This window comes from Calypte anna, chromosome 5A (assembly GCF_003957555.1).
Source record: "Calypte anna isolate BGI_N300 chromosome 5A, bCalAnn1_v1.p, whole genome shotgun sequence".
Lineage (NCBI taxonomy): Eukaryota > Metazoa > Chordata > Aves > Apodiformes > Trochilidae > Calypte > Calypte anna.
The window spans coordinates 39,976,259-40,104,919 of NC_044251.1; the positions used below are offsets into that span (position 1 = coordinate 39,976,259).

A 128,661-nucleotide genomic window follows, 5' to 3' on the forward strand; every position below is an offset into this window, starting at 1 on the left:
GCAACTCTCAGCAAGACAAGAGGGCACAAAGGGTCTCAAGTTGTGCCAGGGGAAGTTTAGGTTGGAGATGAGAAAGAATTTCTTTCTGGAGAGGGTGATCAGGCATTGGAATGGGCTGCCCAGGGAAGTAGTGGATTCTCCGTGTCTGGAGATATTTCCAAAGAGCCTGGATGTGGCACTGAGTGCCATGGGCTGGGAACTGCAGTGGGAGTGGATCAAGGGTTGGACTTGATGAGCTCTGAGGTCCCTTCCAACCCAGCCAATTCTATGATTCTATGATGACCGAGTGCCAAGTTGGTTTTGTTCTGCTGCAGAAGTGCTCCCGGGAGGTGTGAGTGACAGATGGGGTTGTAACCAATGCTCCTCCACCTCCTCTGCCCTGCAGGATGTGTCACCTCATGTCAGGTTCGCTCATTCCAGCTGATGGTTTACATTTTATAGAGTTGGGATGTTGTGCTTCTCCAGGGGGTAAGCAAAGGGAAAAGCATCCTCCTCTCCTCTCTCCTCTCCTCTCCCTCTCCTCTCCTCTCCTCTCCTCTCCTCTCCTCTCCTCTCCTCTCCTCTCCTCTCCTCTCCTCTCCTCTCCTCTCCTCTCCTCTCCTCTCCTCTCCTCTCCTCTCCTCTCCTCTCCTCTCCTCTCCTCTCCTCTCCTCTCCTCTCCTCTCCTCTCCTCTCCTCTCCTCTCCTCTCCTCCTCTCCACAAGGGAAGATTTTTCTGCCACTCCTCCCCCTGGTTGCCCAGGGATGCTGCAGGGAGGGCTGGACAAGCCACATCCCTGCCTGGCTGATTGCCTCAGCTCCTGGAGTGTTTTCTGGTGGTTCTGCAGAACCTCTCCAGCCCAGTGGAGGGCACAGAAAAGCAGCTTTGGTTCTGCTGCTTGGGAACCCCACTGAGCTCCAGGGGTGCCAGCTGAGTATCCCCCCCCAGCCCCCTCCTACCCCACTCCTATGGCAGCTTTTTCTCTTGGGCCTCGGGGATGGGCATCTCATGTCACTGGTTTCTTTTAATTTCTCATTTTCTTAATATTTTTTTTTTTAAACCAAAGACCCTGAACCAGCAGCAGACACATCATTAGGTGAGAACACCCTCAGTCCTGCCACCTTTTTGGTCTCAATCCCACAGCTGGGCTCATTTTAAGGGAACAGCCAAGCCTCCCCTTGGCTCTCCTGCAGTGGGGAGGGGGTGATGGCCCCAGCTCTGCCCAGGGGTTTGGTCACTGCTCAGCTCCCAGCACTTTATTCCCTTGCAGCTATTGAATCCTTCCCAGTTCTGAGCAACCAGCACCCCCCTCCCTCCCCAGTACTGTATGGGCATCACACAGCCCCTTTCTGCTTCCCCATGGATTTTGCACTGGACCCCACCATATAAATATCCTTCAGTTTTTAATTATTTTTTTGTTTTTTAGGAATACTTTTCAGCCACTCATCGCTGCTTCAAACCTTCAAAACAGGTCAGGCCATGGTTCAGTTTTGTCCACTGTCATTTACCTACTATGGGACAGAAAAACCAACACCAAAAAAACAAACCAAAACAAAACAAAACCCCAAGAACTTTTAAAGCCATATACTTCATAACCACCTTTTCCAAATAATTTATTTGTAACCATGTCACCATCTTCTGAAAAGTGCACAGCAGCACTGCCAGGGGGTTAAAATGCAGCGGGATGGTTCTGTTTATGAACATGTTTGGGTTTTGCAACAGAATAAGGGTTGTGGTTTCTTTTTAAAAAGTGTTTTTGCACATGTGTGTAGCACGGAAGAAAATCGTGTGTGTGTGTGTGTGTGTGTGTGTGTCCCAAAAACTGAGTGCAATCACCAGGATTAGTTTTCCAGGTTGGGTGTTTTTTTTTTTGGGGGGGGGGAGGGTGGGCAGGAATATCTGTTCATTACATTTGAAGAGAGCCAAGCAGAGAGTTTACAGAACATTTTATGTGGAAGGAACCTGGGAATCAGTCCAGGTCCTGCCTTTTGTCCATGATCATTGCTCTGGGGTGATGGAACCAGACCCTGAGAGCCCTGGGCTGACACCTCAGGTGCCCTGGAAAGGTCTCAGGTGGGTCAGCCAAGGGTTGTTTGTCACCTGCAGAAACCCAGAGCCTCTCTCTGCCACTTCTGAACTCGATGTAAACACAAATGGTTTGGGTTTGTTTTTTTTTCTTTTCTAAATTTTATTGTATTATTGCAATAAATCTTTAACAGTAATTTCTTTTTTTTAAGTTGTCTATTTATCATTTTTACTTCTGTGTGGTTTGGGTTTGGTTTTTTTTTTTTTTTTTTTCACCCTGCTGGGAGAAGCACACAAAACATTTCCAGCTTTCCAAGCATCACAGGGAGCAGACCTGTCAGGGGGCAGTGGGATCAGCAACACCCATGCTACAGAAATAATTCTTGAGAGAAAAATAACTGCATCTCCACTGGGGCAGGGAAGAGGAGTCCTCCAAAACACCTGAACACACACACACACTCAACGGAGTCTCTCGTGCCTGACCTGCTCCTGGGTGAGGTGATGGTTCTTGCTGAGCCTGAATTCCTCCTGCATGGAGGGGAAGAGGCTTCCCAAGGTCATTCCAGGAGCTGAGGTTATTCCAGGAGGACCCAAGGGTGTCTCTTCTGAAGGAGGCAACTATCCACGTGGAGCAAGCAAGGACAGGGAAGGGACACATTTCTCAGCAAGAGGCTCTGCCCGTGGGAGCTGGTGGCCTGGCAGGCTGTGGTTTAAGAAACAACCCCACCCCACTGGAGTTTTTGTGGAATTTTTTGTCCCCTCCTCCCTGCTGGGGATGCTGATGGCACCTCAGGCCTGGCTGCTGCACCTGGAAGAGCAGGAGGAGCAGCAGCTTGGAGCTCCTGCAGTTTGCTGCCTTGGGATGGTTGTCAGGAAAGCAGCCTGGATGCAGAGCCAAGCTCAGCTCCTGCTTGCCAGTGTCCCAGCTCCCTTCTGTTTCAGCAGTGCCACCCCTGGAGGGTTTGTCCCCTGCTGCCTTGGTGGCAGAGGAGCAGCCCCTCAGCCTCTCCCTGCTCCCAGGGTGTCTGGAGCAGCCCAGCAGAGGCAGAGGGAGGAACCAGCCCAGGGGGAGGCTGTGGAACCATCCCCAACTCTGGGCTCAAGGCAGAGGGGTGGATGCTGCAGGGCAGGGCTGAGGAGACACTTGGAGGGGTGGCAGGGGGACAGATGCTGCAGAAAGGGAGCTGTGGCCAAAGCAAGGGAGCTGAATCCCTTAGAGCATGGCAGAGCCTCTGTACAGCCAGCAGGGATGCTGTGGAAAGGAGCAGGATGGAGCAAGACCCAAACACCAGCCACAACCAATGGTCAATTATTTTTTGTTTTTTTCTTTTTTCAGGGGTGGCCATGCCAGAAGCCCAGAGGTTGGTTACAGCTGGAAGCTTACAAACAATGGAAATGTTTTTACAGTTTCTTCACAGGTATTATCTGGAAATTCAAGGCAGACACTCAAATCACTCCCAGGCTGAGAAATCAAGTAACACAAGTTTCAAGTCCACAGTTCTGACCACTGCATTTTTCTAAATCCAACACTGGCCTTTCCATGTTTGCTTATTTTATTTTTTTTTACCATTATTATTCTTATTATTGCCTCTTGGAGAGAAAAAAAAAAATTCATCAGACTTTGGGTTCTCCCTGACCTGGCCCCTAAGGCCACAGAACTCTGCACCTCTTACTACTTCATGAGGAGGAAAAAAAAAAGGCTTAGAGGCAGCTCCTGCAGAACCAACCCACTTCTGGGTGCAAGAGGTTGTTCTGTAAAACCATTTCTAACAGCAACACCACCTAACAGGGATGGTTCTGGCAAGCAGGGCACCAAATGATGGATAACACAGCCCCTGCTCCTCTGCCAGCACAGAGGGAAGGGTAGGGATGGGGTAAGGAGCAAAATCTCCTCCAAACTGATTTGCTGCAAGGAATAAAATAATCTCTTTTTTTTTTTTTCCCCTCTTATTCAACCAAGGGTTGACCATAATCTCACACCCTTTTCCCCAGAAAAAAAAGGCCTCAGTGGCCCCTTATCTCCATACAAAATATTTTCCCCTGCCACTTCTATTTCAGCCTGGCTGGGACTTTCCTTGCTGCTCTCAGCCTGCAGTTGGTTATCTCAGGTTTTCCAGAGCTGTGGGTGGGTGGCAGGAAAGCAGCTTCTTCTCCTTCCTTAATTAAAATCAAGCTGAAGGTCTTTGATGCTGATGGCTTTGGCAAGCTGACTCCTGCCCAAAAGCTGCTCTGCTGCTCTTCCCAGGGGAGCTGACTGAAGCCTGGGGAGAAGCCTGAGCCCCGTTAGGAGAATGAAGTCACAAACTCAGGAGGGTTTTTGCTTTTCCTCTCCCTCCTCACAGCTGATTACAAGGCAGCCACACCCTTCCACATTTCTGGTTTTTTTTTCTTCCCAGTTGTCACAACCTCTGCTGCAGCAGCCAGGAGTGGGGTCTGACCAGGGGGTGTTGGGGCAGCAGAGAACCAAAAAACTTCCTTTTAAATTTCCTGGGAGCATCCTGAGCTTCCCCAGCCCACACTTCAGGGCTGGAAGGGCTGAGTTTTCCCTCTGTTAACAGAATAAAGCTCTTGCCTTCAAACCCTCTCTGTCCTCTAGGACAAGCCAAGTTGCTCCTTCCCATCCCACCAGTGGTTTAAGGGGTGAAGCAGAGGGAGCCAGCACAGCCCCCCAGCTTTCCTCACCCCCCCTTACACCTTGCTGAGCTTGCATGAAGGTCAGAGAAGAGGAGGAGCTGGGTGCATCCAGATCCACTCCATCCAGATGCTGCTCCTCAGCCTGTCCCAGGTGCTCTCTTTGGAGCTGCAGGGAAGAGGAAGGTTCAGGGTGATCCTGGTGGGAAGGGGACAGCAGCTCAGATGTTACCTGCAGTGAGGGTTGCCAGGGTCCAGCCTTGGAGAAGGGAAACATCCATGGGGTGAAGTGCAGGCTCCAGGAAACGTTCTCAGGTTGGCTCTGTCAGCCTGCAAAATGGCTGCTGCTCCTCCTCCTCTGCTCTCAAGAACTCACGGGTTGTCCAGGGCACATCCTCAGACTTCCAAACTGTTCCCTTCCATGCAGGGAGCTGTAAAACCAGAGCCTGGAACAGGGCAGTGCAGGTGAGGAATGGGTTCCAGGAACCCCTGGAACTGATGCTCCATGCTCAGCTCCCACCCAGTGCTTGAGGAATCCCAGCTCCCCTTCCAAACACCAACACACTGCCTCAGGATGCAGCAGAGCAGGGCAAAGTGCTCCAAAGATTCAAGGATTCCTCTTGCCAGGGGAAAAAATCCACCTACAGCAGATGGTGAAGCTTCCAGGACATTCCTGAGCCAAGGCAACTCCACTGTCATCCTGCTGGATCCATCCTCCAGTGCCTCTGGGCAAGGGGCTGATCCATGAAGCAGGACTCAAACTGCAGAGTCCCCATTTCTGGATGTTTTCCACACCAGGAACCAGGAGCCTCCACTGAGCTGCTGCTGCACACATGGGAGGGAAAGAAAAAGCTGGAATTTGTCAGTGTTAGAGCAGGGAGTTCTCCAAGTAAAGCAGGTTTGGGGTTGGTTTTTTGTTTGTTTCTTTCCAGAGGAGTTTTCTAGAGGAAGCACACACTGCCAGGCTGAACTATTTCACAGTACCAAGTTTCTGCCACATGATTTACAGTACTTTTAGGCTGGGGCAAGAGTTTTACAAGAGAAAATCAGGTAAGGCAGATCTAGAATGCACATTTTATTTAAGTAAAAAAAAAAACAAACAAAAAAAAAGGGGGTTTGGGGGAAAAAAAACAAAACAAAACCAGACAACATGGGTAAGGTAGACAAGAACTTTTTTATATTCTGACTATACAATAATCCTTTTCTTTTTTTTCCACTGCCACACTACTATAATGGAGCTGTTCTAGCCTAATTTTAAGGTTGTCCAGTTAAATTGTCTGAAGCTTCTTTCAACAAGTTGACCTTTACCTATTTAGAGTTTCTTCTCAGAAACATTCATATATTATACAGGATATACAGATTTGGAAACAAGACACTTAAAAACACACACACCTATAGCTGCAACACTATCATAGCTGCATTGTAGTGATTAGGTTGTTCAGCCAGCTGTAGACTCTGTATCTGTACAATTAGTTTTTATAGTGTTATTTACAGAGATGGACTAGAAGCTATCTTTAATCTAAAAGGTAAAGGCTCTTGTGTTTAAGTATGTGCAGTTTCAAAGCCCTGTGAAAAAAAAAACCAAACAAAACAAAACAAAACCACGACAATTATATACACTGTAAACAGCACAAGGCATGAGAATCTCCTCCTACCCCAAAAAACAACCTCAGAGGTTGCATGTGCACTAATATTCCTCTTCCACTTCAGCCCCTGCTCCTCTGGTTTTCTTATGAATAGCACGGTTAAAGCTGTGGCAGGCAGGGACCCAATGATTGTCATGAAGCCCTAACTTGCAGCCTGGGATGCCCTTCTGAGAACGGTGACAACACATCCAGTACCCTGGCCCGTAGGGTAAAGCTTGACAGTAAGGTTTGGGATGCCACCTGCAGAGTGACACGTCCCCTTTCACATATTTCTTCTTGCACTGCTTGCAGGGGTCTTCTCTGTAACGGGGGTCACGGACCCAGCGGGAGTCTGCTGGCCTGATGTTGTAGTACTCAATGATGAATTTGAAGTAGTAGCAAGTGCATTTTAGGGCAACCAGGCTCCTGGTGGGAAGCAAACCAAAGATCTTCACTATGATGTGGTGGGGCAGGAAGGCCATGTACTGCTGAGGCTCCAAAAGCTGCTGGATTTTAAACCTGGTCTCCAGAAAGTCATGGGAGACCTGCCTTTTGAAGCAGGAAGCATCCAGTACTTGCAAAGCCCCTTCTGGTGGAGGGACAGGAAGGGCAGGTGGCTCCGTGGGGACAGAGGTTCTGACGTGGGATCTGTCGGATGCCAAAGCATCCTCATCCTCATTTTGGGCTCCTTCTCCTGGCTTTTCTTGGGTGCTCTCCTGTAGGGGCTGCTGCTCGTGAGCCACGGGCTGCTCAGCTTGGAGAAAAAACAACCTCCCGGGGAGGGGATCTTCACTGGAAGCACAGCTGGAGAGCTTCTCCTTCCTGCAGCCCTTCTCAGTCTTGCTGACTGATATACTGATGCACAAGGGCTCCTTCCTCACAGGGTGCAGGCTCTGCTTGGGGAACACCACGGCTTCTTTCGAGGTACAATCAAGAGTAACATTCTTGCTCTGGGAGGAAGCCCCTGGCACGCTGGCAGCAGCTGGGCAGGCAGGCAGCAGAGCTCTGGGAGGCTCAAGTTGTGTTCCAGCATCACTCCTGGCAGCAGTGATGGCCAACACCTCCTGAGCCAGTCCTGAATTCACATTCCCCACCCGAGCATCCAGCCCAGAAGGAAAAGGCTGCCCAGCAGAGGCAGCACCACCCCACAGCTCAGCATCACCCAGAGGACTGCACTGTCCCCCGTATCCAGCCTCTCCCACCCCTGCCTCCTCCAAGCCATCATCCCCCAGAGCTTGGATCCCTGAGGAGCCCTTCCCCACCTCTCCCTCGGGCTGGGTGCCACTGGCCAGGAGCACCCTCCCGACGTTCCTGCGGAAGCTGTTGTTCCGGGACAGGCTCCCGGCCTCCCTCTCACTCTGTCTCCTCAAGCACTCCGACTCCAGCTTGGCCACCATGTCCAGCACCCTCAGGGGCTCCCCCTGCTGCTCATTCCCCACACAAGATCCCCTCTCCACCTGCACCTCGCACGCCCCGGAGGAGGAGGAGGAGAAAAGGTCCGAGGTGGGGAGGGTGCCTTTGGGCTGAGTGCTCAGCCGGGTGGTGGGAAGGGAGGTGCAGGTTTTAGCACAGTCCACCAGCAAAGCACTGGCTCGTTGCTCCAGGAAAGCCACCATCTCAATCACTGAGAGGGACCTGCCCGGGAACACCCCCTCCCCATTGTCGGTCACGTAATGCACAGAGCAGTGCTCGATGCCACAGGCGAAAGGCTCTGGTTGGGAGCACCTGGAATTTGCCTCTCTCATCCTCTCCAGTTGGATTTTGGCTTTTTTAAGATCTAGGGATTTTTTCCTGCGTTTTGCCGTCCTCCCATCGATGTCCCAGCTGCTCTTGATCTTCATGGAGCCCGGGCGGGTGTTGCTGCTGCACTGCTGGGCTGCAAAAAAAGCAATCTTCTCCTTTGTGTTGCCAGGTTTCACCACAGCCCAGACATCCAGAGGTCCTTCCCCTTCTTCGCCCTGGTGGATCGTGGCAGACACGGAATTCTTCTTCTCCCTTGTGCTCGGAGCATCCCCTGGACCTTTCCCGTTCATATTGCACATAGTGTTTGGATAAATAATACCCAGGAGCTTCCTAGATGGAGTCACCAGGGAGGGTTTGGGGAAAACGTTGAGTTTGGTGCAGTTGGTGGGGTATTTTTCTTCTGGTGCTGATCTCTGGTGGCTCATAGGTGAGCCTCTCAGGGAATCCTGGCTTATTTCTGGAGATCGCTCTTTCTTCTGTAACTTGAGATATGGCTTTAAGTGCATACCAGAAACCCTGGAAAAACAGAAAGGAAAGAAGTTAAAGGGTTAAAGAACAAAAATTAAAACATGCCTGGAATTAGAGAAGGTGACCCAGAAGAGGCACCAGCACACCTCCTAATCTACATCAAGCAGTTCACACCTCAGAAGGAACCACACAAGAAATGAAAAGAAGCTGAAGCTGCAACATCCACCCTTGGAGAACTTCCTGGAGTAGGATTATGGATAGCAGAGATCGTCCCATTAGGGAGACTTGTTTCCAGGGAGCTGCAAGGAGAAATCCTAAGATTTAAGTTCTCACCATTGTGCAAACACAGCTGGAGGTTCATCCTAGAGTTAGAGCCATCCTTCTGTCCATTTTTTATTCCTGTTGAATGTGGATCTGAGGGTTTGACATCAGCTACCACACACACACTTTTTTTTTTTTTAAGTAAAGTACAGTCAAAGCTACAAAGGGAAATTACCAAGTGTAATGATATTCAGAGATCCCAGAAGAGATCTCCCAGTACCACCCAAAAAACCAAACCTGCCCTTCAGGATTATCATTCATGGCAGATTTGGTGTTACCTTCCCATAAGGGTTCTCCACAGGATACATCAGATACCCCTCCCCAAATCTGACAGAAGCATCACCTGTGGCCAAGCCACTTCCAAGGCTCTGTTTTTATGGTTATCAACTTCAGGGCCATGAAGGAGACACTTCCTGCAACAGTCCCAAGCACTTGACTCTTCCTTTCTGTTCCACCTTCACAGTGATCTTCAAAGCCCCCAAAACCCACCCTGCAAAAGCCCAGGGTGATGCCAGAGGGGATGCAATTATCAGGAGACCTCAGGCAGTATCACACACATGTATTACAGAACTAACTAGAGATTGTGTTTCCATGGTAACCTCTGAATGGTTACATCAAAAAATCTCCTTTATGAAAAGGGGATAATCAGTGCTTGCTGGTTTCAGAACAGGTTCAATGCCACATTTATCATGAGCTGATACAGATATCTTCAGGCACTCAGTATGTTTCCCCTGACAGCCACCACCACCACCACACTTGCTTCAGTTTCCAGTTTCTAGCCCAAACCCAGCTTTTCATGGAAAATCACAAGGCACAACATTGATGAAGTTGGGTAAATTTAGAGCTGCAACACCTGCAGTTTGCTCACACAGTGGGTTTGTGTCAGATGGATGCAGCAGGGCTGAAGAGAGCTGAGGCACAGAGCACCACTGCTTTGCCCTGAAGTTTTGGTTCCTTCTCACTCTGGCAGTAAGTGGTGAGGGGATGGGTGATAAAGGTTGGGGAGAGCATTTTTGGGGAGGTACATCAGTTCCAGGCTGGGTGGACAATGGATTCAGAACAACACTAAGGAAAAGGACTTGGGGAGGAGGGGGTTTGGTTGATGAGAAGCTCAGTATGAGCCAACAATGTGCACCAACAGCACAGATGCCAATTATCGGGGTGAGGGAAGGGATTCTTCCCCTTTACTCCACTCTGATGAGACCCCTGCAGTGCTGGGTCCAGTTCTGGGGTCCCCAAGCCCAGAAGGAGATGGAGGTGTTGGAGTGAGTCCAGAGGAGGCCCTGGAGCTGCTGGGAGGGCTGGAGCAGCTCTGCTCTGGAGCCAGGCTGAGAGAGTTGGGGGTGTTGAGGCTGGAGAAGAGAAGGGAGCAATGGGGAGACCTTAGAGCACCTTCCAGTGCCTGAAGGGGCTCCAGGAAAGCTGGGGAGGGACTGGGGACAAGGGACTGCAGGGATGGGATGAGGGGGAAGGGTTTCCAGATGGAAGAGAGGTGAGATGAGTGGAAGAAATAGTTTGGTGTGAGGGTGCTGAGCCCCTGTGCCAGGTTTCCCAGAGAAGCTGTGGCTGCCCCATCCCTGGCAGTGTCTCAGCCCAGGTTGGATGGGGCTTGGAGCAACCTGGGCTGGTGGGAGGTGTCCCTGGGCATGGCAGGGGGTGGGAACTGGATGGTTTTCCTTCCAACCCACAAGATTCCATGATTCTGTGATGAAGAGGAAGGGCTGAATTCACCTTTCTTTGAGTGTGCATCAAAGTTAGGGAACCTCTTTGGTCCCGTGCAGTGCTTTTAAGGCCAGAAGACAGACACTGCAAAGGATGCTGCTATGTTCTCTTCCCTCATATTTTATAGGAAGATCCACACCTTGCTCCTGAACTGCCAAAGCCATCTGCAGTTCACCTACAGACTGTGGGGAGAGAGAGAGCTCCTGTTACTGCAGCTACACCTACCTGGTGTTGGGGTTCATTTTCTCCCCATGCCTCCTGCATGCTAATTCCAGCTCTTGTTGGAACTGGGTCACCTCCCAATTTAGCCTCCTCTGCAAAATGCAACTGAGCTGTTTTTGTTTGCCTTCTCAGTTGGATGCTAAAAACTAAAATAATCTGATAAAAATAGAACTTCAGGGTGCCCAATCAGATGAACAAATGGCAAATCAGGGCTGCAGGAGTTTGTTCCAGATTCATTTTCCATAGGGTCTGCCTCATCTCTGGTGCCATTTTATAGCTAAGCAGGGTCAGGCCACTGATGTGCTTAGGTCAGAGCCAAGCCCAGAACAGCAGCAGGAGAACCACTGCAGCATCTGCTGGGGATAATGGTGCCTGCAGCAATCCCTTCCCCACCCAGAAGGGCATTTTGGAACTGTGCTTTTCAGACTAAAGAAAAAAAAATAAGGAAAAAAAGCTCTGATAGGTGCCCACCACCCTACCCTGGGGAGAAGAGAGAGGAAGACAATGAAATGCAGGACTCTGCACGTTGAAATCTCACAAGCTAAGAGCAAAAGATCAAATTTCATTCATGAGTTTTCATGCTGGGGTGTCTGAAAGGTGAGCTGAATGTGGTTTTGAAAGCCTTTCTTGGAAGGGTTTTTTCAGGAATCCAGCAGGGCTATCAGTTCAACACCCTTCACTAAGAGAAGATGCAAATGAAGGTGAGACCAGGTATGACATGAATGAAAACAGGACCAAACTGGTTATCCCAACATGCTCAGAGGACATGTTTAGCCAGCAGGGTTGGTTCAGCTGCTCCCAGCTATTTCTGCTCTATGGAGAAAGACAAAGGGCAGAGTTATGCCTCACCTATTATGGATTCCTCCTTTAAGGTTGTATTTCCTCCTGTGTTTCAGTTAAGTCTCTGGCTCAGCCAGCAATCCCATTTAAGGTTTAAAAGTTATAATTTACATTACAAAATGATGCCTTAGTCAGAAGTTTTACTGCCAGAATAATGGCCTCGTTTGAATTCAGCAGTTTGTTACACTGTGTAAATCTGGATCCAGATTTACAGAAAACCTTCATTTAATCACATCAGACAGCTATAAAAGGGTCCTGCTAACTCCACTAGATCAGCTCAATCACAGTGCCACCCACCTCCCACTTCCTGGGCAGTGGGGAAAAGAATTTCCATTTTAAAAGGGATTTTAAGAATGGACCTTACCTGAAATGGAGGGGAAAAAAAAAGCAGCCCCCCTGACTATTAAGAACTGTGGACATTAAGAAATAAGAACTTTCAGGCAAACACAGCTTCTACATTTCCAACTCCTGGAACTGGAGCAAAGCTCCCCCCAGCAGAAATTGCTTTGAAGATGAACCAGAGCCCAGACACTTCAGCACTGGCAAGCAGAGAGCTGTGGCAGCTGCAGGTAAGTTTTTAAATATTTAAAACCACCAAAAATAGTCACTAAAAGGTGAAGTCACTGACAATTCACTATGGTACTTAATTCCAGCAGCATTGTGTTTGCTTTAATGTTACCAAATTCCTAATTTTATCTTTAAAGACAACTCTTCAGAAGTTCACAGAATAAGCATAAAAGGTTTTTCAATCCCAAACGTGTGGTTTTGAACTGCTGATAAGACAGATATCTACCAAGAATGATGGGCACTGAAACAACTAACAGTGCTGCCTTAAAGCTATTAATTCCATCCTTAAGCTTTTGCAAGAAAAGGGACAGTTTTTTTCTATTTCTAATCAGCTGTGTCTGAAAAACAGGATACTTACACACTTCTGGAATGACACTGCTGTTTTTACAAGTCCTAACTACAGCTTGTTTCCACTACAGCTTTATCCAGTTAGTTACTACATGGGATTGAAATAGAAATATCTGCTTTTATACAGGCAGAGACACGCACACACCCTTCCTCTCCCCACTGAAGGGAAGCCCCATAAGCTACTGTGCCAAGCTGGCCAGAATCCTCCTGTGTCCTTTTGCATTTATATACCTGCTAAGTCACTGCAGCATAAAAGTAATAAATATTTATGTTAGTGGAAGTTCCAAAGCTGGAGGAAAAAACTGACAGAAAAGGCTCAATCTTCACACCACCTTTGGAGGGTCCACAGAGAGTCTACAACCTTCTCACTGTACCTGGGTCAGGGACTCTCATGAAGCCAAAAGATTTCCTCTGGCCAGGAAGAATATCACCACCAAAAAAAAAGGGTAATCTGCTCAAACAGCATAATCACACTGCAAGTTTTCTGCACAAAGAACCGGAAGGTTTTATTCAGGCAAAAATTTCAATCAAAACCCCAAAGTTTCCTGTGGATTTCTTTTTGTAAACACTAACTCCAGTCAACAACAGTTCCTGACTGCACACACAGTGCCAACTACAACTCTGGAAAAAAAAAAAAAACCAACCAAACCCCTCAGGACATAACTAACACAAGGCAGAAGACAGAAAGGGGAGGTAAGAAAGAAAAAAAAAAATAATAAAACCCCACACCAAGCATAACCTCTGGCAAGGTATTTCTCTTCCCTGGCATCACATTTCCCCCTGTATAAACTTAGATCCTTTATAAAGGACACAGACATTGTGAAGGACTAAGTGCTGAATGCAAGTTCTGGTCAACCACTTGTTATTTCTGGAAGGACTTGGTGGGTCCTTTGGGCTCCATCTCCAGAACCACTTCCATCCCCTTTGCACTGCTGGGGCAAGGCAAAGCAAGACAGAGCTGCTTCAAAAGCATTCCACGGATTCTGCTGGGGAGGGAAAATCCCAGCTGAGATGGACGATGCTCTGCTACACACTGGAACTTGTTCTGGTGAGTGGCAAGTGTCCAAGCTTGGAGAAAAAAGTTGGGTTGGGAAGCACCATGCTCCAGACAAGGGGTGGGTTCCACTGCAGCAGCTGTGGAGGCATCAGATTTCTAGAAAACCCACTCCCTTGCTGCAATAGCTTTCTTAATAACAAAATTAAAGCACAAAACTGCCTCTTGAATCAATCAGAGAGAGTTATGGCAGGTCTTGAGGGTATACAGAAGGTATGGGACTGCTGAAGCAGTGTTCTCCACTCAAGTGGTTGGAATCTGGGTTGGGGAGGTGGGAACAAGCTGGACAAGTGGGTGGCCCAAAAGAGCTTCATCACCCACATCAGGTGTTCAAATAACCTGACTTTGGAGGAGATGACACCCAAATATAGCTACACACAGAATCAGCTGTAACATCTGTCACACTTAAAAGCCATCATCTTCACCAAGCAGAGGTTTTGGGTGAGAGATGCACATCCAAGCCCAACAGGCACAGACTGCTCCAATAAAAGGCTTCCACCATTTTATGAGTTCTGAGCACATTTTCAAGTCAGTAGACTGGTTGGAGAGCAGCCAGACAGAGAGGGACCTTGGAGTTTGGATTGACAGGAAGCTGAACATGAGCCAGCAGTGTGCCCAGGTGGCCAAGAAGGCCAATGGCATCCTGGGCTGGATCAGGAACAGCATGGCCAGCAGGTCCAGGGAAGGGATTCTGCCCCTGTGCTCAGCCCTGGGGAGGCCACAGCTTGAGTCCTGTGTCCAGTTCTGGGCCCCTCAGCTCAGGAAGGAGATTGAGTTGCTGGAGCAGGTCCAGAGGAGAGCAAGGAGGCTGTGAAGGGATCCAGCAGAATTCCTGTGAAGAAGGGCTGAGGGAGCTGGGGGTGTTGAGGCTGGAGAAGAGGAGGCTCAGGGGAGACCTCATCACTCTCTCCAACTCCCTGAAAGGAGGTTGGAGCCAGGGGGGGGTTGGGCTCTTTTCCCAGGCAACTCTCAGCAAGACAAGAGGGCAGGGTCTCAAGTTGTGCCAGGGGAGGTTTAGGTTGGAGATGAGAAAGAATTTCTTTCTGGAGAGGGTGATCAGGCATTGGAATGGGCTGCCCAGGGAAGTAGTGGATTCTCCGTGTCTGGAGATCTTTCCAAAGAGCCTGGATGTGGCACTGAGTGCCATGGGCTGGGAACTGCAGTGGGAGTGGATCAAGGGTTGGACTTGATGATCTCTGAGGTCCCTTCCAACCCAGCCAATTCTAGGATTCTATGATTCTATGACACACACCCTTCTGCAGACAGCAAAGCAGCCTCAGCTACTTTCTAAATTTTGCACAGGAAGAAGTGCCCTTGCCTTGCCAGGCTTTTGTATAAAAGCACTTACCATGAAGAGAGTGACGTAGAAGCAATTCTTGGTTGAGCCTGAGGAAGCTCAAGCCTGTGCTCCCTGCTTCCCAACCTCACTCCAGATGAGACAGGGATGATACAAAGCAGAGGAAAACAAAACTAACTGAAAGAGCTGATATTCAAAGGTTAAGCTTCTCCAAAGACATTTCACTCAAAGATGACAGGATAGCACGGATGCCTGTGGAATCACAGAAGTCATCTGGGAGAAAGTAAAAAAGAAACCCCCCAGTTTTATACACCTTCTGCTAAAAGGTGCTCAAAGCAGCACAAATACAAAGATAGTGCCATGTTTCCTCCTGGAAATGTTTTATCTCCTTTGATTTCACATTTATTTTCTAATTTATCAACTGCACAAGGACTAGGATCCTGCTGGGTATCATGGCACAACAAATTCCTTCAGGCAGTTAATGAACCAGCCCAAAGTGATGCTATTTAGTCCTCACTTCTGTGCATACATAATGAGAACACATGAAAGCTGATAGCAATTAACCTTGGACCATGCTAGCATTAAGAGACTCAGAGTTTAAAAGAAAGAAAAAGCAAAAGTAGATCTGAAGGCTTGTCACCAGGTTGTTCTTTTGAAAGTCAAGAAGGAAAGGAACTGGTTCCTAAAGGCAGCTGCACTGCAGCACTAAGGGTTTTACTGCAGACAGCACAACCCAGCAGGCATTCTCCAGGTGTCAAAAGGTGATTTCTTTACTAAGAAGAAATCCCAAACAAGTACAGAAGAAATTCCAACCTAAACACATTCCTTCTTTGGGAAGGATACAAGAAGCAGACACAGGTTTCAAATAGCATCACTTGGAAAGTTGTGTCTTAGGGCCAAAAGCTGTATCTTGGGGGCCAAAAAAAATCTAGGAATAAATGTGAGAACTGGTGCAGAGATATTTAGAAACAAAGAAATAGGAAAAAGTTCTTCAGTTTGTGAGAAAGGACGGGAAGAGAAACAAGAGCTGCAAGCAAGGTCAGGGCAGAGATTAGGAGTACTCTAGGTACAGCACAAAATACTAAATTTGACTTTGTAGCATTTTTAAAGAGGGGTGAGATAAAGGTGATCACAAGGGCACAAGCTCAGAGGTTTATCTGAACAAGAACATACACAAAGGGAAGATTAAAAGTCTTCATGGGAATCATGAGATGTGGCTCATCTCAGTTTTTGAATCAAAAACAGGCTTATAAACTGCAGGCCAAGAAGCAAGAATTATAAACCTCTTGAAAGGCAACAATATGAGTGACTAAATCAAGTGGCACATTGGAGGTGGCACTGCAGGGGAAAAAAGAGAGAGAACTTGCAGCTTTTCCAGGCCTGGTAGCCTGATTTCAACATAAAGATGCTTTACAAGCAAAGATTAAGGTAACACAGACCAAAAAGGGGAGGAGAGAATAGTTCAATATGTCAGACTAACCTGAGAGTTACCAAAAAAAAAAAGTTATATTTTTAGACAAATGTACTATGTCTTACTCACATAGACTTCAGAAGGCACAAGGAGATTTACTAATTAAGACAGATTGGCAGAGGAATAGGAAAAGAGACAAAGGAGCTGGCTTGGCAGCAGACAGCCCCAGGTGATGCTAACTGAATAAGAAAATACCAGCCTGTAAAAACCAAAGACTCAAGAACAGGCCTTGAGAATGCTCTGACTTTGTGAGGAATGTCCTCAGCACAGATCCTTCAGGTGCACCCACAGAAATGAAAGGTATTTACCAGCACAGCAGAGGTACAAAGCACCAAGTCGAGAAATGGAGGAGAATTTTCAAGTGTGGATAGTGATGCACCAGAAAACTGATCACCAAGAAGTTTTGGAGGTATCTATGAAAGGAGCACTGGCACTCACAGACACATCTATGAAATACAGAGGTGATTAAGTGATATATTTGAAGCAGCAGTGAGAAGCTCTCCTACCAGATCTGCTCTGAGTGCAGCACGTGCTTTCTGTCATGACTCAGAGGAGATTCATCCAGGCTGAGAACAAGGATGATGAGGGTCATTATTCAAGAAGCTACTCGGGTCATTTAGCAAAGCAAAACCACAGGTGAGGGTATACAAGCACATTTTCAGGAGTACAGCAAAAGAGGTAAACCATAGGAAATAAGAAGAGTTCCTTGCACACACACAAAAAAAAAAAGCACACAAGCTCACATGAGTATTTTAAGTTGACATGAATGATCAGGCTGAGAATCAAAAGGTTCCTAATTGCACAGATTCATCTGTCATCTTCAGTAACTGTTTAATCCACAGGAGGAGAGAAGAAAAGACTCCCAGGAAGTGTTTTACAGCTCTGAATTACCAAGAGACTAACACAGCAAGTACAGGCTGTCTACACAACCCCAAAGAACAAAGATGAAAATTTGTTTTAAATCAACACAACTTTGGGAAACCAGAAAGCCGACACTTGCTTCCAGACCAAGAAAATTTAAGAGGCTTGGTTTCAGCAAAAGGATAAAATAATAATTAAAAAATGCTACATCTACTTTCAAGAAGCTTGGACTGCTATGTTCTTGCATTTGCATAAGGACAAGTTGTTCTGTATGGTGTTCCTATAACGAGACACAGTGAGAGGCGTTCTCTTCGTTGTCACTTAAGCACAAGTGTTTGAAAGCAGTGGTGCATTTCTTCTTAATAAGAGACACAGGAGCATGAGCAATACAAAAATCTGAGCTTAAACTAATCTAATTACTTACTCCATAGTAAGACAAACCACAACAATGCCTGCCAGTATTTCCACTTACTTGAAGCTGACTGCATGTTTTAAAGCCTCCTATGACAAGCCCGTCTCCAATTAAGTTGTACTTCAAAGCCACGTTCCCAAATTCATGTACAGCTGTTGCTAAAAAAACCAAAAGATTCCTCCAAGTAAAGTACCAGCTGTGGCCAATCTGCAGTTGTCATTATCAAATAAAAACGTCAAAGAACATTTCTACCCTGAAGCCATTACAACATTTCACTAAAACACCACCCAAAAAGTCAGAATTTAGATCAAATATCCGAGTGACACGCAAGACAAGAGGAAAACAAAAAGGAGGCTGAATCAGTGCTGAAGGTTTAACTACAGGGAAGAGCAGACAGTCTGTTCCTACCGTTTGACTTGATGGAAGGTGGAGGATGTGGAATTCAGGGGTTCCCTGTGGAGGCCAGCTCTGCAGGAACTCTTCATGGTAACAACCTCTCCAGCTAAGGCACTCCGTCACAGCCAGTCCATCCTGGGTTACATGCAAGGCTTCTCCAGCAGCTTCCCCTGCCCCAGGCAGAGCTTCATCCTGTCCCTGCCACCTAGAAACTGAACAAACAAGAGGTGCTTAAGGAGACTGAGCTTGACTCCAGCAAAAATTGAAGCACAGGTGAGCAGGACAAAGGCTCTTCCCTGAAAGAGGGAAAATAGATATATACACACATATATCTATGTGCATTCCCATACATATATATATAAAAAAAGAAAAATATAGAAACTTAACATCATCAGAAGCAGCTAGAGCTTCTGACCACCACTCAAACACAAATCCATGTCTCCCCACCACAGCCTGTCTGCACACACAATGCTTCTTCACCTTATATCCATCTGCAGCACTACCTTGGCACCTCCCTTGGAACACTCTGTCCCCTGAGCTCCCTGCAAACAGGACGCACAAGATGTTTCTGGTTGTTAGCACCACAGCAAACTTGGGAGGGAAACTGCTGCTCAGCAGCAAGATTTGAGGCTGCCAGGAGTTACGTTTGCCTTCTAATCAAAATAACGTGGTAGATTTCATGAAAGGACAAAAAAAAAAACCAAAAACAAAACATGCCACCATGCAGCCTTGTGAAAACCACCCCAGTCTTTGCATCACACAGAGATAAGGCAGCAGATCTCACCAAAACAAAACTGTTCTGCAGTATCTCTCCCTCTCAGTGCTAGGCTGCTGCTTTCCACGCCTTGTCCTTGGAGCAGAAACAATTAATGGGGTTTTAATGTGCTTTGACAGTGCAAGAACAACCTTTGAGTTAGAATACCAAAGTGACACAGCAAAAGAGCCCTGGAAAAACTCAAAATACTCAAGCCCCAGTTGCCAACAGATTGTTTTAGAGATCGTTTGCTTCCTCTCCAGAGGACCAGGCACATGGATGCCATAACAAAGGAATGCCATTTGAAGATGTCAACCATGGAGCTGCATCCCCAGGGGATTTGTGATTTAGCACAGCAGGTTTTCTCTTCTTTTCAGCAGCTCTGCCCAGTGCTCCTGGCAGAGGCACTCGCTGGAGGCTTTGTGCTTGCTGGCAGCAGCAGAGCTCTGGCAGAGATGGAGCCTCTCACATCAATCCTTTTGGAAAAGGTTGGCCTGGAAAGTCTGCCCTAAATGGGGAGCCACACTCACCAAGGAAGTGGTGAAGGATGACTTCAGAAGTCAGGGAAAGCAGAAGCTGGTTTAGATCTACCTGATCTGCTGTCTGCTATGGCAGTTTCATTATTCCTCTAGTGATGGTGAATGAGAGGTTAATCATTTGCCTGCATTTGAGTAAGCAGGAGCCTAAAATAATATATAAAATCTTATGTAAACACATTCCAGTCTTCAGAAAGCAATCTCTGCTGAGCTCAACACGAGGCAATGAAACCTGTCAGATGGAGAAGACAGAGGCACTGCACTGGCAGAGTGGGAAGATGAGGGTATGCCCCCCACTCCAGGAATTCCAAAAGACAAGGAGTTAGGTTGCTGTGGTTTGCAGCAGCAGGAATCAAAGCTTTGTAATTAAACACCATTTTCATTAGACTGCCTGGAGCCTACAACAAGGATCTACCTGAAAGAAAGAAACCTAGGCACAGAAATCAGCCATTCCTCCTGTTTTGTGGGCTGTAAAATATATATTGCCAAACAGTAATTCACAGAGAAAGAAAAAAAAAAAAGCACACACACAATGCTATATGAAAATAAAAAGTTAAACACAAAATCATTATTTTCCCATGAACCACCAGTAAAAAGCACTGAAATTCTGACTTTTATCCAAGCTTTTGTCTGGCTTTCCTGACACCAGCATTTCAGACTCAGCAGGAATTCTATCACAGACACATGATTATATCCACACCCAAATAAATGCAACCATACCATTTCAAGAATGCCAGTCACTTTTTCAATGCCTAAAACTCTCTCCATGTATGCCTGGTGAGGAACAGCACATGTTTTGTCCTAGTCCTACTCCTTTTGCAGATCAGTGGAGAGGTAAAGGATAAAAAGCCAGAAAGAAATGAAACCAGAAGATGTCTTGTTTGTAGTAAAGAGCTTGAGAAACAAAACCACCAAGCAAAATGGGTCAGGGCACCCAGAGCCTGGCATGGGAAGGTGGGATGTCACATATTCCAGAAGGGCACCTACCAGAGGAAATGAAAAGCTGACAGAATAGACTCAGACTAGCTCAGATGGGCACTGCAGCACAGATTCAACCACAATTCCATACAAAGCATGCTTTTTCCCCCCTCCTCTAGCTGCTGGCCTGTAAAAAAGAGCTGAAATAGGCTATTAATGCCAGCAAGCTACTGACAAATTCCTACTGTGTTAGTAGTAGAAAGCTGTGCTAGTGAATTAAAAAAAAAATAGGAAAAAATAAATCAGCCCCCAGAGATACTTACTGCCTTTTAACTACCACAGTGTGCTTCTTTACCAAGGGTGATCCTTATCCACAGGTGCTTCAGCTGATTTGTAACTTCTGCAGAGCCCAAAAACTGAAATACAGATACACAGAGAAAGACAACAGAAGAGGAAGTTAAAAACCTAATCTTGCTGTTCTCCCCTTCTAAAACCACCCCCAAACATATGCCTTTATGTATCAGATGTGGGAGGGACACAGGTTTGGCAGCAGTTAAGTGTCACGTCCTCTCAGCAACAGAGAGCAATTCGCTGAATGGTCCCACAAAACTCATTTTATCATCAGCTTTGAATGCTGCTGCAGTTCAGGAAAACAAATGTGTTGACCAGAGGAGAAGAGGGGGGAGGCAGGGTGAAGGTCTCTTCAGCTGTGCAGCTTTTGGTATGTTGACAGCTAAAGCTTTACTGCAAAGAGCAAGTGTGTTGTTTTTTTTTAACAGTAGCAACAGTAGCTGATAAACAAACCCAAAGGATGGGAAGATCATTTCACAAAATTTGCTTTCTAGGAAGGTGGCCACGGCCTTGGGACTGGTTCCTGAGCAGCAATCACACTATTGGTAGAGGCAATTTTGGCTAGCCCTGGCCTCCCCACACCAGGCTGGCTGCAGGGTTGAGCTGGGCAAAGAGCAGCAGCACACTCAGGATGCAGAAGAAAGCAGAAGGAATTCTTCCAGAGGGAAACTCAGATGAGTTAATATACCAGAACCCAGTCATTATGAAGAACAGGTAAAAATAAATTTTAAAAATAAAATTTAAACCAATGTCACAGCAGAGGGTTTAAAATAGAGCTCTCCACATGAGTTTGTTTTCTTGCAAGAACAGGGCTCCATGTCCATTCCCACCTCAGCTGAAATTTAGGCTGTTACATGATACTTTTCTCTAAAAGAATATTCCACCAGATGTGCAATTCTGCTGTTTCCCAGCCTGGCCAGCCCTCTACAAACACCCCCTCAGGACACCTGTAACAGCATCAGGCACTCCAGAGCAAAAGGTTTTCACAGAAAGCTTTCCTTAGTCCCAACACTCCCACTCCAGTGATCCACAGCAGCTCCCAGGCTAGGTCAGACAGTGAGAACTCTGAAAGAACTGCCTTTTAACACTAAGTTCACTCCCTAGGTTTCATTTCTTCATTTAATAGAACATTCTTAGGCAAAATAAGAGGGAAAAAAAGCACATTCTAACTAAACCAATCTTCCCAAGAGCTTCAGAGTGACCTCACATTTGTGTTTCCATCCACCTGCAGCTGGCAGCAAACCCTTAGATCAAACTAGGTATTAAGTAAAGACACTGTATCCAACTTATAAGCATTAAGAGATGCAAAGATTAAATACCTACAATCCCATGAGATTCTCTGAGTCCTCCTGAGCTGCAGATTGGCCTTTTCACCCACAGCAAGAGGCTACAAGAGCCACCACAGACACTGCTTGCCTTGTGGAACCTCTCGTGCTCAGCTTCCCGTTTGATGGTCAAAAGGTGGAACTCTGCACAGATCTGATGTTCTCTAATCTAAAAGCAATAAAAGTGCCACAGGGGCTCCAGGTGGAATAAACAGGGGGAGTTTCCTCTATCTACTTAGAAACTAAAATCTGCTGCTACCACTTCTAGGCACTGGGAATCAGAGCTGGCCAAGCAGCAAGACCTCATTACCATGGGCCTCAGCTCATTTCCCCACTAAATTCCCTCCAGCCCTTCCCCAAGCTCCACAGAGCTCCCATCCATACTCTGCTACCCTGGATAACACCAAACAGAGCAGTTATTTAACTGACATCTGAAGATTTCCAGGTAAATTTAAGCTTGGACATCCATGTCAGCAGGGAGCATATGGATGCTCCCAAAGGCTGCAGATTCCCAGAGTCATTTCAGTCACTGTAATCCCTCCACGCTGGGGTCTCATCCCTCTCTTCCAACTCTTCCCACTGGTTCTTACCCAATTTCTCACCCGAAGCAGCTCAAGAAGCTGAACTAAGAGAAAATTAACCCAGAAGAGATCAGCTCCTTGAACCCACTGAGCGTCAGAGCTGGCAGGCACCAGAAGTCTCGGAGAGGGCTCCGAGGTCTCAAATCCACACCTTAAATTGTGGTGTCTGCCACAAAGGGGATTTCAGCTTCTTCCAAGTCAGTAGAAAGGAACAGTTCTGGAAACACTGTGCAAAATAAGAGTGTTTCAGAGGCAAGGGAACAAGCACGTAGGTCTCCAAGGCAACGTTTGACTCTTCACTGCCACCAAACAGCACTACTTGCTGTACTGATAAGCATACAGAACACTTCTTCTAATGAAGCACTACAGGGGGGACTTGTCTTCCTTCCAAGATCACATCAAGGAAGAAGGAAAGGTTTCAAATTTGTGGTTTCTCTCCTCTAAGTGTGGTTAGAGTTGGAAGGACCAAGTCAGCTGCCCTCCCCTCCAAAGAAAAAAATCTCAGAAGGGAAAAACAGAAGCTCTGCTGCACCTTGTTAACCTTGTATTTTAATACTGGGAAAAAAAACCAAAACAATAACAAGTGTTTCCCTTGCTCAACTATTCCTGAAAGGTTTCAGCTGTCTTGCACAACTTGGGTTGGGATCTCATCTGTTGTTCAACTGGGAAGAAGTTAAGAACTGGCTCATTAGATTTGTTCTGCTTGATCCAAGAAGAAAACAAAAAACAGTAAATCCTCTCTCCTTGCCCACGCTGCTGCAGCACTGGTGACAAACACACCCAGACCACACATCACTCAGCTTTCTAGAAAGCTGCCACCTCCTCTGGCACTCCCTTGTCACCACATCATCTCTGGTGTGCCCTGAATTTAGATAAAGAAGGGGTAGAGAAACACCCCTGAGCAGGGCTGCAGCTGCTGTGTTCTTGGGTTACAGGGTATGGGTGAAGATACTCGACTGGAACGCCACGTGATCCATGAGCCACATCTGAATTATTCAGTGGATAAAACTACATTTGTTTTGCCACTGCAGATTCTGCATTCATGAAAGCTCAGCTGAAAGGCTACTTTCTTGGGGAGAGGGGAAGGAGAAAGCTTCCAAAAGCTGCCTTTTTATAGAAGCAATAGAGCTGGTTCCAAAAATAGGAGAGAAGCAGTCCCAGAGCTCTGGAGACACCGTGCCCTGATTCTGTAAGGCTGAGGTCTCACTGGATTGCTCCTGCACACACACAGAATGATCCAAAGGACTGCAAGGTGCAGAACTGACACGAAAGGGCAGGTTTAGGACAAACACCAGAGCCAAAACTCCAGACAGCCAACACCAAAGAGATCAGCTTGAATGCCAGCAGAGAGCCAACCCGTCCCACTTTCTCCGAGCCAGTTAAAACCAGCAAGAAGAAGAATCTCATCTTTTTAAATTAGTTTGCCAAAAGATGATCCTGCTCATTGCTAATACAACAGCTGATGTGGCAGATTAGGATTGCAACAATCATTTCATCACCCTTTTTTTGCCTGTGGATATTAGGACTCCTGGCTGGAGGGGTTCATTTGACTCATTTTGGCACACATGGGGTACACTTGGTTTGGCTGGAACAGCTAATAAATCGACCACCTCATGGCCCACCCCACAGTAATTGCTCACCAGTTAGCCCATAATGGTTTAGCTAGTGATCCAGCAGCACAGCAGAACCACCTCATTCCAAAAATTAAAAGTTGCCTTTGCCTCTAGCAGCTCTTACGACACCCTAAAAATAAATCCATCTGCAACACTCCTCTGGTTGCACCCGGATCTTTGAATCCAACATTTCCCAGCACAGGACCAGCCACTTTACTGGCATGTGATGGCAAAATGTCAGCAGGAAAGCAAAAAGCTCACACTTGACACTATCTGTGCAAGAAGCCCCCCCTGAACATGGCATAGTAATAATTGTTTCTTTACATCTCTTTGTGGGGCACTAACTGGTGGCAAACTTACAGCTAATGTCTAAACATCCAGTAAATAAACAAATACAGGTTCTTTCTTTAGAATTTTGCTAATAAGGTAACCCCCCCAGCAGGTGATGCAGTGTTAAACACTAAATTGATCAGCTCTGAGACTTGATTCACTGTATTAAACTGGTGAATAGATTTAACTGGTTTATGTGACTAACTGGTTTGGACCAGCCTCTGAGCTGATCTGCTTTCACCTCCCCTCATCACACATCCAGCCCTTAACAGGTTTGCAGAAGAGGGGCAATTCCTTTTTCTTTATTTCTGTGGCATCCTAGCCTTTAACCAAAACGGATAAAACAAAAAATCAAGTCTCAAAAGAGAAAGGTCTGATTTTATCCACATGGATTCATTCTGCCAATCCACTGCAGAGCTGAGAGGTTACAATACTCATTATCCTATGCGAGGTACTCTAGGTGGCCCTGCTCTGGCAGGGGGGGTTGGACTAGATGATCTTTCGAGGTCCCTTCCAACCCCAAGGATTCTATGATTCTATGATTATGTCCCTCTAAAGCAGCCAGATTTTTTCCTAAAGGTCTCCAAGACCAAATTCAATGTCAGAAGTCTTGCTCAGCTGCACAAACCCTATGTTAAATGCAACAGCACTCACAGAAAGTTTTAGAAATAACTGTGCCATGAGTTTTAATTATTTCTGTAATTCAGAACACCACACTTTGATAGACCCCTGAATCCACCCTGTTTTCACACCTTAGCATCTTCCATTTTTTGTCCCAACTTAAATCCTTCCAACTTTTTGTTTAAACTAGGACACCACTGATGCCTCAACTTCATGTTTCCCCAGAAAACTATCTTGCAAGGATGATATAAAAAACCTGAACTCTGAAATTTCAGATTTTTACATCAGCAGTTTACAAAACATTCTGCTCTGCAAACTTAGGTTAAAATGGTTATGCTAAGTATACCCAACTTCAGGACAGATTTCAAGTAAGAGGCAGCTCAAACTGTTTTTCACAGAACATTTTATAACAAAGTGGCATCCTTACATCTGCTGAGGACAGAGAACTTCCAACACAACAGATTTGTTGGGTGCATCTAAAAACAACCCACCCACAAACAAACCAACCCAACAAGAGAAACCACCACCCACACCCTCTCAACAAGCTTTGGATTCACTGATCTTTCCAGTGGTATCTTGTAAAACAAAACAAAAAGTCCCCAAACAACAGGCTACAGTTTAAACAAAAAATAAAAAAATAAAACACTAATTAGTGCCAGGTTCTACTATGGCCTCTCAGGTCATGGCTGCCCTGGGTCCTTTCCATCCAGCTCCATCATGACCCCTTAGCCAAACAACTGGCACCACTGCAGAATGAGATTTTTAAAAAAGAAAAACACACCAAACAGAGAGGTGAGAAAATCCACCAAGGTCAGAGAGGGATAAAGGAGGAGGTGCTCCATGGCAAGGAAGGTTTCTCCCTGCAGCAAAAAGGCAAAGAGGTGTTGGTTTGATATTTATCTTTTTATTTCTTACTACCTAAATCCATGTTAGTTGGCAATAAATTTTTTTTTTCAGTTTTGTCCCCAAGTAATCACTAATCCCTCCACTTTATCTCAACCCTTAAGCTCTCTAAGCTTGTTCCTCCCCTTGCTGCCAAGGGGGAGTGAGCAAAGAGCTGGGTGGGCACTTGGCTGTTGGCCCAGGCTCACTCACCACACAACTTTTCACAAGAATCTCAAGAAATTGAAGGAACTGACTCTGCTACTAAGCACTGGTGCTGCTTGGCTGGCACCATGCACAAGAATCCCACCTTTTATAATTAGCTGCACATCAAAGGCTGCCAATCTTCATGCTTCATTAGGTGATTAATGTGTCCCAGTGCTGGAGACATTTGCTCACTCCAGGCAGGATGAAGTTCCATCATTTCAATCTGGCAGTTTTGGGTTTTTTTTTCTCCTTTTTGCTGTTTTTTTTTTGGTTGGTTGCTTGCATTTTTTTTTTTTTTTTTGCCTACCATCATGTGACATGCAAGCATCACTCCAACAGCTCCAGGCCTGCAGCATGAATTCCCACATGTGCATGGCAAGGAAACAGGACAGGAGTGTGTCAAAGGCAGCAAAATGATCCAAAGCAGTGACAGATGGAATAAAGCAGCCATGCAGGTGAGTGCTTGGCACAAGGCTGCAGTCTGAGTTACCTGTGACACAAAACCAGGCACTTGCAGCCATCAGAGCTTCTCCAAGCACACACAGCTCCCCAGGAGCAGGCACGGGGAGGAGAACTCTGCAGCTGGGGGCACACAGATGCAGGTGAATGATCCAGGAACCAGGATCTGGCTGTGGAGAATGTTTCTCATCACTGAACAGCTTTGCAGCTTGCAAAAGACAGAACCTGCTCAAAGAGACCAGAAAGGATTTTGAACACTGAGCAGCACAGGAGTGTGACCAGTGACAAGCTAAATTCTTTAAGATGAATAAAGCAGGCATGCAGTACATGCTAAAAGTCTTTCCCAGCCAAAGTAGCTGCTTGGTTTTACACAAAATTCTTAAAAAAACTCTTCTGCTGAACTAATGTAGCTATGGGTAAGCCTGAGGTTCTGGCAGGTAAACTGCAGTAAAGACCAACTTTAAATACAGTATCATTCTGCATGATTGTTTCAAAAGACTGCTTAAAAATCCATTTTGAAACCTACCAATTCGGTTGATCTGCAATCTTTTTTTGGCTACATTTTTAAAGATTTTTTTTTTCCTCCCATTAATAACTCAAGAGTTACTTGAAGTAAAAAATAGTTTGATATTTTCAGAGCTTTGCAGTTGATATGCCTGGCAACTAACACGATTTGCTTTTTAGAAATTCCAAGTATAGAATAAATTCTGTCATTGTTCATTCTTGAAAGAAAAAAAAAGGCCCAAAAATAGCATCTATATTTCAGTAAAGGAAAGGTACTGCATTCTCAAGTGCCTTGTTAAATGTGAGAACTTTTGCTGCATATCTTTCACTTTTCATGTGTCATCTTCAGAATTTGGTAGCCCAGACCTACAGCAGAAATTATTCTGTTGGAATTCTTTCCAGGTTTGTTTTACACTACTTGCAGACTTGCTAATGTAAAACCAGCTTGATAAGCAAGACAGTCAAGCAAAAATATTGTTATCTAACAGCATTCTCTGCTGCTCCTCCCTCTAGTACAACCAATATTCTCTTTTCAGGGTTTCCTCCTCTTGGACAAAACAGAAAAATATAAAACCAGAAATAAAGAGCCACCAAATCAGCAGGAAACTAAGCAGAAAATATGTTACCCACAACTGTGGTTTTAAAAGGATGGTTTAAGTGAACCACATTTTGAGCTGGGGATTGATACTTGACTGTGAAAACACTGAGTATGTTTTTAGCTTCCCCAGCAGAGGGGCTCTGGTGTGAGCACATCATCCAGCAGAAGACCATAACCTTACAAACCCAGAGCTCCTACTCACCACGCTGGCTTTCCTCAGCAAATTGCTACCAAATCCCTCTCCCCAAAGCCAGCTAAAGTTTGCTTGCCTGCAAACTAAATTACTGAAGTAATCACCAAGCCTCATCAGCCTGATCTCTCACCATTTAACATCTCTCACTAATTCTCTGTGAGCTTGCAGGAAATCGTTTCAAACAGCTCCCTCAAGAAAATAAGTTTCAAGCCCTAGTTTTTCCATCCTGAGCCATCCCTGCACTATTTCATAGCTCTGATAATTGTACCACTGACTAAGCTCCAAGTGGGAATAGCTGTTTTTATCATCACTATTAAAAACAGTCCCTCACACTCTCTGGAATCTGGAAACTCATTGTAGCTGCATCCCACCCTTCAGCCTCTCAAAACACTACAGAGATGAAACCATGTGCTGAAACCAGAGGATCCCTGTGCTGAACAACAACTGTAATTTCTGGGAGGTTACAACTGCTTCCTAAGTGCAGGCAGCCATGGAGGTGTGGTTATTGATTTTAGAGGGGCAAGTGGCACAGGAGCTCAAAATCAAGGTGAACTTAAAGAGTTTTACATGCTGGACTGGGAGAGTTCAGTTCTTTTTAGAAATGTAGCAGTGATGTGCATGTTCAAAAGCCTCACACATTCACAGAGCTTTGTAGGTTTTACATTATTGTGCTGTTATGGGGGTTTTTTAAAGTAAAAATATTCACCTGTTTTCCTTTCCTAAAAACTCCCTGCCTTGGTTCTTACACTTTAGTCAGAAGAGTGACTGACAGCTCTCAGAAGCAGCAAGATGCAAAGCAGTTGAAAGAAGAGTGGATTTAAAAAACAGCTTTTAATTATCTGAAGGTGCAGTTGCCAAGTAGAGGCTGTGCATCAGATACAGATGGGAAAATTCCCCCAGGTTTATTTCACAGTCAATTACAGTGGATTAACCTATTAGCAAGAGCAAAATTTTTTTTTTTTTGATGCAAGTTTCAACAACTTGAAAAATCATTGTCACTTGGACTTTGATACACAGGAGCAGCAATCTGTTTTATCACACTCCCAATCATCACAGTCCATAAACACACTCTACAAGCAACCTCTCCCTCTTTTTTAATGCATCTTCTGTCATCATTCCCTTCTCAGGGAACAGCATCCCTCTTGGCTTTGAGGAGGAAAGCCTTTTATCCATCATTTTATCCATCCATTATGGTAAACATCTTTTTATTGTTGCTGAAGAGAAGCATCAAACAGCTCCAACTTCTTTTACACACACCCTTCCACAAACTCACAACTTATTTCTATTTTTCACTCCTGCAAGACATCACAGTACAATGTCTCTGTCAAACAGAACAGCACTGCAGCACCAAAGAGCAGCTTTCCAGGATCCCTGTGCTGAACACTGGGTGTGCCTACTTTTGTTTGGTATCAAGTTCCTTCTGCTGGCTCCCCTGCAAGAGCAAGCTACACGAATAGCTAAGTTTTTCCCCCACCTCCAAAAACATCTGTTCCTTTTCTAAGTTCTGCTCACTTCCTTCCTCTTTACCATATCACAAAGCCTCTCTTTTTAGCAAGGCTGCCTTCTTGATAGTCCCATCACCATTATCTCCTTGTTCAGAGTGAATCATTGACTCTTGCAGAGCTTCCAGCCCTTTCAGCTCAAGGCCAGGCAACCGAATTCAAACATCCTGATTTAGAGAGGGTTGTTCAGCTCTTTCCCTGCCTCTTTTTTAACACTCCACAGCTTCCTGTCCTGGGAGGCAATTAAACTGCTATAAAGAAAAGCCAGTTTCTGTTAAATAGCCTCACTTTCTGTAACACTGGGTGCTTAAAGCAACTGCATTACTTACCCAACTTCCACTGGAACAGCACTTTCATTCCACAACGTGCAGTGATGAGCAAAAACTGCTTCAGCACAGAGGAGTTTCAGTTGGGTTTTTGCTGAATCCCACAGCATTTCAAGTTCACATTCAGACTTGGCACACTCGACCACCCCGCTCCAACACACAGCAGAAGGTCACCCCTCAACCCCCCCACTGCTCAACCCAGAGGCATTTCTTCTTTCATTTATTTTATTTTTTTAATTTTAAGGGTGCATCAGCTGCTCACTGAAAGTGGGAATGCTTCATTTAGCACACACACACACACACACACACTTGTTAAAACTGCTCACAGCCTGCAAACACTGCATTGTGCAGAAGTCATTCAGTCTCCCCCATCCATGGATTCAAGCAATGGAACCGTGTCCAGGAAAGAGAAACTTGGAACAATATGCAAATATTTCAGTCCCTTATTCCCAATATTCACATCCTACACTAAATCCCACATCCTGGTCATGCCGAGAGGTGACTCTGTTGAGGATCTGCTGTCCATAATGGGTGGGAAAACGACCATTATCTGTCTTGCCCCAGTGCTGCACCCTTTTATTTGGAGTTATTACTGCAAACTGCTTTTTTTTCCAGACAATGGTTGTGTTATTATAGGTACCTTCATGCCGTGCCAAAGCACATACACACAGCAATTCAGAACAATCAGCCTTGTTTTCATGGGAGCAAAGGTTGCAGCCAAATGAAATGGGTGGAGATCACATTAAACAATCTTGGAATCTGCTAATAGGATATAGGAAAATGTGACCATAATGCAGATGCAGAGTTCCCCTTTCACCTTCCAATGTTATGGAGAAAATAAAAGCTTTGGAAAACCAATTACACTGTTTGAACAACATTAAGCAAGCTGAAGTGCTCTCAGCATGCTTACAAGACCACTGAGAAGTTCTTTAAAACGAAAACAAGAAACTGCCCTTTCAAAGCTCTGAAACCAGAGAGCAAGTTTCCCCACCCCAGAACACCACCTGTTTAAAAGATACAGGATACCTGCAAGATGTCTGCTTATCCACAGTAAAGAGAAGCTCATCACGACGACTGCTGCTGTCTTAAAGACATGACCAGCCCCACCTCTGCCCAAGAGGGGACTTTTCATACTGAAGCACCTTGCTAGGTCAGCTGTAACCTGCATTCCCCTTGTTTGCTTTTGAGATGTGCATTAGTCAGCTTTCTCCTCCACAAACCTGATCGTGCCTCTGCATGATCACAGACTGAAGTCATGTCCTTGAGACTGTGACATCAGTCTGTTGCCATGGTAACGTACAGGGCAGTCCAAAATTCAGTATTATGGCATCACTGCGGGATCAGACAGCAGAGTGAGCCAACGCCCCAGAGCTGTTTTCTTTGCAGCACAAACAGCTAAGACATTTAAATCCAAATGTTGAAATCTAACTGTACTTTATCATGATACTCTTCATCAACACAAGCCAGAAGCCTCTCAGCAAGAACGACGCTCCGCAAAGGTCATTAAGTTGAAGACAAACAGACAAGCCATGGTGCATCACTAAAAAGAAGGGCAATATGTTTCCAAGGATGGCCACCAATTATGAAGAAAGCTGAGCTCAGCTCTCTGAATAGAAACCACCATCTGTTCCTAAGGCAACACCAGATCTGCCTAAAGAGATCATCCATCAAGAAACAGGGATGGCCCCTTGGCACCCCAGATCAAGTGCTGGGTTGCACACAGTTTTTCTGGAAGTCAGAGACCAGAGTGTGACAGGCATAGCATGACATAAGGCAGAGTTCTTCAAATCTGAGCTTTGATGGAAAGCTCAGCACATCATTAACCCAGCCTATAACAAAGCCACGTAGTTAAAAAAGGGTGGTACCTTCAAAGAGTTGTTATTCCATGCAGGGTAAGACATTACAGTTCTGTAGGTTCCTTGTACACTCAGGAGAATGGCATTTCTGAAGAGCAAAAAGGGAAGGAAACAGGAAATTAGTTAAATGGTAACAGTCACAACTAACAACCAGCTCTTAAAACCCAAAAGATCAGGTTTGCCCAGTGCAAAGGGCACGTGCCAACACCAATCCTTGCACTGCTGATATCTGGAGCACCACTAATTCAAGGACTTCGGAGCTGATGGACAAAGGAGATCCCAAAACAAGTCCATCCAGCAGCTACAAAGGTACCTGTCCTGCCATAAGGAAAAGTCCCTCTGGGCAGCTGGGCAGAAGCTGCCTTGGGGGTTCAGGCTGCAGGGAGAGCAAAGACCGACCATGAAGCTCTCAGGATTTTCATTACCTGTTCCTCCATTCACATGAAGTCCCTGCAAAGGGTCGGGGTGTGGGTTTCCCAGTCACTGCTCTAACACCCAAATTCCTCAAGACCCTGGAGTGCCACTGCTTCCATGTGGTCAGCCTCCAAGTAAACCCAGCCACTCCTCATAGGCTTGAACAGTTTCAGTCCATCTCCTTCTGCTTCCCCTGGTTAACCCACATGACCCCAGTAACTCACTCAACATTTCCTTCTGCAGAGCTGATCTCCATCCTTCTCATCACCTTGGATGCACCCACAGTTTCTGAACAAGCTGCAGGCACAAGGAACATTTGCTGGAAATTGGAAATTCCTGTTCTCTACACGGATGTAACTCTCACCCTCTCCTAACCCCTCCACCCAGGTTCCTTGGCTGTAATTACCCCATGCCTCGTTATCTAATAGCCAACACAAGCCTCGGGGCTGAGAACCATTGTTTGTTGGTCTCTGCAATGCCACACACCCCGGTGGTGTTGTATAAATAAATTCCACAGCCTGTTTCAGCCTGAGTCTGAGCTTGATTAAGACCTGAACTGTACCAGTTTCTAAATGACTGGTGCCAATACCTTCACTCCTTCCCTGCTCGGTGTAGCAACACCACCTTACGCAATCACCCACCCCAGGCAGCTCTAGAGCCAAGCATCAGGACAAGCTGATTGCTCCCAGGGACCACAGCTGCTGAGAAAACAAAAATTAAACCCCTCTAACTTTTTAAATACAAATTGCAAGCTAGAAGGGGAAGAAGAGACCAGCCAAGAGGCAAACTGCTTTCATCAGGAGGACACCTAAATGACAAGTCCCACATACCCATGTCACCTCTCAACCACCAAGGCTTTGCCCCAGCCTCAGCTCTTAAACACCCAGCAGGTTTCCCAGCTGCCAAGTCTGAAGTGCCATGGGGGCTGAGATCCTGGAGGCAACTTGAAGCCAAATGGATTTCAGAGGAAAATAAAGCCAGCAGGCTTCATTTCCATGGAGCTCCTGCAACATAACATAGGCTGGGCAAGTTACGCAGGGCAGAGATCTTTTTTATTAACAACCTAGTAAATTTAGATTAAAGTCTGATGGGCTTTTTCTCCTCCCTCTGCATAAAGATGCTGTCCAGCCCTGAGGAATCAGTCCAGCTTCTGCAACAGAGAGAACTTGCTCACCTGACACCACACACAACCTACAGGATTGGGGCTCTTCAGGTACTCACTAAACTTCCTCCCAAAAAACCAAAAAAAAAGTCTCCAGTACTGGTGAATTTGCCTTCAGTTGATTTTCTGCAGTGAAGGTGGATCATAACAAGGTATTGGCTGTTGAAGCAGCACAAGAGTAGAGTAGTAGCACCCATCCCAGCTCATGAACACACCAATGCACAGATCCATGGACACTGGGCACCTTTGCTCCCAGCCACACCTGCAGATTCAAGCAGCGAGAACAAGGGGGAGACAACTTCCCCCCCACAAGAGCCCTGACACCTGCAGACACAAAGCTAACTCCAAATTACTAAGCACAGCATGGGGAATGCAAAAAGACCATCCTGAGACTTTTTCAGGTAGAATTTAAAGCAGCCCATCCTTTGGTTTCTTTTCCTTACAAAGGCAAGGCCCCCAACCTCTTATAAAAAGGCAGCACAGCACCCATGCTCCCACCAACCCTACTCTTGACTCCTGTGTCCCTTTTTCCAAGGGAATTGTGGCAAAGAACACACCAAGCAGAGCCCTGCTGCCAGGCAACACTCCAGACCTGAACCTCATTTCCAGTTAGGCAATACCCAATTTAGCCTGCAGCCTCCTCCCCCTGCAGTATCAGTGGCTAAAAATGGATGCAGGAGTCTGATCAGCTACAGATTTTCATAGGGAAAAAAAAATTTCCCCCTAAACAGATGAATCAATACCTCCTTAAAGGAAGGTGATGTAGTTCATCTCTCATTAAAAGAATTTATATTGTTCTTGCCAACCCATGGATTTATTTGGGACAGCTTGCAAAGCATGTTTGGGTCTTTCCCTCTGAAAAAGGACCTATAAATGCAAGACTCAACTGAAGGGCCCCAGATTCTTTTTAATTCTTTGAAATTCCCCATCACTTCACCTTAAGTGAGTCATGGAGCTTTACACTGCAGCTGGATCCATACTGAGTCATTCTACATGCCCAACCCTATCAGTCAAGTTAAGAAGAAAATCAAGCCCAAACTTACAAAAAAAAAAAAAATTAAAACATGAAAAATGTGTATCACATTTTCTTTCCCAAGATGTTCAAGAACTCTCTGTCTTAGTGGGCTACCATCCTCCCTCTGACTTGAGCAACCGTGCTTCCAGCACAAAGCAAGAGCCAAGAGCATCTGCCTGGAGTCAAGAACAGACCCCCTCATGGGTAGCAACAGTTGAGTTCAATTTAATGCAAAAACAAACTGGTTTTCCACTCAAAGAATTGTATGTGGCTGAGACTGCACAGTCAGCTGTCTTTTTAGGAATAGATCAGACTGAACAGTTCCATGGCAGTCCAGAAAAAGTGAGCCTGACAAGAGTTTAAGCTTTGCTCAGTACTATGCTGGGCAAAACCCAGGCACTCCCTTTGTGGTGCTTTTACAGCCTTAAGCCAAATACCTCAAACCCAGCACCTCAAACCCAGCATCTTTCAGAAACATCAGCTCTAAGAAGGTATTTGATCAGAACTCAACTCACACTTTTATCCTCTTTCAAAACTCTTTTTTTTTTTTTCAAAAACTCTCTCTGAAACCCTTTCTAATGATTCTCTCTTGCATCATATGAGTTGCATCTAAGGCCATGTCTGACCTTTAATGATGCAGTTCTGCTCCAAACTCATCAACGTGACCACTCTCACCACAGGGACTCATCCTAAAGCATCAGGCTTGGTAGCTGAGGTCTGCCCAGGTTGTTTCACTTGACTATTCAGGCCCTAATGCAGACAGAGAAACTAATTAACATCTCTCACTATGGAAGGGAAATATCTAGATGCTCACTGGTTTATATCTAAACCACCTGAGACATCTAATCTCAAAGCTAAATGGAATCTCACTTGGAAAACCTTCAACTGGAGGTGCCAGGTAAGGGAATGCAATATTTTAGGGTATTTTTGGTGATTACACTGGGTGGACACCTCTGACATGCACAAACCCCAGAGAAGCACCATGAGTTACAGGAAGGGGAGAAAAAAAAAAAAAAAAGACTTTGTCCTGGCTAACATTCACAGAATGAAATTACAGTTTCACCCCAGGGAGAAAGGAAAAAGCACTTAGATTTTGTTTAGATTGAAGTGCTGCAAGCCACGCCACTTATCTGCTATCAGAGCAGATTTCAAGGCCAATGATTATTCAGTAATGAAGTAACTGGAATGGGAAGGCATGCAATTAGACCCATCTCCTTCTACTCTAAAAAGAAAAAAAACCAAACAAAAAAAACCAGAACACAACAAACAACAGCACTGACATTATCACCTCTTCCTCTAGCTCTGCTACCCTCATCACTTAAAATAACTACCAAGCAAAGTGAAGCTGTCACAAGCTGCTAACAAGCCTGGCTGGGCCCTCACTGGAAGCTGAGGTGATATCCTCAGTGTCTCATCAGAAGTTACTGGTTTGGTTAATGGGATGTTTCCTCAGGTACTCACACATGCAATATTAAGCTCAACACGCCTGCATTTGGCTATTCCAGTACAAGCACACACTTCTCAAGAGGAAAAAAGCACTGCTGTTCCTCCTAGCTTTAAGTCAAAGCATCTTTCACTAATTCTCCCAGGCAAGACCACTGTGAAGTGAATATATTCCATTCAGGACACAGGTATCACTCTCTGGCACTTTGTGTGGCTTTACTGAGCCCAGCCTGAAAGCCTTGGCTCATTTTACCCAAGCAATTTGCACCCTGCCTTCCCTTCAAGAGTTGTGCTTTGTCTTTCTGAAGTGGCATGAACAGCTCCTTCCATAACTGCAGCTCAGCCCGAGTATGCAGAAAGGCCCCATACACCCCAAGGCCAAATGGCAACTCACAGTAAATCCCTTCTTCCAAACTGCAGTTCCAATAAAATATATGTTGACATTTATACAAGTTCAAAACTTCACCCATCCTCCCCAGCAATACCAGGTGGTCTAATTAAAGACAAGCCCTCTCCCAACAGCCTTTGCCTCACATATACCCCAGGGAAGTTTCTCTATCTGATATCACCACCTTCTACATTATTTTTTTTTTCCTCTCTAGGCTTCTTCAAATAGAAAGCCTGGCAGACTACTCAGTCTAGAACTGTTTGTTCTGCCTGGACAGCCACCTGATGAAAAACAATTCCCTGTTGGTGTACTGTGACCCAAGGAACACAAAAGAATAATAAAATAAATAATAAACAAACAAACCACAGGAGTTACAACCAGTATTAATGCAACTTGCAACATCAATGAGCTTGCTCCGTTGTGGACACAACAATTTTACACCCAGATTAAGTTCTTTCTTTTTTTTTTTCCCAAGTTAAGCTCTTCCCAACCTCTTACATTTTTCCCAAAGATGAATGGGCCACCCCTGCAGGGCACTGGTGTCTTCACTGCCTTGGATTCACTCAGGCCAGGGATGAAGTTGCATTAACTTCACAGAATTCACACCCAACCTTTTCCTCACTGCCTGTATCTACTGTCCCAAAAGAGGAAATAGGAGGGGGAACCTTTTTTTAGGAGAAACAGGGCATGCAGAATGCTGCAGAGACATTTGCTACCAAGTCACATCAAGTACTACTATTTACCCTACAACTTACCCCAAAGCCTACAGCTGACCCAACAGCATATACACCATTTTAACAATCCCATAAGCTGGGAGAGCCCAACAAACAAAGCAATCATTAGCAAAACTGGTTTGGCCCACTGTTGGTGACACCCCATGCACCATCCTGAAGGGACAATGACTCAAAGGGCTTTGAGCTCCTGGTGGCAGCTGCATTAAAAGAGTTCCTAGGTACCAAAGCCACTTCTCCAGCCACTTCTGTCACAAGACCAATTTCAAGCAAGTCATTACACATTTTAATATGAGTACATCTGCAGTCCTACTGCATCTAAAAAAACATTCATAAGTATCCTAAGAGAAACACAGGGATTTTTTTTCTTAACACCATGGAAGGAGGAGTCATTGCTCTCAGTAATCCTCCCACAGCCCAAACTGCAGAAGCAGCAGCAGATTTACTTGGACTTCAGATGCATCAACAAGCACTCTGCATCTTCATTCATGTGTTTACTAAGACAAAGTTACCTCATTTAAAAGGATGACATTAGAGTCCTATCTTCCTTTAGAAAGGAAAAAAAAGAATTAAGAAACTAATCTTGTTTGTTTGTCTCACAGTGGGTAGCAAACTCTGCTGGTTAATCTGAGGTCTAGAAAACCACTTCCAGAAAACAAGCTTTCCTTGAAGTTGGTTTTTAGAGATCATTTACCAACTCCCTGACATTTGTCCCAAGTTCCACACCTTTTATGCCCTGACTGTTCAGCAGCAGATTGCCTGAGCTGCACATGCCCTGTGCTGGACAGCCCTCTTCTCCCCAGGACAGGACAGGGCAGTCATGAAGGCAAATGAGTAAGAAAATTACAGTCAACATGATAGGCAGCACAATACCAAAGCAAGAGCACCCTAACAGCACAAAGGTTTGGGGAAGCTCTGTGTCCATGGTCATAGGGAGCTTCTCCCAACCTCAGGAGAGGAGGAAGCACAACAGGTTTGAAGACAAACACATTAAGATTGCAGTCCCAATGCCAGAGTGAAGGCTTCCTGAAGGAAAGGATTTTTAAGCTCTGCAATCAAGACCTAGGTGAGGCAAAGTTGAGAACAAAGACTTCAACAAAGAGCTTTATAAATCAAAATGGAACCTCTGGAAGCACACGAGGCAGAGAACACAAACCCCAGTTCAGCACGAGCTACTATCACATGGTACCCAGCAAATCCTTTTTGAACCCAGTGTCCAAATTTTCTTTTTAAAATAATAGCCTCCAGGATGACACACTGCAGAAAGCTGAACCACAGGCACAAGCCATGAGTCTGTCTTTGAAGTTTAGATACAACAGAAAATTATTTCACTTACCCAGATGCAGAAGGATAGCTGCTGCCTTTGATGCTACAAGAAATTTTGGGCTTAAAACTGCCCAAGGACTTCAAATTGCTTGTTGGGCTGAAGAGTGGCAACACCCAAACCTACACATACACAGGAACATAATTATGCCTGGTCTAGACTTGGCTGGGGGGGAGAGGTGTGGAAAAAAAAAAAGAAGAAATAATCTTTTCAGTGATGTTAGCAGGCAAGGAAAATAATAGCATGTACAAAGAAATCTCTGGAGTGACTTATGAACAAGATTTTATGCTTGGCTTTCTGCCAATTAGAGAGGAATTAAAGAGCCTAGCAATATAACCCTGCTCATCCCAAAGAAGAAACTGCATTCTTAAGTGATCAACAGAGTAAGAGGGAAGAAGAAAGAGGGACAAAGACTTGGGACTGCACAGTAAAATAGGAAGTTTCTTATGATGCTGAGACAGAAAGCAGGCTAAGAGTGTAATACAGAAAGAACAGCTGAAATTTTAAAATTAATCCAAAAGAAAACTAGCCAGTAAATAACAGCTTTCCAATAGAGCAGACAATATTTTTTCCTATAAAATTCCAACCATTTTAATACTTTACAGACTATACACCTCCCTTGACCATCAACCAGCAAAACCAGTAAAAGGAGGATGTCAAAAGCAAACCAGCAGACCAAGTGGAAAAAGCATTGCTAGACATCTTGAGAAGGAGAAGATGTGTGAAAACCCAGCCTTCCTGTAGGAGAGAACAGTAAGTAGCTATCTGCAATGGTGATTTTATATCCAAACCCTTTGCAGCTTAAAAATTCTCATTATGAGAGCAGCTTTTAGCAGAATTAGGACCAGACTTGACATGCCCCGATTTCCCTATGGTTAGTTTTTGAAAACCATCTAAACCTAAAATATTTCAGGTGCTCTTCTCACACTGCAGAAGAGCAACTGAAACCTGGCTTCTAATTTGACTATTACAGCATGCAGTTTCTGAGAATTTAATTTCAACACTTTTATTTGAATGACAGAAGGAATTTTTTTGTTGGACTGCAATTTGAAAGTTACTAGAAATGGCAGCAAGCTGCTGTTATATGTTAAGGCATTGCAAGGAGGAAAAAAAAAAAAATGTTCCTGAAGCTGACTAAACCAAAGCTTGTAAGACACCAAAAACATGAAATGAGCTAGAAGTAGCTTAGGAGTTGCTAGGGATGTTTAAAGTTAACAAAATTCTAAATTAAATGGCTGCCACTTATGTTTGCCAAAAAATTATGCAAATTTCCCAAATTCATACATAGGAATTAGCACAGCAAAAAGCAAGTCCCAAATAAATGATGAAGTTAGCCTTGATCTTATTTTTCCAGCAGATGGAATTAGCTGTGTGGGAAGTTATTTTTTTTTTCAGTCAGAGATTAAACATATTATCCTGAATATCAATTCTGCAAATACAGCATATTAGATACATGAATCCATTTCAGGAATATGCAAAAAACAACCTAAATCCTTCTTTATCATCATTCTAAGGACAGTTGAGGAGGGCTGACATATTTAATACTTATTTTTCAAACCAATCTACTATCTGCAGACAATTTAGCTGAAACAAGTTTCCTGAGAGTACATTAGTGTTAATAGTCCAAACAGGTTTTTCCAAAGAAAAATGTCTGCCTTGACTAAAAATACACCCTCTTGATGTGCTAATTGACAGATCACAAAAAGTCACCCAAAACTGCAAGTTTGAACAACATCCATCAACTGACAGCCTCCAGTTTTTGCACATTACTTCTCCAAAACCTGGTTTTATCCATTGTATATCATACTGTAACACAGAAATCCACCTTTTCCATTGCTATTCCCAATTTCTCACTTCATCCTTAAAAAGATTCAGCCTTCTCCTAAAATCTGTTATTCTCAATGGCCAAACCTCACCTTGCCCTTGACCAAAATACTCCCCCTGTGTTCCACATTCTGAATTTAATTTCCCTAAGCAGACAAGCCAAGAGCTGCCCCAGTGCAATTTATTCTCAAAGACATTCAAAGACCCAGCAACTTTTCTCCTTTGCCTGCCTCAACCTTGGTATTCACATCATGCTTACAGCAGCATGATCCAGAATGCTGTTATCAGGAGCATCCAGATTAGGAGGTACCCACCTAGGAGTGCCCAATTCTGTGAGAATCAGCAGACAAGTCTTGAAAAAGCACCAAACCCATGCTGCAACATGAAGAAAAGTTATGTTGCTTCTTGTGCTGTACAGGCACCAGGTTCCAAAGAGAAAGGTGGTGAAGGAAGGGAAAACAAGCTTCCAGTCTTGCTACAAGGGCATTGCTTTCTAGCTCCAGGTAGACCAGAAAAGCTCTCCAGAACTTGTGTGTGTGTGTGCTACAGAAAGCAGCCAAAAGCTACATAATTAAAGGAACATAGGGAGGGGAAAATAAAGTTTAACTCTAATTGAAAAGTCAAGTAAGCAACACACTGGATTGAATACTATTAACCACAACTGGGCAAATTAAAAGTAGATGTACTGAAAGCAGCAGAAACCCTGCCCGAAACAAAAAGAGAATTCTCAAACAAAAATACTTCTGTGGCCAAATGAAATACTGAGCTTAAGTAAGAAAGCAAGCACTTCTATGCCTATCCTGCTCTGTCCTCCACCCCTTCTCAACCAGGGAGTCTCATTTATCTCAAAGCAATCAAAAGAAAACACTTCAATTTTTAAAGTGAGAAAAGCTGTAAAAAATTAAAGCCCTGTCTGGCACGCACAAATAATATTTGAGAAATCCAGAGGAGATTCTCCAAGTTAGGGGAAGGATGAAAACAGTTCTGAATAATTTCCTTTGCATAGCCCAGTGTTCCTGCCAAAGCAGTTCTGTAAATCCCATGACAGTTCAGATAATTCTCATTCCTAGAACAACAACAAAAAAATAAAAGAGCTAGATTGAACATTAGCAACATTAATTGTGTGATATGACCTGAATGATGCAACAACAAGTAGTTAAGTGAACCACATCTGCTGAATTTTTAATCACTGGTTGTTTCACTGCAAGGCAGCAGAACACTGTGTATTGGCTTCCAAGCACTGTAGAGAATGGCACATCAGGACAGCAAGATTTTCACTGGCAGATATTCAGCCTCTGTGCTACCTAAATGCTATTAGTTTGCATTGAACTGCAGACACAGCAAGGATTTTTTTAATTCACATGGAAAATAATGCTCCTTCCTGTACCCTAATATACAAGTCAGCCATTTCTTCATGGTATTTTTTTTTAAAGCTGACATTTTCCTAACAGCCATTCATGCACCCCTCTGTGGTATATTTTCACTCCCAAAGCAGCATCAAGGAGTCATGTGGCTGCCCAGCAGCTATCAGATGTAGTTGAAGCTCCAATGTGTAGGAGGGTGACCTCTGTAAACATTCACATTACCTCCCCACTGCAAGAGGAGGTCCAGTTGCAAAATGTTTAGGTGTACCTGAGCTATATTTAATCCATCTGCCTCTAAGACCCATTGCACTGACACTGCAGACACCCAGGTTTTACCATGAACTGGCTGTCCAAGCAAGTGCCAGTGAAGGGAGCTGCACAAGCCACTATTCCAATGCCTCTCCTGCTGTGACTTCTGGTTTTGATACCTAAAATAGCTGGATTAAAACTAACCCTCCTGCCTACAGTGGTAAATACATCTCCAGTTATGCTCTAGGCATAAGACTGCAACAACAGGATTAGCAAGTGATACAGCAGGTATTCCACTTCCACAACAAGACAAAAAAAGAAAAGCTGTTTGGGGAACAAATGCAAATTCCACAAATACAAATCTCACAACTACAGCCAGAATCCACACCATGGGCAATTATCCCTATTCATATTTTAGGGGTGAAAGGAAAAAAAAAAAAAGACATTAAACAAAGGACAACACTCATCCATTAAAGTCTGTCACATTTAACAGAGTCTAACTGTAATAAGCTAATGGAATCAAAATAGCTTAGGAAACAAAACCAGTAAAATATGGTACAAATAAAAACTGAGCAGCCACACATACCAAAGCAGCATTCCTGTGCCCTCTTCACTGCAGAGCTTACAAAGCTGGGAAGCTGGCCCCTAACCAGTAACTTTCACTAAACTAAGATCCCCTTCAAAGGCTTAAATGTATGGAGAGGAGCATCTAGTAATGTATTCAGTGACTAAATAATCCACAAGAGCCAAAAAAAGCAGCAGACAGGGACAAGAGATGCATGTTGACAGGGACAAAGCTACATTATGTTTAATCACAGGCTTAGGAGGAGTTGTATGTTTTCCTTACAAGCTCAACTACCAGGTACAAGGAAAAGCTGGTATCTTTTCCAAAACCATGTATCAAACCTGCAGTGGGAATACTGAAATATGCTGGATCTGCTGATAATAAAGCAACCAAGATTTGAGGACTCTGCTTTGTTATGCTACAGGGCAGTGAGAAGTGAAAATAACACATTTTCTATCAATGTGTTGGTACCTGAAACCTCAGGAACATTTAAGCATCTGGGTAGTACTGTGAGTCTACTGCACAATATTTGATTTCACAGCACCACAAATGGACCTTGGCACCTCTGTACCCCAAAACCACTGCCCCTCCTGGCACATGACCCAAAAGACAGCCTCTTTGAACATATGCTCCTGCTGCTATTCTGGCCAGCACTGTTGTACTGGATGAGCTCCCAATCCTAAGGGCCACAGAAAGATGTTTTATATGCCTGTAAGAAAATTAGCACCTGACAACTCACTCACACATCTTCACGATCCTTATCTAACTGGAGAAAGATTTTAAAGAGCATTTCGTGCAAGTGAAATGTAAGCAGCTTCCTCCTCAACCTCTGCTTGTCCTCCAATTAAACAGGGAAGAGACAACTTAGTCATACCAAGCAGTCAAGATGATTTTAAGATACAGGTATCAAACCAAATCCACAACTTTTCACACCTATTAAAACACTGCCATAGAAGAGGAGATTTTGAGAAGCACAAAGCAATTAACAGACACTGCCTTTGTGACCAGGCTCCTGGTGATGATGCCCAGAACTCCCTGACATTCCATTTCTTCCCCTCAAAGGCTCCGTGCTACAGCACATTTATGTTTTTAGCACGTAAGGGGAGAACTGGGCATGAGAACTGGTTTTAGCATGAGAATTGGACATGTTACCTTCAAAACCAGTCAATAAGGCTCTTTCACTCATGCCCAGGGAAGGCAGAAGTGGCTGCTGGAAAGCATCGCAAGGCGCTCCCTTGCCCCTCCCCTCAGGACCCAAAAACGCTGCATTCAAAACACTCCCATCCCCTGCAGCAAGGATTAGCCATTTATTAAAAAGGAATCAAAACACTGTAAAAGGCTTCCAGTAACGATTTCAAGTGTTAACAAAAAAAAACAAACCACTACAATCCAACTCTGGTGCAACTAGAACTGCATCAAGAATTCTTCTGGGCAATGAAGAACAAGTAGCTGAGTCGTAGGCAAGATGATGCTGATCAAACAGCTCAAAAGGAGAAGAGAACTTGATTTTTATTTTTTTAGGCAGTCATTTGGCTGCCTCCACATCAAGCAGTCACATTAACAACCTCCAGCTATCTACTGGGTTTGATACTCTGCACTTCCAAAACAACCGCCGACCTCCGTGCTCGTTTTGATGTTATTTTTGCCTCTTCTCTAGGAATGAGGGACAATGATAATGGCCAATTATGTAAAACCTTTCAGCCGAGAAAACACGAAGCACCACGCAAACGCTCATTAGGACTCATGACTCGAGTCTGCACTGCACATTACCCGGTTCCAAAGCCAGCCCGGCTATCTCCAGCCACCAAAACTGGGTATCAAGAGCCATGGCATAGCCCAGATAGCACGCAGAGCAGCAGGGTGAACCACTTGAGTATTTACACAGCTTTGCAGGCGGGTTCTACAGCCTGCAACAAACCCCGAGCTGCTCCAGCAGAGCTTCACAAACCCATCCAACCTGGTTATTTAAAAGCAGAGCAGAGAGACGTAAGCTGATCTTGGGCGTTGTAGAAAGCACCTCACTGGACAAGCATCAGAGCCACTTCGCTGGCTGATAGAAGGAGATTTTTTTCCAATTGGAAACTACACAGCTCAAGTCAATAAACCTCAGTTTACTGCAGAAATTCAAAGCTACACTTATTGTTTCCAGTAAGGCCTTGGAGGAAGTAATTTTGAGAAGAAATCACTTCCACCACAATTGTACTTTTAACCTTTCTGTAGGTTCTTACGCCATCCCCACACAAACGCATTATTAGAAGCATTACCTACAATATCTAACAATGATTAAAGCCTTAATTTTGGATCATTGTTTACGTTTACTCAGCTTCACAACCCTTCCTCCGAAAGGCTGACCGATGCACGGCAAACAAACGCCATCAGGAAGTGACAGTACACCGAAGATTAACATTTTGGGGGAAATACCTGGCGTTCCGTTGCTTAAAGAAACGCCCAGCGTTGAGGCCAAGACCCGCAAATAGCAGAGAGAAGGTTGAGAACGACCCTCGAGCCCCCGGCTCTGCCATGGGCCAAGCGTGGGCTGGCGACCAGGGACGATCTCGTTATGCAACGCCCGGGAAGGAGGGGAGGAGAACCGCCGCGACCCGCAGGCCCGACCCCGGCCCTGAGGAGGGGATGGAGCCCGGCAACCCCCGGGCCGCCTTTCCCCGCACACACACGGCGGGTTCCCGCTGTCAGACCCGCCAGGCCGGGCCCCGCCGGGAGGCGGGAAGGCCACGGGAGCGCGGCCAGAAGAGCCGAGAAGGGGGCACAAGGGGGGAAGCGCGATTAAACCCCTCGAAAGAGAGGCGGCCCCCGCGCCTCACCCTCGGCAGGGGAGAAGGTGCCAGCGCGGAGGTGAACACCGAAATTAAACCGAAAGAGCGTAAACCCCGGAGGGGACGGGAGGCGCCGCGCCGGGGGAACCAGGAGGCCCAGTGCCCTCCGCAGGGCCCGGAGCCGCGCAGCCCCGTCCGGCGGGCAGCCAGCAGCCCCTCGGCGGCCCCCGGAGCCGCCATGGCCGGCCGGGAGAGCGGGCGGTACGTGCGGGGCCTGTTCGCCGCCCACCTGCCCGCCTCGACCCGCGGCCCCGCACCGAGCCGAGCTGAACCGAGAAGGCCGCCCACACCCCGCGTCCCGGCCCCGCCGAGTCCCGAGAAGCCTACCCGGAGCGGGGCTGGCCGCTCTCCCGCGGGGAGGAGGGGACGTCCCGGCGGCGAGCTGCTCAGAGCCGCCAGGCTGGGCTCGGCGCGGCCGGATCCCCCCTGCGCCGAACCGCGGCGGCGGGAGGGGCCGCGGAGGCCGCTCCAATCGGCGCCCGGGGCGGGGCGGAGCGGGACGGGCCCGGGCCCGCCGGGGAGGGCCGAGGAACCGCCGACCGCCCCCGCGCCGTGCCAGGCACCGGCAGCCCCGCTGCGCCTGGCAGCGCCGGGCGGGCAGCGCTGGGGCGGGGGGCCCGACTCGGGGCCTCTGGCGTCTCTCTCCTCAGGGTTTCCGGGATCTCCTCCGCCCCCCTTCCCGGCCCGGAGCTCTCCCCAGGGCCCGGGGCTCTCCCCAGGGCCTCCGCGGTCTCCTCAGAGCAGGGCAGGGCAGGTTTAAGGCCGGGGACGTCTCGGGGCTGAGCCGGCTGTGGGGTCGAGGGATGCCCCCAGGGCTGGAGCCCGCACGGCCTCGCTCGCCCTGGTGTCTCAAGGCCCAGAGGTTCGTGCCCAGGTGCTGGTTCGGGGTGCTGGTTGTTGTGCGACCAACGTGGCACTGAAGGGAAAAGGGTGTCAGCTGCCAGCTGCCTGGAACCTGCAGCTTCCGACTGCATTTAATAAGGTGGTAACAGGCAAAAAACCTATAGAGTAATTTGCAGGAGGCCAAAGAAACCCATTTGATAGATGTTCTGGCTTTTAAATCTACCTAACCCCTGATTTCAGGGCTAAAAGAGCTGCGTGGAGGTTACTGAAAGTGTTAAGGAACCCTTACTGGCACAGATCCAGCCCTGCCAGCTTTGCCAATGTCACCTCCCTCGCACAATCCCTCAATACCCTTTGCTGTCATCGGTGCAGATGCTGCCGTGGGCAGAGGTCACCATGAGCTGCTCTTCCTGGTGTGGATGATCCTAGGAGGCAGGGCTGCACCAGCCTTGGACTGTGGTTCATCACCCAAGCATCATCCCAGCCAGGTTCTCTCTGCTGTCCTTGCAAAGCCCTCAGCCTGCAGGGAGAAAGAGAGGTACCAGAGAAGTCATCCAAAACCAAAGGTATTGAGAAAAAGAGTGGAACGTGAAGAGAAGGCATTGGAAAAAGGGGAATTAGGTGGTGGCACCAGATGGCAGCTTGAGCCTAAGGGGCTTCTGCAAGAAGCAGCCCTCCACCCTCCTCAGATTTCAGCAGTTCCTCTGTGCTTAGAGGGAAGCAGGGAGGGATGCAGGTCCCTCCAGAAATGATCCAGAGATAAAAACAGGGTTAGCAAACCAAAAAGACCAGATCTGTGTGACCTGCAGGAGGGCAGCAGCAGTGCTTATTCTCTGTAATGCACCACTGTGAGGAGATCCTTGAGAAGTTAAGTGTGTCAGCACAGCACTGTGCTGCAGCAGCCCTGATGATGGGCAGAGCTAATTAGCCAAGGCCCAGGATCACATTAACGTGGCATCTCAGATGGCTGAGATGAATTTCCCAAAGTCTCTGGAGGTCCCTGCTGTGTACAAAGACGAAAGGAGGACGGGAGGCAAGAAAGAGGTAAACTGAGTTGCTGAAGGTCAAATAGCACATCAGTGAAAGGATGGAAAACAGAACCTACAGCTCCTCATCCCTCCAGTACTTTCTCCTCTGGACCATCACAAAACACCAGAAAAACAGAGAAAAACAGTGGGATTTAGCTGCTGCTGGCACAGTTTTCCAGGGGAAATTTCTGTATTTTGGAGTAGGACCTTGGTGATTTTTTTTTTTTTTTTTTGTGCACATGGAAAAAACCCAACTGTTTACTGGCATGGTACCACAGAGACACACAACACCAGATGCCTTCAAGGGAAATGAAATACATGCCCTGTCATATTAGAAAAAGTCCCCAAAAAGATACAGACCCAGTCTTTTGTTGTAAGTTGATAAAGACAGCTAAATGCCATTTGCTGCTAAGTGACTCCTAGTGATTAAATAACCTTTCTCCCCATCATCCCACCCTCACCCCCACCCGGGGCCTTCAGTGATAATATAAGAAAGATTTTGCATGTTGTTTAGCTTACATGGCCATCTGGCATTTTTACATTTCAGTAGCCTTGAACATTAAAAAAAAAACAACAGATAAAGAAAACCAGTCCTATCTTATCAGAGACCTGGAGAAGTTTAACTCTGTCAAACTACATAGGATTATCCAAGTCATTATAGTTCTTTTACTGTTTCCATCTTAATTAAGGGTGCTATTTCTCAAAGTTATGTGTGGTACTCTCTAAACCAGGCTGATCCTTATTGCCTCTGTATTTGCTTTAGCTGTGAAATACTTGACTTTCAGACAAGATGTTCTGCTTCTGGGCAATGGGGACACACACAGGAGATGTGTGCTGAGAAAAAATACCTACAGGTTTAAAACCAAAATTAAAAATACTAGAAGTCCTGCCTAAGCTAGAGAAAAGGATACTCTTTTCAAATGAAAACAAAATGGTTCTGGTGTAACTCAATTAGAAACCTGTTTAATGCTGCTGAAACATCATCTAATACCACCACACTAAGCTTTTTCTTCATCTGCTTTTGCTAAAGGGGATAAAAAGTCCAGGTCAGTCATAGTACCACACTCCAAAGGCAAAGAAACAGCAAGAAGTTTGGGCTTAGCTCAGCAGTGACTTATGGTTGAATCCACCATTTATTTTTGGGTTAATTCCCACATTCCTCCATGGAACAAAACTGAGAAAGTTATGCAATGCCCAGGGAGGTGGGGAGGAAAGGTGGAAAGAAAGGTGATTTTCTTAGAAATATGGCTTTGGGCCTTGGAGGACAAAAACATCTGCAAGATGCTTTCACCTGTACTGCTAGAGACTGAAATCTGTAACATTTGGTGTAAACACACCATAAACCCCAGAGGACATGGAGGTATGCTCAGCTAACAACCACTCAGGCTTTGTTTCTGACTGTACTTTGCCTTCTAAGATTGCTGCTTTGCATTTTAGACTAGTTCCAAGCTGGGAACTTGTAAATGTGCTACAACATCCAGCTATTAGGTGTCAGGCTGCCAGAGTGCAATTTGATAGCCAGAGTCAGGTACCTCATCCTATTTATAGCGTGGAGAGTGTTAGAAACCTCCCAAGGGCAACAGAAATTCCCTCCTCCTGAACAGAAACCTGGCTGCAGGGAAGATCAAACACAGGTTGGATCAGCCTCTGCTTTGCCAGGCTGTAGGGTCCCCACACAGGTAGGGTGTAGAAGTCTCTTTGAAGGAACAAAGGTTACCAATGTATCTGTAACACTGTGGGCTCTGCATTTGATGTAGTTTGTTGTAGGTGGTAGAGCAAACACTCAAGAAAAGGGAGGCCCTCTCCAAGTCCAAATGTGTCTCTTACCTGCTTGGACAATTCCTCCTTCAAGGCTACAAGCTGAGGCCTCATGGTTTGGTGAGTGGCTCCCTCATGCTTCTGTTCAAAATGTGCTGCCTTGCAAAGTGACCTTCAAAGAACAGAGCAAGAAAATGCAGCAGAAGGTTTAACTGTGTCTCCTAGTTGTGGAAAGAAAGGAATTTCACTTCTATTTTCATCTCCTATAATTTGTTTTCAAAGTAGCAACTGCTGCAGATGGAAAGCAGACTGAGGAGTGGGAATAGCAGCCAGGGCACTGCCATGCTTTTGCTGCACAACACTTGATGAAGAGGCTATAAATTAAATTTGGCACGAGGACTCTGTGCTCTTGGCAGCAGCATGCTGGCCTCCACTCAGCAGTTTGCCTACAGAGGCTTTTTTTGACTCCATTCTGCAGGCTACAGCTTTATAAACCAAGTTTGCCTGAACTTTCACCAGAATATATTAGAAATTGTAATTATTTGGGGGTTAAATTTGGAGATAGGTTTCCCTACACAATCCATATTGCTCTTCAGTAAGGTGGGAGGAATTACCCTCACAAAGAAAGCTACAACATAGGGAGTTCCACCTCAACATGAGGAGAAACTTCTTTATTGTGAGGGTGAGGGAGCACAGGCTGCCCAAAGAGGTTCTGGAGTCTCCTCTGGAGCCTTTCCAACCCCACCTGGATGTGTTCTGTGTGTCCTGCCCTGGGGGATCCTGCTGGGGCAGGGTTTGGACTGGTTGATCTCCAGAGGTCCCTTCCAACTCTTAACATTCCATGATTCCATGCAGGACAATATCACATCTGAGGGAATGAAGAGTAGAAAGAGCTCTAGGTTTTCACCTAATAACCTTGGCACAAATTGTATCTGCTAATGGCAGTGGTATTGTCAAGAAATGGATACATTCAAATTGGTTCTCAAAGCTTCAGTGGCTAAAATGGAGGGGATATTGTCCTAAAAGAACCAGAACTATGTGAGAGTGACTCAGCTGATTTTTCAGACATCTGTACAGAATAATGAGTTTGTATATTTGTAACTGCTTGATTCTCCTTACTAGATGGCATGTTTATCCCTCTTAACACAATAAAATCAGCAGCAATCAGGGATCTGGCTGGCAAAAATTATTACTGTGCTTCCTCTTAAACTGACATTGCAATACTTTAAAAATCATGGCATTATTCAAAGCCCTCAAGACCCTGGCAGTGACCTAGATACTGTCAGTACAGCATGTTAAAGAAACCCATCCTGGTGCCAACCTGGCTGGCTCAGGTAGCAGCCAGAGAAGGTGCAGAGCAGAACCTGAGCCTGCCCCAGGACCCCAGTTATGTACATAGGGAGCAGTCTGCCTTGCAGCAAGTACCACCACACTATGGCTGATGTTGTTCTTGGAACTGGTAGCTCAGCCACACTTCCTAAATTCCCACCTAGAGGAGTGGGAGTTAGTAAATCCATCAGTCTAGATGCTCCAAGGAGGAAACAAGTATTATTTCAGCATGAAGAAATCTTTCAGGTGCATGTATACAGTAAGAAAAGATTTGGTTTTGCTTAGAAGGCACTCCTAAAATCTTATTTTCCCTAAAATTTGTGGTTCATCATGGCTTATGTCATTGGACTACACCCTAATAAGGTAGAACTGCTGAATACCAACAAATTCCACAGATTTAGGAGTAAAAGGGGAGTAACAAAAATCAGTGAATGAACTGAACACAGAAAAATGCATTGGCTTGGACTTTGGGGTCAGAGTCTACACACCTGAATCATAGAATCATAGAATTGGCTGGGTTGGAAGGGACCTCAGAGATCATCAAGTCCAACCCTTGATCCACTCCCACTGCAGTTCCCAGCCCATGGCAGTCAGTGCCACATCCAGGCTCTTTGGAAAGATCTCCAGACACGGAGAATCCACTACTTCCCTGGGCAGCCCATTCCAATGTCTGATCACCCTCTCCAGAAAGAAATTCTTTCTAATCTCCAACCTAAACTTCCCCTATAGCTCTGTTAATTGGATCTTTGGCTTTATGGGGAACCCAACAGAAGTCAGTAGCCTCTATGCTGATCTTTTACTCTCTTAGAGAGAATCAACGATTTCAGGGTTAGTCCAGAAATTCCCAGTTTGCAAATCTTTGCTGTCACCCCTGGCAGTCCCCAGAGGGAGCCGAGGGGTCACTGGTCTGCCACAACCTAAGATGCTCAGACCCACTCTCCAGGGATGTGAGAACGTGGGGAAAACAGCTCTGTGCTCTGAGCAACCGTTCTTTAACCCAATTATTGCCTTATTCTTTTACAGTGGTCGCGTTTATATAAAAAATTCCTGACTTTACTTTCACACCATGTAGAGACCCTGGAAGGTTGTGTCCTCTACCTGCCTGCTTCTCGGCCGTCCCCTGCTTGGCAAGACTTGTCCCCAAGGCCTTCTCCATTTTTGCAGTGCCACCAAGCGGCCGGTCTCTTTCACTCGCATTTTTGCGTTTTTATCTCCACAAACCAGAGTTTTTAACACAACCCACCCCAGCGAAACGCAGGCTCTGCACCGCGCGTATACAAGAGCGAACCAAGGAGCAGCAAACCTCGGCGTTAAAAGGCCCTTTAGAGCCTACGCCAACCCGGCCTCAGCTCCTCGGGAGGAGGCAGAGGGAGGACACTGAGGTACGGACACACGCCCGCCTGGACGCCGGGAGGGCAGCGCGAAGCCCGCGGGCCTCTCACCCAACCCCTGAAGCCCTGTGGGGCCTGAGGGGACCACCCCGGGGCCTGAACCCCCACTCCAGGGCCCGGCACCCCCCCGCCATCTTAGAGGAGACGCTGAGGTAACGCTGAGGTAACGCCTCACCCTCTCCCGCCCCAGCAGGCCACGCCCCCTTCCCCCTTCCAACCAATGAACGGCAAGCACAGGGGGGGGGGAGGGAGGGATAGGCTCATCCAATGAACACCCAGCGTCCTCTCAGGCTCGACCAATAAACAGCCCGCTCCGCCATTTCAGCTCTGCCCATCAACGGTCAGCAAGGGGCGAGCCAATGAGAGCCCGCGGGAGGGTCCGGGCTGACCAATCAGCGTCGCCAGGTGAGATTTGAAAGTGAGGCGAGGCGGGCGGCGCTGCTTTCCTCAGCCCCGCAGCGCAGCGCCGGGGGTCGGCACAGGTACGGGGGGACCCGGGGGACCTGGGGGCTGTGGGCTCGGGGCTCTGAGCTCTGAGCTGGCCTGAGGGCTCTGAACTGGCCTGGAAACACGTTGGGGATGAGGGGAAACCTGAGGGGACCCCTCAGAGCAAGGGGCTGGGAGGGGGAGGTTCAGCTTATCGGGACCCCCGGGTCAAAACCGCCGAGCCCCGACTGAAGAACAGTCGCTAAACTTGCCGGGTTTTTGTTGGGAAAATGTTTGTTTTGGTCTTCCTGTGGTGGTTTGTCACTGTCCGGGCTAAAGATGCGAGCTGAGCACAGAAATGTTTTTTATATCCCTGTTGCTCTTTCGGTTTTTGAGACGTTGCGGGTCAAAAGTGGTTTTTTTCCCCTCGCTGCTTTTTAATAAAAATCAATCCTTTAAGTTTTCAGCGTTAATTTGGGTGGTCTACACTAGCCAGTCACAGAGTTGTTTCTTCTGTGTAAGCTCTTCGTCCTGTTCCTGCTATTAATCTTTAATTGATGCTCGTTTTAATTCCAGTTAATCTTCTAGCCTCCTGTTTGGGTAAAAGGCAGTCAGAAACCATAACCTGGAACCAAAAAGGAGACAGGTATTTTTGTCCTAAAGAGAGGCTGAGGTGATTGAACACCCCATACGTTTTTAATGAGCCCTGAGAGATCAGGAGATCTCTTAATTGCTTTTGCTGACCTGGGATGTGAGTTGATAACACCCTTGTGAGAAGCTCATGCTGTATTTCTGATATATTTTTATTTAATAATATAAATATATATAATTTGTATATATTTATAATAATATATAATAACTGTTTTAAGTTACAGATGGGTTCTTCTGCAGGATGACTTGTTGAAAGGTAGACCACTTGCTCTTGAGGCTTATTCAGGGCAGAGAGCTTTAAGTGGACTTGCACTAAAGCTGGGAAAATACTGTTCAAAGTGAAAGGCTGAGCATGGCATTTAAATGTGTTCAATATTTATCAGTGTTTAAGGCAAAGTGTGCAGCTCTCTGTAAGCTTGCCTTGATAAGTAGCAATGCCTAATCTGTGGACAAGGGGATATGTTGCCTTCCTGCAAAGCACTGAATTAAAAATCATGCATGCCCTTGCAAAAGCCTCCAGCTGTACTTACAGAGCATGTTGAAGGATTCCCAGGCACAAGGAATTTGTCCTGCAAGCCCACAGAGGATGAGTTCAGAGGCTTGGAGCTGGCTGCTGCTTTTAGGAATTACTTTTATCCACTGGGTTTAAAAAGCCTGCAGTTTCTAGGAGGTAGATAGTTGAGATACATTATCACCAACTGTTTTCTTCATGTTTTGCTATTGCACTGTGGGAATTTTACATAAGATAAAGTCAAAGATAATTATTGGAGATGCTAATAAATTGAATTAATCTTCATTAATTACATGTACAGTAATTACATGTGTGTTGCATTACAGTTGCATGTAAAGCAAGGCAGATATGACCTATGAACAACACTTGGGTTAGTGTGATTGTTTCCAGTCATTGTTAATTGGCATCTTTAATCAATTTCTGAAAGTTGGAATATAAGATGCAAGGTGAAATGTGAGATGCTCACAAATCAGAGGGCACTGACATGGATGAGCTCCTCCAGGATGATGTGATCCAGCCTGATTTGAATGCTTTAAGCTGAGCTTTTTTTATTATTATTTGCTCATTAACACTTCCATTGACCATTTTGCTCTCCTGCAGCACTGAAGGTATTGCCAAAGAAGTGAAATGTACCCATTTAAGATATCTGACTCCCACTTTATTTCCAGTATCATTCCAAGCAGTTCCAAATGGTTGTGCAGGTACTTTTGGTGCTGTGCAAGTCACTCACTACATGAATATTTCCCTGAAGTGGGGCAAAAGGAGCTGCCACTGCTGGTAGTATCTGAACAGCCTTTGTATTCCTTCATAAGGTAGCTTAGATTTTCTCCTTGCTGCTTTTCCCATAAGTATACACAGGTTAAGAGTTCATTGTTATTGATTTATTTCTGTTAGTTATTTATTTTTGTGGGTTTTTTCTGTTTGTTTGTGTGTTCTTCTGACATTTGGATTTTCCAGTGATGCTGCTGGTGCTGTTTTTGGTTTGAGTTACCTGTAGCAAATGTGAAACCCTGTACATCCATAGCTGAGGCTGATCTTTTCAGTCTGGTTTACTGATGATTCCTTTCCCTTGACCAAAACTTGCTGTTTTGAAATTAAAAACCTCAGTAAATGACCACTTTACTGATCAATGAGAAACTGAGAGAACACCTGCCTTAGGAAGAAAGGCTGAGAGACCTGGGGCCTTTTAGTCTGGAGAGGAGAAGACTGAGATAATATATAAGTAATGAATATAAATATATGAGGTCTGAGCATCAAGAAGGAAGGGACAACCTCTTCTCACTTGTGCCCTGTGATAGGAGGAAGGGTAATGGATTCAAAATACAGCACAAGAAATTCCACCTCAACATAAGGAAGTATTTATTTATATAATATATAATAATATTATTATATATAAGTAATATAGATATAAGTATATAAGTAATGAGATAATATATATAAGTAATGAGTATAAATATATAAGGTCTGAGCATCAAGAAGGAAGGGACAACCTCTTCTCACTTGTGCCCTGTGATAGGAGGAAGGGTAATGGATTCATAACACAGCACAAGAAATTCCACCTCAACGTAAGGAAGAATTTATTTACTGTAAGGGTTACAGAGCCCTGGCACAGGCTCCCCAGAGAGGTTGTGGAGTCTCCTCTGGAGACTTTCAAGACCCATCTGGATGCATTTCTGAGTGACCTGCCCTAGTTTTGGTCCTCTTCTGGCAGGGGGTTGGACTCAGTGATTTTCAGAGGTCCCTTCCAACCCCTGACATTCTGGTTCTGTGATTCAGGTTTAGCTCTGTCACCCTCCTTGCTGTGAAGTTGCTTTCTCTAATTAATGGAAGGTGAGATTTCTAAAAGACACTGGTTGGGTTGCAGTCAGAACAATTTCAAGAACTGGTTCTGAACTCTCTTCCAGGGAGAATGCATGAAAACCCTGAGTAAAACAGCCTTCAGCTTTTTCAACTGATGTTTCCATCAAGTCCTCCTCAGGTTAAAAAAAAGTAGGGAGAAATCCTGCTTGAAATAAATTGCTATTGTATTGCAGTTGCATCCTGGAGACTCTGTTGGGAAATGGTGCCAAGTATTCTGCTGCACAACAGAAATGCCATCAGATAGGGTATAATCTAAATGCTCAGTGGCAATGTTGCTTCCAAGTATTGTCCCACACCCTTGTCATTTTCTTGTGTGTCTCCTTAATGTGAAAAACAGCTGTGGTGGAAACAAACCAGCAGGACAATCCCTGGCAGTGACACAGTGTCTCCTGCTACCTCTGTGGCTGGCTTGTTGACCACTTATCAAAAAAAAATAATCTGCTTACTGCATGAAATAAAGAGAAATAATGAAGTTTCATTACTGAAATTGCCATTTGTGTTTTCCATGGTGTGCACACAGAAACAAAGAACCTAGAGGCTTTGTTCCTAAAACAAAAACTCTTTTTTTAAGTTTTTCCCTAACCATGATGATTTATTTTTTGTTTAGGGTCATCAGGATGGCTGCTACCTCCCAGTTTGCCAGTCGGTACAAAAAGGATTTGAGTACAGAAGCTCTGAGGACAAAAGTGGCACGCAGGAAATCTGTGCTTCAAAAGGAGAACAGGCACAAGCTGTTTGAGAAGGGCAGACAGTTTGGCTTGGCAGATGTCAATGTTCAGCTCCCAAAAGAGAGGGGAATTTCTGGACTAAATGAAAAAAGTGAAGCATCTTCTCAAGAGAACAGCAGTGTGAAACAGAGTGAGTAAAGAATGGGTATAAAGCCTTTTTTAAAATTAAAGATGTCTTTAAGTGGATCTAGTAACATCATAGGTTAAAAATCTTCATTTGAATAAAAGGTTTAAGGTTAAAGATTTTAATTCATGATTAACAGTTCTTCTAACAGTTAGAAAGAAAATCAAGATAAAGTCTTGGTAGAGCTTTATCCTCCTTCCTTTTTCTCGTGGTATGAATAAGGCTTTTCTCTGGTTTCTCTGCAGCAGCTAAAGGAAGAATACATTTTGCTATTAATATGCAATGGGAAGTCTCTTAATGATTGCTTTATTGTTCACCCTGTTTTAAATCTCATCTAACATGTAACTGGTGTCTGTCATGTGGTTAAAGCAGCTTAGAAATGGGAAATTGTATATTAGAATCATATATATATATAATAATTGGGTGAATGCATGGCATAATTTTATTTTTTAAATTGCTGGGTTTTGGTGACTTAGCTTTCCTGGTTCTTCTGGACTTCTATGGCCTAGGGAATTAAGTTAATCTTTAAAAATGTTAACAGATTTCTTTAGAAATATTTTCACCTTCAGTTTTTTGGTAGCAGAGGATTATTGGAGGAAGAACTCATGCCAAATATGAAATGTAACAAATGTATAGCTTTTATAATTTTCAATTTTTATAATTTTCAATAAATTAAGTAGCTATTCATTTTTCAGATAGACACATAATTAAAATATAGTATTATCTTTTTTCTTTCCCCTATAACTTCTGCTTGATTTATTCTCAGGGGCAGATTTTGGCATCTAAATATGACAAAATCCATTTTTCAATGAGATTACAAATGTTTCAACGGAGAAACAGCTACAAATAAACTAATAAGTTGTTAAAGGGTTAACTTTCATAGAATCAGAGAATCATAGAATTGTCTGGGTTGGAAGGAACCTCAGAGATCATCAAGTCCAACCCTTGATCCACTCCCACTGCAGTTCCCAGCCCATGGCACTCAGTGCCACATCCAGGCTCTTTGGAAAGATCTCCAGACACGGAGAATCCACTACTTCCCTGGGCAGCCTATTCCAATGCCTGATCACCCTCTCCAGAAAGAAATTCTTTCTCATCTCCAACCTAAACCTCCCCTGGCACAACTTGAGACCCTGCCCTCTTGTCTTGCTGAGAGTTGCCTGGGAAAAGAGCCCAACCCCCCCTGGCTCCAACCTCCTTTCAGGGAGTTGGAGAGAGTGATGAGGTCTCCCCTGAGCCTCCTCTTCTCCAGCCTCAACACCCCCAGCTCCCTCAGCCTCTCCTCACAGGACTTGTGCTGGATCCCTTCACAGCCTCCTTGCTCTTCTCTGGACCTGCTCCAGCACCTCAAGCTCCTTCCTGAGCTGAGGGGCCCAGAACTGGACACAGGACTCAAGCTGTGGCCTCCCCAGGGCTGAGCACAGGGGCAGAATCCCTTCCCTGGACCTGCTGGCCACGCTGTTCCTGAGCCAGCCCAGGATGCCATTGGCCTTCTTGGCCACCTGGGCACACTGCTGGCTCCTGTTCAGCTTCCTGGCAATCCAGACTCCCAGGTCCCTTTCTGCCTGGCTGCTCTCCAGCCACTCTGTCCCCAGCCTGTAGCGCTCCATGGGGTTGTTGTGGCCAAAGTGCAGGACCCAGTGCAGTTACCCTTTGTAACCTTGCAGGAAGAAACGGAGATGAATTTACAGTATCCCTCAGATCTAGATGTGAGGAGTTGTATTTAAAAGCTGAAGTTTACCATTAGATATTCTTCTAGTAAGAGAAATTAAGATTTTAGCAAACATAGATTCCATGTATTTGCATTTGCATACACAGATCCAGACAGTTTTCTGCACTTCAGAACTTTTTTGAAATGTTCTGGCTTGCTTAGCAATGGCTGCAAAAATGTCTTCAAGATTTTATAACCTCTCTGTCTTCCCTCTTGGCTCCAGAACAACCTCCAAGTGCAGCCACCAAGAGGCTCAATGAACGCAGGGAAATGCTCCAGCGTTATAAAGAAGAAAAGGAACTCAGGAAACTGAAGGAGCAGAGAGAGAAAGCAAAAAAGGGGGTGTTTAAAGTTGGGTTATATAAACCAACTGTGCCTGCATTTCTTTCTTTTATACCTGAAGATCCAGTGATAGTGAAGCCAAGAGAGAAGGTAAATAGAGCAATATTAAATATCTAAAGGAACTATAGTAAAATTTCTATTTTGTAGAATCATGGAATATCTGTTTCATAGTCATCAAATATATGTATTTATCAAACACATGTATTTACATGTATAAATATATGTATTTATATGTATCAAATTCTGTTACAGAATTCTACTAATTACAGTTAAATTCTACAGAATTATGTTATGCCAAGCAGTTTATTTTGTAAACACTTCATACAGATTTGCTTTTTTTTAAGGAACAATAAGGTCCTGTAGCTTAAGTTTTTAAAATCAAAGCTGAAACCAGTACTGGTGTTATCTCAATATTTGTGTTCATGACCATGCTCTCAGGTCAAAAACTGGAATGATTTGTCCCCAAATGAAACAGCTAATTTGGTAGCAAGCTAATTTGGTAGTAAGAAGGTAATAAGAGCAATATTAAATATCTAAAGGAACTATATTATAATTTCTATTTTGTAGAATCATGGAATATCTATTTCATAGTCATCAAATATATGTATTTATCAAACATGTATTTACATGTATATGTATTTATATGTATTAAATTCTGTATTTATCTACAGAATTATGTTATGCCAAGCAGTTTATTTTGTAAACACTTCATATAGATTTGCTTTTTACAAAAAAACAACAAGGTCCTGTAGCTCAAGTTTTTAAAATCAAAGCTGAAACCAGTACTGGTGTTATCTCAATATTTGTGTTCATGACCATGCTCTCAGGTCAAAAACTGGAATGATTTGTCCCCAAATGAAACAGCTAATTTGGTAGTAAGAAGGTAATAAGAGCAATATTAAATATCTAAAGGAACTATATTAAAACTTCTATTTTGTAGAATCATGTAATATCTATTTCATAGTCATCAAATATGTTTTTATCAAACATGTATTTACATGTATATGTATTTACATGTATTAAATTCTGTATTTATCTACAGAATTATGTTATGCCAAGCAGTTTATTTTGTAAACACTTCATATAGATTTGCTTTTTACTAAAAAACAATAAGGTCCTGTAGCTTAAGTTTTTAAAATCAAAGCTGAAACCAGTACTGGTGTTATCTCAATATTTGTGTTCATGACCATGCTCTCAGGTCAAAAACTGGAATGATTTGTCCCCAAATGAAACAGCTAATTTGGTAGCAAGCTAATTTGGTAGTAAGAAGGTAATAAGAGCAATATTAAATATCTAAAGGAACTATATTATAATTTCTATTTTGTAGAATCATGGAATATCTATTTCATAGTCATCAAATATATGTATTTATCAAACACATGTATTTACATGTATATGTATTTACATGTATTAAATTCTGTATTTATCTACAGAATTATGTTATGCCAAGCAGTTTATTTTGTAAACACTTCATATAGATTTGCTTTTTACAAAAAAACAATAAGGTCCTGTAGCTCAAGTTTTTAAAATCAAAGCTGAAACCAGTACTGGTGTTATCTCAATATTTGTGTTCATGACCATGCTCTGTTTAAAAACTGGAATGATTTGTCCACAAATGAAACAGTTAATTTGGTAGAAAGCTGGTTAACTTGTTCCTATTCAATCCATTTGACTTCAGAAGCTTTCTGAATTACAGACTTGACCCATTTTGCACAGGTGTGTTGCTTTTCACACTCATTTTAACTCTCATTTCTTTGGGGTTATTTCCAGGCAGCTCCTGCTTTCTCTGGGAGGATCACTCGATCAAAGGCCAGGAGCCAAGAAGAAAAAAATGTGATACCAGCTACATCTAAGCACTCTATGGTTTGTTTTTTTATATCATTTCCAGTGAATAAATTTAGAGGAAAGGGTATAATTATCCTCTGGAGCATAACTCAGGGTTCTGCACTTGTAAGTTGAGTTCTACCTCCGTGGAGGTTTTCTTGGTGAGAAAGCCAAATTAGAGCAGAAAAGCTTTTAGGAAAAAAAAAAGCTGATAGACCTTAGTATGCTGGTTTGAGTAGTTTGAGCCTCTGAGGTACAGAAGCTTTGATTAGGTCAGTACAGAGAGAACTTGCAGGTATCCTCTGCATCAGTTTTCCAATAAAATCAGTCAGCAAGCACTGCAAGGATGTGTAAAGGCAGTAGTAGTTTACATAGTTTGTAACTTCAGAACCAGTGCATTTCCCATGAATGCAGAAACTCTCATGAATGCAGGTTATAGAGTCAGATCATTCTTCACTCAAAAATTACTTCAACTTTGGCATAGTTTTACTGAGAATCTGGGCAGCCCCTCCTGCTATTGCTTGTATTAAAAAGTAGGTTTTTATGAGGACTTTCACCAGCAATAACCTGTAAAAAGTTATATTTTTAATCTAGCAATCTTGCCTTACCAAACTTGAATGCCTTTGAAGGATTTCCAGTCATAACTACAAACTTTACAACTGAGGGGTTTTTTTTCTGAAAATTGTTTTTTTAAAATGTGTAATATGTACATAAAGATGCAGCAGTAATTAACACCTTGTTTCATAGTAAACCAAAACTGTTTCTTAAATTTCATTCTTCATTCTTTTTTCTGACAAATTCCTTATTGGTTGGATAATGCATGCTAACACATCTCAAATGAGCTATTTCAGTAATCCTTAGTTTCTTTTTACTTCTTAAAGCTCTTGGTGCCAAATTACTTGACCATTTGTCTTCCTGGCTCCTAGGAGAGATGAAGGAAATTTGGCAACTTCATTTCTGATAATCTGATGCTTCACAAAAAGCAAATTCTTCTCTTGTAGGTCTCAGCCAATGGGCAAAGTGGGCGCCCTACACAAGCAGGGCATAAACAGACCAGCACAGCCAAAGTGGCTGAAAAAGAGAAAGGTAGGAAAGTAGAGTGATCCCTACAGCTGAATCTGTAAGGACATTGCTGTTTTATTTTTCTGGCTCAGTAGTTGTGACATTATGGGAGGGGGGACAAGGAGAGGGTTTTGGGTGTAGGAACTGAGTTTTTCTGACAGGCATTCCCCCCAGCTAGGACAAAGGGCAGCAGTTGGCATTTAGGTATATGTTGTCTCTTACTTGTTGCCTCTTTAGGCTGGGGGAAAAGGAATGCAGGACACTTAATGGTTACTGATTATTCACCTTGGGAGAGGGGAAAGAAGAAGGTCAGCAGGCAGAGTTGCGTGACTGCTGGCTGCCTTAGCACCTGGAACTCTGCAGAGCTCCAGATTTTAGTTTGTCTCCAGGGACAATATCACATGGAGTAGTTGCTGCTACTACAAGAGAGCAAGGGACTTCACCTGGAAAGATGCAGAAGAGCTGACAAGTAAAATATGAATTTTTCATGGTGTTGTGGTTAGCCTGAAAAACAGCTGCTTGTATGAGCTGTGAATATTTTCAGTGAAGTTTCTTTCCCCTGTGCAGCAGATGCTCTGTTGTCTGTGGTCTCTAAATGAAACTGCTCATGGAACTGAGCAGTAAGAAAGGTTTGGAAAAGGATTGCTTGCAGTGAAGCACATCAGCACTTGAATGCTGGGAGACAGGAGCCCAAACTTCTGCTGCACAGTAGATGTGTGGTTGTCTGCTGCAGTAAATGACAAGTCCAGTCTTACATTTCCATATCCTTTCTGGATCTGTCCCTTTCCATGTGACAATTACATAACATTTCTTAAGAAGACAAAACAAAAAAACCAACAAACAACCCATGCCACCTTTAAGGATCTAAAATATTTTTTATTAGTAATTGTTCCTAACAGCCCAGTGATGTCCATGCCTTAGTTGATAAGGGTAAGCCACATGAAATATTGGCATTAATGCAAGATATTCAGTAATTCAGAGTGAAATGACTCTCTCCTCACTAAGTTCATTAAATCAGCAAGCAGCAGACCTTTATTAAAATAGATTTCAGAAATACCTTCAGTTAATACTCAAAAAGTCTTTTATCTGTGTATGATATAACAATTAAAACCTCTTTCTTAAAATTATCTACTAGACTTGATGCTTTTTGCTGAATCAAGAATATGATTGTATTTGAACATCAGTATAATAATGTTAGGGAAGGGAATGTTTGGATAAAATGTTACAGTTACTTATCTAGAATTTTTTTTCCCCAACTTGTCAGCTCACAATTCTGTGGAAGCTAGGATGACATTAAAAACACAAAGGGCATCAAGAGTAGTTTAGTGGGGGTACTAGAGTTCAGGTAGATGTATAAAGGGAAGGTATGAAATAAAGAGCTTCTGTTTAAATTTTATGTGCAGGAGGCTGCTTTTTAGTTTCCTTAAAAAAAAAAAACAGTCATAAAATACAAAGATGAAAATTGCTAAGATGGGTAATACAATGCATGGACTTGAGTAATGTTTTAGAAAACAAGTCAGGTGGGATTCATTTTAAGGAACACTACATTAAATTCAGACCTCAGAATAGTTTCATATAATGACATAAAATCTTGTTACACAGATGGTTTGTTTAGACTTGGAGCTGAGCAAATAACCATGGCAAGCTGTTACTCCAGAAAGCTTCATCTATAAAATGGGGTTGATTCCAGTTGTAAGGAACCTCAAAGAGGGTTCCTTAAGCTTTCTACATCTGGCACACTGGTACCTTGTTGTTGTGAGGTCCTGGAGATACTCTACAACAAAACCATCTCCAACCAAAGTCCTTCAGAGTGCTGCCTTGATTCCAAGGCTGAGCTGTGCTGTCCGTGTTGAGCACTGTTTGCATTGAACTGACCAAAAAACCCTGTAGATTCCAACAAATGAATGCAACTAATAATTGCTAGTGCAGTTTCCTGTTTCCTACAAAATGTAGACTTGCAATTAGATTACTAGAATGCAGCTCCTTATTAAGCTTTGAAACCTCTGGAATTACCGTGTCCTCCAGTGTTGCAGGCTGCAGTCCAGACAACCTCAAATGTCAGAATCACCAGAGCAGCCTCCTCTGCAGCCAGGCAGGTGCTGAAAACATCAACTGCTGCTGCAACTGCTGGTAAGTGAGGCAGTGAGTGTGCTCCTCCTTGTGTAGCTTGAGATGATATGTAAGCAGAGGAGTAATGGGATGTACAGAGATACCATCTTGCACTGGAAACAATATATGTACATCTATATGCTGCTGTTAGGCTCATTGTCAAGTTATATACTAAGATAACTCTGTCTTTAGTCTCTTGCTTATATCTCAGGCACTGTTTTGTGCTACAGATACAGATCAGCTTGTGTCTCATTGCTTTTACACTGCTTTTTGCTGTGTAACTGACTCTTTTAAACAGACTGTATGTAAATCACACTGAATTGTCATGTAAGAAAAGGACTAAATATCACTGAGACTCTCATCTGGAACTCTTGGGCAATATTTAAATCAAGATGTTGAAACAAACATTGGAGAATTACCCATAAAATCCGTTGGTGTGGAGCATCAATACCCATATTTTAAACTGAAATTTTAATAATTTTAAACTGAAAGAAGAAATAGAGAACTAGTAAAGATTGATTATTATCTATCATTATTATGTCTGTGCTCAGAAACAGAGACTTCTGGAAGAGATGAGAGCCTGTGTTCTTCAGGTCAGGAATTTTATTGTCCATGTTTACTAAAACAGGGACACATGATGGGAAATGATTAATACATAGCCATGTTCTCAGGATATTTTTAAGAGTGTTTTGCACTGTCCTGTGTGTTGTATGTGTCAGGAGTAAACTCCAAGGCTGAAAGCACAGCTTGGATAGTTTTAATTCCCCAACAGAAATCCTGTGCCTTGTAGAAATTAAAAATCTAAACCCACACTGACTTAACACTCTCTCTTCAGCCTTTCAGGAAATAAAATGACATATTTTTAGAATATGACAACACCTAAAGAGTCATGACTTAACCTATTTTCCTTTCTTGGAGATACATTTAGTAGGCTGTTAAATCCTAGGCCAGGTTTTCTTTTGAATGAACTTCTGCAATGAAGTGCCTGCCCTCTATCTTGTTCCAGTCAAGAAAAAAAACAGCCTCTCCCTGTCTCTAACCATTGAACTTTCCTGGCAGTCTTTTGGTGAAAGATTGTCTTAATCAGATGCCTTTTTGACTTTTGGGAGCTTTTCTTACTGTAGGTAACCAGCCACAGAGAAAGAATGTAGGAAAGCAGAAGAAAGCAGTGAAACCTGACATCCCAGAGGTGGGTCATTTATTGTTTGAAATGGGAAAGAATTAAAAGTGATTTAAGAGCCAAAACCAGTGTGATTGTAGTTCAAATGTAGCTGTGTTCAAGTAGAGAAGTAATAGGTTCACTAATAGGCTAGGTTTTGAGAAGATTATTTTTATATATATATATTTAAATATATATTTATATATTTGGAAGTATTTCAGTTGCCATATTTTTAAAATTAAGGTCAAATGTAGTTTGCTTATATGGATGACTTGATTACTGCTCAAGGTTTGGGCAATGATTTAACTTGGGCAAGAAGTTCTTACATGATATGTCTGATGTTTAACCCAGTCAAAAAGAAATGCCTGCTTTGCTGGTTTTATCCAACATTTGTAGATTTTGTGCAGTTATTCCTTTTTGAAATGTACTCTGAATCTCTCCTTTCATGCCAAGGTAATGAATGACATTGAGACTTTAAGAAATGTGTTTTTAGGTTTGGAACCATGAAAAAATAAAGCTGGTAATCTTTTTCCCTGCAAGGCAGACATCTCATAATTAAAGGCAGTCATTGTGGTTCTCCATGCCACTGCTAGGACATTTTTCTGTCTCTACAGCAGCATTTGAATTCACTCCCACCCAGGTTCCCAGACAATTCTGTGTGTGTGCTCATGCACTGACAGTGCTGTGCCAGATTAGTGCTTTTCCTCCTCTGCTCTTTGCCATTCCCTCATGCCCTGTGTCTCCCTCACACCTCCCATCTTCACTCCTCCTGTAACTGCAGCTGTGTTCCAGTGTTGTCCTGAAACTGGTGCTACCACACACAAACACTGACACAGGGCCAAGAGGCACTCACATCTTGGTTAAGTGCCTCCTGACAGGCAGGAGCTGCTTTGTGCTGCCAGTTGCTGTAACCCCAGTCATCTCTTGACAGGAGGTGTTAAGAGTTGAATTCAAAGCTTACATTCCAAGCAGGAGTATCTGAAGTATAAATACCATTTTCAGTGGTTTGAAGATGCATATTTTCTAGAAAAACAAATCCAAGCTCTCTGGGCTGGTTTGAGCTAACAATATCTGAATATAAGCACCTCACAAATGAGTTCTGCATGATGATCCAGTCACTCATCTCACAGGAATGTGTGTTCAACTTACTAACTTTCTCCTCCTTTAATGACCCCCCTGCTTCAGTGGTCCTAACTGCACTTGTCTTGGGCTGCATTCCTCAGCTATCAGCTTATTTCAGCCTGTTCCTTCACCTTTGCAGTAGAGTATGTGTATAAATTGTGATTATTCAACAGGCCTGGTTGGATTTGGAGCCAGGAATTCTGCTCTTGAGGAGCTTAGCAGCTCAAAGCTTTTGTTTCTTGCAGCAAGCATTTGCTAGGTTTACTTACAGGTTTGTTTGATGAGGTGTTCTGCTACTTTAGTCCCTTCAGTGGATTGTTTCACTCCTTGTGGTGTTCTGCCTGTTGCTAGAATGATCCCCAGGTGTCAGAACCAGTTGGGCTTAATGGTAAATCATGATTTCTGAATTCATGGCTTCTGCAGGTGTATTCTGTTGTAGAAAGTGACTTTCCTGAAATAGTTCCCTTCCTAATGGCTTTCAGTCATGTTATAATTCACCCCATGCCTCTAGTAAACACTTCATTGCTTTAATAATGTAGTGTTCTCTTTGTTTGTACTGTTATAGGTAATTCCTTCTAAACATGAAGTGGATAAAAAGACCCAACTCAGTTCAGCCACGAAAGGTTCTGCAACTGATTCTAAATGTTCAGCACCAGTAGAACTTCAACAGGAGCAAAGCTCACCAGAAAACAAAACCAATTCAGCTCCAGGGAGATCCAGGACCCTTTCTTTTGCACCTCAAAACTTTGTGTTTCAGCCACTGAGTGGATTAGCAACCTACAAAGTTACACCCATGACTCCTTCTAGGGCAAATGCCTTTTTGACACCTAGTGCCTTCTGGGATTTCTCAGCCTCTCCAGTGTAAGATTCTTACCTCTAATGGCTTAAAATGCAAGTGAAACTCTGGGGTGCTACAGAATACATCATCATCTCTCTAGAGAGAATCTCTGTGCAACCATTTGTTGTTTTTTGGAACACCTGATCACTGTGCTTGCTATCATTGGTTAAATAAGAGCTTAATACAACAGCAAAGAAAGAACAAAATCCATAATTCTTTCTGTGCTTTAGAAGTAGAGCAGCTCCATATATTAGGGACTGTGTCATGTGTCTCTCTGCACAGAGTTATTCAGTTTAATAGGATTTGCTTGGGGTCTTTAGCACAAATTGTGCTTTTCTGTGTATTTTTTCATGTTTGATGTCAGTGTCTCAAGGTTTCTTATCTTTGTTTCCAGTAATATAACTGAAAAATCCAGTGAGACTAAGGCACAAGAGCCTGATTTAAAAAGTCCATTTTCACCTGCTGGTAAAGACAGCGAAGAACAGCAAAGCCCTACAAACTGGAAAGGAGAAGAAGGTAGGAAGTTCACAATTAGTTAATTGTCTTAATGGTTTTAGTTTTTTACCAGATATGGAACAAATACCTTTTGTGTTTTTCAGCAATTGAATCAGATGAAAAAGCTTCAGTTCAGAAACCAAATGAAACAGCTCCTGTCTCTGGAGAGATAACAGAGTTTGATATGAAGTCAGATGATGTAAGAGAGCAGGAGCATGATGTGGCCTATTTCAGGTTTGTGTTCATTTAAATTAAATTAATTTCCCTGTTGTCCTTAACATGAGTAACAAGACATCTTGTAAAGATCAACTTGTGGATGTTGGTGTCTCGTGGCACTGCCTTGAGCAGGCACACAGTCCTGTTTTCCCTTTTTTCTTGTGAGTGCAAGGAAAGAATAAAACATTCTGGAGACTGACACCTTGTCCTAAGGATCACAAGGTTGAAAGCAGCAGCAGAGAAATTGCACCTCAGCCAGTCAGCAATCCAAAACAATCCAATGGCTCTCAAGGCACCTCAGCTTCCCTGAAAGTAAAAGGATGCTGATCATTAACAGTCCTTCAGTAGTGACAGGAGTTAGAAAAGCCTCCAAAACCTCATTTTTTCACTTTCTCTTTATTTTTAGAAACATCCTTCAGTCTGAGACAGACAGGCTGATGTCTCAGTGCCTCCAGTGGGATGGAAAATTTGAACTGGACATTCCAGAGGATGGTAAGACTAAACCTGTAACAGGGTTGTTATGGTAACTGAAGAGGACAGAGGGAAGTGTGTATCTGAATATATTTGCCAAATGTCCCTGTCTACAGCACTTGGTAAAAGCTGTTTTAGATAAGGTTTAAGAGTCTATCTGCCTCAAGACAAAAAAAGGCTGCTTTATCTCCCAGTACTGAAATTAATGTGTAGTACTTGGTGTCATAGTGGTTGACACTAAAGTGAAAACCAAGTGCCTATCACTACAGTTTTCTGTTGTCAGTTTTAAGTGTAGGTAAATGTATGAACTTTATTTAAAATAAAACCAGCTTCATTAAAGTTAGATTAAACTTAGAATTAAGTGTCCTTATGTGGGGAAAATGAAGATAAGTCAAAAATGCTTATCTGAAAGACAAAGATAATTATTATTTTTTTAAATAAGTTTAGAGCAGTTCAAGGAAGTGATGTGTTCCCTCTGAGCTGTATTGCAGTTCAAACAATTAACTGATTTAAATCACTTGTGAACTGATGGGTTGTTCCAAGAGGTTTTTCTTTGTTGTTTTCTGCTTGCTCTCAGCTCAAGATCTCATTCGCACCACAATTGGCCAGACCAGGCTGCTCATAGCAGAAAGGTTTAAACAGTTTGAAGGTCTGGTGGATAACTGTGAATTCCAGAGAGGTGAAAAACAAACAACGTGCACAGACTTGGATGGATTTTGGGATATGGTTAATTTCCAGGTAGGTACTTTCATGTTAAACCATCAGAATAACTTATTTACAAATGATGGATTGAAACTATCTTTTGTTTGAGTAATCAGATTCTGATTTTTTAATACATAAAAAATGCAAGCCCTTGTTCACACTTCTTGATGGTGAAACACTTTCTGATCTGTACCATCTGGTGTAGATAAATTGGTAATTCATGGACCAGTTTTCCTGCAGTGTCTTCTTGTGGCCCCTGTGTCTTTTTCTCTGGAATGAAGGTGAATAGCCAAGCCTTATGCTGGTTTGGAGTGAGGATGCAGTCATGATGTCTCCCTGAACCAAAAGCTGGGAGCTTTGGGAAAAATCTTGGAGCTCACCTAGAAAGTAGGGATTCCATGCTTCAGTATGAGAATAATGCAGAAACTTCATTAACCTTGGTTAGGAGTGAGCTTAGATGGTAGAAAACTTCATCTCCCTTTCCTGTTGATTCTTCCATTGATTTTGGAATAAAATCTAGTATTCTAAGTTACCAACATGTCTCACAACAGTAAATCAGCATTCATCAAAGGAACTCACAACTAGTTAAAAGAAAAAGTAGGGATTCCATGCTTCAGTATGAGAATAATGCAGAAACTACATTAACTTTGGTTAGGAGTGAGCTTAGATGGTAGAAAACTTCATCTCCCTTTCCTGTAGATTCTTCCATTGATTCTGGAATAAAATATTCTACATTATCAAGATGTCTCATAACAGTAAATCCACATTCATCAGAGGAACTCACAACTAGTTAAATCAAAAGGATTTATTGTTAAGGTCCTAGTCCTAGGTCTTTATTTCCCTCCAGGACACCTCAGGGCTTGATTTGCTTATACAGCAGAGATACTTGAAGGGAATTTTGCTAGAACCAGGAACTTGAAATCAGGGGTGCTCACTATTTCCCTGGGAGCAGCTCAAATTTCTCCTGAGCATTCCCTTAGGTACAGTTGGACTAACAGAACTGCTAACTCTGCCCCTTTTTACCTTACTTTTTTTTTTTGTGTGTGTGTCCTGGGAGTTTCAGGGAGGATTTATAGGACTTGTCACTTCAGTGTCTGGCCTGCTGTGCCCATTAGTGAATCATAGAACTGGCTGGGTTGGAAGGGACCTCAGAGATCACCAAGTCCAACCCTTGATCCACTCCCACTGCAGTTCCCAGCCCATGGCACTCAGTGCCACATCCAGGCTCTTTGGAAAGATCTCCAGACACGGAGAATCCACTACTTCCCTGGGCAGCCCATTCCAATGCCTGATCACCCTCTCTGTAAAGTGTCTCCATGCCAAAGCACAGGAGAACAAGGTCAGTCAGGGAGGAGGTAATGCTGCAGAGCCAGTTTGCCATGAACAAGCCAGAGGCTGCATCATGAGGCTGTTCAGCAGTTTCAAAGAGCAAACAAGCTTGCATGGTGTGTTCCTACATAATGGAGATCTCCTGCTTGTTTGGGTAAAGGTGATTATGCAATTAATGTGTTCTTTTGCATTCCTCACATGCAACCCTTGTCAAAGTTGCTTAAGTCAGTGCTAGAACAGGTTGTAAACCATCTCCTTCATTTCCAATGTTAGATCTTACTGAATGATTCTATTCCCATACTAACCTTTAAACTACAGAACATCTCCCAGTCCTCCCATCTCATCTGAATTTTGTGTATATTGACATAACCTTCATGCCAGCTGGATGAGAGTGTTTAATACTTCACACGGTGCTTGGCTGTGCTTACATTTGTCACCTGGTTTTATGAGACACTGTTCACAGTGTGAGCCTGAGAAGTCTTGCAAATGAAACCTGTAATTTTCTGGGATTTCCAATAGATAGAAGATGTGAATAAAAAGTTTGATAATCTCAAGAAGCTTCAAGACAATGACTGGCAGCCACTTGATGTCCCAAGCAAAGCAATTGTCAAGGTATGAATAGCCTGTAAAATGTGTCTGCTAAGGCATCAAGAGATGTTATAGTATCTAAAATATAGAAAACATATATTATTATTATAATATTATAATATTGTTATATTGTTATATTATAATTGTAGAATATAATATATAATTATATTTAATATATAATATATTAAATATATTATATATAATTATATATTATATATTGTATATTATTATATAATATAATATATAATATATATAATATGTATAATATATTATATAATATATAAAAGTATACATATAATTATATAATATAAAATAAATAGTATATAATAAATAATATATAATAAATAATATATAATATAATTATATTAATAGTGTAATATTATTATATTATGTGCTATAATATTATAATAATATTATATTGTTAATTATACTTATTAAATTAAAATTTTAAATAAGATTATTAAATATAATTATTAAATGTTAAAATTAATACTTCTATAATTAAAATATATTATTTATATTATAATATATATAATATATCTAAAATAACTAATAAATAAGTAAAACTTATAAAACAATGAATAACTAAATAATAAACTTATAAAATAACTAATTAATAAATCTAAAAAACTAATAAGCTGCTCTTGCAGTGACAATAACCCTTCTTAAATGGCAGGTCCTTCTAAAGCCCTGCTCATCTGGTTTCTTTACATGGCAGTGTTTAAAAACTCAGTGAAATTCCTTTCAGGTTGTGCCCTTCTCCCAGCTGAGCTTGTTGCTGTCAGTAATGGTAGTTCCCACTTTTGGCTGGGAAGATTAGAACTAAAAATCAATATTTTTGGGGGTCATGGGACTCTTTGCTAGTAAGATGGATCTATTAAATTTATAATTTAGAAATTTACCCTTGAGTTGAAGAACACTTGATCCAGGCTGTGCCTGTGGCACTGATGTCACTGAAGAGGAAACCATGCAGGGATTTGGCAGTGGCTGCCAGCTCTGAGCAGTGAGTGCTCAGTGATAGTGGTGTCCCAGCACCCTGGGTTGTATTAAACTGGGGATTCTCTAAGCACAAATGGACCTAACACTCTCCAGAAGTTATTGCAAAATAAGTTTTAATGTGGGCTATTTGTTCTTTGGTTTGGAATACAAAATTGCTTCTAATGACTGAACATTAAGTCATATTCACATGTCCTAAGCTCCATCCAGTTCCTTGAGACTGCTCAACTCATCATAAAAGTGATATGAAGGTTGGTAAGAAACTTCAGGCACAGAAAAACTGGAGAGGAGTGAATGTCAGAATCCTGCAGATGCTCCAAGACACAAAACTTCTTTTAAAATATTGACTACCAGGGGACACTTCCCTGTCCTACTGGTGTTTGTCCTGTGGTTACTTTATTCCCCTGCCACTAGGAGTCCCTGTATCCCACTGTTTCCAAAAAAAGTTAACTGGATTTGTTAGGAAAACCTTTTACTGAGTATTTCTAAACAGCAGATTCAGTATGAAAACTGCTTTAATGTTGTCACCTCAAACTGAGCTGAACAGCTGAATGGCACCCAAGAGATTCCAGAGGTGACCAAAGACCTTGCATATCTCTTCCCTGTTGCTGTCTCTGTGTGTGGCCAGCAGCTGCACAGATGTTCATGTACAATTGCTTCTCTCTGAAGCTTCCAGCTGTGATGAAGACTTTTTTTTTTTTTACCATTTCAGAAGAAGACTCTTCCAAATGGAGTGTCTAAACCAAAGCTGGGAGCTGCTGGGAGAGCTGCTGCCCGAAACAGACTTGCTGCTGTAAAAGCAGCCATGAGGGATAAACTGAAGCATGATGAAGGTGCTGATGGCACCCAGCAGGAGAAACCAGCAGAAGTTGAAAAAGTGGTTTTTGAAGCAGGATTTTTCAGAATTGAAAGTCCTGTGAAAACCTTTCCAGGTGAGTGAAGCTTTAACCATGATTTCTGTGACCTGAAAAGAGTTTAAACAGTCTCCCAGGGGAGAGGAATCGGGTTGTTTATACTGGAAACAGCTCCAGCACTGGACACAATTAATATTTCAACTAGTGATTAATTTTGTCAGGGATACAAAGTGAAGTGTTGCAGAGGAATGTATTGATTTGAGTGATTGTGGCAGCATGAAATCTCTGCTTAGACAGAGAGGGAAAAGTGTCTGGTTTGTGTTTTTGCAACATGTGTTGAACAATGAAGTTTTAATCTGAGTGCTCCCAGACTGAGCTGGGGAACCCATTCATCCAACTCAGTGCAATTTAATATCAGACATTTCTACTTGTGAGACAACAACTGGGATTTTTTGAAACTAAATCTCTTCAAAGCTGCAAATAAGGGGTACCCCTGACCTGTATACATGTTCAGCAAGTTTGTAACACAGTTCCAGTCTGCTATAAAAGCTGTTTCATAGTTATTTTTATTTATCAGGTGCTCAAAATATCATAGAATCCTAGAATTGGCTGGGTTGGAAGGGACCTCAGAGATCATCAAGTCCAACCCTTGATCCACTCCCACTGCAGTTCCCAGCCCATGGCACTCAGTGCCACATCCAGGCTCTTTGGAAAGATCTCCAGACACGGAGAATCCACTACTTCCCTGGGCAGCCCATTCCAATGCCTGATCACCCTCTCCAGAAAGAAATTCTTTCTAATCTCCAACCTAAACCTCCCCTGGCACAACTTGAGACCCTGCCCTCTTGTCTTGCTGAGAGTTGCCTGGGAAAAGAGCCCAACCCCCCCCTGGCTCCAACCTCCTTTCAGGGAGTTGGAGAGAGTGATGAGGTCTCCCCTGAGCCTCCTCTTCTCCAGCCTCAACACCCCCAGCTCCCTCAGCCCTTCCTCACAGGACTTGTGCTGGATCCCTTCACAGCCTCCTTGCTCTTCTCTGGACCTGCTCCAGCACCTCAATCTCCTTCCTGAGCTGAGGGGCCCAGAACTGGACACAGGACTCAAGCTGTGGCCTCCCCAGGGCTGAGCACAGGGGCAGAATCCCTTCCCTGGACCTGCTGGCCACGCTGTTCCTGATCCAGGCCAGGATGCCATTGGCCTTCTTGGCCACCTGGGCACACTGCTGGCTCCTGTTCAGCTTCCTGGCAATCCAGACTCCCAGGTCCCTTTCTGCCTGGCTGCTCTCTAGCCACTCTGTCCCCAGCCTGTAATATGTCATTTTTCACTTTCTACCTTATTGCAATCCATGTGAAATCAGTATTTTTTGTAATCTTTGATTCTTTGGGAGCTGTTCTGCTTCTCTCCCATTTCTAGCTCATCAGTTCCCTTGGAATTTCCCAGTTTATTTTTTTATGTAGGTCTCTGTCCTCATCACAACACCAGCAATTCTTTCATGTGCTTATTGTTAGTAGAGGAGACCTGAAAAGCTTAGGGCAGCTCTGGGTGTAGGCAAGCTCTTGCAGATAATCTGCTATAAGAATCAATTCTGAATCTTTCTAGTTCTATTAAAATTATCTCATGTAAAAGATGGAAGTTAATGACAGCTCTTACCAAATGGACAGCAAATCTCATTATTCTGGGCTTTTTGTGAAGGGAGAGTTATTACTGAATTGTTTAGCTCTGGAGTTAAGGTAGTTTTGTAACTTATTGACCTCCTCTTGTCACCTTTGTTCAATTCTTGCAATATATAAAAGATTTCAATGTAATATTTGTATAAAGCAAACCAGGAAGCAAAAAATAATAGTGCTGCTGGGTAGAATCTGAAACAAAGAGCCAATTTCATCCTCTGGAAAGTGCTGTAGCAATGAAATGGTTTTTGAAACACTTTTCAGGCTTGGTTTCAAAGACACCTGGCAGATCTTGTGAAAAACTGGCAACTCCCAGCTCATCCAGCAGAGCTTTGCTTCAGAGCATTCCTCCTGTTCTGTGCAACCCTGAGGATACAACTGCAAAACAAACACCAGTGCTCAAAGGCTTCCACCCAGCACACCATTTAAAAATGCAACTATTTCCCACTGGAAAAACTCCCCCACTGGAAAAGCTCCCTGATGGTTTTCTTGAACAAAGGTAGGTGTGTTAAGGCAGCTTTTACTTCCTACCAATAATTTTATAATTTCAAGTGAATTAATACCCCCATTATATATTACTTTTCAGTTCTGAAGGTTTCAAACTCCTTGTATCTTTTCCCTCAAGCAAATCATAAGATCTTTGCCCAAACTAAATCTTGCTGCTTGGGTAGAATTTGGGGGGTTTTAACACAGAAAATTTGATCCAGCTTGACCAGTGCTAACCAAGCAAGTCTGAGTGCAGAATAAATTGTAAGATCAGTTGGGGAAGTCAGAACATGAAGTGATGAAGTTGCTTGAGAAGAAAGAAACCATTTTTATTTCCTTTTCAGCATTTCTGTCTCTGCAGAAGAACCCTGTCCTGGCACAGCAGAGGGAACCAAGGTAACTCTTGTGTGGTTCATAGAAAAATTTGGGTTAGAAGGGACTTGTAAAGGTCATTGGTCCAACCCCCCAGCTCATTGATATGCTTTAAGTGGTTTTTTTTTTAATATATATTTTTATTAGCCCCAGACACTGGACTTCCAATTAAATCCTTATCAAGTTATTCTCTATTCCTCCAGCTGGTGCTTTTTCCTTCTCAGTGTGGACAGAGATAGGGACTGCTGCAGTTTGGGGACCTTCTTTAGCTCTCTGGGGACAACTTTTGGATCTCCTGGTGGCTGCTCTATGACAACACTTATTGCTTGGGCAAGCAATGGGCTTTGAAGTCCATTACCTGTTTTCTAGTGTGAATTTTTTTAATACTTTTGCATTTAAGGACCATAACTAAGGGCAACAGTAGTGTTTAGCCCTCCTTGTGCTGTCACCACAGAGGCCTGGGCTGGGATACTGGTTAAAGGTACAGCAAGAGCAGGGTTATTGATACAAATACCATAAATCCATGCCCTGAAACATCTGAGGACTTGGTGAGTAAAAAAACTAAGTAAGAAATTAAGTAAAAAAACCAGGAATGTGGTCTCCATAGTTTAGATGTTCCTGTGCTACTCAGTGAAGGCCAATGCTGTGCACTTCATCAACCTTGAGAACCTTTCACTGGAGTTGGAGTATCTTAATTTGATTTGTTACTCCTCAGATCTATGCATGACAGTGACAGTTGTTGTCCCAGCCCAGGACATGCTGGCTTCTGTCAGCTCTTTGTGCTTTCTGCACCAAAAGCTGAGAAACTTCTTTTTATCTCAGATAAAAAAAAAATAAAAGAAAAATTCCTTGTGTCACAGGGGCTGCCTCATGTCCATCTGATTTCATTGATATTTTCTCTTTTCTCTGAGAAGTAAACACAGCCTCTCAGTTAAAAATCCTCTTTTTTTTCAGGTGCTGGAAAATCCTAGCAGTGAATTAAGGACTGGGAGGGAAGAGATGGAACTATCTGCTGCAGAGCAACAGGGACAAGATGTTGTCATGTGCAGTCCAGAGAAGGAAACCTGCACAGAGACCAACTCTGCTCAGTCTGCAGAACCAAAAATACACCAAACAGGTTTGTGTCTCACAGCTGCTTTGTGTGCTTTGTGGGGCCCTTATGTTTATTTTAATTTTTTTTTTAATTTTTTTACGATCACGGAATCCTAGAATTGGCTGGGTTGGAAGGGACCTCAGAGATCATCAAGTCCAACCCTTGATTCACTCCCACTGCAGTTCCCAGCCCATGGCACTCAGTGCCACATCCAGGCTCTTTGGAAATATCTCCAGACACGGAGAATCCACTACTTCCCTGGGCAGCCCATTCCAATGCCTGATCACCCTCTCCAGAAAGAAATTCTTTCTCATCTCCAACCTAAACCTCCCCTGGCACAACTTGAGACCCTGCCCTCTTGTCTTGCTGAGAGTTGCCTGGGAAAAGAGCCCAACCCCCCCCTGGCTCCAACCTCCTTTCAGGGAGTTGGAGAGAGTGATGAGGTCTCCCCTGAGCCTCCTCTTCTCCAGCCTCAACACCCCCAGCTCCCTCAGCCTCTCCTCATAGGATCTGTGCTTGAGTCCCTTCACCAACCCAGTTGCCTCCTTTGGACCTTTCATTACTCTTTGAAACCACTGCCACTGTAGCTTGGTTGATCTGCACACTGTGAGCAAAACCTCCTTTAGCTGGTGTGACTTACACATACACTTTCTGTATGGTTTCAGTGTGATATGTGAAGGAGAAAGCTCATGTAAGAGGCTTGAAGTAAAACTAAATGCAGACAGCTTGGAGGTTGTTATTGGTTTTCTTCAGTAAATGCAGAAAATAATGCTGCTGTTTCAGCTTTGGCATCATCAGACTGTTTCTGGGGGCTTTGGGTTTTTGGTTATGGGCTTGAGGGTTTTTTTGTTGGTTGGGTTTTTTGCGCTTTTGTCTCCTTTTTGTCTCCTTTTTGTCTCCTTTTTGTCTCCTTTTTGTCTCCTTTTTGTCTCCTTTTTGTCTCCTTTTTGTCTCCTTTTTGTCTCCTTTTTGTCTCCTTTTTGTCTCCTTTTTGTCTCCTTTTTGTCTCCTTTTTGTCTCCTTTTTGTCTCCTTTTTGTCTCCTTTTTGTCTCCTTTTTGTCTCCTTTTTTTTTCTGCCTTTTTTTCTCCTGCTTTTTTTTTCTGCCTTTTTTTCTCCTGCTTTTTTTTTCTGCCTTTTTTTTCTGCCTTTTTTTTCTGCCTTTTTTTTCTGCCTTTTTTTCCTGCCTTTTTTTTTCTGCCTTTTTTTCCCTGCCTTTTTTTCCCTGCCTTTTTTTCCCTGCCTTTTTTTCCCTGCCTTTTTTTCCCTGCCTTTTTTTCCCTGCCTTTTTTTCCCTGCCTTTTTTTCCCTGCCTTTTTTTCCCTGCCTTTTTTTCCCTGCCTTTTTTTCCCTGCCTTTTTTTTTTTAATGAAACATTCTTATTTTTCAGATGTTTCACACAGTGATTTGACATCCCTTGACAGCAACCCTTGTGATGTGGTAAGTTGGCTTTCAGGTTTGTTTGACTCAGACAATCTGCTTGGTCCAGTGCTGACTTTCCCTGTAGACTCAGTTACTGCACCAAGTGAAACAAACTCCTGAAGATCTTATCAAGCCAGTTTGTATAACCTAAGGTAAATATAAACCACAATAAACCTGTGGCTCCTGCTGTCATTTCTTATTGCACATGATGAGTGTGGCATGAATCAAGGTATTTGTAACAGAAGAATATCAGCTTCTCACCAGATTTATCTTTTAAATGATGTTTCTTGTGGATTTCCTTGTAAATATTTACTAACATAATGAAGAGCTTGGCCTTTTCCTTCTTTCTTCTTGGAGTTTTTCAGGCTTGGCACATCCCTTTTTTTATAGCTTTATCTTTCAGAGCTGGAAGGAAGATTCAACAGGGAAAAGCAGGTGCAAAAACTTTGTGGTTATTTAAAGAATTTGGGTCTCCAGGTTCCTTGGTCTCCTCTGAAAAGCCCTCTTTACAATCTGGATTTTGCTGCCTGTAGTGCACCACCTATTGATTTCTTTTTTGTGTGTGTGTCTGGAAACAAATTTCTCTTAGGGAAGTCATGGTAATTTATAATTACATTATAAATTTATATGTATAAATATATTTATATAGCATTTATAATTATTTTTAATTGCTTGTAATGATTTTTGGAACTGTGGCAGTTGCTTTTGAACAACCTCACATATAAACAAACACATTTTGGTGCATGAAATACCCTGGCTGGCTGCAGGTTCCAGCTCTGCCTCAGGGATCTGTGCTTTGCTTCTTCTAAAGCTGTGATGTGACTACAAAACAGAGAGAGAAGCAAAAGAATTTTGTGTTTCTCTTGCTCCCTTATCCCATTTTCTGCTCATTTTTGCCCCACAGTGTCCAAGTGGCCTCTGAAATAGGTACCTAACACAGAGAAGCAGCTGCCTGGCAGAACCCATGGTGTTTGCACAGATGTCATTAGAGGAATTTGCTTATTTTTTGTCTTTGCAGTGGTGTTGTTATTGCAGAACACATCATTTTGCCTTAAATACTTCCTTCACACTCTGGTTTCTCCCACAGCCCATGCTGGATGCTGAGCTTCCCTTCACTCCAGTCAAGAGCAAAGCCCAGAAGTTTGCAGCAGCTGAAGCATTCACAGACCTGATTGTATTTTCTCCCCTTTCTCCCTCTGGGAAAAAATGAAAAGGGACTTGAAATGCCAAATGTATAAATTGTATTAACCAAAAAAAAGAAAAACAAAAATCAAACTGCAGAGGATTTCTAGATGACAGCATGCTACCCTGGGGCTGTGTTCTGTGAGGGATGAAAACCTTTTCTTTTTACAGTGGAACTTATTAAAATGTTTTTTAATGTTTTATGGTGAGGTCATTATGCACTGTAATGTACCTGCTGTGTGTCAGGGGTGTTTGCTGCTTTAGCTGATGTCTGCAGACCTTCAGTATTTTATCAACCTTCAATATTTTTTATTTCTCTATCTTTTCATGTATTTTCTGTCTACTTCAAATTCTAAAACTCTTCCTCTTTAAGCTTTTCCTTACTCACCTCAGGAATTATTGCTATGAGATGCCATCAGACCAACTCTCTCTGACACAAGGACACCCTCTGGGGGGGTCAGATCAGCTTGTTGCCCCCTCCCCAAGCACAGTCTCATGACTCAGTTGCTGTTGTTAGGGTGTTGCATGCTGGGTGTTATCACCTCTGCCTCATCAGCAGCTGTGACAGGGTTTGGTGCCTCTGATTCCTGTGGGAGTTCTGCTGAACAAGCCACTTACTTTGTGATAGAAGTAACTATCCCAGAACAAGGATTTTAAAGCAAGATAACTTTTCCTGGCAATGTATCAAAATAGGTGTTGGTTATTATTTCCTTTAAGAACACAACAGTTATCTTGCTGAACATCTTAAGTACCTTCAAACCAAACCCTATTCTCCCTTTGCTTTTTCATGGGAATATCTCAACTTCTGAACACTTGACATGTTAACCTCAGCCTCTTTTTTTTCCTTAGACATTCTCTTGTCTGGACTGCAATATATTTATGCTTAAGGAGCCTGCCTGTTAGATACACTCTGTACTTCAGCAGGAGTTTTAGAGTGCCTCCAGTCATTGTATTTTTAACAAATCCCTCTTGTGACACTGACCTGAGTGTAACACAGATGTTCTCCCACCAACCTTTATTTTAAACCCAGCAGAGGGAATTCACCTCCCCCAGCAGAAGACATTGCTGCTGACTTCACTTTTAACCTGGAAGCTCTGTACTGATTACCCTGAAATAAATAGAGGAAGCTCATGTGACTTGGTGTTAATCAACATTCTTCATTACTGCACTCCAGTTATAGGGATAGTTTCAAACAGAAAGCTCTTAATGACCTCTTTGCTCTTCAAACTTATGCAATTAATAGTGCTTAACGAGGGATTTCTGGCATCTGACATAGATTTAAGCCAATGTTAGCAGTGCTGCTCCAGCCTTCTGCAGCTGCCTGGAATTTCAACACTGTACTTGTTGCAGCTTGGCATCTCCAAGCTTTCTAAATGTTCTAAAAAAGTACAAGACATGGCAAAGGCATCCCTGAAAACTTCAGCAGTGGCTGTTGGGCTCTTCTTGGTTTGCAGCCAGGACCAGGAGAATGACTCACAGCAAAGGGAACAGTTTTTATAATTTAATTTTTTTTTTATTTTAACAAGCCTGACTCACGAGGTGAATTTGCCAACAAACCTCCCCACCCTTGAAACCAGTCTTGACTCATGCAGGAGTTATGAGGGGAGGGACCCACCAGGCTCATGACCTGTTCCGTGGAGTATGTAAAACTTTCTTCATGGTTTTGCATCTCCCTGGGAGGGGTGTGGGCTCAGGGCTCACTGATCTGGGCCACTAAATGTGCTGAAGGGGCCTTTGAATCAAAGGAGAGGGGCAACTTTTCTAGCCAGGCCCTAGCTCTGCATCCTCTCCTGAAATACCTGGTCAGCATCACAGACTTAGGAGTTTTTTTCCTCTTTTCTATTTTTTTTTTTTTTCTAGAGGAAAACATCAGTAAGGTAACACTTGTGAACTACACACAACCCCATTCACAGCCTGCTCAGGCTCCTCCCCCTGGGGTGAGGAGCAGAACTCCTTTGCTGAGCTATTTTGATTCTTTTAGTAAAAAAGGAAAAACTGCTCTCCCTGGCTGAGCAACTGAGCCTAAAACCCCTCCAATCCTTGGCTGCCACTTGGAGAAGGCAGAGATGAAGATCACCACCAGGAGCAGCAGCCATGGTGAACAAGACCTCAGCCTGCTTTCCCAAATCCTCCAGGGAAGTCAAGCAGCTCCTGCTCATCCCCCTTTAGCAAAGAGATTCCCAGTCTCCACACCAGGAATTCAGGAATGTCCATGTTTAGAATCACAGAATTGGCTGGGTTGGAAGGGACCTCAGAGATCATCAAGTCCAACCCTTGATCCACTCCCACTGCAGTTCCCAGCCCATGGCACTCAGTGCCACATCCAGGCTCTTTGGAAAGATCTCCAGACACGGAGAATCCACTACTTCCCTGGGCAGCCCATTCCAATGCCTGATCACCCTCTCCAGAAAGAAATTCTTTCTAATCTCCAACCTAAACCTCCCCTGGCACAACTTGAGACCCTGCCCTCTTGTCTTGCTGAGAGTTGCCTGGGAAAAGAGCCCAACCCCCCCCTGGCTCCAACCTCCTTTCAGGGAGTTGGAGAGAGTGATGAGGTCTCCCCTGAGCCTCCTCTTCTCCAGCCTCAACACCCCCAGCTCCCTTAGCCCTTCCTCACAGGACTTGTGCTGGATCCCTTCACAGCCTCCTTGCTCTTCTCTGGACCTGCTCCAGCACCTCAATCTCCTTCCTGAGCTGAGGGGCCCAGAACTGGACACAGGACTCAAGCTGTGGCCTCCCCAGGGCTGAGCACAGGGGCAGAATCCCTTCCCTGGACCTGCTGGCCACGCTGTTCCTGATCCAGCCAAGGTGCCATTGGCCTTCTTGGCTCAGCCTGCTGGGGGATCTCACCAAAAACCAGATTTTCCTTCTCAAAGTAGATTTATTTTATTTTATTTACCTCAAAGTATAAATGCAAGAAAGCACTTGTGTTACAGCACTGAGGTTGGGGTGAGCATCCCAGTTATATCATGGTGGGCATGACACTGGTGAGGGTGATGTCCCCAGCAATGCAGAGCCTGGTGACCTCCTTCAGCTGCTTCTCACGGAAGTTGAACTGCAGCAGGTGAGCATCGTTGACTGCCACCTTGAAGTGATCCACCTCACAGAGGACCTGGAGCTGGAATAAAAAACCCCAAAACACAACTTTCACATCTTCTAAGAAGTTTTGAAGCTAGGAACTCCCTCCAGCAGGCTGGCACTGGCTAAAAGCTGCTGCTGGCTGAGCCCAGCTGGGTGGCATGTGGACAAGCTGGTGCAGCAACTCTTCAGCTGTAAAAACACCCGTGACCTTTGCCTGCCTGTTGTACTGTTGCTCCTTTTTTTCAGCCCACAGCTTGTCTCCTTGTTGCTGTGACAGTGTTTGCAACAAAGCAAGAGCTGTGTTTCCACCCAACATGGACCTTTTGTGAGGAAAAGCTCAGGGAGAGGTGGTGGCTGCTAACAGGGAAAATGCTTTCTAGAAACCTGCCCGACGACTGCTGCAGAATGACAGGAGGATTGAAGAATAAATGGGAATAAGAGAGGTGGGAATAGTTACACCCTGAGCACCTGGACCTGCAGGAGGGGGTGAGGAGCACAGGGAAGGTGTGTTGGACAACCAGGGAATCACCCCAAAAAACCCCTCTGGGAGCTGATGTTGCACAAAGGTCCTTACAGCAACTCCTATAACCCAGCCCTGATCCAACCTGTGGGTGCTCCTGGCACATTAAGACTGAATTTTGGTTGTTTGGAGGTTTTTTTTTTCATTACCTTGAAGGGTTTTCCAGCTTCAAATGGAAACCTAGGAGCTGTCCTCTCCTCTTTTCCCCAGATATTCTGGAACATGGAATTGCAGACAATGACTTTCCTGTTGTCTTCATTGAAGCGGGGGTTGAAGTGGAAGGCAATGTCATTCCCTTTCTTGAAATCCAGTGAAAACCTGCAAAGACAACAAGGGATTTGTGGATTTATTTTCCTATAAAGCAGCCCTGGGCTTTGTTATGGGGCAGAAAAAAATCCCAGAGATTTTCCTGGGCAATGGAGCTGTAGGTTTACACCCTTTATATCCTGGAATATTTGCTTTTACCCTAAGCAGGTGTTACTCAGGAATGGGAAGCAAATTCATCCAGGCTGATGGAAACCCCCAGGTACCTGTTTGGTTTGGGGTTGATGGTCCCTGTGATGGTGATGAGCAGTCGAGGGACAAGTCCTGCCTGCAGGGGCAGCTCAAAGGGCACTTTCTGGGAGAAAACAGAGATTTGGTGTTAGCAGAAGAGCACCTCAAAACCCCAAACACTTTGGCTCTTGGTGTGACAACTCCCTGTGACACAGTGACCACCCCTGGGGACAACCCTCCCTCCCTCCCCCAGGTTCTTCCCATGGCCAAGCAAAACCAGGCAGGGAAGACAGAGAAACCCTTATAAAATGAGGGAACCTTTACCAAGGGTGGAGCTGGACCCCCCTGTGCAGGAGGGGCCCCAAATCCAGGGTCGCTGGGTGGTTGTCCTGGCACAGGATATGGCCCTGGTCCTGCTGGTGCTCCAGGGAATGCTCCTGGTGCTCCTGGATAGGGTCCTGGTGCTCCTGGATATGGTCCTGGTCCTGCTGGTCCTCCAGGATATGCTCCTGGTGCTCCAGGAAAAGTCCCTGGAGGGCCAGGAAATGCTGGGAATGCCCCAGGTTGGTTCCCCCAGGAGGGCCAGCCCTGGGGTTGTGGGGCAGAGGGGTTGGGGTTGTTGCTGGCAGGCAAAGCATCAGATAACTGGGGACAGAGAGGAAAGGAGGAGGGTTAGGGGGGGTGACATGAACCCCAGGGTCAGGATCTGTCCTCCAACTTCCATCTTCTGTGCCAAGAGCAAGAGCTCGGCTGCTCCCCACGGGCTGGAGAGGGATAAGTGCCTGTGATGAGGTCTCCAGAAAACCCAGTGAGTGCTGATGGAACTGGAGCAGATTTGGGGAGCTATGGGTGTGAGCAAAGATGTGGTGCCACCCCAAGGTGAGGCAGCATTCACAACACCCCCTTTTTGTTTTTATTTAAAGAAATCCATACTTACAGAGAAAGCATCCGACATTTTTCCTGAAACAAAAAGACAAAAGGTGGTGAAATCACTCCCAACATCCACCAGCTGAGAGAGAAAACAGGGATTTTTGTGAAGATTCACAGCTCCAACAGGCTGGAAATTATCCCCATCATGTACCTGGCTGCCTCTCTGTCCTGGCTAGGGACAGGGGGGGACACAGCCACCTCCCTACCCTGGCTGGGGGGGTGACAAGGCCACCTCTCTGTCCTGGTTTTGGGGCATCACAGTCACCTTCCTGCTCTGGCTGGGACAGTGGGGTGACATGGCCACCTCTGTGTCCCTGCCAGTGGAGGGGACACAGCCACCTCCCTGTCCTGACTAAAGCTACTTGGTGGGATGAGTAACGTGGTGTCTGTGCCCACCCGTGTCACGGGAGGACTTGTGTCCCACACAGTGACCACAATTAGTCACTTCCCCATCCCTGAGGCACCATCCTGGGGAAGATCTCAACAAAAAAAACCAAAAAAAAAATCCCAAATCCTAGGAGGGGGAGGGAGGAGTGGCAGAGCAGCAACCACAAGCTGCACTGGAGGAGGGGGGGGTACAAAACCATCACAGCATTTCAGGGGACACAGAGCCACCCCAGGACATGTGGGACACACTTGTGACAAGGCTGGGAATGGGTGAGAGGAGGGTGGCACCCATGGGTGGAGGTTCCCTCTGTTTCCCTGCTCACCCCAAGCCACCCCAGGTGGGACTTGGGGCACCACCAGGCCAGGCTAAGTTTTCTTTCCAAGGTTTTCTGAATCCAAGCTGAGCTGTTCTGCTCTGCAGGAAGAGCCACTGGATCCCTCCCATCAAAGGGAGCATTCAGGAATGGAGAGTGGAAAAAAAAAAAAATAGTAAGAAAACAGGAAAAAAAAAAGGGAGAGGCAGAAACGGGGGAAGAAAAGGAAAATTCCAAACTGAAAACAGAGAAGCAAAATGCTTCTTGAAAGAAAAATGAGGGTGAGATGGTTACATGAGAGCAGTAACAAACCCCCCAGGTTCTCACAGCCTGCAAACACCCCCTCTCCCTGCAAAAACCTCTCATCCCCTGGGCCTGCAGGGGCTGGAAACCCCCCTGTCTCAGCCCCTACCTCACCCAGCTTTTATTTGCCTCCTCATTTTCTTTTTGAAGGCCTTGTCTCAGGAAGGGGAAGCTCACAGCTCCTGCAGAACCCCCTGGGCTGGCTCCAGCTGGGTCGGTGGGGCTGCAGGTACCAGACCAAGGACATCACCTCCTGCTCCTCCTCATCACCTCCTGCTCCTCCTCACAGAGCAACAGTTTTGCTCCATCCCAGAGATTTATTATCCCTTTGTCCCTGGTGATGCCACAGGATCCTGGAGTCTCCCTGCCAGGCCTGGAATTTGTGACCAAATCCTTGGGAAACTCAAGGGTGACACGGGGGGCCTGGCAGTCACCCCCTCCTCTCCCTGTCACTGCAGGGTTGCAGCTTTTCCCCAAGCTCTGGAGCATTTCCAGAGGGTTATTTACCCACTGCTGGGCAGTCCCAGACACGGGAAAGGATTTTTTTTTCCTTCCCCCCACAGCTCCGGGGCATCTCTGCCCTTCGGCAACGCTCCAAGGTGGTTCCAAATCATTTGGGCTGAGGCACCTGAATGTTCTTTAAGTAGCCCCAGCATCTCCCTGAGCTCTCACCAAACCCCTGGAGAATCAAGTGAACAGCCCAGGGCAGGTGAATCAGGGAAAAGCTCTTTTGGAAGGGAAAGAAATAAAAGTTTTCTTCCCCTCGGCACCAATTTTCTGGGGTGTTTCCAACCTCCCACGCACCCACACTCACTCCCACCCTTCCACGTGGGTTTTGGGGAATGGGCAGGGCTCCCCTAACACCCTGGGAGTTGGAAACAGCTTTTTAATCTCTGTAATATCATAGAATCGTAGTGTGGTTTGGATTGGAAGGGACCTTAAAGATGGTGTAGTTCCAAGTCCCCCCCCTGCCATGGGCAGGGACACCTCCCACTAGGCCAGATGGAATTTATAATAAATGTAAGGATAGGAATAATAAATGTAAGGATGGGATAGGATAGGATAGGATAGGATAGGATAGGATAGGATAGGATAGGATAGGATAGGATAGGATAGGATAGGATGGGATGGGATAGGATGGGATAGAATAGGAGCAGAAATCAGGCTCACTCCCCATCCCAGTTATCCCAAGCATCCCCTTGCTCTCCCACCCGCATGGATTCATCCCCTCACCTGCTCTGCTGAGGATTCCGGTAGCAGCTCCTGGGACTCGGCTCTACACGGCGGTCCGGAGCCGGTACCGGGGACCCCGCCTGCCCGGGGCGGGACGGGGCGGGGATCCCTCGGGAGAAGCCGCCCATGGAGGGGAGGGGGAAACCCGGGGAGCCGCGGAGCAGCGGCAGAAATTAAAAAAATAATAATAATAATCAGATTATGGCCTGGCATCTAATGCCGGATGTTTTCTGTGCTGGGACATCCGCTGGGAGTCAGCATCATCGCCCTAAAAACGCCGGAGGTTGTTCCGCGGCTCCCGGGATCCTTCCAGGCTGGGATGTCCCTGGCAGAAAGGGAAAATCCAAGTATTTGTCTCCTCAGGCATCATGAGTTACTGAGAGGAGAAGAGGAGAAAAGGAGAAAAGGAAGAGAAGAGAAGAGAAGAGAAGAGAAGAGAAGAGAAGAGAAGAGAAGAGAAGAGAAGAGAAGAGAAGAAGAGAGAGAAGAGAAGAGAAGAGAAGAGAAGAGAAGAGAAGAGAAGAGAAGAGAAGAGAAGAGAAGAGAAGAGAAGAGAAGAGAAGAGAAGAGAAGAGAAGAGAAGAGAAGAGAAGAGAAGAGAAGAGAAATAAATGAGAGGAGAAAGTGAGAAGAAGGAGGAGGAGAGGAGAACAAGGGAAGGAGAAAGAGGAGGAAAATAAGAGGGAGAAAGGGAAGGAGGAAAAGAAAAGAAAGAGAAGGATGAAGAAAGGGAAACAGAAGGAGGAAGAGAAAAGTAAGAAGAGGAACACAAGAAAATGTTTCACTTGAAAGGGACTTAAAACAATAATCTGGTCTCTCTGACTAATTGAGAGCTGACCAAAGGTTATTAAGGGACACACAGCTTAATTGGTGTCATTAAAGGCAGAAACTACTTCCTTAAGGCAGCAGCTGAGCTGAATAGCTTCACTGATACTCAAAAAAGGGGGAAATATCTGTTGAGTTGGGTTTTAATGAATTTTAGTATAATTCCTTCCAGCTCATCTCTGCTCATCTACAAGGCCAGGCTTTAAATGAGGGCAGCCTCCTCTCTACTGGGGCACCAGCCTGGATTTTAGCATCCCTCAGCTTCAGATAATCCTTGTTGGGGGGGCTCAGACCAAAGCTAGGGGTGCAAAAATGCTGTAGGATGATGGGAGATGTCAGGGATACCCCAGGGAGAAGCTCCTGTGGGATTCTCCCTCCAGGACACCCTCGAAGAAAGAGTGAGGCTTCACTTGCCTCTCCAGCACCCAGACATCACCACAACAAATACACCCTGCAATAAATTTAGGGGTGGTTTGGGGCAAGGAGAGGATTTAAGGCAGTGATGTTGAGTATCCCTGACATATTCCATGAGTGTCTGGAGCTTCCTGAGCCTGTGACACAAGCAGCAGGAGATCCTGGCCCTTCAAAACAGCCCTTCAGGTCCTTGTTCCAGCCTTGCTGAGAAGATCCTGGTCATAAAGTTGATGAAAATGAGCAGCTCTGAGTGGTTTTAAGAGGTCCCCCCAGTGGTTCTGCCTGCCTGGGTGAGGCTGTATGAATTCCTGGGGGGCTCAATGTAAAAAGAAACACCTGCTCAGTGCAATTTAAACCCTAAAATTGCAACCCCGAAGGAGAGGAGAGATGGGAGATGCAGGCAGGTGGCTTGGAGGCCAGGTCAGACTGTTGAGGACAGGAGGAAATGGTCTCCAGTTGCAGCAGGCGAGGTTTAAATTAAAGAAACTCTTTCACTGAAGGGTAATTAGAGGCTGCCCAGGGGGGTGGTGGAATCACCATCCCTGGAGGTGTTTAAAAGATGGGGAGGTGCTGAGTGGTTCAAGCAACAGTTATAACTCAATTGTTATTTTAACTCTCTTCTCCTCTCCTCATAGGATCTGTGCTCGAGTCCCTTCACCAGCCCAGTTGCCTCCTTTGGACCTGCTCCAGGACCTCGATATCCTTCCTGAACTGAGGGGCCCAGAACTGGACCTGCTGCTCCTGCTGGAGCAGGTCCAGAGAAGAGCAAGGAGGCTGTGAAGGGATCCAGCACAAGTCCTGTGAGGAAGGGCTGAGGGAGCTGGGGGTGTTGAGGCTGGAGAAGAGGAGGCTCAGGGGAGACCTCATCACTCTCTCCAACTCCCTGAAAGGAGGTTGGAGCCAGGGGGGGGTTGGGCTCTTTTCCCAGGCAACTCTCAGCAAGACAAGAGGGCAGGGTCTCAAGTTGTGCCAGGGGAGGTTTAGGTTGGAGATGAGAAAGAATTTCTTTCTGGAGAGGGTGATCAGGCATTGGAATGGGCTGCCCAGGGAAGTAGTGGATTCTCTGTGTCTGGAGATATTTCCAAAGAGCCTGGATGTGGCACTGAGTGCCATGGGCTGGGAACCACGGGGGGAGTGGATCAAGGGTTGGACTTGATGATCTCTGAGGTCCCTTCCAACCCAGCCAATTCTATGAGTCTATGATCCCTCCCTCCAAAAACAAACCACAACAAAACACCTCACTCGAGTGGTGGTGAAAAATTCACTGCAGAAAAAGGCTGAGAACTTCAGGAACAAAAAGTTTGACAGCACAGAGAGCAGAGAAATTGGCACTGCAGCCCCAGCCCTGCTGCTCACACAAACCTCCACCTCTACCAGCAAGTCTGGACCTGCTGCCTTTTTCTCCTGGGACCTTCCTTCTATTCTCTCCAGAACACAAAGCAAAGCTCCTGCCCCTGCAGCTGCCTCCTCCCAGCAAACATCTTACAAGGGTGTGGGTGACAGTACAAGGGGGAAAAGGGTTTGAGCCCAATGGGAATAGATGGAGATGAAATATGAGGGAGAAATAGTTTGGTGTGAGGGTGCTGAGCCCCTGTGCCAGGTTTCCCAGAGAAGCTGTGGCTGCCCCATCCCTGGCAGTGTCTCAGCCCAGGTTGGATGGGGCTTGGAGCAACCTGGGCTGGTGGGAGGTGTCCCTGACCATGGCAGGGGGGTGGCAATGGAGGAGCTTTTAGGTCCCTTCCAACCCAAACCAGTCTGGGATTCTGCGGAAAACCAGAGAACTGCTGCAAAGTTCCTTCTCTGGCAGGGCAGGCCCAGCCCATCAAGTTTTTCACAACTTCTGATGCTGTAGATGGGCAAAACACTGCTAGTTTGAAGCTTTTTTATGTGTAAAGATGAATAAATGGAAAGGACTTTGCACTTGATGTGACAACCTGAGCAGTAAGTTGGTTTCCACGTGCTGAAGGAGTCTTGTAGCAATTTGTCTGCATAGGGATGGTAAAAAGCCCTCAAACCCCACCCTGGCTTTGGACTAAATAGTGGATCCCTCCTCCTTCTCCTTCCCAAGCTCCTTCATCCTCATGTTGTGAAATAACTGGATGAGAAATCCCTTCAGTGATCCCAATGCCACTGCACACAGGGCTGGGGAAAATCCTCCAGGGTTTTGTTGCCACCAAAAGGTGAGGTCCTGGTGCTTCCCTTGGTCATATTCTTTGCTTGTCCAAAGATTTAACCCTACAGAGAACTAACCCAGCCTAAAAAGCCCCAGGGAATGGGGCTGTGGGGATCAAGCAGTTCAAATTTACCCCCAGCAAAGCCCAGGTGTGGTCCTGTTGTCTCTTTGGGTGCAGCAGCAGGAGATCCAGGTGGAGGGATCACAAAGCCAACCTCTTGTCTCCAGCTTTGCCATGGGAAAGATGCTCCACAAGGAGCAAAAACCCCCTGTGATGCCATGCTGGAAGTCAGGGTTGGAAAGAAACCATAAAGGGCAAAGAAAAAGAGGACAGCTCTACCTGATTCAGCAGAAAGGCATCTGCAGTATCAACCATGAAAAGGAATTTACTGTAAAATAAACAGCACTGCAACAGCAATAGGTGGATTTTACCATAGCTCAGGAAAGCAGAAGAGATGACAGAATCCCAGAATGGTTGGGGTTGGAAAGGAACTCTGGAAATCATAGAATTGGCTGGGTTGGAAGGGACCTCAGAGATCATCAAGTCCAACCCTTGATCCACTCCCACTGCAGTTCCCAGCCCATGGCACTCAGTGCCACATCCAGGCTCTTTGGAAATATCTCCAGACACGGAGAATCCACTACTTCCCTGGGCAGCCCATTCCAATGCCTGATCACCCTCTCCAGAAAGAAATTCTTTCTCATCTCCAACCTAAACCTCCCCTGGCACAACTTGAGACCCTGCCCTCTTGTCTTGCTGAGAGTTGCCTGGGAAAAGAGCCCAACCCCCCCCTGGCTCCAACCTCCTTTCAGGGAGTTGGAGAGAGTGATGAGGTCTCCCCTCAGCCTCCTCTTCTCCAGCCTCAACACCCCCAGCTCCCTCAGCCTCTCCTCATCAATCATCCAGTCCAACCCACCTTACCAGAGCAGGTTCACCCAGAGCAGGTTGCACAGGATGGTGTCCATCTGGGTTTGGAATGTCTCCAGAGATGGAGACTCCACCACCTCTCTGGGCATCCTGCATCAGTGCTGTTACCCTCAAAGTAAAGAAGTTCCTCCTCATGTGTAGACAGAGCTTCCTGTGTTGCATTTTGTGCCCATTCCCTCTTGTCCTGTCATTGGGCACCACTGAAAAAGACTGACCCCATCCTCCTGACTCCCACCCTTTAGGTATTTCTAAGCACTGACAAGATCCCCCCTCACTCTTCTCTCTTCTTCTCTTCTCTTCTCTTCTTCTCTTCTCTCTTCTCTTCTCTTCTCTTCTCTTCTCTTCTCTTCTCTTCTCTTCTCTTCTCTTCTCTTTCTCTTCTCTTCTCTTCTCTTCTCTTCTCTTCTCTTTCTCTTCTCTTCTCTTCTCTTCTCTTTCTTCTTCTCTTCTCTTCTTTCTCTTCTCTTTCTCTTCTCTTCTCTTCTCTTCTCTTCTCTTCTCTTCTCTCTCTTCTCTTCTCTCTCTTCTCTTCTCTTCTCTTCTCTTCTCTTCTCTTCTCTCTCTTCTCTTCTCTTCTCTTCTCTTCTCTCCTCTCCTCTCCTCTCCTCTCCTCTCCTCTCCTCTCCCTCTCCTCTCCTCTCCTCTCCTCTCCTCTCCTCTCCTCTCCTCTCCTCTTCTCCAGACTAAAAGTCCCCATCCCTTCAGCCTTTCCTCCCCAGAGAGATGTCCTTGTCCCCTCATCACCTTTATGGCAAGCTGGGAAAGGGCAGAGCTGTGGATGAGTGCCTGGCAGGTGAGCAGATTTCCCTCCTTTGCTGCACCACATTTTTGGCAGAGCTCAGAATTCCATTCCCTGGGCTGGGCTCAGATGTAAACCTGGTCTACAACCTCTTTGTCTCCTTCCTGGAGAAATCAGACCAAATACAGCAGCATAATGCAGGGCTGTGCAAAGATGCCAGTTCTAACTCCCTCTCCCAAAGTTCAGGTCACTAAAATGTTCCTGGATTTCCCTATTTTTATATCCAACTCAGTGTTAAAAATCATCAGTCCCTGACCCAGCCTTCTGTGCCAGGGAGGATGTGACAAGGAGGGAGCAGCACCACTGCCCTCTCCTGATGGCAGCAGGATGCTGGATGAGCAGCTGTCAGCTTGGAGAGGACAAAACCAGAGGGATCACACCAGGCTTTGCTCTGACACACCAGCCAGGGGCTCCTTTTCCCAGCTCCTGATTTTCCTTTGACCCACTCTAAATGGCTTTTGCTTGGTGTCACTCTGCAGACACTTTTTTTTTTTTTACCAACCACTCATCCCCAGAGACCTCCAGGAGAGCAGCAAGATGAGGAATGACCAATTGATGGGATCATCCCACATTCCAGGTTATTGTCCATGCTCTGAGGACTGACCAATTGCCCTCACAAGACTTGTGCTGGATCCCTTCACAGCCTCCTTGCTCTTCTCTGGACCTGCTCCAGCACCTCAATCTCCTTCCTGAGCTGAGGGGCCCAGAACTGGACACAGGACTCAAGCTGTGGCCTCCCCAGGGCTGAGCACAGGGGCAGAATCCCTTCCCTGGACCTGCTGGCCACGCTGTTCCTGAGCCAGGCCAGGATGCCATTGGCCTTCTTGGCCACCTGGGCACACTGCTGGCTCATGTTCAGCTTCCTGGCAATCCAGACTCCCAGGTCCCTTTCTGCCACTCTGTGCCCAGCCTGGAGCTCCCCATGGGGTTGTTGTGGCCAAAGTGCAGGATGTCTGGGCTCACCTGGAAAGAGTTTTGCCCCCTGGGACTGACCATTCCTACTTCATGGATAGAACCATGAGCCCTGGAATAGTTTTTCAAAGCTAAATACTCCACACCCCCTAAGACGTCTGTAGAGAAACACCACCTGGGAGATGCTCCCCAAAAATGTGATCGAGTTTTTGGGGTCTGCAGGGCAGGGAATGGGATCATAGAATCATAGAATCATAGAACTGGCTGGGTTGGAAGGGACCTCAGAGATCAAGTCCAACCCTTGATCCACTCCCACTGCAGTTCCCAGCCCATGGCACTCAGTGCCACATCCAGGCTCTTTGGAAATATCTCCAGACACGGAGAATCCACTACTTCCCTGGGCAGCCCATTCCAATGCCTGATCACCCTCTCTGTAATGAAAGAAAGGATCAGCACAGCCACGTCCTCATCTCTCCCGACACAAAAAGAGCTGCAGAAGACAATTCTTTAAGAAATATGAAGGAGAGGCAACCCCAAAGCTGAACACTGAGGATAAAGCACTGGCCACGTGTTGAACTGTTCCTTTAACAGAGGTAAGGATCAGACTGGTGCACAGCCTGAGCTTGGTTTTTTAAGCCCCAAAAGTGGTTCAGCATTTTTGTTTCCCCCCTTCAGCTACTCCCTGCTGCCATTTTCACCTTCCTGAAGAGGGCAAGGTGTGGGCACAAGCAGCAGCATTGCCCAGCTCAGTGTGAGCAGCCACAAGCCACTGAACAGGAAAATGTCCCTGGAGTGAGGAGTGATGCCCAAACTTTGTGGTCTCACCCCTGCCAAGCTGGGGAGTTTCCCAGGTGCTGTTTTCCACCCTGTCCTGATGGGGACATCCAAATGTTGGTTTGTGGGTCACTTTCCACATCCACGTGTCACAGGCAGAAAAAAAATAAAAATAAAAAAAAAATAAAGTCCCTTTTCTCCTCTAGAACAAGGAAGATCAGATCTTTTTTCTCCTAATTAGCAAGGCAGTTAATTCTCCTCATTAAGCAGGCAGTGAACAGGCAATACCACATCAGGACAGGGTAGCATCCACACTTAATTTTCCTTAGGTAGAGGCTGCAAAAGTCCCAAAAGGAAGAGGAAAAAACACTCACAGAAGTCAAGTAATTCTGATTTTATATTCAGTCTTTGCAAAGCAAGGATGTCCTTTTGTCACTGTTCATTCCAAGTCTACAGAAGCAAATGTCCAAAGCAGTAATTGAAAAGCAGTGAACACGACAGTCTTGAAAATACGTTTAATGTCTAATCTTATACAAAAGTGACAGCATTTTCAAAAAAATATCAAATCCTGTATTTATAGCTTCTCACTATCATACAGCAATATTCGTTTCGTCTAAAGAAAATACAGCAGCAGGTGATAATCTATACTTTAAAGATGTGATTGCTTGTATTTCATATTGTAAACAAATGCAGTATGTCAATCTCAAAGCACAAGTCAAAAAAAAAAATAAAAATAATGAACTTCTCAGCAATTTTAACTCAAATTGATGCATAGAAATGTACAAATTCCATTGCAAAAGCTTCAGGCCAGAAGTTGCTCACACTTGACATAACATGTGATAAAGTTACTACACTGTATATAGTGACAACTTGGAGTTTTTACACAATAGATTAACAGGAATACCCTTTTCACTGCTATGCAAAGAACTTGGCTCACAAAAACAAAGGGCTTATGAAACAGTTCTCAGGACCTCAAGAAATACGAATATACATTGAAAAAACATCTCATATATACTGAATTTTAGCCTAAATGTTCCAGTAATAAATCCTGCCTATTTCAGGAAGAACCTAGAAGTCACTCTTACAAATCCCCTTTCCCCAAAACCAGTCCTTGCTACGTTTGCTTTATCCTTCCCTACACCTTCCCCTGCCCTGCAAAGACACAGAGCCAGTGCCAGTTCAAACTGGAGTGGCTGAACTGAGGGATTCATTTGGAATAGATGGTTTTTTTTTTATTATTATTATTATTTTTCATCACACTGATTTATAACCTAAGGCTGTGGGTATAAAATAAAAAGAAAGCACTTGAGCAAACGTAGTTGCTGTTGATTTTTTCTTTATCAGTCTTGTCAAGATCTGTTGTTTGCAGGAGGGGACTGGGGCTTGTTTAAGCTTAGTGAGGACTTGCACTTTTGGTTCATGTTTCCAGGGTTACAGCTGATTTTAAAAAGAGAAATGTGAAGGGGTTTTGTTGAGCTTCTCCAAACAAACCAAAAAAAAGATACCTGTGCCTTTGCTGTTTCTTTCATGATGTTAAAACAGTCACAGCTGAGCTGGCTGCTGCCTTCTGCAAAAAATATTGCAGGGCTTTGGTAAAAAGGCCAAAATCACCAACAAGCACCAGCACCAGGTCACCCCATTGGGTTCTAAAAAGCCCCTCAGATGCATGCAGGAAGCTACAATAAGAGTGGGAGAGAATTAACTCACTTTGACAGTTCCATGATAACGAAGACTCCCTAATGAGCCACCAGTGATGTAAAATTGGTTCCTAATTCTACCTCCAGAGGCTGAGTTAGGAGATTCCCCACCCTGCTGGGGATGCCACAGACTGTCCTGGGTCAACACCAAGGTTCTCAAGTACCAAAAAGAGGGCCAGAACTCCTCACTGGCACCGTGGCTGTGAGGCTGCACCACCAGCCTTGCAGCAAACCCCTCACAGATATGGCAAGAAAATGAAAAGTGACTGCCCTGCCCCTTCAGAGAGGGGGGGAGCAGCTACACAGCAGTGCACAGGCTTTGAGACATTCAATTCCTCCCTAATTACACTCCCTAATTAAGCTTACTCAGTGAGGTATGCAGACACCCAGCTGAGAACAAGAGGACTTCTCCCCACTGCAATATCCAGGGCAGCCCTGATGAGGCCTCCTCGTTCTCCACCCTGGCAGAAAGGATGAGACAATCTCTGGAGCTGCTGGAACTCAACTCCCTGCCAAAAGCTGCCAGGAAGGGAACAGTCAAGGTGGGATTATTTATTTTTGGATTTTTTTTTCTTTTTTTTTTAATATCTTTTTAAGCTCAAGTTTGGTTTCCAGGGCCTCTGACCCAGCCTGCAGAGTTTACAGAGCCCAGCAGCAAAATCAGATTTTAAATGACTGGAACCCAGGTTAGAAACAGGGAAGTACCTTACCTAAAGTGGGAATCAGCTCCTCTTTACATAAACCAAGCCAAACTTCCAACCACCACAGAATGAGAACGGGCAAAATGATGTCCTCATTTGCATGCATAAAACTCACATTATCTTATTTATTTTTATTTTATTTTAAATTCAAAGTTAACTGCACGTCCAGGTTATTTGCACATAAATGCCTGTTTGTGAACACCAAGAGTGTGCTGAGAGGTCAGACCCAGGGTTTGAAGTGTGTCTCTTCTCTTCCATAGTCCCAGACTGAGCAATTGTTTTTGAGTATTTACAAAATGCTGAGAAAACCTTCAAGTTCACACGTTCTGTCTCTTTAGTCTGAATTACTGTAGCAGGTTCAAAAAAAAAAAAAAAATCAGGTTTCTTGAGAAAAAGCTTGGAACACTTTTTATTGACATTTTGGAATCACCTGAAAATGACAAAATGTGACTATCCATCCACTCAGTGACCAGCACAAGTCTGGCAAACAAGACTTAAAGCATTCATGGAAATCTAAGAATTCACTTCTTTGCTTTTTTCAAGTCCTTGAGCCTGATTCTTTAGAATCCTCACTTGGCAACTCCCATTTTTTCCAAGGAATCCTTGCCAACACAAGAACCACAGATGTTAGTTTTATTTCTGCACTTCCTAATTAAGTGTATTAAACCAATTACTCCAGCATACGAGCAAGGTAAATTTATGCAAACTGCTCCTTCATACCTCAAATGCACATACAGGAGGCAAGAATTCTTCGTAGCCTCAAACATTACTGAAACAAAAACTGTAAAAATCTCTGCAAGTAGTGGATGAAGGTGGAAAGCTACAGTATTTTGTTGCCCAGAATGTATTCAACGGTAAGGCTGCAAGAGACAATAATTCAGGGTCAATAGCAGTTAATTCAGTCACACACACACACAAAAAAATAAATTCTTAATTAAATTCTCACAGATACAAAGATTTTTAACTGAAAACAACTCAATTTGATGAAATTTGTAATTTGCCACTCCCTCTCTCTGTGCCCTAGAGGGAATCTCTCTAGATTTTCTTTCAGAAATTAAAAGGCCTTTTTTGCCTTTTAGAGAAGACTTTCCAAGCAACCAAAGATCACTGTAATGTGATGCTTAGACACACTCCAACTTGAAGTATAATTTCATAGAATCACAGAATTGGCTGGGTTGGAAGGGACCTCAGAGATCATCAAGTCCAACCCTTGATCCACTCCCACTGCAGTTCCCAGCCCATGGCACTCAGTGCCACATCCAGGCTCTTTGGAAATATCTCCAGACACGGAGAATCCACTACTTCCCTGGGCAGCCCATTCCAATGCCTGATCACCCTCTCCAGAAAGAAATTCTTTCTCATCTCCAACCTAAACCTCCCCTGGCACAACTTGAGACCCTGCCCTCTTGTCTTGCTGAGAGTTGCCTGGGAAAAGAGCCCAACCCCCCCCTGGCTCCAACCTCCTTTCAGGGAGTTGTAGCCTTAGTGTATTTAGTTAAGCATTCAAGGAGCTGGCTATTATTCCACTGACTACAGAGACAAGACAGATGTGCTGCAATTCCTTACCTGCATGACCAGCCCCTACCCTACTGAACTTTCATGCTTAAAAAGTAATTTAGAGCAACTCAAAACCAAAACTGAATACTTACATGGGGACCACCAGGCATTGATGGAGCACCAGCAGGACCAGATGGCACTTGAAAAGGATTAGGGGGCGTGGGATATAGTCCTGGAGCTGGATATGATCCTGTGGGTGGAGGAAACGGACCTGGCGGTGAAGGTCCCCACGTTCCGGGTGGGACTGTCCCCCACGGTACTGTTGGTGCTGCCCCTGGAGTCTGGGTAGGAGCAGAATATGGCCCTGGGGGTGGATATGGCATGCTGGGTGCAGGATACTGCCCACCCATTGTTGGTCCCCATGCTCCAGAGGGCATGGATCCCCATGGCCCAACGGGAGCAGGAGGTGCAGCTGGCTCTGTCGGACCGCCATAAGGTCTTGGAAGCTCTGGAAAGGGCATGTTTGGCGGAGGATATTGCCCTGGTGGGACAGGACCTGGCACAGTTGGGGGTGGATATGGACCACCAGGAGGAGGGCAAGAGGGTCCAGTAGGAGGAGGAGGAAATGGAGCAGGCGGTCCAGGGGGCATTGAAGGATACATTCCTGTTGGAGGAGGTCCAAAGGGCACGCTGGAAGCGGAGGTGTTGGGTGGCGGTCCGGTTGGTGCCGTAGGGGGAGCGCTTGGGTTGTTCCAAGGATTTGAAGCTGGCCAAGCCTGGGGTGGTTGACCAGGCTGCTGCCCAGGTTTTGTACTGCTCACTTTGGAGGTTTTAGCAGGAGACTGATCTGGTAAAGCATCTGCCAACTAAAAGATAAAGCAGCAGTGAGAAGGTAAAAGGCCTCCTGGACCTCCTCGCCGCAGACATTCACCAGCTACGTGTGTGTGTGTGTGTGTGTGTTTGTGTGTTTCAGTTGCCAAAATGGGAGGAGAAGACCTCTTTGCTACTGCACAGAGATGATTTACATTCATTTTTGTGCAGCTTCTCTAAGGCAGAGGAGGCATTCTGACATGCTGCAGTTAGAAAACCCAAAAAAACCCCAAAAACCAAACCCCAAAACCAGGCGACCAACCGCAGGCAATTCCGGCAAGAAAATCCAGAAAGAAAAGGTTTTTGTAGAGTTCCCTTCTGACACTATTAGAACACAACTCCTTTGTTACTCTCAGAAAAAAAGAACCCACAAAGCACCTGGCAGCTTCACATGGTTAAACCTACAGATTGCTACAGCTACCCAAAAGGAAGACACCACGAGTGGAATACCGAGGCAATGGCCTCTCAGCTGGGAGCTCCCCTTCCTCTCGGAAAACCACGTCAAGGTTTAGAGTGAAGCAACACAACTGGCTGATCTTCAGGAAAGAAAAACTGTTACTTACCGAAAAATCATCAGTTCCAGACATTTTGCTGAAAAGTAAGGTAAGATAAAGTGAAATTTGTTGAAAATAATATAAAAAAAAAAAAAAGTATTTCAAGCAAGAGTTCATGAGACGAACGCTACGTTTGCCTCCCTCAAACTGGCAGTGCCTCCTAACTGGAGGCTTTGTTTTAGTGACCCTGACCCATGCAGACACCTGCTACCCAAATATTTCTCTCTTGATAAAGTTCTGATGAAGAGGAAAGTCTTCAGCCTCCACCTGTCTCACCTCAGGCAGGACCCACACTTAATTAATGGGTCACATTACACCAAGAAAAAAACCTCTCAGCTATTCGGAGGGACAGGGCTCTGCCTGCACAGGACTCCAGGTCTTTTTAAAACTGGGACTCAAGAGAAAAGTCATGGCTGGCTGCTTGCTGATGGAATTAATGCACCTAAAAAAACCCAAACAGACATGATTAAATAAATCCCCACGCAGCCTTTGTTGTCAGAAAGAGCAGGACTGGTTTTTTGCGGATGCTTCATCCTAAATTACTCCAAAACACAAAAAAAGTGGTGGCTCTCAGCTCAATTCTCTGCCCCCAGCATTAGCTGAAGGCAAAGGGGTCATCAACATGCACCTAACTTCTGACTTCTAACTCTTAAAAGGTGACCAAAACAGGTGAAACAGGCAGACAAGCCCCAGTGCAGCCAGAAGGTTTCAGGGAGGGAGTAGGAGATAGAGAGGAAGATAGAAGTGGGGGGAAAATGGAAAAAGACAAGTTAAAAGTACAAATGCTACTGCCAAGATGACTCCCACTAAACCAAAACAATCCTTGTTTTCCCTTGCTGCTGGTGAGGAGCTGGCTTTTCACACAGAGACTGCTCCTGGGGCTGGAGGTTTGCACAAACAGCTCTGTGAGACTATAGATTATATAGTGCAAATAATGAACCTATAAACTGGAGTCTTCTCTGAAAATGGGTGTTAAGTTCATTACTACCTACACAATCTCATCTTAAGACAATACTGGATCAGAGCTCTGCTTAGCATCCCACTTTATGGATCAGAACATGGGGCTGTGCTTAGCATCCCATTTTATGGATCAGAACATGGGGCTGTGCTTAGCATCCCACTTTATGGATCAGAACATGGGGCTGTGCTTAGCATCCCACTTTATGGATCAGAACATGGGGCTGTTCTTAGCATCCCATTTTATTTTCAGCACAGACAACAGGGAAGAACAGCAGCAGGGCTGACACCCCAGTACTTCAGAAGCTCAGACACCTCCTCAGTTGTAGGCAATTCTTATGGACTAACAACCCTCAAGCAATTTCTTTTCCACAAACACATCTGGTTTCCCTGCTTGTACCTAACTAAATCCACTGGTGAGGATTTGTTGGCTATTTGTTACATAAAAAAGGCACCTTTTTATTTCTAAACCTGGATCTTTAGTTCCAGTTGTTGCTCCTCCACTCTTGCAGCTGAGGACATCAAGTCTGTTCTTGTCCACCCTGCCCATGGTGCTCATTATTCTACAGATTTTTACCACTTTCTGGTGGTTTTTCCTTTTCCAAGCTGAGCTCCAGCTGATTTCCTTGACCCTTGTGCAGCAGCTGTTTCATTCCATTTCATTCTTCTCACCACCTCTCTTTGAGGCTGTTCCAATTCTTTTGGAGCTTTTGAGATGAATGACAAGAAGTTACCCCACAGAATCCAAGATGTGGAATAACTATTGATTTATAGAGTTGCACAATTATGTTCTGCTTTGTCCTCTGTTTCCTTCCTCATGCTTCTCAAGTGTTTCATCTCCTTTCTGATCACTACAGAACTGACACTTCTGCAGCAATATTTCACTCCTCAGTGTTAAGGTTCAGCCCATCATTTTAAATAAGAAATTAGACACACAATTCTACATTTATCTTCCCTGAATTCCATCCAACTTATCAACATGGAGTTCTAGCTGCCACTTTATAACTTAAGGATTTTTTTCCTGAATGGCTTCATATCAAAAAGATCTTGTTATCTCATTTCCCAAGTGTTTTATGACTACACCAAGCAACCCAGACCCCTGTGGAAACACAGTGAGCTTGACACATTATACCTAATAATTGAAATAAACCTTAAAGGAATATCTAATAAATTAAATAAAGCTTTTAAATCTACAAAACCAGCACCCTGGTGCTGTCAGTGGAGCACTGCTGCTACCAGTGGCTACTTGCAGGAATCCAAAGGTTTGTTCAAGCTCCAATTAATATTAGTTTGTAACAGCAATAATTCCTGTACATAGGGACAGGTCCCTGTATGTCTGGATCAGGTGAGATACACTGTTCAGATCAATTAAAAATTTTGTTTAAAGTTCAGAAACCAGTAGAGCTCCACGAGGAAATTGTTTCCACTCCTGTTATTAACAGCTCAGCTGTTCAAGGGACATCTAGCAGAAAAAAAAAATCCCAATTTTCCTTCAATAGATAGCTCTGATGTTAGAAGGTTGCTATTTCTTGCAGTGAACCAGTAAAACTGGAGTTGGTGGGTGCTTTCCAGTGGCATTGTTGTTCACTTTACCTATACAGACACAGAAGCTCTCATATTACTCACAAATACAGCAAATCAAACATTAATAGAAAGGTACAAAAATTACTTTTTTATACGAGTGTGAATGTAACACAAATGTGAGTGTGAACTCCTAAGAAAAAAAAAGTTGGAAAAAGAAACACCAAAACAGGCCAGAAAATCATCCTTGCTTTAGGCAGATGGTGAGATGGGAGGAGACCAACTGAAAAACACACCTACAAGAAAAGGAAAAAAAACCCAAAAGAAGTTAAAACAAAAGAAGTTAAAACTTAAGCTGCAAGGGAGAAAAGGAAGAGAGGAGAGAGCCCTAAAGAACTCAGAAGAAAATCCCATGATCTGTCACCAAAGTGACAGTGAGCAGGGCACCAAAGGGGTGGATGAACAGAGCTGAACCCCCTGTGAGTGTAAATTCATAAGAAAAAAAAAGTTGCAGAAAGAAACACCAAAACAGGCCAGAAAATCATCCTTGCTTTAGGCAGATGGTGAGATGGGAGGAGACCAACTGAAAAACACACCTACAAGAAAAGGAAAAAGAAACCCAAAAGTTAAAACATAAGCTGTAAGGGAGAGAAGGAAGAGAGGAGAGAGTCCTAAAGAACTCAGAAGAAAATCCCATGATCTGTCACCAAAGTGACAGTGAGCAGGGCACCAAAGGGGTGGAGGAACAGAGCTGAACCCCCTGTGACTGTAAATTTGTAAGAAAAAAAAAGTTGGAGAAAGAAACACCAAAACAGGCCAGAGAATCATCCTTGCTTTAGGCAGATGGTGAGATGGGAGGAGACCAACTGAAAAACACACCTACAAGAAAAGGAAAAAATATCAAAAGAAGTTAAAACATAAACTGTAAGGGAGAGAAGGAAGAGAGGAGAGAGCCCTAGAGAACTCAGAAGAAAATCCCATGATCTGTCAGCAAAGTGACAGTGAGCAGAGCACCAAAGGGGTGGAGGAACAGAGCTGAACCCCCTGTGAGTGTAAATTTGTAAGAAAAAAAAAGTTGGAGAAAGAAACACCAAAACAGGCCAGAGAATCATCCTTGCTTTAGGCAGATGGTGAGATGGGAGGAGACCAACTGAAAAACACACCTACAAGAAAAGGAAAAAATATCAAAAGAAGTTAAAACATAAACTGTAAGGGAGAGAAGGAAGAGAGGAGAGAGCCCTAGAGAACTCAGAAGAAAATCCCATGATCTGTCAGCAAAGTGACAGTGAGCAGGGCACCAAAGCCAAAGGGGTGGATGAACAGAGCTGAACCTCCCTGCTCCCAGCCCCAGAACTGGTCAGATGTCCACAAAAGTTTGGTGTCCCACCCCAAATCCTGCTGGGTGACTTAGGACAGAGAGGTAAGCAAGAGCTCCTGATGTGATTCTGGGGCTCCCTGGCTCTGGCAAGAGGACTGCAACAACATTTGTTGGCAACTTTTGGTGTAAGGGTGCCAAGGGTGCCAAGGATCCTGGTGCAGACAGGGTGGGCTCCTTCAGGATTGGGCTTTCTAAAACATTTTTAAAACATTTTAAAATCTGGGTAATGCCACTCTTATTTAATTAAAAACTAATTAAAAAAGAAATGATGACACACACTCAGACAACAGAGAAATTTGTACTTAAATCTAGATACAGAGACTTAAAGGATTCCAATCCAAACCTTACAGAAAGATCCATGAAGTCTGAAAGAGGATTTTGCCCCAGGGATTAAGGGCCCCAGGATGTCAGGGAATGATAGGAGCAGGGGGAATGGATTCAAACCAGAGGAGGGGAGATTTAGATTGGAAGTTTGGGAGAAGTTCTTCAAAGCCAGGCTGGCCAGGGCTCTGAGCAAGCTGACCTAGGGGGAGGCGTCCCTTCCTATGCAGGGGGTTGGAATGAGGTGACCTTAAAAGGTCCCTACCAACCCTGAAAATTCTGATTTACATGCTCACAAATAAGACTCAGAGGCACTGCTGGACAGGGGACCTCCAAATCATTTTGTTTTAAAGACCCCCCAGGTGATGAGTGGGCTCCAAACTGCAGACCAAGGTATTGAACTGTGCCCTGATGAGGTTTTGAGATGAGGCAGAGTTATCAAATGTTCTCTTGAAGCTTTACAGGAAGAACCCTGATAGGAAGAAACACTGATAGGAAGAGAGAAAAGCTGATTTGTGGGACATCTGCTCTGCCACATTTAGACTGTACTCCAAATCATTCTTTCCTGGAACTGAGGAGGAAGAAAAAACAAGTGAGTGGAAGAAGAAGGGTTCAGGAGTTGAAGTAATTTGGCAGGGAGCAGAAAGACAACACAAGTGGCAGCTTTTAAACTGAAGTCCTCCCTGCACCCACTGTGCTGGGAGAGAAAATTTCCTTTGTTTTCTGTAAGCCACCACCCCTGGAAACAGCTCCTGCTTTCCAGAAACAGGGAGCATCCAGACAGGGTGCTCAGGGCACTACTTCTCAGCCACCTCTGAGAACACACATGGTCAGAAACACAAAACAAGAGAGGGGAAGAGAGAAATATCTAATATTGTAAGAAAATAAAGCATTCTGGAAGCAGAACCTCTCTCATCCTTTATCTGAAGAGTGATAGGAGGATGTGGAGGATTTTCCACCACATCCACCCAGGAACCATTCACAGCACAAGGTCCAAGGCTTCCCAGGAAGCCAGGAATTCAGAGCAGGAAGGTCAGACAAGCAAGGCTGAGCAGCACTCTGACCCAGCAAGTTCTGCCAACAGCATCCAAGGCCAAGTGGTGACTGCCAGAGAGGTCTGGGAAGGCCCTGTTTCTGGAGGTGTGGTGCTCTGTGACACAGACAAAACCCATCAGCTTCCACTGTGGTTCTGAAGCTCTGAGCCCTCTCTGATCACATCCAGCCCAACTGGATGTAGCATTTTCCCCAAGCTCTTCCCTTCCTTGGCTTTTATCCATCACCCATCCCTGGAAACCCTCCTCAGACAGAGCTCTGGAGACCCCTTTTAGAAAGAAATATCCCAAACACTTCTCCTTTTACTAAACCCACCCAAAACTAAGCATCAACAGCTTGCTTTTGCTTTTTTTTTTTTTTTTCTCATTTCTTTTTTTACTTCCATGACACGTTTCCAACACTTGAAGTGCCAGATTTAGTTTCTTGTCTCCAAGATCATCTTTCCAACACAGAAAAACCACTCTGGAGATGCACCATGCTCTGCTGCATTTCCACTGGGTGGCAGAGCTCTACCAGCCAGGAGGTTCCTTTGTTGCTGGAAGAAATCTTAACACCCACCAAGCATAACCTCATCCACAACAAGATTTCTGCAACTCCCCAGAGAAAGGAAAAGGAGAACAAATCTATGAAAGCTTCTCAAGGTTTCCTAAAATATGCAAATTTCTGCACTTTCTACCTTCCAGACATTAAGAATCAACATTTTCTTAGCCTGGCCCTTTCTTGAGTGGCTTCTCAGCTGTGCTGAGGTAGTTGGGGTGTGTGGGATCCTTCAGGCTGACCTCCAAGTTTTAAATAAATAAAATTGGTAAAGAGGGGAAAACCAAACAGCTACATCACCAGCAGCTGCTTGAGAGTCAGGGAAGTTTTGGCCCCTTCCTCTGTCTCTCTTGACTGGAAAAAAAATAAAAAAAGGAGGTAAGACAGGATTTTAGCTTTCAGATTTTGAGTTTTTCTATTTTCTGGACAAATCTGAAGCACAGAATGGTTTGGGTTGGAAGGGACCTTAAAGATCATCTTGTTCTAACCCCCTGCCACGGGCAGGGCCATCTCCCACCAGCCCAGGTTGCTCAAGTTGGACAAATTTAATGAGGGGTGACAACCAAAATGCTGCAGATTGGGTCATTTGCTACAAATTACCTCCTAGCAGCAAACAAACAGACAAACAAACAATAATTAATTAAACCAGAGGTCTCTGCTATCAGTTTGCAAGGCCTGTAAAACCTAAAGCCACAAGGAACCCTCATGTGTGCTGCTTCCCACCCTGTTCCATGCCATCCTGGCTCACAGCTGCCTCCTCCCCATCCCAGACATCCCAGGGAGATGATTCCCAACCTGGCAGATCCAGATCAGTTCTGAGCTGGTTTGTTTGGGTCAGTTGGTTTGGATCAGTTGGTTTGGGCCACTGGGTTTGGGTCAGTCTGCACTGCCCACAACTGCTCCTGTCCACACCATCCTACCCCCTGCATCTTGCACAAGATTCTAATTAATCTAAATATAATTAAAACATACCACAGCTGCTTTCTTGAGAAGAAAGCCCATTCTCAACACACTACCCTCTTCTAAAAGTGTGGTTTGGTTCTCATTTATAGCATTAGTTTCCAGTTATCAGTTCTCAGGAGCCTTCCTGAAGTAGCTGGGAAGAAAACCTCTGTGCCTGTCCCACTCAGGAATAATCAGCTTCATTATTTTCATTAATTTTGGATGGAATAAACTCACTGCTCCTCCCAAACACCTTCACTGCAGGGGTTTTGCTGTGTGTACCTCCTCAGTAACACCATCAGACCTAAGTGTCAAATCCCAGTTCTATTCTCTTACCAGTGACACACAAACCCTCCCCCTGCTCCTTCAGCAGAGGCTCTTTTCCAGGATAAAAACCTTCCAGGATGCAAACCCCCTGCATGGATACAGCTGGAATCTTTCACTGCTTCATTTGGCACCAAGAAACTCAAGTTTTAAAAGTATCTGAAGTGGTTTTGAGCTTTGATATTTGCCACAGCTCCCCAGGGGTCATGGAGAGGGTGGTTTCAGGGTGTGTCTGTTTGGGTTATTTGGAAAAAAAACCAAACCCAAATAACACCAACCCTTCATAGAATGGTTTGGGTTAGAAGGGACCTTAAAGATCATCTTGTTCCAACCCCCCTGCCATGGTCAGGGACACCTCCCACCAGCCCAGGTTGCTCCAAGCCCCATCCAGCCTGGGCTGAGACACTGCCAGGGATGGGGCAGCCACAGCTTCTCTGGGAAACCTGGCACAGGGGCTCAGCACCCTCACACCAAACTATTTCTTTCTAGTATCTAATATCTAACTTAAAATCTCCCCTCTTGCAGCTGGAAACCCTTCCCCCTCATCCCATCCCTGCAGTCCCTTGTCTCCAGTCCCTCCCCAGCTTTCCTGGAGCCCCGTTAAGCCCTAGAAGGTTGTTCCCCTGGAGATGTTTTCAGTATTTTCACGGAGTTGTGCAAGATTCCTTCCTCACATCTAATAAATCTCCCCTTTTTCAGTTTGAAACCCTTCCCCCTCATCCCATCCCTCCAGGCCCTTGTCCCCAGTCCCTCCCCAGCTTTCCTGGAGCCCCTTCAGGCACTGGAAGGTGCTCTAAGGTCTCCCCATTGCAGCCTTCTCTTCTCCAGCCTCAACACCCCCAACTCTCTCAACTTCCCCATGTCCAACCTCAATCTCCCCTTTCTCTCCAAGTTTTAACCCATTTCCCTTGTCCTCTCCCTACCCCCCATGTCCAAAGCCCTCTCCCAGCTTTCCTGTAGCCCCTTCAGATATTGGAAGGTTGCTCTGAGCTCCCCTGGGAGCCTCCTCTTCTCCAGGCTGAACAACCCCAATCCCTCAGCCTGGCTTCCCAGGGAGCTGCTCCAGCACTCCCAACATTTCAGGGGCCTCCTCCAGACATGTTCCAGGAGCTCTGTGTCCTTTGTTCTTAACATTTACTGACAATACAGTTGAACAGCATCAGATCAAAAAGGTTTCCCAGGGAATTCACCTGGAATCAAGCTCTCCCTCGGGGATGAAAGCTGCCAGAGGAGCAGCTCAGTCTCCAAGCTGTGATCCCTTCGATACTGCTGAGCTGTGGCTTCCCCAGACACTCAGCTCCCTTAATTCCGTTAACATTTAATAAAACGAATTAACTCCTCACCAACTATGAACAACTGACGTGCCCGAGGCCTTCTCTACCCAAGGCCCCTTTGAGCCGAGCAGTCACACGCCACCCACATCCATTTCTACAGCGATTTACAGCTTACGACCACAGAGCACCAACACAAGCCGACAAAACCACTTCACCCAGTCAGCTCACCACCGTTACACACAGGAAACCCGGATCCTCCCTCCGCTGCACGGCCACCGGACCCCGGGAACCGAAGGCGGCGGCGGCAGCAGCCACTAGGCCGCCCCAGCCTCCCCCTGGAGCGACCCGCCCTCCCGGGGGCCCTGGGGCTGCCTCTTGCCGTAACCTCTCCCTTAGCGGGAGAGGCGGCGGGCGGCAGCTCCCGGGGCCTGAGGTGGGAAGAGGCGGGTGCGGCCCGGGGGCGGTGTGTGGGATGGACCCCCCCCCCGCCCTCCTTTCCCTCATCCCTTCCTTTCCCCCTCGCCCACCCCACTCCCTGCCGCTGTCTGGGGGTCCGGGTGGGCCCCTGTGCCGCCGTGTGCGGGTACCTGTGCGGGCGGGAGGAGCGGAGCGCGGCGCAGGCCCGGAGCGAGGCGGCGGCCGCAGCAGCACCGCCAGCCCGACGCCCCGACCGGAAGCGGAATGACGTCACACGCCACGCCCCCTCCCTTTTCTCTCTCTCTCTCTCCAGCTCACCCGGACCGGAAGGTCACGCGCTCGGCCCCGCCCCAACGCGCGCGGACCCCGGGGACCACGTGACCACCCGCCACACCCCCCCCCTCCCCCCCTCCCCTCTCGTCACCTTGCCCGCCCCTTCCGCTCGCGCCGCCGGGACGTCACGTGGCCTTCCCGCCTTCCCGCCTTTTGCCGAACACCCCAAACCCCCCAAACCCCCTGTACCTGAGAGAGAGCGGGAGAGGGTGTGAGGGGAGCAGAGGGGGAACGGAGGAGAAGGGGAAGGAGAAAGAGAAAGAGAAAAAAGGGAAAGGAGAAGGATAAGGAAAAGGAGAAGGGGAAAGAAGGGAAAGGAGAAGGAAACGGAGAAGGGGAAAGAGGGGAAAGGAGAAGGAAAAGGGGAAGGAAAAGGAAGGAGAAGGAGAAGGAAAAGGAGAAAGAAGGGAAAAGGAGAAGGAGAAGGAAAAGGAAGGAGAAGGAGAAAGAAGGAAAAGGAGAAGGGGAAAGAAGGGAAAGGAGAAGGATAAGGAAAAGGAGAAGGGAAAGGAGAAAGATAAGGAAAAGGAGAAAGGGTAAGAAGGGAAAGGAGAAGGAAAAGGAAGGAGAAGGAAGGAGAAGGAAAAGGAGAAAGAAGGGAAAAGGAGAAGGAAAAGGAAGGAGGAGAAAGAAAAGGGAAAGGGGAAAGGAAAAGGGAAAGGAGAAAGAAGGAAAGAAGAAGAAGGAAAAGAAGGGAAAGGAGAAAGGAGAAGGAAAAGAAAGAAGGAGAAAGAAAAGAAAAAGGAGAAGGAAGGGAAAGGAGAAAGCAGAGGAAGGAAAAGGAGAAGAAAGGGAAAGGAGGAAGAAGGAAAGGAGGGAGAAAGAAGGAGAAGGAAGGAAAAGGAAAGAACGAGAAGGAAGGAGAAGAAGGAAGGGGAAGGAAAAAGAAGGGGAAGGAGAAAGGAGAAGGAAGGAGAGAAGGAGAAAGAGAAAAAAGGAGAAGGAAGAAGAAGGAAAAGGAGAAAGATGGAGGAGGAGAAGAAGGAAGGAAAAGAAGGAGAAAGAGAAGAAGGAAAGAGAAGGAGAAAGAAGGAGCAGGGTGTTCACTGAGCCTCTGTGGCTGCTGCTCTCTTAAGCACAGGGCAAAACAGATCCTAGAGAACAGTGACACATTAAAATTGAATTAAAGTCACCTCATGAACACATTGAAACCCCTTCCCTGTGGCTGCTGGGAGCTCCCCCTGCTCACAGGAGCCCCCAGGCTGTCAGCCTGCCCAGGGAAAAGGAGGAGCAGGGGAGGAGTTAATCAGTGGGGTAGAGAGGTGGTACCCCTGTATTTGAGATAATTTTGCATTTTCTGGAAGAAACACAGAAAGCTGACAGGCAGGAAAGGACCTGAGGGTTCTGATGGGCCAAGTGGCTGCATGTGAGCCAGTGTGAGTAGATAAAAAGCCAATGGCATCCTGGCTTGTAGCAGAAATAGCGTGGCTAGCAGAAGCAGGGAGGTGGTTGCCCCCCTGTGCTCAGCACTGGTGAGGCCACTTCTTGAGTGTTGTGTCCAGTTTTGGGCACCTCGATATAAGAGAGAACTTGAGGTGATGGAAAGAGTGCAGAGGGCACCAAGGGGGTGAAGGGCCTGGAGAATAAATCTTCTGAAGAGCAATTGGAGGAGCTGGGAGTGTTTGGTGTGAGGAAGAGGAGGGTGAGGGGAGCCCTCATCACTCTGTACCTGAAAGGACATTGTGCAGAGGTTGGGGTTGGTCTCTTCTCACAGGTAGGGACACAACAAGAGGGAATGGCTGCAAGCTGACACAGGGGAGGGTCAGACTGGAAAAAAACATTCACAGAAAGAGTGGTCAGACCCTGGAATAGGCTGCCCAGGGAAGTCACCATCCCTGGATGTGTTTAAGGGTCATTTAGATGTGGGGGACATGGCTTAGGGGAGAACTTTTTGGAGCAGGGGTGATGGTTGGACTCTGTGATCCCAAGGGTCTTTTCCAACCTGAAAGATCCTATGTGATGGGAAAGGGGTGGGTTTACCACCCAGCACTCCTTATCTATGCAGAACTGGGATAAAGAAAACACCTGGACTGTGTGTGGGGTTGGGATTATTGCACACCAGGTACACAGACTCAGCTTGGGGCAACACCTTGGAGGGGGAGAATACTTGGTGACATTTATTCCACCACCCACCCCAAGGCCTTGTCAGGTGGGAGGGAAAACCTGGAGCCCTTTTCATAGAATCACAGATTGTTAGGGGATAGAAGGGACCTTGAAAGATCAGACATCTCATCCAATCCCCTGCCAGAGCAGGGGCACCTGCAGGAGGTCACCCAGAACCCATCCAGGTGGGGTTTGAATGTCTCCAGAGAAGGAGCCTCCACAACCTCCCTGGGCAGCCTGGGCCAGTTCCCTTCCTTCTTGGCTCTCAGCTAACACAAAACCCCAGGAAATTTTACTTAGGAATTCACTCAAAACACACAACTTTCACATCCCAGAGGATGGGTGGCACACTGCAAAGCTTGGCAGGTTTTCTCAGGAGAGGCAGTCTGCTATCTCCTCCTGGTGAGGGAGGGTTTTTTGTGCCCTTTTAGTGCCTCCTGGGTGATACCATTGCCCTGCTCTGCACCTCTGAGCCGTGCTTGTCCTCTGTGTGTTCACATCCATGGATAATTCCCTTAAACCCAGCAGAAACACAGGTGACACTGAGCACATGCTGATGTCCCCTCCCCTGGCATCCTTTCTCTCCCTTTTCCTGCAGATTTTTGCACTTTCCAAGGTTGTTATTTGGATGTTTCTGAACAAATGGGGAAAATTCAGCAGCAGGAGCTGGAGCCCAGGCAGGGAGGTAGCTGCAACAGGCAGGAAACTGCAATGTTTTCCTTGATTTATTTGTGTGAATCCTTAATACCAAAACTAAAATGATTATATGCCACAACCCCAGTCCCCTGGTGGCATGAGGACTTGGGTAACCTGCTCCCTCCTGGTTTAACCAAATGCTGTGGCAAATCTGGACAGACCTCACAGTTCTTTCATAATTCCCTTCGTGGATTGTTTGTGTAAAAAGAGCACTTCTGGTGTGGCCAGGAAGGAGCAAATAAGAGTGAAATCCTCCTTCCTCCCAGCTGTGTGCTGTGGTTTATCTCACCTTTGCTTTTTCCACACTTAAAAATAAAAAACCTCCCCCAGGGTGGCTGCTGCCACGTCCTGGGCTGCCAGCAGGACCCCCCAGAACATGACATTTCTTCCTGAGCAATCTGCTCGTTAGGAGGCTTAATTAATGAGTGCACATGTGGCTGATGATGGTGATGTCTTGCCTTAAACAGCAAACCAGGGCTGTGGCAACAGTTTTAATCAATAACCTCAGGAGCCAACCTCACCAAAAGGTGACTTTGGGACCCCCTGATGTGTCAGGAATCAGGATGGTGAATTTTTGTACAAATATTTGCTTGTACACAGAGCTCTTTCCCTTCCTTGGGGCCAGCAGTGCTCCCTGTGTGTATGGATATGCTGAGAGCTGTCAGAGGAGCTGCAGCTGATATTTTTGTGTGTGTGTGTGTGCAGCTGATCCATCTCAGTGCCAAGAATTTCAGGAGCCCAAGGTGAAGCCCTGGCCACCTCCTACTGGAAGGGATGGCTTGGCACTCTGAGCTGGAAGGGAAAAGTTGGGGTGAAATGGCAAACTGAGAGCTTGCATGAGGCTCCTGAGGAGGATAATGGGAGCTGTGTGAAGGAAATTTGGCTCCCAGGGATTAGGAGGAATTCTTTCCCACCCCCCTGCATTGGACCTGCAGTGATATCAATTAAATTATTCACCAATTTGGTGAGATAATGTCAGGGCAGTCCTTTGGCCACAACAGCCCCATGGGGAGCTCCAGGCTGGGCACAGAGTGGCAGAAAGGGACCTGGGAGTCTGGATTGCCAGGAAGCTGAACAGGAGCCAGCAGTGTGCCCAGGTGGCCAAGAAGGCCAATGGCATCCTGGGCTGGCTCAGGAACAGCGTGGCCAGCAGGTCCAGGGAAGGGATTCTGCCCCTGTGCTCAGCCCTGGTGAGGCCACAGCTTGAGTCCTGTGTCCAGTTCTGGGCCCCTCAGCTCAGGAAGGAGATTGAGGTGCTGGAGCAGGTCCAGAGAAGAGCAAGGAGGCTGTGAAGGGATCCAGCAGAATTCCTGTGAGGAAGGGCTGAGGGAGCTGGGGGTGTTGAGGCTGGAGAAGAGGAGGCTCAGGGGAGACCTCATCACTCTCTCCAACTCCCTGAAAGGAGGTTGGAGCCAGGGGGGGGTTGGGCTCTTTTCCCAGGCAACTCTCAGCAAGACAAGAGGGCAGGGTCTCAAGTTGTGCCAGGGGAGGTTTAGGTTGGAGATGAGAAAGAATTTCTTTCTGGAGAGGGTGATCAGGCATTGGAATGGGGCTGCCCAGGAAGTAGTGGATTCTCCGTGTCTGGAGCTATTTCCAAAGAGCCTGGATGTGGCACTGAGTGCCATGGGCTGGGAACTGCAGTGGGAGTGGATCAAGGGTTGGACTTGATGATCTCTGAGGTCCCTCCCTTCCAACCCAGCTGATTCTATGATTCTATGATTCAGGAGAGGTTCACATTGCAGGGCCTCTGCTGTTGCTTCTTGCTTTTATTTGCTGCATCCTACAAATATTTGGATTGGAAAGAAGCTCTGCTCTAACCTCTGGCTCAATACAGGGCTTGCTTGGAGCCTTGTCTGGCTGAGCTTTGGCTGCCTCCAAAGACAGAGATTGCACAACCTCTGGATGTTCAATCCCATTCCTAAAGCTGCTCACTGGGAATGCTCCCATTATTCCCTGCCTCTTGTCAGACTTTTTCCCTGCTGTGACTTGGGACTCTTGCTGCTTGTCCTTTGGCCATGTACCTCTGTGGAGCATCTGTCTGCTCTGTAACCCTGCTCTGGGCAGCTGCAGTCTGTACTGAGATCTCTCCTCCTGTCTCTGTTTTTTTGCCCCAAAATAACCATTTCCACAGCCTCTCTTTATCTTTCTCATGCCCTCAACCCCTTTCCCACCCCCTTTTTAACTTCCTTCAGTTTGTCAACATCTCTCTTGTCTTTCAGTGGCAAAATTGGCCATAATTGGCCTTTGCCTTTATTTTGGGGTAAAAGACCCACAGACAATACTTCAGTTGTCTGACTGAGCACTTTTCAGGGACAAACACACACACTGCTCCAAATGTGACAAGTATCAGCAAACTTTATTGCTCCCCAGAGGGCCGTGCATGCCACAAACAATAAATCCAGAGGAAAAATAACAATATCTTTCTTGTACCTCCTACTCTGACACCAGGGAGCCAGAAGGAGGAAATCCAAGGCACAGTGGAGGCATCCCTTTGCTGTCCCAGCAGAAAATAAAAGGATTGGTTTGGGGGTTTAAAAAAATGAGATCAAAATGATGGAATATAATGACAGTTTAGTTAAGAAAATGCCAGTCTGGGCTGGGAACAGTGAGGTGGGAGATAATTCAGCTTCGGTGTCAGCATTGATTCTCACTGGGTCCTGTCACTCTGCTTTTCTGTTCATGCTTCACTGGGAACATCAGGAGCCCTGAAGAATGAGCTGAGCCACCCTGAAGCCAGATTTCAAAGGACACCAGATGGGATGTTCAGCTCATGGGGTAAGCTTTTAGATGCCTTTCCCCTATGGCCAATCACTGACTGATCATTCATTTCAACCCCCTCATCAAATAAATCACTTTGAAAACGACGTTGTCTCTGGTTAACAACTGCTCTTTCTCAAGGCAGAGGATTGTGAAGAGATAAAATCATAAATGTCTGTGTCCAGTGCTGTGTCCAAGTCCTGTGTCCAGTTCTGGGCCCCTCAGCTCAGGAAGGAGATTGAGGTGCTGGAGCAGGTCCAGAGAAGAGCAAGGAGGCTGTGAAGGGATCCAGCACAAGTCCTGTGAGGAAGGGCTGAGGGAGCTGGGGGTGTTGAGGCTGGAGAAGAGGAGGCTCAGGGGAGACCTCATCACTCTCTCCAACTCCCTGAAAGGAGGTTGGAGCCAGGGGGGGGTTGGGCTCTTTTCCCAGGCAACTCTCAGCAAGACAAGAGGGCAGGGTCTCAAGTTGTGCCAGGGGAGGTTTAGGTTGGAGATGAGAAAGAATTTCTTTCTGGAGAGGGTGATCAGGCATTGGAATGGGCTGCCCAGGGAAGTAGTGGATTCTCCGTGTCTGGAGATCTTTCCAAGAGCCTGGATGTGGCACTGAGTGCCATGGGCTGGGAACTGCAGTGGGAGTGGATCAAGGGTTGGACTTGATGATCTCTGAGGTCCCTTCCAACCCAGCCAATTCTATGATTCTATGATAAAACTGCCTCAAAGTGTCTTGGGGTGGCAAAGGAACCCTGCTGGGGAGATGAACTGGATTGGACTGGCGAGGAAGCATGGCTGGCTGCTTGTTTTGAAATAAGGAGCAGGTGAAGTGCTGTTAGAGGCACTTTGACAGCCACTTAGGGGGTTTCTGTGTCAAGGAGTGAGTTTTTGGGTGCATTTTCTTCCTGTGGGGGTGGATCTGTAGAGCCTTGATCATGTGTTTGAGTTTGTTTTCAGCTCTTGGAGCAGATGATGATGTTTGGCAGCAGAGGACAGAGCTCTCTTCACTTGTTCTGTAGGGAGTAAGAAAATTCCCCTCTGTGACACCCATGAAACCCCCCTCATTACCTCAAGGCACCCCCTTTCTCCCCATCCCCTAAGAGAGAACCTCATTCTCCCAAGGGAGATCCAAACTTTTCCCAGCCCCCTTTCTGCCCTCCCCTTCCCCCTTTGTCCCCTTTTCCCCCTTTGGGGGTGTTGCAATCCCCACAGCCTCTCCCTGAGGGCTGTGAGTTGCTGCCTGGCTCACAGCCACAGCTCTGACAGGCAAGATGAAGATGGGAAATCATGGCCCTTCCTCCTCTGAGTGATCCCATTCTCAAGTGCCCACTCCTGTGGAGACAAAACTTGCTGGAGACAAGAAATCTGGGGATTTATTTCCCAAAAAGCTTGAAAAGCAAATAAATTTATCTCTTATTGTATTTCACTTTTGTTTTGCAATTGTAAATTATGTTGGGGGGTTTTTTTGGGGTGGGGGGAAGGAGGGAAGGAACAAGAGGCAAAGAGCATCTGGCTTGTGGAGGCTTTGGCCTGGCAATAAGTTCATAGAATCACAGAATCATAGAATTGGCTGGGTTGGAAGGGACCTCAGAGATCATCAAGTCCAACCCTTGATCCACTCCCACTGCAGTTCCCAGCCCATGGCACTCAGTGCCACATCCAGGCTCTTTGGAAAGATCTCCAGACACGGAGAATCCACTACTTCCCTGGGCAGCCCATTCCAATGCCTGATCACCCTCTCCAGAAAGTTGATTTTTCTTGTGGCCCAGATTCTTTACTAGATATAGAGAGACAGGTATAAGTATAAGGTATAGTATAAAGTATAAGGTATGACAGGTATGAGTTGCTCCTGGTGGAGAAACTTCAGAATAGTCCTAGAGGGACAGACCAAAGGTTCAGCTGACTTGGAATCCAAACAGCCAGACACCTGATTCTTTGGAAAAGCAGCAAGAAAAATGTGGACTGATTCTCCCTCCTCCACAAAGCCACCAAGATCTCACCCATTGCCAGCCTGGGGTCACCTCAGCATCACCAGCAGCTGGAAACCCACCAGACCCCATGCAGGAAGCACTCAGGACATAGGATGCCAGCTGGTTATCTCTGACCATGTGAGCAGCCCCCAGCAGGAGGAATGTGCCCTGACTGCTAAATCCCAATCCCTTGGTTTTTAATCACTTTCCTGTGATGCCATTTGTGGCTGTGTCTTTAGGCCTCATTTCATCTTTCTTTTAAGCTGTTTGGATCTGCTTGCTCACTGAGTGATGCTTCTGTGTTTGGGCTCTGCAAACCTTTAAGATTTCCATTTTCCAGATATTTCTGGATGTGAAATTAATTGTTCCATACCAGGTTGCTACTCCAGCTGTATCTTGATGATGCAGCCATCTTGCTGAGGTCAATGATCTGCTGATTGGTGCCAAAGAACACATTTACAGTCAAATGGCTTGTAATAATTCAGGGAATGATGGAGAAAAGGATCATTTGAGCTCATGAAGGATCTGTAAGTGACTGATATGACAAAGGTGTTATTGAAGGGCTTGTGATGAATTATTAAGGTGATTATTCCTGATAAAACACTCTGTGGGAAATGTTACATCCAGAGCTGATCCAAAGGGTGTGTGGCAGTGTGGGATGAGGTTTGGTGGAGAGCCTGGCTCCAGTGGGCTCCTGGTTTTCTCACATATCTGGGAGGTTCACAGCAGCTGCACAGAAAAATCTGACCAAAAACCAAGCTGATGCTCACCTGTTAACTTCAGTAGTTTTAGGAATCTCTCAGAGTGGGGGTTTTTCCCCCCAATATTTCTCTGCTGAACCAGGATGGACATTTACCTGCTGCATGGGGGAATTTACTCCATTGTAGGTTTTGCATCTTAACTTCATCCTCCCTGCTCCAGGCAGGGGCAGCCACTCCAGTGAGCACAAATGTCACCCACTGCAGCTTCAGCACAGAGAAGTCTTGTCACATCAGCTAATGATCCCTAAATGCCCTGAGAAAATCATGGAATGGCTGAAGTTGGAAGGGACTTCAGGGATCATCTGCTCCAATCCCCTGCCATGGTCAGGGACACCTCCCACCAGCCCAGGTTGCTCCAAGCCCCATCCAACCTGGGCTGAGACACTGCCAGGGAGGGGGCAGCCACAGCTTCTCTGGACAATCCGTTCCAGAGTCTCAGTACCCTCCTACTGAAGATCCAAGATCCAATATCTCTCTTTTTCTTCAGTTTAAACCCATTTTCCCTTCTCCTATCACTGGACGCTGATGAAAAGTCCCTCTGCAGCCTTCCTGGAGGTTCCCTTCAGGCACTGGAAGGTGCTCTAAGGTCCCCCTGGAGTCTTCTCTTCTCCAGGCTGAACAATCCCAGCTCCTCAGCCTCTCCTCACAGCAGAGCTGCTCCAGCCCCTGGATCAGCTTTATGGCCTCCTCTGGACTCATCCCAACAGATCTGTGTCCTTCCTATGGACACAGGGACACCAGAACTGGATTCACAGGTGCAGAGCAGAGGGGGAGAATCACCTCTCCTGATCTCCTGACCATGCTCCTCTTGATGGGTCCTGGGTTAGGGTTGCCCTGGGCTGCTGAGCTCACTGCCAGCTCACCTCCTCTTCATCCTCCTCTTCATCCTCCTCTCCCTCCTCGTCCTTGTCCTCCTCCTCGTCCTCCTCCTCGTCCTCCTCCTCCTCAATCAACACCCCCAAATCTTTCTCTCCAGGATTACTCTCAACCCACTTGGTTCCCAGTTTGTGATCATGCCTGGGGTTGGCCTGACCCAGGTGCAGGACCTTGCACTTGGACTTGTTGGACCTCATGGAGTTTGCTCTGGTCCATTTTCTCAAGCTTGTCCCTCTGGAATCAGTGGGAATCACAGCCCTGTCATTCCTCCTCCTTCCCTTTCAGCTTTCAGGGAATCACTCAAGTGCTGTGCTGAATCAGAGCCTTTCAGCTGCTAATGCCATGGCCAAAAATGCCCCCAGGAATAAAGCAGTTTTCCTGACCTCTCCTAAGGATCTGCTTCCTTCTTTGGGTCTTATTTTCCAGGAGCCTGTTGGAGAGTACAGCTGGAAAAGAGATTAGCCCAGGGGAGTCTTCTTCTGAACTAATACACATATTGCAAATACACTTCTTTGTCATATTTTAGGTCAAATGGATTTGTCAAGTCAATCACCACCCAAGTCTGAAGGATTCCTATAAATAAACAAGACTTAAATATTTTTAATATCTGTCTGACAGAGCTTCATTAAAATGCAAAGTGTGGCTGGAATTAACTGAAGCTGGGCTCATTTCAAGCAAGACTTATTTAAAAAAGAAGAAAAGAAAAAAAAAAAAAAAGGAAAGCAAGCATCTGAACTTTTTAACCTTGGGTTTTTTTTCCAGCCACATCCCTGGCAATGATAATAAATTCAGAAAATTCCATGAAAATCTCTGTTCTTGGGAGTCTTGAGGCATTTAGCATAATGTTCTCAGTTCCTCTTCTCTCCCATGAAAGCAGGAAGAAATTATGCAGGGTAGTAGCTGTTTAAATACTAGAAAGTCTCCCTGGGGAGCATTACAGACATTTCAGTGACAAATTGGAAGTGAGATAAGGGAAGGTTTGGAATGAGCCTGATCCAAGGTTCAATTCAGAGCTGCCTCATTGATTTTAGGGCTTTTTTTCTGTGAGGTTTGAGCTGAGGAAGTTACCAGCCTGGCTGAGTTTGGGTGACAGCTTTGTGCAGGTTTACCCTGGGGGGAGTTCCCATTGAAGCAGGGCAATAAAACCTCAAGCAAACATGAAAAAAAAACCCCAAAAAATTAACTTGGCACTGGATTTTTGTTGAGGGGAGTCCTATATCCAGACTTTATCCTGTATATCCTATAACCAGACTTTATCCTGTATTCCCAGCAGGGCTGCTCTTCTGCCTTACAGCTCCAGGCTGGATGAGTGAGCTGTTATCTCTCTCCTCCCTGCCTGGGGCAAGCACTTCTCTCTCTAGATGTTTGTGATATTGTCTGAAGAACCAGATTTCAAATCCCCACTTGGAAACTCTCCCCTCCTCTCCTATCCCCCCCCTGGCCTCAGGGTGAATGCATCCTAATTAATTAGCAGAAATACTCCTGGTTTAAGGAAAGCAAAGGAGCTGGCTCAAGCACAGTGCAAACCATGCTGGGTTCTGCAGCAGCACAGGGATCTGAGGACAGGATTGCTTTGGTATTTCCCACTCCCCAGGGCTGTGCTGGAGGCACTTCAGCAGAATGCGCGTTTAAAAGCTGCCTCCAGCAAACCCTGCTACCCTCTGCCTGCTTTCCCAAGTCCCCACTTGCCTTTGCCCAGTTTGGCAGGAGCTCCTTCTCCCTCTCCCTCCTCCTCCTCCTCTCCCTCCTCCTCCTCTCCCTCCTCCTCCTCTCCCTCCTCCTCTCCCTCCTCCTCTCCCTCCTTCTCTCCCTCCTCCTCCTCTCCCTTTTCCTCTCCCTTTTCCTCTCCCTTTTCCTCTCCCTTTTCCTCTCCCTTTTCCTTTCTCCTCCTCTCCTCCTCCTCTCCTCCTCCTCCTCCTCCTCCTCCTCCTCCTCCTCCTCCTCCTCCTCCTCCTCCTCCTCCTCCTCCTCCTCCTCCTCCTCCTCCTCCTCTCCTCCTCCTCCTCCTCCTCCTCCTCCTCCTCCTCCTCCCTCCCCTGGGAAATTCCCATTCTTTCACCCCCCACCTCATGACTCCCACCCCAGACTCTCTTAGTACCACTGCTGCAGAGTCCCCCTCCCCAAAACTCCTCTATATTCCTATTTTGTTCCCCATTTTATACTTAGCCTTGGGATTCTTCAGGACATGGAGCTACTCCTTGTTTTAGTTTCCAGGTTAGCAGTGCTGTTGCAACACAAATAACCAAGAGGAACAACACTTCCTCGGGACTATTCCAGCCCAGTGTCACAAGGTCCAGGCTGGTTGGTGACCTGAGAAAACCAGTCTCATTCTGGACCGTGTCACACTCCTTCCCTCCCAGCTACTGCAGCTCAAAACTTGCTGGGAAAACAACAAGATGTGCTGCCAAAATAGCAGAAAGAACCTTCCCCCAAGCTCCACTCCTGGAACTGCAGGTTGAGTGAAGGAACAGGAGGTAAAAACAACAAGTGTGATGGGATTGGAACTTCATGGAGAGCTCCTCATCACACACAGATTGTTTCTAAAGCCCAAGCAGGTAGTGGCAAGGATTGCTGGGTCAGACTTTTTGGGTCAGACTCCCAAAAGATTATGCTGAAGTGCAGTCAAAGATGAATGGACTCCTTCCTTCCACTGTCAGCAAATATTTAACAGCCAGCACTGTAGTTAGGGCTGACACTGAGGTCTGACACTGTTAGGATTGACTTTTATTTTTTTTTTTAGACAAAATAGATATTACATGCCTGCTAAAATGTATTCCCATCATTAAAATGAATTAAGTAGCCTTCTGTGGAGATCTCCTCTCATTCATTCCCTGATTTGCAGCCCAGGTGCTTGCCACGAATCCCCTGACTCTTAGAAATGAAGACACAGAGTTGGAAGCAGAAACACCAGCACAGAGCCACTTAGAGCCTGGATCAGGAACAGCGTGGCCAGCAGGTCCAGGGAAGGGATTCTGCCCCTGTGCTCTGAGCACCACAGGAAGAACCAACTTCAGGCAGGTTCCTTGACATGGTTTCCTGTGTCAAGGCTTTTCTAAAATACAGGTTTCCCAGCAGCAAGATGGCAAGTCCAAGGCCAAAAGAAAAGAAAAAAAAAGAAAAAAAGTATTTCTGAAGACTTCAGTGCAGTTCTATTGGAATTCTTTAGAGGGAAGGAAAAAACCCCAACAAACAGCTCCTAGAGATTTAACCGCTTTCACTTATAAACCCATTCCATGATTTCTGCTCATTTAAAGCTTGACATTTCATTTCCACCCCATCTGGAAGTTATTCTTAGCCCTGTCCTGCCTGTGGGGGTGCTGGGTGGGTGCTCCCTGTCCTGGCTGGCTCAGCTCAGCTCCCTGGGAGGCTCCAGGTGAATCAAGGGAATATCTGAAGCTGAAGAGGAGCCAGCAGTGTGCCCAGGTGGCCAAGAAGGCCAATGGCATCCTGGCCTGGATCAGGATCAGGATCAGCGTGGCCAGCAGGCCAGCAGGTCCAGCGTGGCCAGCAGGTGCCCCTGTGCTCAGCCCTGGGGAGGCCACAGCTTGAGTCCTGTGTCCAGTTCTGGGCCCCTCAGCTCAGGAAGGAGATTGAGGTGCTGGAGCAGGTCCAGAGAAGAGCAAGGAGGCTGTGAAGGGATCCAGCAGAATTCCTGTGAGGAAGGGCTGAGGGAGCTGGGGGTGTTGAGGCTGGAGAAGAGGAGGCTCAGGGGAGACCTCATCACTCTCTCCAACTCCCTGAAAGGAGGTTGGAGCCAGGGGGGGTTTGGGCTCTTTTCCCAGGCAACTCTCAGCAAGACAAGAGGGCAGGGTCTCAAGTTGTGCCAGGGGAGGTTTAGGTTGGAGATTCGAAAGAATTTCTTTCTGGAGAGGGTGATCAGGCATTGGAATGGGCTGCCCAGGGAAGTAGTGGATTCTCCGTGTCTGGAGATATTTCCAAAGAGCCTGGATGTGGCACTGAGTGCCATGGGCTGGGAACTGCAGTGGGAGTGGATCAAGGGTTGGACTTGATGATCTCTGAGGTCCCTTCCAACCCAACCAATTCTATGATTCAATGATTCAGAACAGCTTCACACCATTTTCCCTTCCAGTGGTGCTCGTTGGCGTTTGGTGACAAGGAAAGCTCCCCTGGCTGAATGGGACCAACCTCTGCCTGATCTGCTCATCCTTGAGCCTTCACTGCTGGGACATTGCAGCTTGATGTGCTTCTGGCCCAGCCATTCACACGATCTGCTTCTACATAAACACAGATAAATCAGTGTGAAATCAAGTGTTGGGAGTACAAATACAAAAATTCCACAAAAGTGGAAGCTGCCAGAGAACTAAGAGAGTTTTGGGTGCCTGTGATGGTGCTCCAGCCAGTGTGAGGTGGTCAGAGTTGTCCATCCTTGTGCTTCACTTCCCATCACTTTCCCTTCCCACCATTTCAGGTGAAGGTGGAGAAGCTGTGGTTTCAGCTGCTACAACATGAAATTTCATTTCCCAGTGCCAGATGTTATTTGTGTGATAACAAATGTGCCACTTTTAGCTCATAAACTGAGCATAAACATAAAAGTTGACATCAAAATCCAACATAAAAGCTGAACAAATATATCTGGAATTATTTCTACTCGAACGTGGCCAAACTTTGGACAAAGAAGGGCTCCAAAATATGCTTCTGGGGCTGTTTGATTAGAGTGTGGGGGTATCAAAGCAATTAAGAATGTCAGCTGGGGAGCAAGGACATGAGATTAAAGAGCAGAATGCTCAGCATGGGAAGCCCTTGGGCAAGGTGACTCCAGTTCCCCAGTTTCCCTTCCTCCCCCTTCCCTCCCTTTAGGACTTTTCCTTCCTCCTCCTTCCCTTCCTCCTCAATAATTCTGCCTGCCTGGAATCACAATAAAGGAGTGCATCAAATCAAACCAGGGATTATTTACTTGCACTTTTGCTATTAAAGGCAGCACAGGATCAAAGTATTCAAGCACATTCCCCTGGCTCATGTGAAAGAAAGGTTCCTTTTATTCCTTGGGGAGCCTTTTGTCTAGCCAAGAATTTACCACCCACTCAGGTAATTTGTACCAACAGATTGTACCTGTGATAGAAGATCCTCTTAGGAGGGAATATCCAGCAGAAACCAACCTTGCTCATGCATGAGAAAAGCTGGCTAAGAAGGGGGAGAAAGCTGATTTATCTTTTTTTTTTTTTTTTTGACTCATTTAGAGGGGAGGACTCAGCAAGAGGCATTTGCTCAAACAAGGAATGGGCTGGTGCGTTTTGGGTTTGTTTTTTTTTTTATTATTATTCTTTTTTGGGCTTAATTTAATACATGCAAGTGTTCTCAGTAAATCACCAAAGGGCAAGTGCCTCATCTGGCTGCTGTGCTGAAACCCACACCCTCCCACTCACTCCCACCCTTCAAGAAGTTCCCCAATAAAATCCTTTCCCATTTTTCCCCTTCACATTTGCCCTCTCTTTGGGAACAGGACCAAGATTCCTTGTCTACAAGGATACCAGAGCCAGCAAGATACAATTTGGCTCAGAGAATAGAAAAAATGACAGGATGTCCCCCTTGCCAGCCCTGTGTTACCTTGGTGGCAGTGAGACCTCAGGCATCATCATCTAGCCTGAGCCCAGAGTTTTTGCTGTAAAAAAAAACAAAAAAAAAAGGACAAGAAAAGCCTTCAGCATGCCCTCAGCTTCTGGCTTGCCAGGTCAAAGGTGTCCTGAAAAATGAGGAAATTCCTGGGAGGCTGAGGATCACATGGAGCTATTCCTTGCCAAAAGCACCAGGGTGGAGATTTCCCATTCCTGCTGATGAGAGGTCATAGCCAGCCCCAAGAGGAAAAGTCTCTGCTGCTCCCCAGCACTGGGGTTCCTTCTTCAGTTCAGCTGTCACCCCAAATTCCCCTTTCTTGCTGCTCTTTCCCACTGGGATTATTTGGTGAGGCCGCACCTGGAGTATTGTGTCCAGTTCTGGGCCCCTCAGTTCAAGAAGGACAGGGAAGTGCTTGAAAGAGTCCAGCGCAGAGCTACTAAGATGATTAAGGGAGTGGAACATCTCCCTTATGAGGAAAGGCTGAGGGAGCTGGGTCTCTTTAGTTTGGAGAAAAGGAGACTGAGGGGTGACCTCATCAATGTTTTCAAATATGTAAGGGGTGAGTGTCAGGGAGATGGAGTTAGGCTCTTCTCAGTGGTGACCAGTGATAGGACAAGGGGTAATGGGTGTAAATTGGAGCACAGGAGGTTCAAGTTGAATATCCGGAAAAATGTTTTTCCTGTAAGGGTGACAGAGCCCTGGAACAGGCTGCCCAGGGGGGTCGTGGAGTCTCCTTCACTGGAGACATTCAAAACCCGCCTGGACACGTTCCTATGCGAAGTGCTCTAGGTGGCCCTGCTCTGGCAGGGGGGGTTGGACTAGATGATCTTTCGAGGTCCCTTCCAACCCCAAGGATTCTATGATTCTATGATTTGTGCTGCTGCTGGCACCCTTTGGTGTTTGCAGCCCCTGGAAAAACATTAAGATGCTGATAAAGAAATTAAAGTTTTGGGGCTTTTCATTTCCCCTGTGCTAAAACCATCAGAAAAAAATCACCTCAGACCTGAAATTACCTGATTTTTGTGCTGGTGGGTGGAGAAAAACATTGCCAGGTTTAACAGAGCTGGTTCCTTCCCCCTGTCCCTCAGTATTTTCTGGAGACCTTTCCCTAAGTTGGAGGACACAAAGTTTTAGGTGGCTGCAAACAAGTTGTGCAGCAACTCAGCCAAAGCTCAGATTGGGGGTTTTTTGATGACTGAATTTGCTTGATTTTTTTTTTTTTTCAGGGTTTGGATAGCAGTAGAAAGAACACTACTCTTTTGTCTTGTGTGTTGCTCCCCTACAAAATAATGAACTGTTTAATACACCAGAGGCAATTTCAAATTATCTGGTTTAATGAGGAAGGTTGTGACAGAAGATTTATTACCCTTTCTGATCTCCTAATGTATTTTCCCAACCACCCCAGCAGAACCAATCACAGTATTTTCATTTTGCACTCTATTTTCAGGGCTTCATTAGTTGTAGACTAAAAATAACAGCAAAAGGTCTCAGTCTGAGAGCTAATCCAATTTTTTTTTATTATTATTATTTAATTGGAAACAAAATTTGATCAGACAACTTTCTAATCATAACAGCATCAAGCACCAAGACCCTTATGGGGTGTTTTGTCCAAATTGAAACTTCATGTGACTACACAGAAAGACCTGACCTAGAAATAAAATCACACCACTGCTACAAAAGGACAAACCCAGCCTTTTCCTCCAACAAAAAACCCCCCAGGAGCACAAGCAAGGGGCTGTGGTTTATCCCACTCAACCTCCATGGAAAAAAAAAAGATCAGGGAATGAACCTGTTCAGCTGAGACAGACTCAGAGCTGCTCTTAGCAGGTGGTTGCAAGTGAGGCTTAGGAAATAATGGTCTTTTCTCTCTCATCAAAACATTGAAAAGAAAAATAAGGAAAAAAAAAAAAGATGGAAGAGCTCCCAGAAAGCCAGCAGGGCCTCCAAGCTGGATTTAAATCTTTCTTGGGTCGTTGCTTCCCAGCCCTGGGCAATGGAAGGACCTGATGTGGTGCATTCCCTGCTGCATCATTCTGATATGCAATAAAAAAGAAGATAGGGAGATACTTTGGGGTTTTATAGGGCAAGATCTTTGCAAAAAGGCACCACAGCATGGTGGGGGTTTGGAGATGTACCTCGAGTACCTTGAATCCTGTGTCCAGTTCTGGGCCCCTCAGCTCAGGAAGGAGATTGAGGTGCTGGAGCAGGTCCAGAGAAGAGCAAGGAGGCTGTGAAGGGATCCAGCACAAGTCCTGTGAGGAGAGGCTGAGGGAGCTGGGGGTGTTGAGGCTGGAGAAGAGGAGGCTCAGGGGAGACCTCATCACTCTCTCCAACTCCCTGAAAGGAGGTTGGAGCCAGGGGGGGGTTGGGCTCTTTTCCCAGGCAACTCTCAGCAAGACAAGAGGGCAGGGTCTCAAGTTGTGCCAGGGGAGGTTTAGGTTGGAGATGAGAAAGAATTTCTTTCTGGAGAGGGTGATCAGGCATTGGAATGGGCTGCCCAGGGAAGTAGTGGATTCTCCGTGTCTGGAGATCTTTCCAAAGAGCCTGGATGTGGCACTGAGTGCCATGGGCTGGGAACTGCAGTGGGAGTGGATCAAGGGTTGGACTTGATGATCTCTGAGGTCCCTTCCAACCCAGCCAGTTCTATGATTCTGTGATTCTATGTTCTCCACAAGACCTGACATCTCCGTGCTGGTGGGGACTGGAATTCACAGGGGCCAGAGGGATGCTGGTTTTGTCCCTCCCCAGTGGCCAAAGATCCTTAATGAGCCTGGGATGACTTTTAATTACGCTGTGGCCACCATGGGAGCTGTGCTCTCTGATTCAAGTGTCCCTCTGACTGGTCCTGAACACATCCCAGAGAATCACAGAATGGCAGAGGGGTTGGAAGGGACCTCTGGAGATCATCCAGTCCAACATCACCAGGAGGAGATCACTGAGAAACATGTCCTGCTGGGTTTGGAATTTCTCCAGGGCTAGGGAAACTCCACAATCCCACTGGGCAGCTTTTTCCAGTGCTCTGTCACCCTCATAAAAAAAAAACCCACGTTTTTCCTCATGTTTAGGTTGAATCTCCTTTCCTCAATCAAGGGATTTCCCCCAGCAATAAAATAACTGGAGGCTCCAGGTGAGGAGATCCTCAGGGAGACACTTGGCAGTCTTTCCCAATCCCACAGAGATCCCTGCAGGGAGGGGTTGTTAAGGACCTGTCTGGGCTGAGGACAGACTTAGCCTGGATAACACATCCCTCTGACTCCCAGGGGATTTCTGAAACGGATGTAGGGAAGTTATTGCATCTCAGGCCAGCCCCGTGCCTATAGATTTCAGATGCATAAATTATATATTTATGTGCAAAACTCTATTATTCATAGAGTTGAGTAAACAAGTATTGATTTTTACACCCTATGATGGAGCCAGAGGCTCTTCTCCCATCCTTGGTAACTCTGACCTCATCCCTGCTTTCCCAGGAGTAGTATTTTACCAAGGACAATCAAGTTTAAAACCAGTTAGCTGTCTGGAATGGAAATCAATGTGCATTTTCTTTTCTGAATGGACAACTCCTCCACCCACACCACACGTCATGTCCCACACCACTGCTTTAGATGCTGAAGCTGCCAGGAGCAGAGGGAAAGGGAGGGAGGGAAGGATGTGTGGGACAATCTCAGCTCAGGGAGTGACCTCAGCCTTAGGGGAAGAGGCAAAGACACACACTGGCTGAGTGAATAGAGCAGAAAGAATGAGCTGCAAAGCATAAAAAAAAAAGTAATCATAGAATCATAGAATTGGCTGGGTTGGAAGGGACCTCAGAGATCATCAAGTCCAACCCTTGATCCACTCCCACTGCAGTTCCCAGCCCATGGCACTCAGTGCCACATCCAGGCTCTTTGGAAAGATCTCCAGACACGGAGAATCCACTACTTCCCTGGGCAGCCCATTCCAATGCCTGATCACCCTCTCCAGAAAGAAATTCTTTCTCATCTCCAACCTAAACCTCCCCTGGCACAACTTGAGACCCTGCCCTCTTGTCTTGCTGAGAGTTGCCTGGGAAAAGAGCCCAACCCCCCCCTGGCTCCAACCTCCTTTCAGGGAGTTGCAGAGAGTGATGAGGTCTCCCCTGAGCCTCCTCTTCTCCAGCCTCAACACCCCCAGCTCCCTCAGCCCTTCCTCACAGCAATTCTGCTGGATCCCTTCACAGCCTCCTTGCTCTTCTCTGGACCTGCTCCAGCACCTCAATCTCCTTCCTGAGCTGAGGGGCCCAGAACTGGACACAGGACTCAAGCTGTGGCCTCTCCAGGGCTGAGCACAGGGGCAGAATCCCTTCCCTGGACCTGCTGGCCACGCTGTTCCTGAGCCAGCCCAGGATGCCATTGGCCTTCTTGAGAGCTCGTGTGAAGCCTTTTGAGAAAGGTCCTGTGAGCTTGGGTTGAGATTTCTCTCCATTAAATGGAGGGTACCACTCTTAGGGGTAAAAATGCTGAGATTTTTAGGCAGGAAAAAAGCTGAGGTTTTTTAGACAGAAAAACCCCCCAACCTTTACCTGGGTTTTCCACTGCTGTTATCTCAGAGGTGAAGCAGAATCACTTACTTCATGGCTAACTTTGCTATATTGAATCAATGTACAAGGCCCTTATTGGATTTTTATTGCAGATCAAATTGACAGAGAAAATCACTGGGATATACTTAAAAATGGGAAGGAAATGTACATTTACAATAAAAAGGTCTCTGAAGGTCTCTTGTTTCATAGGAAGGAAGCTGTCGTTATATTGCATGAACTATAAAAAATGATTAAAACTGAAGAGAGACAGGAAGCTGATAATTTGATTTATCATCTTAATGGCTGTGATTCATGAATAAATAATATATTGGTTTATGTCTCTCTTGTAAAAGAAGCAGAGAAGGGCAATTTGTCTAATAAATGACTGCAAAAATTACAGCTGAGTCTTGTTTGCCACATTTGTTCTATTTAAAAAGAATGAGTGAGTATCTTATTTCTTATTACTTACTAGGACATTTGTTGTATTATTTATAAGAGTCAAAAACCTTAACTAAAAGCCACTCATCTCTGACCACAGTCTCCCATTAGCTTTAAATTCAGGAAAGAGAAAGGGATTGATCACTAGATCAATAAATCTAACCTTAGAGCTGACTAAAAGCTTCCTTCATCCTCCTTCCTCCAGCATCCTTTTTCAAAATTAAAGTATCCCCCTTCTGAATTATTTAAGAGCATGTCAGTCTTACAGTAAGGTCATGTATGGCTGCATCATACAAGGATTTCTTCTTGGCATTGCCAACACCTATATATCTTTTAGAGGAAAGCATTTAAATCTTGGATCACTTGTTTTTTTTTTTTCTTTTTAAAGCTGGATCTGCCACTACAGATACACAGACACCATTTCCAAACGTGCCTCCCCCCTGGATTTTATCAAGACAGCTGCTAAAAATCAAGAAGAAATGTGTGGTCCCAATGATTGGCCCCACAAAGCAGCCCAAATCCATCAATGGTTCTGCTGGAGCTGCAGCTGCATTGACAGGGCTGGGCCAACAACTGACACTACTATAGAGCTGCAAAGAGTCACTTCAGGCAAAACCAAACTCCAGAGAGCATAATTAATGGAAAGGGTGTTTAATTATTTTGTAAAAGTAGCCTCTAAAAAAGCATGGATGTGTAGTTTCCCCAATATGCATCAAGAGCCTCCTTTCCCCCCCCCTTCCCCAACTCCTTTTATCAAAATAATTCCTCAAAATGTCTTTTTTTCTTACCAGAAGCTGTTCACACCAACTCAATGTGCTGTATTTCTATAGAACCTCCTCCAGAACCAACTCCAGACACTAAAAACCACATCAGGGAGACAGAATCCCTGATGCAAAGCTGGTGGGGTGCCCCAAAACCTGGGGACTGTGGCCAGGGTCACCTCTGGATTATATTGCTGACCTGCTGCAGTCTTGATCATGTCTTTTTTCTGTCTTTTTTCCTCATCCAAATTTCACATTCATCCTTGAAGGACTTGGGATCTCTGTCTTGCAAGAGCTTGGGCTGAGAAAATGGAAGTTCTTACTCTGTTTCTGAGGCTGATTTTTAGGGAGGGCTTCAACACAAAGGGTTTTGAAGCTGGATCTTTAGATCATCCTTCAGAGGCAAAGGGTTATAAAATATTCTTGGAGTGAGCAGCACTGGTAGGACTATGCCAGCAGGAGGAAAACTTTAGGATGACAATTCTTAGCATGTTGTAAACCCAGTTAATTTCTACAAGGCTTATTTAAAAAAAAAAAAAAAAAAGGTAAATATAAAAAATGGCATATGGAAATGGTGAGTGGTAAATAAAGGTACAGACCTTTGGGATTCTCATGTTTCCTGAAAAATGTATACTTCATTAAATGGGTTTTTTTCTCAGACTGCACACATACAGCTCACTGCCATCAGGGACAAATGTCACACAGGTCAAAAGGATTTGGACAAACCCACAAGGAAAACAGAGAGTGAACTTCCACAAAACTTCATTCCCTGGTATTTTCTATGTAGGATTTATCTAAATAAGTGCAATTAACTGGCCTGCAGTCCAAAGGTGCTATTTTTAGGTGCTTCTTCCCCCAACTGCTGTGTTATAGAGGTCTCCTAAAATGGGAGTGCTCAAGACATTTTGGGGGTAAGTGATGTATCCTCAAATGTCAAAGCAATGTAGGGTACATACAGACAACACTGCAAATGCAGTGTGCTGGGGAACTCTACCCCAAAACAGGGTCTTTCGTGGCCTTTCATTTCAGAGGGAATTAAGGGAATGCTGGTTTTGAGACAGTGGCCTTGCTAACTTCCACAGCAAGCACAGCTTCTGGTCAGGACCTATTTTCTGTGGTCCTGTGATAAAAATAACACTTCTAATCTCCATCTGAAATTATGAGTTTCTGAAAGAGGGTTTTAATTAAGCAGGCTGTAAATATCCCTGATATCACACTGTCAAGTCAGGTTTTGATATCACTTTGTACCTCAGGCAGGCAAGTCCTGGGTCACCATGAGAGGCACTGGGGAAGGGAGCAGAGCAAACCTGAGGCCTGCAGCTCCCTCACCTTGTATTTGGGAAACAGCAGTGATTGACAGAAGGAGAAATAGATTTCCTAGTGTGAAACTGTTCTTCATAAAATACAGAATCAATCATTCTGGCTGTGGTGTCCCCAAGGGATCAGTGTTGGGCCCAGTTCTGTTCAGTATCTTCATTGATGATTTAGATGAGGGGATTGAGTCCCTCATCAGCAAACTTGCAGATGACACCAAGCTGGGGGGGAGTGTGGATCAGCTGGAAGGCAGGAGGGCTCTGCAGAGGGACCTGGACAGACTGGAGAGTTGGGATGACTCCAGCGGGATGAGGTTCAACATTCCAAGTGCCAGGTCCTGCACTTTGGCCACAACAACCCCATGGGGAGCTCCAGGCTGGGCACAGAGTGGCAGAAAGGGACCTGGGAGTCTGGATTGCCAGGAAGCTGAACAGGAGCCAGCAGTGTGCCCAGGTGGCCAAGAAGGCCAATGGCATCCTGGGCTGGCTCAGGAACAGCGTGGCCAGCAGGTCCAGGGAAGGGATTCTGCCCCTGTGCTCAGCCCTGGGGAGGCCACAGCTTGAGTCCTGTGTCCAGTTCTGGGCCCCTCAGTTCAGGAAGGAGATTGAGGTGCTGGAGCAGGTCCAGAGAAGAGCAAGGAGGCTGTGAAGGGATCCAGCACAAGTCCTGTGAGGAGAGGCTGAGGGAGCTGGGGGTGTTGAGGCTGGAGAAGAGGAGGCTCAGGGGAGACCTCATCACTCTCTCCAACTCCCTGAAAGGAGGTTGGAGCCAGGGGGGGGTTGGGCTCTTTTCCCAGGCAACTCTCAGCAAGACAAGAGGGCAGGGTCTCCAGTTGTGCCAGGGGAGGTTTAGGTTGGAGATGAGAAAGAATTTCTTTCTGGAGAG

At 45.5% G+C, this 128,661-nt stretch overlaps 5 protein-coding genes across 13 annotated transcripts; 2 read left to right on the forward strand and 3 right to left on the reverse strand.

Annotated features, from left to right (window-relative positions):
* Positions 1 to 1,852: 1,852 nt before the first annotated feature.
* Positions 1,853 to 45,297, reverse strand: FBXO34 (F-box protein 34). 7 transcript variants are annotated; one of them, XM_030451625.1, is made up of 5 exons: positions 45,180 to 45,297; positions 31,549 to 31,627; positions 20,515 to 20,607; positions 17,996 to 18,195; positions 1,853 to 8,520 (listed from the first exon to the last, which is right to left on the reverse strand). In XM_030451625.1, exons 4-5 carry the CDS (start codon positions 18,070 to 18,072, stop codon positions 6,324 to 6,326), a joined length of 2,274 nt encoding a protein of 757 aa, XP_030307485.1. In that variant the 5' UTR covers positions 18,073 to 18,195; positions 20,515 to 20,607; positions 31,549 to 31,627; positions 45,180 to 45,297; the 3' UTR covers positions 1,853 to 6,323. The 7 variants fall into 7 exon arrangements, with proteins under 7 accessions (XP_030307485.1, XP_030307487.1, XP_030307486.1 ...); XM_030451627.1 differs by lacking the exon at positions 31,549 to 31,627; XM_030451626.1 differs by lacking the exon at positions 20,515 to 20,607.
* On the forward strand, positions 44,539 to 45,612 carry LOC115598474 (basic salivary proline-rich protein 2-like). The gene has a single exon (XM_030452507.1). It carries the CDS (start codon positions 44,539 to 44,541, stop codon positions 45,610 to 45,612), a length of 1,074 nt encoding a protein of 357 aa, XP_030308367.1.
* Positions 45,613 to 51,647: 6,035 nt separating this feature from the next.
* On the forward strand, positions 51,648 to 77,631 carry DLGAP5 (DLG associated protein 5). Its single transcript, XM_030452209.1, has 19 exons — positions 51,648 to 51,683; positions 55,257 to 55,507; positions 57,436 to 57,644; positions 59,325 to 59,417; positions 60,380 to 60,464; positions 62,466 to 62,570; positions 63,674 to 63,738; positions 65,396 to 65,691; positions 66,063 to 66,184; positions 66,268 to 66,397; positions 66,786 to 66,871; positions 67,428 to 67,588; positions 69,401 to 69,493; positions 71,178 to 71,397; positions 73,248 to 73,482; positions 73,814 to 73,865; positions 74,796 to 74,958; positions 76,324 to 76,373; positions 77,443 to 77,631. The coding sequence occupies exons 2-19, from the start codon at positions 55,267 to 55,269 to the stop codon at positions 77,563 to 77,565; spliced, it is 2,529 nt and encodes an 842-aa protein (XP_030308069.1). The 5' UTR covers positions 51,648 to 51,683; positions 55,257 to 55,266; the 3' UTR covers positions 77,566 to 77,631.
* Positions 77,632 to 80,414: 2,783 nt separating this feature from the next.
* LGALS3 (galectin 3) lies at positions 80,415 to 84,877 on the reverse strand. 2 transcript variants are annotated; one of them, XM_030452217.1, is made up of 6 exons: positions 84,801 to 84,877; positions 82,571 to 82,593; positions 81,958 to 82,278; positions 81,669 to 81,757; positions 81,288 to 81,456; positions 80,415 to 80,655 (listed from the first exon to the last, which is right to left on the reverse strand). In XM_030452217.1, the coding sequence occupies exons 2-6, from the start codon at positions 82,586 to 82,588 to the stop codon at positions 80,500 to 80,502; spliced, it is 753 nt and encodes a 250-aa protein (XP_030308077.1). In that variant the 5' UTR covers positions 82,589 to 82,593; positions 84,801 to 84,877; the 3' UTR covers positions 80,415 to 80,499. The 2 variants fall into 2 exon arrangements, with proteins under 2 accessions (XP_030308077.1, XP_008499246.1); XM_008501024.2 differs by lacking the exon at positions 84,801 to 84,877 and having other exon boundaries at positions 82,571 to 82,603.
* Positions 84,878 to 92,032: 7,155 nt separating this feature from the next.
* MAPK1IP1L (mitogen-activated protein kinase 1 interacting protein 1 like) lies at positions 92,033 to 105,933 on the reverse strand. Of its 2 annotated transcripts, none has more exons than XM_030451968.1 (4): positions 105,839 to 105,933; positions 96,954 to 96,981; positions 95,673 to 96,386; positions 92,033 to 94,883 (listed from the first exon to the last, which is right to left on the reverse strand). In XM_030451968.1, the coding sequence occupies exons 2-4, from the start codon at positions 96,975 to 96,977 to the stop codon at positions 94,872 to 94,874; spliced, it is 750 nt and encodes a 249-aa protein (XP_030307828.1). In that variant the 5' UTR covers positions 96,978 to 96,981; positions 105,839 to 105,933; the 3' UTR covers positions 92,033 to 94,871. The 2 variants fall into 2 exon arrangements, with proteins under 2 accessions (XP_030307828.1, XP_030307829.1); XM_030451969.1 differs by lacking the exon at positions 105,839 to 105,933 and adding an exon at positions 103,012 to 103,065.
* Positions 105,934 to 128,661: the final 22,728 nt, after the last annotated feature.

Coding starts and splice junctions, on each gene's coding strand:
- FBXO34 (XM_030451627.1), bottom strand. CDS start 18,072: ATGAAGAGTTCCTGCAGAGCTGGCCTCCACAGGGAACCCCTGAATTCC. Junction 8,521..17,995: donor ACCTTCCATCAAGTCAAACG/GTAGGAACAGAC, acceptor CTGTTTTTCCAG/GGTTTCTGGTATGCACTTAA.
- LOC115598474 (XM_030452507.1), top strand. CDS start 44,539: ATGGGCCAAGCGTGGGCTGGCGACCAGGGACGATCTCGTTATGCAACG.
- DLGAP5 (XM_030452209.1), top strand. CDS start 55,267: ATGGCTGCTACCTCCCAGTTTGCCAGTCGGTACAAAAAGGATTTGAGT. Junction 66,185..66,267: donor AAACTGGAAAGGAGAAGAAG/GTAGGAAGTTCA, acceptor TGTGTTTTTCAG/CAATTGAATCAGATGAAAAA. Junction 66,398..66,785: donor CATGATGTGGCCTATTTCAG/GTTTGTGTTCAT, acceptor CTTTATTTTTAG/AAACATCCTTCAGTCTGAGA.
- LGALS3 (XM_030452217.1), bottom strand. Junction 81,758..81,957: donor GGGGTCCAGCTCCACCCTTG/GTAAAGGTTCCC, acceptor GTTTTCTCCCAG/AAAGTGCCCTTTGAGCTGCC. Junction 81,457..81,668: donor ATCAACCCCAAACCAAACAG/GTACCTGGGGGT, acceptor TTGTCTTTGCAG/GTTTTCACTGGATTTCAAGA.
- MAPK1IP1L (XM_030451968.1), bottom strand. CDS start 96,977: ATGTCTGGAACTGATGATTTTTCG. Junction 96,387..96,953: donor CTGGAACTGATGATTTTTCG/GTAAGTAACAGT, acceptor TTTATCTTTTAG/TTGGCAGATGCTTTACCAGA.